Source organism: Anoplopoma fimbria, chromosome 14 (genome assembly GCF_027596085.1).
Source record: "Anoplopoma fimbria isolate UVic2021 breed Golden Eagle Sablefish chromosome 14, Afim_UVic_2022, whole genome shotgun sequence".
In the NCBI taxonomy this organism is placed as follows: Eukaryota; Metazoa; Chordata; class Actinopteri; order Perciformes; family Anoplopomatidae; genus Anoplopoma; species Anoplopoma fimbria.
Genome location: NC_072462.1, coordinates 21,167,610 through 21,311,788, shown reverse-complemented (window position 1 = coordinate 21,311,788; position 144,179 = coordinate 21,167,610). Strand labels below are relative to the sequence as shown.

The 144,179-nt window shown below is 41.1% G+C and overlaps 1 protein-coding gene across 1 annotated transcript; it reads left to right on the top strand.

Moving 5' to 3' along the window:
* The first annotated feature begins 62,419 nt into the window (after positions 1-62,419).
* LOC129102167 (ephrin-A5b-like) lies at positions 62,420-131,324 on the top strand. Its single transcript, XM_054612178.1, has 5 exons — positions 62,420-62,792; positions 120,132-120,424; positions 127,254-127,319; positions 127,428-127,508; positions 127,812-131,324. The coding sequence occupies exons 1-5, from the start codon at positions 62,668-62,670 to the stop codon at positions 127,934-127,936; spliced, it is 690 nt and encodes a 229-aa protein (XP_054468153.1). The 5' UTR covers positions 62,420-62,667; the 3' UTR covers positions 127,937-131,324.
* The last annotated feature ends 12,855 nt before the right edge of the window (positions 131,325-144,179 follow it).

Genomic DNA, 144,179 nt, shown 5'->3' with positions numbered 1-144,179 from the left:
AGATTGATCCCTAAAGAAAGTATCAATACTGAGTCTTCTTTGGAGTATAGATACTAGTGTCAATAGGACATACACCTAAAAAATGTGTCCATATCTTGTTAGATCAACGTCTAGCTCAAAGCAGCAGTATTTGCTTTAGCTTTTTAGGTCATAGAATGAATTCATTTGGTATTTACCATTAAACACTTTTTGTCAGTGAAAAGAAGTACAATTATTTGGTGCTCATTAAGATATATTTCAGAAGTCAGTGTTTGAAGAGCTACTGAGGTTAAATAAAGGTAGTCATTCCCCACTTTATACTCTCACTGTTAAAAGTTCTGCATTTAAAATGTTACTTAAAGGCACTATGAGGAACTTAACTTTATGTTGATTTTATCAGTCCCTTTAGACAAAAGCGATTGTGTTTACGAGAACTACATTTCCTTAAGAAAACTTCTCATTTAACTGTAGCGGGGTCTCATGTTCTGCCCTGCTCCATCCTGGTACCGGTTCTCCCTAGCCTCCCTTCCCTCCAGCGGGCCCAGCAATACGGCCTGAGTCACCAGCAGCTTGATGTCAGTGTTGGCTCCCAGTGGAGGACTCACTGCTGGAGTCTGCGCTAAAGGAGTTTTTGGTGAACCTGCATGTTTTTATCTGATTTTGCCAGAATCTGACTCGGTGGCACAGAGGAGAAGAATTAAGAATAAGTATGTAGAAATAGACAAACTTCTCACCCATGGTCTTGTTTACATATGCTGGTCATATCGAGGCACCAGTATGAAATTGAGACTGTTTATTAACCAGTTTCAAGTTCCTCACAGTACCTTAGGTATTAGCATAAAAACATACCTAAAGTAAAACTGCCCAATTCAGTATAATGTATTAGTTAGTTAGTTAGTGTTTTTATTCAGTCATCACACACATAGTATACAATATAACTGAAAAGGTATAGGCAGAAGCATTAAGCTTATATATGTCTATCCTACTTTCCCATCAATCAAGCCACCCTCAATAAAACAAAATATATAAAATATATAAAAAATAAAAAAATATATATATTTCATATATATCTTATATTAATGTATGATTTTAATGATGCATTCATGTGTTTATTGCTTAAATGTTTCAGCTGGTAAATGTGGTGCTAATTTGAATGTATTTATATATGTATTTGAGGTTTTGCTTTACATGCTGCTGGCTAGCTTGTGAATTCCCCCCTCGGGACAAATAAATCCTAATTGACATAACAATATCATAATTTATATTATTGATTTATTTTATACTGTTAGTCCAAATCTGCCAAGTAACCAGATCCGAGGCAGTCAAATAAATAATGTGAATAAAGTAAAAAACATTTGCCTCTCATGATCTGCCCCTGCATACTGGTGGTTTTAGAGGCTAGGGAAGAACCTTCCAGAAAAAAAGCTTAAAGCTCCTTTATGGGAAAAAAAAGTCTCCCATATGTACCTCGGGGGAGTATTTCAGCTTAATCATGAAATACCAGCTAGGTGGAAAAGTCATGTTACACCCGTTTCCAAAACCAGGACCCCTTGTAACCACAAACCCATCGCCAAGATTTCCCACCCCGACCGCTGAGGACATTGCGGCGATGAAGGAAAGGAGGGGGAGCCGAGCTGCGGGTGACCTCATGAGCAAGAAGCCTGTTGTCCCTGTCCAGCAACACCTCATGAACCGGGTTCCACATCCTGCTGGTGTTGGCTTGGCCGGTCTCGCTGTCCGCTGGGTCCTCTCTGAACTCGCGGAGTCTGCTCCATTTCCGTCAGCCATCTCGGGGAAGATTACACGACTAATGACGGGGAGCTGCTGTATCCCTCACAACCGTGTGTTAAGAGTCAGGGCACGAGAGAGGGTCGGAAATTACTTAAGTCTTTTATTACTCACATGAAAGTGAGAACTAGAGATGCAATTATACCTATATGCACCTCAGGATATGTGGTGGTGGAAGAGCCAGCCGTGGTGCCGTGATTTCTCTCTGCTCTGGGTGAATAAATTAATTTGAGCGGGTTGATGACATGTGGCGCTCGTGGAAGAAATAAGAGCAACTGCTATTTTCTTCTAAACACCACTTTCCCTTTTCTCATTTCAGTGCAACAATTCATATGGACTCTGGTGTTAGCGCATGAGTGGACACTGTGAATTTCCCATCCAGGGTTTACCTCATCCGACGGCCACTGGTGAACCGGAAACGGCAATGCGGCTATTTCGTATGCAATTCATCATCATGTCAAATACAGTGCACGCTCAGTTTTCTTTATGGAAATGAATGTTTGCCCATTGTTGGTATTCTGCGTGTGGTTGTGAACACATGTCCGGAGTCTCTCTCAGGCTTTGACAGACTAATGAAAATAAAACAGCGTTGTCGCACAAACATGCCGTGGCCCCCGGCGGCCCCCGAGATAGTCCCCCAACGTGATCGTAAATCACCGGCAGAGAGGAAGAAGAAACGTGTTATTATCTCTCCGTCGTCGCCATGCACTTGGCCACAGATGTTACTTTATAATTCCACCCAGCACAGCCACGGTGAATTTATTCCATTATGTTGCCATGAGCGTGCATGTCTCCGCTGTGTGCACGTGCATGCTTTTAAGGTCTAGGGTTTATCAGCTCGGCTGCCTGAGTTGCTCTCAGACCGGAGATAAAGCTCGGGGGCCTCGGGGCTCAAAGCCTGCGTGTTACTACAGCACGCAAGCTGGTTGTCATTCCGGCACAGCGGCCGGAGAGCGAGATGAGGCATGCTGGGAAAGATTAATGGCAACAAACACAGCTAACTGACAAGAAATGTGTCCATGCATTTTCATGTCTATGTGCGTTTTGTTTCTGGTATGTATTTGTGTGGTTTAGTCGTCCCTGACTGATTGTTGTTTAAGGAGAAGCACCAGAGATTAGAGAGGAGAGATAAAGGAGGGTTTTCAGGTATCTTTTAGGGATTTGCACCCGACGCTTTCACCCAACGATTCTCTCATTCTTCATTCACGGTTGCTCTCCAGGCCTATGAATGTCATTCCATTCTTAAAGCCTGCTCCACACTCATATAATCAAGGATAATTTCACCTTTCAAAAGTCCTTGTGCAGCTCTTATTACTTCGACCGCTGCTTTTTCATTTATAATTTTTTTAGCTGATGTCCTTATCGAGGACACTTCTGTCCACGCGGTCCACAGGAAAAGGTTGATACAGTACTTGGGTTTCAATCAGAAGCTACATTGAAATTCAGACCCTTAATCCAGTCACAGAGGTATGAACAGTAGCTTTTTGTCAAAACAAGTGCTCAAGTAAAGCGCTGTTACTAAAATAACTACTTGAGTCAGAGCACAAAAGTATGTACTGAGAACCTGCTTGAGTAGCTCGTAACTACATTACTACGTGAAATATATACTGGTTAATATTTATATGAAATGTCAAGTCATCAATCCCTGAATTACAGTAGATAATCTGTTACAAATACATCAGGTCAAGATGTCTGTTCACAAATAAGTAAAGACCCCTTTTTTTTTCTTTAAATTAATTCTTTGCAAATAAATCAGCAAATCAGATATGCATGGACCATGTCTATTATGAAAGAAAAAAAAATATATAAAAGTGAGTCAGCATGTTACAGCGTCCTTAAACTTGTCCTAAGTCCCAGGTAGACACCCAGAGATCAGAAACCTACTGAACCCACCACATCCTTTCTGTACTAATTTGGCTAATTAGGAGATGTGACGTTTCATCATAAATTGCCTGTTGAATACAGGTGTTTTTTCACTTGGACCGTGGATCTGCAGTTGATATGTCATAGCAACATAAAATAAAAGTGTCTGTCTTTCTTCTTTTTCTCTTGCTTGCTCTCTACTGACCTGTCTCTCTTCATCAGGCTGCATGAATGACGTCAGTAAGCAGGAGCAGGAGAAGTTGTGAAGCATGGTGTACTGTGTATGTATTAAACCTATTAGCATTGACACGACACACTTACTGCTCTTTGTCAGCTAAGTGTTCTCTGATGTACTGACCTCAGGCCAGTGATAACAACTGGAGCCTTTTATGGTCTGTTAATATTAGCTGCTCGCGCTATCTGGATGCCATACCCCGACAACGAGGCCAGGGAGGTTTGGCGTCATCTGAATCTCCTGCTCTAACTTAAAGGGACAGTGTGGAGGATTTGGTGGCATCTGGTGTGGTTGAAGGCTGTAAATAAACAAAAGTAGCGAGATTGATGTACTGAAAAGTAAAAGTAATGATTTTTCTTGAAAATTTGACTGAAGTAAGAGCAAGAGCTCTGCATTAAAACTAACAAAGTATAATTTATTCAAAAACACCCAGTTTAAATTGTACTAATTTGGTTATGAGATGAAACCAGCCTGGTCTCCTAAAAATGACACTCCCATGCAGTGAAACTGCATTGTCAATTACGTTTTTAAGGAATGTATTTCCTCCCTGATTATGTTTGTATTTGACATATCACAAATAGGTTTCAACAAAGTCCATGTTAGCTTGTGTGGGGAGGGGGATGAATGGGTAAAACATGGTTCTTTTACCCTGGAGGCTGCTGTTTGTGTCCACTGGTAAACCCCAAATTATTTTTTTAACACAAACCATAATCTTTTATTGCCCAATCCTTTCTAGATGACAAAAGAGCTATGAGCGGTTAAAACACTATAATGTTGATATACAAGTTTGTAGAAATATTGAAACATTTAATTCTGGCGACTGGGTTGATGAAATAGGATTTAAATCAACATATCAGAAAAACCCCTTCCTAATATCCATTATGTTGCGTTTGAAATTATTATTATCATATGATTCAAGCAACAATGTGATATTTCTTATTTCAGTAAGTGAATAGTCCTACTTTAAGCTAAAAGAGGCTTACAAGATGAATATAGATAATTCTTTGGGTTTAACACAATAAAAGCAAAAGCGCTGCTCTGAAAACACACACTTTATTAACATATTGCTCAATTTAACAGATAACGTAGACATCATGAGACAAATCATAACATTTGACTATTACAGGAAGACTTGTCATATTGGCTGATATTTAACCTTAACCGCTCTTCTGTGAACTAAGTTTCAATAAACAGAGGTGGGCTTTCGTTTTTCGTGATATTGGGTTGTGGGGCTTTGGGTTCAATTGGACATTTTTGGAGCTATTGAGGTTTTGGAACAATGTGCCGTCTGACTAATTATATGGGACCTTAACTTTACACACATCATTTATTATTTTTAAAGAAAAGATTAATACAGCTTCAACAGGGACTTTTGGGGCCTGTGGCGCTTCACATTCTTACAAACATTAGCATCAGTCTGAATCCTTCCTCTAACTGTCAGTGCCTCTGAGCAGCTTCAAGTTCAGTGCCTTGCTTAAGGGCAGCTCAACTATTCACTTTACCCAGCCAGATTTTCCTCTCGCGATCAGAGATTCATGTATGTCTGTAGCGTCTGTGTGTGTGTGTGTGTGTGTGTGTGTGTGTGTGTGTGTGTGTGTGTGTGTGTGTGTGTGTGTGTGTGTGTGTGACCATAAGTGACCAGCTCCTGGGCTCTTGCTGGTCTGGTGCCCTAGGGTCAGGTTATAATAAGGTGACACTTTCTTCTCTCTGCCTCTTCCCCTTCAGTCATTCTTTCTGATGTCAGCCGGTTCTTATCCTCACTGCCACTATTCTCCATCTTGCCTCAAGAACCGGAGGGACTGAGCGTCCACGGGAATGTCAACAACAGACCCATGTGTCGCCCTCGGCTCCGAGGACTGGGGAGGGGGGTTCTCCGATGAGGGGGGAGAGTGCAGCAGAGTGCTTTCTAAAGACAATGCGACTCACATTCGGTCGCAGATTCAAAGACGGAGGCTGCTCCTCTGTCCTCCGCTGCCAGAAATACAGAAGGCCGGTCTTATTTGAATAACTCCCCATTCTTTTAAACTTTAAAAGATACATGCAGAAAGCCAGCTGTTTGCCAAAGGCTGTTCCTCTAACCTAAAAATCTCTGAATACTGCATGTGAAATAGCTCACCTTGATTTCATAGTCTATTTTCTTATTCAAAGATTACCTTAAGGCAGTGAAACAAAACATTGTGACATGCGAGAGAACACAAATCTGTGAAGCGTGTATTTTGTTTCTGGCTTTAGCACTTTTCATGGTCTTTCATGGTCATTAAAAAAACAAAAAAAACACCTCCATCCTTTACTTCGGGACTTTTCTTTTGGGTATGCTCACACTATACTTTTAATTACCTATGCTCTACAGTTAAAGCATGGCTTATTTGGGGACCGTGGGGGGATGGGAGGGATAGCAGCGGTGGACAAATTGATTTTTGAACAGAACAACAACCCTCCTACCTCTACCAGAACACAAAGAGGCAAAGAGGAAACGGTCGTGTGGCTTTGAAAGCTGGACAGGCACCTGCCTCAGGAAAAAGCAAGTGGAGCAAAGGCCACAAGAGGAGGAAGAAATTGGCTCCATATGGTGACAGTTCCTGGCCACACCTGCTCCCACTTTTCTCACCCACAAAAAAAAAAAAAAAGGCAACTGTTACATGATGAACAGACAGCGTGAGGGCAGTGCAGCTGCAAAGAGGGTTCTGGTTTCCATTGTGAAGAGCGTGCCCCGGGTCACATTCAGGACGTGTTCTGTCCACTGTACCATTGGTTATGTGTGGGTCTTTTGTCTGAATAAGCACCGCAGTCACTTTCCAACATGACACAAGTCTGAATTGAATGCCGTCAATTACCATAAAGGCTGCAGCAGCACAAGGTGAAACACAGAGAGGGAGAGTGAAATGCTAAGATCACTGTGATAAATGTATTATCACAGCCTTCATTTGTTATGCACACATTCAGTTACATAGACTAGGAAACACTTTGACCGAGCCGAGATGTTAAAGTTGTTGAGGGGATCGATCTTCTCCCATCAATTGGGTCTATAAAAACAATGCTCGTGGTGTGGCTGGCGTAAACGACCCCTCTCACAATAATAATCTAACTGTCTGTCCCTTTGTTCTCCGTCATACTACTACAAATACTGTTTTCCACACATTCTTCGTAGAAGAAGTTATGGTGGCATGATGTATTTGGTCGTTTCTGATGCTATATAGTCTCTGACTGTACTTGTATCTGATTGTACTATTTTAGTTATTCTGACTACACTGTTTGTTTTACGTCATGTATTGTATGTATTATGTTTTGTCTTTTCTGTGGACCTCAGGAAGATAAAGGTAGGCGTCAGCTAATGGGGATCCAGTTAATAATAAACTAAACATGCGCAGTAGATGCTAGGCTAACACTTGTAGTGTAGTGGACGGGCGGACATGTCTGTGCACTAAGAACAAATCGGCAGTGTACACCCTTTGATCACATAGTTTACATCAAATGGACCCTAGCAAACAAGTAAGTATAATTTGTGGCTTTAAGTCACTGCCTCTTTTGCTAGTTTCACACTAAACCTGCCACTTGGTCAAGTTAGCATAAGCGTACAAGTTACACTTCTGATTTTATTAAAACATTTTATAGTTACTATGTGCAGAATTTTCAACTCTAGTGCCCCCAAATGGTAGTATCAAAAGACTACTATGCAGATAGCACTGCTTTCCTCTTTAATAGTTTGAAAGGACTCATAATACAATAAAAATCGTACACATAGTGGCTTTAAAAGCAAATGCACTCTTAGGGTGAAGGCCCACTTGAAGCAAACAAATTGTTTTGCATCACCTCAACCACTTCCTGCTTGTTTCTGTGGGCAAGTTGCTCGATTGTTTAAACGTTCAGTAAATAAGTAACTTACAACTTTCTCTGACAATTTACATGACCTTGTGCCAAACACCACTTCAGCCTGTTTTGTAAATGTTCTTCAAAGGCGAGGGCATCTAAAAGGGAGATCCCAGAAACCACAATATTGTTTTCCACAAACAATATTGTAATCCTTTTGGCACTTCCCTTTTCTCCGTCATCCGCTAGGATTGAACTTGAAAGTCATAATGTGTGCTGCTGTCCTGCAGCTGTGATGTGTTTTGGACTTGAACTTTTGTGTATACTTACACTAATCACGTTACCAGTGGTGAATGGAGTAATGTAAATTGCTAAATGTGAACTATGTGGGCAGACTCACATTGTAAACATACAAAGACTGTCAGCACTGACTCAAATCACAGCGTATTATTTCCAGCTCAAGGCATGAATTTTAACTCGATAAAGCTTTTCTTTGTACACTCACTCATACCACGTCTCCCTTTTCTCTCATGTAGAAGCAGCAACAGACATTTGGAGGGGTTATCTCAGACCAACAGATGACTTTTATTAGCAACCCAGATCTCTGCCAAATTACCACACACTATGATCACCACCAGATTTTCAAACAAACACAGATTTTATTCCCTGTCAGATACAACGTGCCATCGTGGATGGGAGAGCAGACACAGACTGCAACGTGTCACAGGGAAATAATGCCAAAAGCCTTTATCTCAATATGACTCATTACTTCAAAATGATCAATGATGTCCTAGCTAACCACAGACTAGAGAATGAAAGAGAGAGAGAGAGAGAGAGAGAGTCCAAAAAAAAGAAGATGTATGCATGTTTTCCCATAAATCCTGCTTTGTCTTTTCAGGGGGAAAAGATCCTTAAATCCGAAGCACTTTCTAGTTGAAGTTCTCTGCGTATCCTCTTTTTGCACAAACCAGCCTGTGATATGACAAACAAGAGCCACAGAATGAGCTGCAGTCTACATTAGCATTCAAGCTAACATCTCCTTCTTATTTCAAGGCCTGGGAACATGACTGGTCTTGCCCCTTGGGCTGCAGGACAAGAAGCAAACAAGCATTCACTTGATTGCTAGTTAGCTTGTTAGCTGTAGCACATTGAGTCTACAAACGTGCCTGCAATTTTCAACACCATTTCAGATAAGATGGTCAGGATGTCTTCAATTTGAACCTTTTTTAGCCTCAGCTTTACTTCCCGTTAAGTGCTGATGAATATATGTTAACATTGCTAACAAGCTAAACTTTGGTTCACATGTGAACGTGGTTAATCTGCTAAACATTAGCACTCTACTGTGGGGATGCTAGCATAAACTAGCATTTTTACATTTATTTATTTATCAAACTTTGGACTTTTTAAAAAAATGTCAGTATAGCCTAGCACAGCAGCTAGCAAACTGTACTCTGCGTTCACACTACGAAGCGTGACCAGCTACATTGTTAGAGTCACCTTGGAAGTGTTGCCCAAGTGGTTCATAGTTGTGTCGTTAAACAGCACTTGGAACTGGCTAACAGGAAGAACAAGTTTTTGGTCCATTTTTACTTGGAAGCGGGCTGGAAACAGTGACACAAAAAACATACAATTGGTTGATGTGCGTGTAGCGTATCACTGCTGTCTCAGAATAACAAGTGTCAAGCGTTAATCTTTAAAGTGACCCCTATTATGCTTTGCTTGACCGGATTATGAGCATTAACGCATGTGAACTTGTTGTAACTGTAACTTGAGATAAAAATATGCACCCGGAAAATAGCATAAGGTGAACACAGCATTCATCTAGTTTTTTCAGTGCAACTGTGTCCTTAAATCTGTACCTACATACAAGTTTATTTATCTGATCAACTAGTGATTTTGTGTCTAACAATGAAATAACCGAATCGTTACCTTTTTTTCCCCGAGTTGGAAGGAGTTAATAAATACTGGAAAATATGTTTTCTAATTCATACATTTAAATTGTATAAAAAATGACATTACCAATAAGTCTAAACAACATTTTGTCTTGATTTTAGACTGCAAAAAATTATATTTTTGTTATTTCAGTTGAACTAAGTCTTTCCTGTGGTTCATCATTTCCCACCCCGATTCTCCTCAATGGTCCCTCAAACTCTTTGATAGAGATACACCACCACACACCTGGTACATCAACAGTCTGCATTTGAGGACAGTCTGCCTCTGAAGAGAAACACAGTCTTAAAAAAATCTATATTGCATTGACCCCCACCCCCCTCTTTCTTCTCTGTTTTGCTGAGGCCTGTCGACACAGTGGATGGCAAGAATGGTGTAGAAGAAGAAGTGTTTTTCTCTTGTCTTTCTATTGGTGCTGAAGTTCAAAGTGAGATAGACTTAAAGTTTTTTTGATCTCGGTTGTCTGAAAAATATTCATTTACTATTTGCATTTGGCATTTTAGCTGACAGCAACTTCAATTGAATAGAAAGTTGTATTAGTGGCCTAACAATGGCAAGACTTTTTTTTCCTCACTGAACATTGTGTATGCAAATACATAATGTTGTACTAGGCATCAAATAACAGAGCACATACTGGCTATTGAACTGCCCCCTTATTTGTAGGAGTTAAAATGTTTTAACTTTTGAGCCCTCTAAGTTTTTGCATCATTGGTCAGTCGAAGTGACACAGAAATAGGGCATGTTCTGTATTGACCTGTTGATACATAATTAGAGTTTAGAGTTTGTTACATGATGAAAGTCCTATTATGCTATCAATATTTATATTTAAATAACTTTATCCACTAAGTTTCAACTACAAGGTGTCACCTTTCATCGCAAATATACAAAGATGTTAACGTCCATCTTCAACTTCATATTCAACCCAGCTCCTCTTGTTAAAGCTTTTCCCCTGATCTTTGAAACACAACCCCAGTTGTCATGAAAATAGTTCAGTTGCCAAAGCTCCATACTTAAAATTAAACAAATTTCCATCCACTAAGGGAGACCATGAGATGTGGTACAAACTCAGAAAAAGCTAGTGACTTGACTTTGACAGAGTTTTATGTCATGTGGCCAATAATGCTATAAGAAGATGTTTGTTGAGCCTAAAACAGTCAAAAGAATATTAACAAAGAAAATCTTTCCATGTTAACTATGATATCAGAGCCATTATTAAGTTTAAGAAATCACCAAAGGTTGGTTGATATTTGTAAAACATAAGTACCAGTCATTACAGCACCGTGAGTACAATCAGGTTTAGCATGGGTGGACCAAAAAGGAAATGGAGCTTTAATCCTCACATTGTTGTGTTGTGCTATGATCTCAGAGTGTAACGACTCAGTGATTTGAATCGATGCGCCAGGCTTAACGTCTGAGATGAAACTGTATTGATTCAAAACGCTTGAATGCGGCCAATGCTGTGCGGAGTCACAGGTGAAGTATCGATGCAGGTTTCTCTGAATCAGAAACACTTTATTTCAGCAGTATATACGATTATTTACCACATGCATCTTTCTCACCCTGACAGCACAGACCTGTGTAGGTCATTTGTCCCTTCATCACTTCATAAAGGCAAATTAACTTCTGTGTGGTCCGTTACCCAATCCTTCTTTGGTTTTTGTCATGAGTAATATCAACGGATGGAGAGAGATCATATACAAATGTACTGCTTCGACCTGTTTGGGATGTTTTATGAAAGCAATACGTGGAAACAAAACTGATGAAATATCAAACATGCCAGTGTAAATTGTCAGTTATCCTCTACTTCACCAGAAAGCAATAAAATGATTGAATAAAGCAGTTGCATGTATAAACATAGCTCCAAGGCATTATTAATAATCAGTAGCCTGTTTGAAAGAACGATTTTATGTTGACTGATTTTCATTTACATTGTAAACAAACGTGAATGAGCTAATTAGACTGAAAAAAACATTATAATGTTTATAAAACCAGGACATAAGAGTTTATTCTGCAAAGATTTCATCTGGGGATGTGCGTGGTTTAATTGCACACGGCTTCGTTTTGACACAGATGTGAATTCGCTAGTATTGAATGGTTGGTTCAGATGCATCTTAAGTGCATCGAATTGAATGGCTGGTCAGGATCAAATCAATGTCAGGAGGGGGAGAGATACACCTCCCACTAGCAGCAACGTTTAGTCTCCTGCGGTCCGTGGTAAACATTCAACTGTACATCAAGACCTCCCCCTCCACTCCCACAGATCTACGTGTAATTGCTCCGGCTTAAAGGGGATGACAGCTGTCTCACAGAACATGAATGTCAGCAGGTATGGCACGGTTACCTTTCCGAGCTACAGAGGGAAGATTATTTGCGTTTACATCATGGAATGGCGATGGGTGAGTTACCCTAACGAAAAGGTCCTCTGAGCATGTCTGAGAATTCCCAGCTAAAAAGCACCAAAGGTTATAGGATTCAGAGCAATGCAAATGTAGCAAGAACATTCGACTCTGAGCTATTTAACTCAGCTCTAATTATTACATTTAGTTCGAAAAAGAAAACTAAATTGTGGAGATGGGTAGGGGTAGTTGGGAGGGTCAGGAGGAAACATGGTGGGTCGGCACCATTACAATGTGCTAACAATATTTAGCCTCCTTTCTGGGATGAGCTGACAGTTTGCAGCATGATTCTCTGTGTATACATTCAAACATTGGTCTAAAGTCTGCAGTCACCAAGTAGGAGTGGGCCCCCATCCCAAAGTGGTACAGTCCCACCTTGACCTGACATGACCTGTTGAGTGGAAGTGGGCATCGAGCGCAGTTTCAACAGCATTTTACACAAGGTGGAGAGAGAAAATTAAAATAAAGTGGTGGCACTGATGCTACAAACTTTTTTCTGTTTATTCAGTTTCTCTGCCATGAGCAGTGGTGGACATAATAGGTTATATTCTATTGTATGATTTTAAAAGAAAAAGGTTCGATCAAATAATAGCAAAGCACGTCTCACTGTCTCTCCCTCCCAACAAGCTTCCTCCTCTCTCCTCATTTTGCTTTTTAAAAGTATCAGCTATCGACTGCATTAAATTGCACACGCCATTTAACTATAAACCAAAAAAAATTCAACCTCAGACAAAGACCAGAAAACAAATGGGTTCTATGAAGATATGATAAGATATACTTATAAAACAGGGAGATTAAAAATTGTAAAAACAATGTGGGAACCAAAAACTGAAGCAGATTAGTGTGTGTAGTTTTTCGTTTTGGTCTCAAAATGTGGAAACCTTCTTTTCCATCTGCAAATCCAAGACTCCATCTGCCTATGTGTAATGAGGCTCTGCAGGATAATAAAATCAAAAGTACAATGAGCAGGCACAACCTTTCACTCGAAATTAATTTTCCTGTCCGTAAGCCTTCAAGAAAGAAAAAAAAAGAGAGTACAATTATATTGTGCAACTTCATATTGTCAAGAACCACCAGAGGGTTTAAATTTATTCTCATAAACAGCCTCTCCAGATGCAACAAGCATTGCACTCAACAAAGAACCCTCTTGAAACCTTATTTTGTCGCGCATTGAGGCGCCTGCTGCATCTCTCAGAGGGGAAGGCTCACTCATGGATTATCCGGCAGATAATGGGCTGTACCCAACCGTAATTAGATTGACATTTCCGTGTTAATAGCGCAAACCTCTGTAATCACTTGTTGTAGTGAATTGTAATATTCCGGGTGAGATCATTTATGAGTGTGCTGCCGGCCTACATATGGTGTTGTATTTATCTGCCCCGACAAGGCTGTGTACGGATGTCTTTCCAATGTGTCGTTGAGAACATTTATTGCTAATTTTCATGTTCTGCTAAAGTGAAATAGGGTCGCTGGTCGAAGAGGCAGAGAAAGAAAGGAAGCAGCAATCTGAGGAGCATGTATGAGGCCAGTAGGAAACCATCAAAATTTAATTTCCTCTAATGAGTTCGGAGGCTGTTTTTAACCACCTCGGCCTTTGCTTGATGCTGCCTCTCTGTCGCCAAATTTTTGTCCCCCTCACACCTTCACATCACAAGGAGAAAGAAAGAAAAACAAGTGTCAACAACTTCCCAAGTGTTTATAATGTCAGTGCTTGAGAAACAAAAATGGTGCCTGTACTCTCAACCAGCAGCTGTGCCTTGAATCGAAGACATCCTCGTGTGACTATGGACTGTATATCCGATGTGGAATCTATTTCAGTATCAAAATACATGTATTTCATAAGGGGCATAGTTTCAAGTAATTGTTTTCGGAGTAGTGAAATACATTTCCTTCACGGTTGTACTGAATATTCCTTACATATAAAAGGATATAATATTTGTGTATATTTAGTCCAAAGGACACAATTCCCTTTGCATGAAGGCTTCAACAAAAGCAATTCAAAGAATGTCGTGAATAGGTGTCAATGATACACCTAGAAAGTATCTATCTGGACCAAATCATGACAATCCATCAAACAGTTATTGAGATATTACAATAGATATACAAAACCAAAAATAACAACCTCATAGTGGCTCTTAAGAAAAAGTCAAGGAATCACCAAAATCAAGCGGATTCATCTTCTGGGGAATACCATGGGGAACCATCCAAAAGGTTTAGAGTTTTTTCAGTCTGGATCAAGTGTTGGACCGACTGATAGACCGATGTTACTGACAGTGAAACTCAATACTTCCTGCAAATGTAAACTAAAACGCTACCAGGGACCTGGGGGGGGGATCATGCCCTTTCAGTTGTTGGAGGGCTTTTAATTTGAAACATCTGTGCAGGAAGCTTTGACTTTCATTGACAATAACTTAGCAGCAATCGAAAGACTAGAGAAAACAGTGGCTACGGTCTAAAAAGTATCAATATTTCATTGTGCATTAATGTAGATTCATCGGTTTGTTTATATTTTGCTTTTTAACATAATTTATCATAGACCTAGCTTGTTTTTGATTTCTTCTGATGCTTCTTGTTATTGGGAATGATATTTGTTCATTGACAGTTGAATGTATTTACTGTTAATTTTATTTCAAATTCTTTTTTCTGTTTTTTTTTTTTACTTATTGGTTACTTTTTCAAAGTAAATAAATCTTAATAGTTTCACTGTCTATTCATATTCATCAACATTAATCCCATTAGTTTATGACTTTAAGAAAATAATTGTTAAATCTGTGCAAGATAGGCATATCGTATGTTTTAATGGATGGCCGAATGGTGCGTCACTTTAAATGTTGCCGCCGCAAGGAATTCTGGGGCAGCGCTATCTTCTTTCCTTTGGTAAAGGAAGGACCAGTGTATCCTATGCTAAAGGAGCTAAGAAAGGAAGCATTACAGCAACTTTATTTAGCATTTAGAGAATTCGAACAGCTCTTATCATGACGGCGAATTAGATACTTTTGGGTAATTTAGGAACCTTCCTAAGTAAAAAATACTAATTGACCTCAGGCAGTACTTCTGTAAGAGAAGAGAAACTGAGAGTAGCAGAACAGAGAGCATGTTTCTTACTTTGTTCTTTATTATCCTGAATTCTTCAAGAGGATGAAGTTGGCATCAATGTGACTAGGTCAGAAAACAAGCAGGCTTTTTTATTACAATATAATAAAACAGGGGAAATTAGTTAAGATTGGTTGTAAAGTCCTGTCTCTCTTCATGAGTTTTCTGGAAATCTATTACTACGGTATGTTGCCGAACGAGTTGCATGTTGCTTTTCCCCCCTGGTTGGATGTGTGCACCAAAGATCCTTAGGTTTGGACCGGATGATCACATCTTTACTGCCTGCTGTAAAACGTACATCTGGATTTTAATTGCTATTCAGCTGCAGTCACAGCAACCAGGAAAGTTTTTTACCGTTGTAAGTGAAATAATGTGCCTCATTTCAAGTTGCTCTCACTAGGAGCACAGTGAATAGACTGATTTAATTTGCCAGGTGATATTGTGTTAATGTAAAGACTCATGACCATGATTGACAGCTAGATTGTTGCTCTGGGAGAGTGGTGGAGTGCTGGGAACTGGAATATAAGAGGGAAAAAGAGAAGAGGAGGTGTGAACATCTGGTGTCAGCAGGGGAACTCTTTTATTCAAACGCTCTCGCGCTGCTTGCCCAAGTGTGGAATATGGGGTCATTCCCACAGTACAGGACTTCATAGGTGGGCTCACACATCATCTCTTCCACATGGCTGGATACAAAGAATGAGACGGGGACAGGGTGTGGTATAGGTGTGGGGACATCTGAAGGAGGGTGGTGGGAGGAGAAAAGACAAGAAAGTAAAATGCTTTTTTCATTTACATGTACAGGGGGCAGTTTTTTTTTTTTATTAGATTATAAATATAGATAATTAATATAAAATATAAAATCATTAACAGATGTATAATTGAATGTATAATATTAAAATAGTGCTTATTTTGAATATTGCAAAATGGTTGAAATTCTCATTAAATCAATGAAAATCAACATTTCCATCCCAGAGATAAAAAAAACCCTGTGGCCTACATATACACAATCCAATATTTTTTTTTAACACTGTTTAATTTATGCTATTTTTAATAGCTGTGCACCTATATGATGTTCTTTTCAGCACACTTTTTAAAAAATTGCAATAAAACATTGCGGGAAAACAGGATTTTAAATTAATTAACATTTGTGAAGGTGTGGACCGGAGATTTTTTGGTAGATTTGCTTAAATATAAATGATTACCAAGCCTGATGTCAATGCATTTTCTGTTGATTAACTTGACCACTTCTAGGGGTGGGAGTAAAGAAAAACATATTTTTTTTGTGACAATCAGTGAAAAGCCTAAGAAACACAAGTGGCTGTGCAAGGCCACACTTATGGGGGCACCGTCTGGGAGTCATAAATGTCTGTATGAAATTTCGTGCCAATCCACGATGTTGAGATTTTTTACTGGATAAGTACAAACTCGGACCTGCTGGTGGTGCAATAAAAAAAAGTCAGGGGATCATCACCAAAGTCACTGGGCTCCCTCCTCTGGGCGTCTCTTAATATCTGTACCAAATTTCATCCAGTAATTGTCGATATTTATCAGTCTGGACCAACAGTGCCGTCCCTAGAGCCATGTGGCTAGACTGTCTAAAAATACAATAACAATGGGCCTTGTACTCGTGGAGCACTTTCCAAAATAGATTGGATGGATGGATCAAAAAGTGAGTAATAAAATAAAGAGTGATGAAAGCTGAAATAAAGGAGTGGTGATTAAAAGGCAAACCAAAAAAAGTACATATCCTTATAGGGCCTGCTATCTGTTTACCTGATGGAAACACAAACAGTGTATTACCAAATTCATTTTACGATAACTGGAGGTTCGTGAAATGCAGGAAAATTCTACAATAAAACTGTGAGATTTACCGAAGCACAGACATAATCTTTCCTCCTAAAGGCCTGAGCTCTGTTGTGCAGAGGGACCAGGAGGACGAGAGCAGGAGAGAGAATTGTTCACGCTGAGAGTGACCAGGCAATTTCTCTCTATCCCTGGTTACGCATCAATAGTGTATTTCACAACCATAATGCACTGCAGGCCTGGAAACACACACACACACACACACACACACACACACCTCTCCGGGCGATGATGCTACACTTCTTCACTGAGTCATGCACAAGACATCCTGAATGTGCCCCACACACACACACATACACACACACCAAGTGGCCTCTCACGTTCCAAACTTGCCATCAGACACCCTGCCACCCTCCATGCCCCGTGTCCTGCTGAGTCCTCTGTCAGCCGTGACTGACAGGATGACAGGGGGACGCTGTTATGAGTCATGCCTGGGCTGGTGGCCTCACAGCTGGGTACCTCCAGCACCACACCTGCGTACCCTGGCTGCCAGACACATCCGCCAAATCCTGACGAGAGACGAGCGTCACTCACACAGAGAGGGCTGAGATTCGAAAAGAGATTATTCAAGATGGAGGGAGGATGCTGAATATGAATATGTGACAGACAGTCAGACTTAAGAAGCTCGTGAGGGGAAAGCTGCGCAGAGAGGGAGCGATCTGCAGGCGATGCTCGTGCGGCGACAAACCAAAGACGGGAAAAGGACACAAGTGAAAAGTTTGTTTGAGGAGGGAATTTAGCCAGAAGCCGCAGAGCTTTTTGTAGATTGTAGGATTAAAGGAATGTTCTGTAAAGCTAGCCCGTAAGCCTTAGTGATTGGGAGACGCAGATGGCTCTGCAGCTCTCGACTGTTGAAAAGTGACCAGTAATGGGTGTTTACATTATGTTTAGAGTTGACTTATTTGAAGGAGAGATATCGCAGGTCCTTCCTTCCAGCTGCTGTCAAGCAGACCACATGACACGTGCAATACAATACAATACACTGTGCAATTATAGCCATAATGTTTTTTTTCTGTCTGTAAATATAATATTTCAGTTATTGTTGATTTTCTACTGTTTTTTATTGCTTATTTATAATTCTTGTTTTTTATTTTATTTTTTATCTTGTCTTTCTTTACTATGTCTCTTGTGTGCACTTTACTCTATGCTGCTGTAAGCCTGCAAATTTCCCCGCTGCGGGACTAATAAAGGATTATCTTATCTTATCTTATCTTATTTCACCTGTCACATAGTCGCACAAATGCACCACATTTTCAAAGCAAAGAGTCTCAGGTCCGGGAGACACTCTTTCTTAAGGCACCTTTTCATTGCAAGAACTTTCAAGGAACCTTTCTGGGACTTCAGGGACTTTACCTCAAATTTGCCAGCAGGGGCCTACTATTAAAAAAGTTGGACACTTTGTCTTGTTTCACCAATAAAGACCTGGATCTTAAAACATACCACCTGCTCAGGTAACCATGGGGTGATAACCTGGGCAGATACAAATAATTCAAATAACACACAATAACAAAAAAGATTAATTAAATTAGTACTTACATCACGTTTGGGCGCTATGGGAACAAACGCACACACGAGTGCAAAAATTTATTTTTTATGTGATTTATTGCAGAACAGTTTCAACCACCTCCCCACAACTTGTCAGTGCCCTGCTCCTCACTACCAAGAGGACCTAATGATCCACACCTGTTTTCACTTTTCCTGATTGTGCAGCTGCATCCAGCAGCACCACAAACAGTGCCACACAAAATAAAAAATCTCACACATCACCCCAGTAGAGTAACCCTTTTTTAACAGATCATCTTGTGGAACACAAGACTTGAGACTACACAATTTAGCTTCTGTTCTGCTATTTTTATAACATGGCCAAGAAATGTCTCCTTTCCTACACCTATTCAAACATCACACCTGAAAAAATGTATAAAATAATAAAGTTAGTATTACTAACTGCCTAATTTCCAAGGTGTAAGATGCAGTGAAAAGACAAAAATGTATGGACAAGTTTTTGGTGTTGGTCCTGATATTAGTGTGTAATTGTTCCAAATAATGCTCATACTCAGTACAAAATAAAGCCGCCATGAGAGAAGGGGGGACAAATCGCCAGCAAACCATCCAGTCCTTTATGTTTGTACACATAACCGGTATATCACCGTCAGCCAAGAAACTCACAACTGTGAGCTCATTAATTTTCAATCGGGCAGAGACGGGTTGGCAAATGCGGAACACGGTCACCTTGTTTACTTGTTTAGAGAGAAGAAAAAGTTGGCTCTTCTGTAAGTTTTGGGTGACTTCGCCCATCAGCAGCTAATCACAGAGCAGCTGAATGTTCGGTGAGAGACGCGCCCTGACCCTCCAACAGACACCCGGCCAAGCGCCCAGGACTCAGATGCTGCTAATCTAATCACCTCGTCCACATGGCAGCTCACCTCCTTTCACCTCATACACACACACACACACACACACACACACACACACACACACACACGCACACACACACTCCAGAACTCGTTGTGCCCCAGCTGGGAGTGGAGCCACCCAGACACCCAGACACAGCTCACTGGAGCAGGGACCAGACCAGCACCAACAGCCTGGCCAGGAAAACCACAAACACACACACACTTACACACAAACCTTTTTAACTGCTCTGTCTCCCAGGCTTTGTTTTAAAGTGAATTTCCATCCCTCCTTTAAGAAATGCCCTTCACTCGATAATTTGTTCTATTTGTTTCTCCTTACCCTTCATCCCTCCTGTCTTGTATTTCGTATAGTTCTTCCCCTTTCTCTGTGACCTGTCCCTCATGTCATGTCACTCATCCTCACGCCACTCTATTACATTTTTTATTAAAACAAGCTTACTTATTGCTTGTATTCGTTCATTTCAGGAAGTCTCTATTATACAGTGATATTCAATATGGATGGTCACATGCCCCTACTGCTAAAGCGACATGTTACCATATTTAATCTGCCTTGGACGGGTGGGAATTTTTGGAATTTCAACAGCTATTTCTTTTTTAGACTCAGGATATACTTATCATCAGAAGACCCAGTTCTACTCGCTGATGAATACCGTGAGATATGGTTTAGAGTTCAGACAAAGCTATTGAGTGGACTTGACTTTGTAATATTTTTTCATACAGTACATATTTGTCCCAAGGTCAAAAATGAACTTCCATGCTCAAGTATAGTCCAATGATTTTAAAGGGGACATATACATTTGTTTGTTTGTTTTTAGTCATATGTCCCCTTTAATTGAAAATATTTTTGAGACTGTGACTTGTTTTAAAGTTATAATCCTTATTTTCCAAGCTCTAATCCCATGTACCTGTGTAAATGTAGGTATAAAATTGTGTATTCTGTTAAAAAATTGACAGTTTCATGTCAAATTCACTCTTTCCTTCCTTCATCTAAATATTACAATATTGCTGATGCCTCATTAGGAACTCTTACATCAATTGGAATACATCAAATTTGGGCCATCGGACATGTGTGTTTTGATGTCCATTGGCAATAACTTTTTTTCATTTTCCAGAGAGCATGTTCTGAGAGTTCTGATTTATGTATTACTCCTTTATCACAATCTCCTGATCCAACAACATGGATGAGGGTGGTGTGGATGGAGTATCTGGAATCTCCATAGGGCTCTGTATTTTCTAAGCCTCGCCCACTATTGAGTGATTTAATCAAAACTGGATTGATTAAATCCCTTATGTACCCTGCCCCGATTCTGTCCTGTTCAATCCGTCTTAATCGTGGCAAAAAAGGTTGTTGACGAAGATTTTTCTTCATAGTTTTAGTAAATTAAATTAACACTGTTGATGAACTAGGAGTGAGAACAGGTTGTAAATGCATAAAGAAAATACATTACATTACTACTGCTGAAAAAACGCCGGCTGTACATAGTATCAAGAATGGGGTTTCATTTTCTTGTGCCCATTTCAGAAAAAATGCCATCCATCCATGCAATTAGGATGACATACACAGACATGATGAGATGCGTTCTGCACTCATGCCTTCTTGGGTTGATGCATTGTATTTCAGTCATTGTGCAGCTGTGACACCTGAGCCCCCAAATCCATTTCATTATACTCCAGCTGAAGAGAGGGCTACTCTCAATAGAAGAAAATAAAAAGATAAATAATAAGACAAGAATGGTTCAAGTATTATTGTGAATGCCAATACTACATTAATAAATAAGTTATATAGAAGTTATTTGTTCCTATTTTATTCTTAATTACTTTTTCAAGGTCTCTTGGTTTTCCTCTGACAATGCTGGTCCGTTGTGGTTCTAAATTACCTGCTTAGTAGCCAAACATGCCATGGCTGTGACTGAGGGATTTGAATGGGAGAATGAGCTGGAACCGCGGACCATGGTGACACCACATCTGCTGCCCCTTCACTGTTCGTTTTAGTTTATTGCAGGCCTGAAGATTATCCAGCCACTGTGATTGTCACAGTCAGTGGTCCAAGGAAATGGCTGAAGAGGTTGGGCTCATGGCACACATCTCCTCTGAGAGTTATACACTGACACACACACTACTGCAGTAAAAATCTCCTAAACACAAGATAAAAATTCAGCACAGCCCAGTAATGTCCGTACAGAGTGTAACACGAATGTGATTTTATAAAGTGAAAATAAATAGATTTGGTAATGTTAGATGAGAAAACTGATGACTTAAAAACACCACACTGCACAACAGGAGATTCTACTGGAGATCTTCACAGTGTTCAAGAATAGGTAGAAGTCGATAGAGTGCTGCAGGAATCCTAAAACCCACAAATGAGTTAGTATCTTTGCACTTCCTGTCAAAGTCCATGTTTTTTTTTATTATTGTTTTTTATTAGAAGCCTGAAATATGGTCTGTGGTTTACACAAGCTTAAGAGATTTTAATGTTTTGTTTACGACATAAAATATGTCAGTAAATATTCCACTTGTAAAATTTGAAGCTTTTATGTGTCTTAAAGAAGGCGGTTGCTAACAAGTGGCTTAATGAGAATGAAACGTCATCACACTGAACACTTTCCTAGTGGTGGTGACTTGAAGTCATGCAACCGTGGTATAGTTTGTTTATAGCCTATCGCTATTGATTCAAGCTTAAAATATCAAAAAAGTGTACTTAATTTGTGCAGATTATCTTGTTGAACATAACGTGGAAGTATCATAAACCTTTGTTTGTCACAGAGCTTATTTTTCTGCAATATCCAAAATCCACTGGAAAAATCCTATTGCCTTTTTTAATGAGGGAACCAGTGTGATGCTTACTTCTGGGTTGACCTACAAAAATAATTCATCCCTGCAGCCCTTTTTTAAACATCCCTTAATAAGAAAGGTTGACGCTTCAACCACAGTCAGCTCACCACATAACGGAGCAGAGATCGATCACCGATCCACTCAACAGAGGCAAGCCTGGCAGTTTAATTAGACACCTCATGTAAAATCACAGCAGCTACTACGTGAGGATCTCACTGTAACCAGAGACTGTCCTGCTGGTCCTATTCTAATAATAGAAGTAATAAAACTATTCCAGTTGATTCATGACCACTATTCAGATCCAACAGACCTATCACTTGGAACATTTCTGCCTTCTTCACTAAAGCATGAACAAAATTGAAAATGAAAGTTTAAAGTTGTTAACTTTAAGCGCTGCTGGTCATGACGTGTATATGTCTTATGGGAGATGCCATGATTAGTTTCTGACTTGTAAATACTGATCAAGTCATAAAATCCAAGTCATAATTACGACTGGGAGTTTTTTCTTAAAGCTCTGATACATCCAACTTGGCTCTCAGTAATGTTGAAGTCCCAAAACATACAAGCAGATGCCTCACATCATCAAGTCATTTTTTAACCCTCACAGATCAACTCTTCAATCACACAATCGTCTTGAGTTGTCCAATGAGTGTTGCAATCCTCAAACATTGGAATCATTCCTTGTTTCCTCTTCTTCCCACTTCCCACTATCTTTTGCACAAAGTTGGTTACACTATGTATTAGCTGTTAACCTCCACTTTCAAGGAATGGATTGTCGACTGACTGATGAACAGCAGCCATTTCAATGGATGGAGCCACTAAATTTACAGTATCCTGTTGGCGATAACTCAATAGCTTATTGTTTCCAGGTTTCATTTTTTGAAACAAAACACTGTTCAGCAGCTGCCATTCCAGTTTTAGATTTATAGATTACAGATATGTGCTATGGAGCAGTATGTGTATTGTGCAAACGCATGAGGAGCATAAAGGGCTCTGTGATGCATAAGCCTGCCTCTGGTTTCACACAAAATAAAATAAATGTAACAAAGCACATGCAAAGGCAGTGAAAAAGAATATCAGCAATGTAAATGATGCATGCTTTAAAATACTAGATATAATAACTAGAATTACCACCTCGCAGTTATATGTCTGTGACTCATATGTCAAGATTCAGTTTACATCCATGTTTGTCCAAAATGTCATCCTGTTATACTATTAGGAAATCGTTTGAAATTGTCATAATAAGCACTTAAATTCTTGGGTTATGGTCAAAAACATGTTTTGTAAGGTCTGTAAAATGTTGTAGATTTTTGTGCCAAATCTAAATAAATTCCCACCAGTTGGTCCTGAGATGTTGTTTTCTCGATAATCGACCAAACTGACCTTTGGATGGTCAAACGGTAAACATAATGCCCACAGCTGTCGCCAGTGCAGAGGCATAAAAATCAGCTTTAATGCATTCAACATGCTTGTTAGACCTCAAGGACACATGCAATGCATTTTGGGTAAACACATTGAATGCAGACGTAATTTTGCATGTTTACAAAAAACTCCATAGGGCACCTTTAACACTGACGCAAAGCAATAAGATTTGAATTTATTTTAAATTTTATTGCCCCAGAGTTTCTGAAGTGGAACCTCAGAGGTGAGTACGATGTATGATGTCAGCTTGGACAAATGTGTTCGACACATTGCAGTTCTCTCTGGGTTAAATGTTGTATCTAATGTGTGCATATCCACCAGATGAAAACATCTAACATTTCTTATTTTCTCAACAGACTTTTGGTACATACTTGTAAATGTGAGCTCCTTTATCTTGCCAATATTGTTGTATATCTGCTGCTCCAAAACACTTTGAGGTGAAACTTAAATAAACTAAACTAAACTGAATTTTTTATAAAGTAAAAATCTGGAAAGTTCCTCTCATTTATTCATTGACATGCATATCATGTTTTGTCTTTTCTTTGTTGAAAAACAACAAGCTTTCTTTAAGGCTCGAAGGTTCTTACTTTAAGGTGTGAGGAAGAATCCTGCATCCTAATGCAAGTCAGCAAAATCAAACATCAAACATCAAAACACAATCAAAGCTCATTTTTAGTAATCCAAAACTAAATACACACAGAGAACTGTTCAAAAGTCCATTTCACACTTCTTTAGTTGTCTTAAATCTTCTGTTATTCTTTCTGTGAAGCAGGCTTGTAGATAGACCCGTTAAATGAATGTCAGTTCAGTGTGATCAAACAATGTTGTCAATTAAAAAGGAAATGAAAACCCAGACATGAACACAGAGTAAACAGAAAGCACAGAAGAGGAGATGAACATGTAGTTGTATAAAGGTGTTTTATGAGAGAGCAGCAGTGATAGCTTTATGTTACATTATATTTTTAATTAATAATTTGAATGTGTGTGTTTTTTAATGATGATTATCATGCCATCCATTGTCCCCAGAAGAAAAACTACCTCAGACACGTAAAGTGCAACAGAACGGTCAGTCAAGTGCCGATTCATAGTCGGAAACAAGCCCAACATCGCCAACATAAAAGCACAGTGAAGCATAAGCAGAATCATTTTCTATTATCTAGCGTTTGTGTTCTGATACGTACAGGAACAACAATGTAGCTGCCATTTCCATTTCCACCACAACTGACTTGGCTGGACTGGGGCCCGAAGCGAGGTAGGAATAATTTCTTAGCAACAAAACGCATGATATATATATATATATATATATATATATATATATATATATATAGAGAGAGAGAGAGAGAGAGAGAGAGAGAGAGTGAGAGAGAGAGAGATATTATCCAGTCTGTACATCCGGAAGGTAACAGCATGTCTCTTAGCAATGATGGCTCTCAGTTGTCAGTCACCCAGTGTCTTCATGCTTAGACACTGTTCCACAATAGCTTCGGCATCATTATAGTTCAGATGTCTTTACACAAATTGGAGGAGAATACAATTTTTTTGTTCTACTTTAAATTTATCAGGTGGCCAGAAAAATGAATTTAAGGAATATAATAAGTGTGACTCTTTTCTTCCAGAGCAATATGATGTTTTATCGTCAAAAGTAAATAAATAAATTGCACTGCTGACTGGAGGTGTAAATTATCATTCATTTAAGCTAACCCTTTAGCTTAAATGAATGCATTAACCTGTTAGCTTAACGCATTTTTATTGTGATAAAATGTCAGGGCTAAGTGTATGTCAGCTGTTTTTTCTTTCCGCCACTTTAAACAACCCATGTTTATTCAATGAAGTTGAAATGCAATCGACTGTAAGAAGCCGTGGTGCCATATGTCATTCCTCTGTGTTGGACAAAGCTTCACATAGGTTGAATGGAGGTAATGGGGACTATAGCTTTTGATTAGGCATTACTGCCAGTTAGATGCATTGCAAAAGAACCAGTCATTATTGAACAATAGAGCTAATGGAACCTTAAGGGGCTTCTATTGATCAGTAAGCTGCCACTCTTTTAGACTAATATGATCAATAATTCAGCCATAGCCTGAAAAAAACTATAATAGTGCCAGTGGTGTGGCACTTACTCCTCTGAGTACTTTTGTGAGAAATGTGAGATGTACACCTTCCTACAAAACATTTCCATTTGGGAGGACTGCAGGGAAAGCTCCATGCTAGGTAGATGCTATTAATACTACATATTCATGGCAGAGAGAGCACTGTTCTATGAAAGGCCGGCTCCTTGTCTCAGAGAGGAAGCAGCAAGATAATGGGAGAAGGTAAAAGGGGAATATGATTGGAGACTGTAGAGCAGGGCAAAGAGCCGGGGTGGGAATCAGTAGGACAAAAAATAAAGCTGGTAAAAGCGGATTCAGTTGGTGAAAAAGGGTGAGAATGTACAAGGGCTGGAGAACCGTTGAAGGGTCAAGTTTCCATGACAGCGACATAGAGCAGCACACATGGCCACTTGACATTGAAATATCCAGAGCTTGTAAGTGAGGGGAGATTACAGGAAACCTTCCCTTACTAAAAGGGTTGTGTTTTACCCTTGATACTTGATTCGTAAGCCTCCACAATGGAATATTTTTCTTCAGAAAGTCAATCAAATGACTCACTGTGTGTGAAAAGGTTGCTAACTCTACTTTATTGTCACTGCTATTTAGCTTTCAGTTGCTTTCAATTCATTGTTTTAGTTTGGGGGGGAGGTCCATCTAGGTAAGTTGCTCCAGCTCTCGCTAACCAAACAGCTACTTCCTGCTTGCATTTAGGTAACCAATCAGGTCGCCTGATTGGGACTTTGTTCTGGCACTACATGACCAAATATGAGCCAGCTCTAGCCCATATGTGGCGGCCAGATTTGGCTAGGTTTCAGGAGTGCAGACACCAGCCAATTTGGGCTAAATTGTTTGCTGGATGTAGCTCATTTGATCAAATCAAGTAAACTAGGCCCATTCTGGTGGTTCATTCGTCTTTTGACACATTAACAACACCATCCTTCCTTAGTGTCATTCTGTCACACTCTCCGAAGTGTCCTCCAAGGCCCTGTGCTTAGTCTGCTTCTGTTTATATTCTAAATGCTTATCTTTTGGCCATTATATGCTTTGGCCTTGGTTCAATTTTTTTTGTTTAACGTAGTTATTATCATTTTCCTGCACATTTAAATCAAATGGATTGCTCAGGTTACATAACTCATTTAGCAGTATTTTTGTTGTTTTAACAATCTGGGGTGAGATTACATTCTAAAATACAAAAAATGTACACAAAGAGTGGTGGGTATTTACAGAAAAACACAAGTGAACAGGTAACTGAATAATCGATGGAGTAGGTGGATTCAAAGGTTGATAAAACACAATACTGTACCATATGTGATGCCCTACATGCTAGACAACTTCAGTGCTCTTGTGCTGCAACACATGCAGCTGGTGCCCTTTATATTTTTTTGACCCCTGCCCCTCAGACAGCCTGAGTCCACCAGTGTGTCTCCAGGAGGTACACAGAACCTCAATATTTCTGAAATCCTGGCAAATGGCCTTTCCTTTACTATAAAATCCTGACAGGTAACACTTCACATTTTATTATGACCTGTGACCTTTTCAGTATCAGCAAAGGCAAAAGGAACAATAGGGAGAATACATGACGAAACAAGTTCATTACTTTTGTCATAAACCCACTCTCCATTTTGAAATGCATATATAACAATCATGAAACTGTTATGGTGCCGTGCATACAGTTTAATATCAAATGACAAAGAGTCTGACAGTGCTTTAAGAACACTCTTGTTGTGCACCTTCACATTTACTGAAGGGTTGGGCAAGAAATCTATCATGTCACATGTCTCAACTTGTTCTTTTACCCCTGGCTATGAGGAGATTAGATTAGGATCATATCCTATCACGGATAAGAATAATAGTCACATTCATCCTGCCCTGTTTTTTCCTTTCACTGTGATATGACTGAGGGATAATACAGAGTAAGTCATCAACAATCAGGCGGCCTGTCTATCTCTTGGTGTGTTTGTCTGCATTTGTCTTGTTTTTCGGTCACATTCTTCTTTTCTTACTTCACCATCACAAGAGATCAAACAACCTAAGTCTGGCTCTGCGTTTCCCTCTGCTAGTTTCATTTGATTGGATTTATATCAGTTGTGGTTCTTGTGAAGCAATGAGGTAAAGACATGGAGGGGGAAACACATCCAACATTAGCAGTAAAGGAATAAAGTGGCTGTCTGTTAGTCCTTGAGACTCTCCAGCTGGTCCATGAGAGTCAACTACTGCTGCTGCCAGCCACGCCAACCGGTGACACAGATTCTCCTCACCTAGTCATTATCTGGGCAGATATGCCCGGGGCGAGGATGACTCTTCTGTCTTCCTCCTGTTGCTTTTTTTTCTCTCTTTCTCTTTCTCCTCTCCTTTATCTTATCTCTTTTCTCCTCTTCTCCATTACAGACTGTGAAGACTGGACACTTTATTTGATAATAGATAGCTATATACCTCGATGTATCGATGTGTGGATGGATATATAGATAGATGGATGGATGGATAGATGGACAAATGGCTAGCTGGCTAGATAGATAGTTGGATAGATAGATGTTAATTCACATATTAAAACCATAGCTTCAGATTTGAATTTGTTATTGAATTTGAATTGAATTAAAACATTTTTGGCCACTAGGGGGCAGTGGAACAACCTGTTAATGGAACACTGACATATAATCACCATATGAGGTTGAAATGGTCAACCTGTGAGCCAACAGTTACCTTTTTACACATCCAACGGAAACAGAGAAAAATAAGCATTCAGAAAAAGTCCAAAATTATAATAATCTCAAATTATTTCCCCAGCAGTGGGTAGAAACCAAAAAAGCAGCTAAAAGAGAGGGAATATTGGATTTATGTTCACCAAAGCCCAGAATCCTGAGTCCAAATGAGTCATTACGTTGTTCCGCAATTTTTATGTGTAAATAAGCAACTGTTGCCAACGACTTCACCATATTAACTTAAAAGGTAATTATATGTCAATGTTGTGTTCTCATCTTATTTCTGCTGCCCCCAAGCTGCCAAATAAAATTAGTTACTGCAGGTTTAAGGATTTAACACGAGATTAGAAGAGAAACTCATTCAAGTCCTAAATTTATTTATATATACATATAAACATAAATGTTTGGATTTTATATTGGTATTTGTATAATATAAGTTCCTTGTGCTGCTCTCATGCTTGGATTCCCCCTCAGACATATGCAGTTGCCTTCCTGTTTTTCTCATTTTATACAATCCATAAAGTGCAGTTTATATGGAAGGTGTCATAGTTTAGATTAGAATATTTTGTGTTTAACTGGTTTGATTCTATCTTTTCAGCTCTCTCTTCTTGTATCTTTCAGTTCATCTCCGTCTTTCTCCCCTCGTCTCTTTATCTCTATCTCTCGCTCTCTTCCCTGCTTTCGCAGGCGAAATTACACAGATAAAAGTACTCAAGAGGGTGCTTGTTCACACACGGATGAACAGGCAGGCAAACTAGCAGCATATGCAATACCTCATGTGCCTACTTCAGAGCAAACAACAACAAAAAAGCCTCTCGGTGTCTCAGTGCAGGGTTTGATCAAGGCTGCTTTTGACATCATCAGCCCCACAGGTGCTGTTACTTTTCTCAGCTCCATATACCTCCTCTTCAAACTGCACGCTCCTGAAAGAATTAGCAACCTGCAATAACAGAGTGCCAGGCTAAAAGCTGCACGGTCTGCTTCACAGCGTTAGCTCCAGACCGCAGCTCTTATAAATCTTATACTAAACATCTGGGGTTTCTATAAAAAGGAAGGAGGGCTGAGCATGTGTAGCCTACCTGACACCAGATACTCCCTGTGACACCGGGCCTTGAGAACACCTAGAAAACAGCTTTGTGCTTTTTCGTTGGCTGGGATGGTCATGGAAACCCAGCTGAGGGTTTATTAGTCGTGCAGAGAGTTTCCGCATACCTTTGCCCTCGCTCCTGAGCAAAATGAAGATGTATGTTCACACAAAACTAAAAACATATAAAGCCTGCACCCTTTATAAATTACACCGCGTAACACAATATTTGTATGCTTCTGGGGATTTTCTGATATGCTGGCCTCAAACTGAACTGGACGTCTGGCTGTTTCTGAAAAAAAACAAAACTTTCTTGAGGGTCCGTCAGAAATTACTGAATGGCTTGAGTGTTTTTCCTCCTGTTAAGTGCAGGATTAAAAAAACCCACGACTGACATATTAGCTGGTGACAGGATCCATGTTGGGCGCCGGTTTACAATTCCAAGGCCGCTGATCCCTCCGCCCCGCTGAAACTGGGTTTATAGGACCCAGGGACCTGCAAAAGTTCCAACATGACACGCTAATGGCTTTATGTATTTAAACAGTGTGCGCTGTACTGTTTCATTGGACAAGCTCTATCTGCATGATCTGACAAGTTGATTCCTCTGAGGAGAGATAAGAGCCAATTTGTTAGCCCAGTAGGATTAACAACGCCCCTGCTCTGGATTTTGGCCTTTTGCTTTGGAAGTGACGGACAGAATCCAGCTGTCAGGTTCAGCCTGGGAGTCTGATGATGCGGTGGAGTCTGGTGAGGATGCATCACGGATAACGATTGATAAATCACGCATCAAGCTTTATTCCATTGCAACTTTGCTCTGCTATTGCTCTGCATAGCTGTGATGACCCAAAATTCACAGGTTCGATTCCAATGAAGGCCACAGTTTCTTTGAACTAAAAAGATGAATCCCGAGCCTCCTTTGGGAATGTCGCTCCTGGCTGCCTTTTCAGTCTGGCCCCGTCTGTTGAAATGTGATTATGTACACTATGTAAGGCTCACAAGAGGGATTTACACAGAAACACATTAGTTATGCTGTGTGTCATATGACAACTCAAAAGCTGCAAAATCCCCCAAATAAATGGATAGATTTAATTATTTCCAAGCAAAACCAGTTTTCTTCTCGAGTCTGACAGCTCAGGAAATACTTGTACACTGACAGATGTTATGTTGAAGAGTGACGTGCAGTAAATGCATAGTCAGATGTCTGTATGTATAAAATGTCATGAAGGAAAACTGTTGTCATTTATTGTCCTTAGAGTAAATGTGACTCGGATTAGTCTAAATCAAGAACAGAACATCTTTCTTTTCATTTCCCCAGCAGAGGAAAGATCTACATTTTTCCCTCCTCATTAAGCGAAGCAGTAGCTCAATTCCCACGTTGGCACCGCTGATCCCTAACCCTCTGCCAATCTGCTCAACTATTTACCTTTTCTTCCTGTCGAAGGACGTTTGTGGTTTTTGAAACACTGGATAAGGTCTTGCATTGCCCCTTCTGCACCCCTGATTTATGTGGTACGAGGGGTTTGGTGGATACATATTAAAACACGGCCGTTCCATTGGCTGCCAGCAATAACAGGCTGGCTGGTTTCCTGTGGCGGGTTAGATTGCCTTCCTCAAATGTTGCTTCTGGGATGCGAGGCCGGTGGAGTCACAATTCAGGGGAGGGGCAACAGTGAGAGAATAAAGATGTAAAAAAAAATAAGAACTTAAGGCTGTATGGGATGGAGGGCCAAAGAGAATAACCATCTGAAGGTCATTTCACATATAAATTCAGCGGTATTCAGTCTAAAAGAAAGACAAAATATCACTGCAAACACACCTCACACTGAACATCGACAAGGACGTGACCATGGGGTCAAGAACACAGTGGCAGCGGTGCAGAATTGAGATTTGGCTGCCAAAAATGTGCAGGAGGGTGTCCTGGTAGTATGAGGGAGCGTCCCAGAGCTCTAAAATCACACTGTTGACTCTGTCTTTGTCAGTGTCCTTGAGCAAGACTCTGGACCTGACCTGATCCTGCGGCTCTGCAGAACAATCCAACCATGTCAGCTGACCCCGCTGGAGTATAACAAGGTAGAGTGTGTATTGTATGAGGTCTGAAAGGGATAGACTGTTGTATTCCTGGCAGCAGAACAGACCTTGTAGTAATTGTTTTCAGTAGGTCCGAAGGCTTTTTGTGCAGCTTTTGCTAGCTACATAGCTTGTTACATTGTTGACAGTAGAGGGAAGGTGTGGTTAGGGTTAGGAAAAGATCCTGGTTTAGGTTAAAATAAGTATGTATGTTATGTTGAATAAGTATGCTTGTCACCTTACAAAAGTAAGGTTGTATAGGTCAATGTCAACTCGGTTTAGCACTTGACACGGACAGAGGCCCTCTGGGTGAAAGTTGGTGTTTGATTGATCAAACCATCCACCCAACCTCCTTAATAAGGGGACTTTCACGCTCTTTATATTACTTTAGTTGGTCTGAGCAGTCAATAATAATGCGGATGGGTTTACATTGAAGTTATGAGAAAGCTTAGGGCATCTTATACAGACAACAAAGGGTTCTACTGTGAGTTGGTATCAGACTGAAAAGGCCACTGACCAAGCTGTGAATTTGACAAGTTGGAATTGATTGATCAGCACTTCCCTTTATTAACACTAGGCTGAATGCACATCAAGGATGAAGCCCCACAAACAGCAGTGTGACGCAAGCTTCTGTATTGGAGAAATTGGGAGAGAGAACGGGTTGAACAAAATGCAAAATTGTGAAATCTCCACTTATGTGTGATGTGAGTGAGTTGCCTCCCTTGGATAGCAGGCCTGACCAAGGAGGACGGGGGTTTTGATAGTTAAAAATAATTAAAATGTATGCCTTTTACGGTCCAAGATTTGCCTGTACGTTTTGTTATAAGTTGCCAAAGCAATATAAATGCCAACAAAATAAAGAAAAGGTCATGCATAAAGTTGTAGGATCCTTATTAATAGCGTTTGCTACAGGGCTTACCACATTTTCTATGGTGACAATCGAGAAGCTGCGGAGAGGTGTCCTGCTGTTTGTCTTCTTCCAGTGGGTCATCCATCACCTTATAAAGGGCCTCTTTTGGGACATGTCCTAGAGTTTGATTGTCAGGGAATATTTCTATTGCTTTTATTAAGTTAAATATATCTTTGTATGTGTCTGCATGCAGTTTGAAGGCATGTTGAGCAATGCGAGTAGTGGCAGCAACAAATAGTTCACACACAATACATTGTAGCGATTATCATATCATCATACCTCTAGCTGATTGCTAATTTAATACCTTTAAACTAAATGCAGACACAAGAAAAGGCATTTGGGGTGTTTGTTTGACTCTGTGTCTGTTGGACAAAAGTAATATTCCCCAACCAACGTATCTCTTTCAGTACACAGTGTGTGTTTTTACAGTCAGCGCCTCTAAAAATGAATCGAGCCCCTGACAATAAAACAAAGAGACCATAAATGAAAGATCAAGTTCTCCCTTGTTTTCCCAAAGGGAACATGATATTATGATGATCAGAACGGCTTCAGCCACCAATAACTGCTCAAGAGTTTGTATTGGCAGAGACCCGAAACCTAATAGGGCTTCACAGAATGTTATATTGACACAGAAAGTACAGGGACAACAGGATATCTTGGTGCAAAAGGCCAGTGCAGGATATATTTATCTTTATAATCCTGGGACTGTGGATATTAGTCTAAATATGCACATTTGTACAGTATCTATGTGTTTGAGCAGAGCATTTGCAGCTGTGGGGGAAATTGTGGTGAGGGCCTGATAGGCAGAGGATGCTGGATTTAAAGCTGCATTTATTTAACATTTTCTTGGGCCACAAGGGATCAGAAGACCTTCATAACAGGCTGACAGACCCACCTTTAAAATAATGTTATGGTTAACATTATTGGAAACAATTGCTTTAGAATAATAATAGCATTCATTCATTGATGTCAAATCCCCATGATTATTTATGAGGATGTAGTTTGTGGTGCTACTGAATTGTATTGATTATACAGAGAGATGTTTTTGTTAATTAGCCTACACTACATTTATATAAAGTAATATGTAAAATGATTAATACATGCAGGGCCAACAGAAATACTGAGTTCAGAGCTCAGATCCCTAATTGCAAAGCCTGCCCCTAAATATTGTCAAACGTTTTAAAATCCTTTGCACAATAGTGAAATACAAACACTAAATAGTTTACAAATTGATACAATTACCTAAATTTCATTATTGTTTCATTTTATTTAATTTTTTTACCTTAAACCAGTAAAATAAAAAACAACAACAACACAACATTTGTATTTATAGAAAGCAACCCTCTCAAAATGTTCAAACCCCCAGGTTTCAAGAAGTAAGATGGAGGAGGACATTGACCTGTGTCCTCAATGGGAGCTATGGCCAGCATGCTGAATTAGCTGCTGAACCATCAATACGTATTCGTACCTAAACGCCAGAATAGGTTGTATGTCAATGCTTTCCAGAAAAACATATATGAATTTTGGAGATTACCAGGGTTTTCAAACACATGGTTAACATTGTGAATTGAAAAATAATTACTTGATGAGGTTTAGGAAAGGATCATGGTTTGGGTTAAAATAAGTGAGTTAAGTTTGTGGCGCAAGTTACGTTAGTCAACTAAAATAAGTCAACACTGACTTTTGGTTTCACAACAGGACACGTACAGCAGTCTCCAAGGGGAAAGTCCTGTGTTTGTTTGACTCATTCACCTACCTGAGCCTCCTCTGCACAAGTACTTTGTTGCTCTATCACGTCAACCGACTTCCTCCTTTGCTTCGGTCATAATTACTACAGCACTAGAGGTCGCCGCCAAACAACTGTTGGCTAGGATGATCCAATGTACATAAAAAAAAATATTGTTTAGTGGAACTTTAAATAAATGATAAGCAGTTGAAAAACTACATTTCTGAAGCTGTAATGTGTGGATGTAGCTGCTGTGTGCACAAGGTTGGTTGCACTGTAGGGATTATGGGGTGTAAACACATACCCACCCTGGTTTACATGCAAGCTAGCCTGAGGATACTCCCAGGCACGAGGCATGTGAGCAACATCGGACTTAACAAAGCCCGCTCCGAATCCTCGCACACCTGCACACAGGGGCCTGTGGAGAGAGAGCAGGATTATCAATAAGAAAAATATGCTGACAGCCTATGAGAGCGAGGTCATTCATTACACACGGCAGATACACGGACGTGCACCGAAGTACGCAAAGGTACATGTATGCAAACAGCATCTTTTCTGGAGCCAGAGGGGAGTGTGATGAACCCGTAGCTCCCTGTTCATTAGTCTTGCATGCATTATGTACATACATGTATGGAAATAGCTCATTAAGGTACATTTTGAAGATGTGACAGGCAGTGGAGCAAACACACAACAGCTCAATGTTTGCACAAGCAGAATATTACACTTGCACACATTGAAAATGTTTTCATTACCGTCATGCATTGTTATAGTTAGTACTACCTGTTACCTGTTCACCAGAACCGGTACAATTGTACTGTTTTCTACAGAATGTTGCTGTTACGTGAGTCAACTTAGTTACGCAAGTTAAAATAAGTCAACGCTAACACACAGGATACAAACTATGGTCTCTTGGGTGAAAGTCCAAATTTTGTTCCATTCATCCCGACCTCCCCTGTACTCGGGCGTTGTTGCTGTATGTACTACGCCACCTAACTTCCAACCTCACTCCAGTCATACCTGCCACTAGAGGCAGCAGTGCATGTGCAAAGCTGAAGCAAGAGTTGGTCATGGTCTGCCATATCTGACGAGATTGGGTTGAGATGAGAACAGGCTGAAATATCACAGTATATAAAGTTATTTTCTCTATAGTGCAAACAGTGATAGTGCCATAAGAACAAGGGATGGTTATAGATGCAAAAAAATGACAAAAAATCATCAAAATGTTTATTTTACTTGACACATAAACCTTTAATGTGTGTTAAATCAGATTTACAATCATACAAATTTTGATTTTAATAAGTCAACACTGACTTTTGGTTTAACAACGGGACATGAACAGCAGCCTCCAAGGTGAAAGTTCTGTGTTTGTTTGACTCATTTATCCACCCGAGCCTCCTCTGCACTTTGTTGCTCTATCACGTCACCTGACTTCCTCTGCCGAACTGTTGGCGATGACGGTCGGGAACCAGTTAGCACCAGCTTTTTGACTTTTTTGTATTGTATCATGTGTGATTTGTTTTAAAACCTAGATTTTGCCTTGTAGTTTAGGTTTAATATAATGACCTTAAAACTGTACACAAACTGATCGTGTGTGTGTGTTTTCAATGTGCATGTGTGGCCTCTTTCTAAAGCCTGTACTGTGTTTGCTCCACATGGTTAAATATCAGCTGATTTATAGTAGAAGCAAATGAAATGATCTAATGTCATTACCATTGTTCCACTTCACTTATAAAATGGTTTGAACCAAAGCTATGTTGAATGCCCCATAAAGAAGCGTGTATTTGCAGTGGGTGTTCTGTGCCCACAGTAAGCCCCAGAACCTTTGTTCTACTCTGACAAGAATTCCTCAGCTCATATGCTTTTCTGCTTTCCTTTCCCACAAAGTCATATGATGTTATTACTTCCTTTAAAGACCACACTGACATTATTTCTGCATAATGGTTGGAAATTCTTACAAAGAGGAGAGAAGATATTTTTTTGTGTTACGAGTAGATGCAAAGCTATCTTAACCATTATGATACTGGTGGGTAAATTCTCTCATTGGTCTCAGATGGAAATATCTATCATTTCTGTTTTGTTTCATTGTTTTCCTTTTGATAAAATAATCATCTAGGCCAGTTAAGTTCGATTTTAGAGCTGAAAAAATATATAATTTCTCTCAGCACATACTAATCGACGAAACGGCAAGATAAAACAAGAAAGATAAAACAAGAATATTTAAAGTTTGTATAAAAATCTGTGGAATAAATAAAATAAAAACGCGTTGAGATAGAAGATTTGAGTGAATGAAATCCTACATTTATGTACCACATACAATTAGAAGGGAGATGGTCGGTAACAGATGCACTTTGGTAAATATTGTGGCTTTTTTTGAATATTATTAGACACCATGTGTTTTGTGCATCCAGTCACTGCTGTGTCTTAGTTAGGGTCAGGATACACTGTTTCCTTAATTAACCAAGTGTAAATGTAATTTCTAGCAGACATGGTGTCAGTCTGGCCAGTGGTGCTGATATCTCACTGTTGACAGAGTTGTTGGAGGATTGGACGGATGGATTCTTAGGCCTTTATGTTAGCAAGGGAATAAACTGTTCTTTTGAATTAAACACAAAATATTTTTTGTTTACATTATTGGAATAAGTAAGTAGATGGTTTTAGAAATATTAATCACTATCTGAATCAAAGACAAGCTCTCTTAACCCTCCCCCATGTATTTATTACAAATGAATCACTGCCATCATCCTGATACCACCAATCCCATATATTTAACTGCTATTGCCATTCCATTAATTACAAATCAACTGATCCTATTATCTTTCTCATCCTGAAAACAGTTTGAGGTGGAAAATAAAATAAAAACAACAATAAGATAATATCTGATGCATACACATTAAATAGAACAAACATTGTTTGTCACAATATTTAATGATTTTGCCACTCGCATTTGCAAAAATCATTAGTGGTGTTATTTGCCTGCTGTGCTGAGGTGTTAGCAGGAGCCGGCTTATATCGGCGAGTGAGTATGCAAAACCATGCTCTCTATCAGTCTTTGAACAGTGTGTTGTCTCTTTTCACACCACCAGCTGAGATGCACAACCACTGTCGGCATCAATCCCCAGTCTGATGAAGTCTCACTGTGTGTGTGTGTGTGTGTGTGTGTGTGTGTGTGTGTGTGTGTGTGTGTGTGTGTGTGTGTGTGTGTGTGTGTAATCCTTTGTCTATCATTAGGGCTTGGTAGACAACTCAATATGTTTGCACCGGTTGACATCTTTGATGGGCCCTGAGGTGATCATAATGTTGTTTTAGCATTTGTGTGCATTAATCCACACAGCCCGCTCTCTCTTCTTTAAATTACTTTTTTTATATAATCAAAAGAGAGTCAGGTTTAATATGGAACTTCTGGGTTCTGTTCCATGCAGATGTAAGAAAACCCTTATTTTCATTGACATGTGAACGTTGAAAACTTTGGGGGAAGTTATTTTTATAAAATGAAATATAAGATATAACCCCCACCCCAATAATTTTTGTAGTGTTCCTAATTGGAAATATCGATGAGAAACAGGTTCTCGCTCCCAATTACGGCAGCTTAGTCAGTGGCACTTTGCTTCAAACTATGACACCCCAGGTAACTTGCTAATTCAATCTAATAACTTAAATAAAGTCAAAGATGACTTTTGATTTCAAGCAGGACATGAACACCAGTCTCCTGGGTGAAAGTCCTGTATTTATGGACCCAACCATCCACCTTTATATTACATGACCTCCTTCTTTACTAATGCTATAACTGCATTCACGTAGAGCGTTATGGTTTAACGTGTATGGCCAATGACCGAGCTGCTGTTTTTGATGAGTTGGGAGTGAAAACAGGCTGCAGTGAGCGATAGCACACACTCACATTTCTCCGAGAAAAGTTTGTCAAAAAGAAAGCACAACTGCCACTGATAGCTACCACCCTTTAGATGAATACTTTGAGCTGCTTCCTTCAGGGTGTAGTTATGGACTCCCCAGGGTCAGGTGCAATAGATAGTAACATCCCCTTTTAGTATGTGCAATAAAAAAAGATAGTCATCATCTTGTTTTCTTTTTTTAATATGTTTTAATTTGTTTTTACTGCCATTATTTGTTATAAGTGATATTTTTTTATTCACTTTTAATAATGGATGAGTCTGTTTTAATGTGCTGCAAGTCCAATTTCCAGAGTGGGACAATAAAAACTGAAATGAACCAAGCTTTTACAAGCTGGTCATATGCTTTCTATATAAAACATCTTAATTGAAAAGTAACTACCAACTTTAGTTATAAAATAAAAGCACTGGAGCAAAAAGTTCAGTACTTCCTTTTGAGATGTAGAGTAGAAGCATAAAGCAGCATAGATCTTTTTCCCCCCTTGTCCTGTCTTGCTCCAGAAAGACAAACTCACTTTGTTAAATAAGCATTGTAATCAAGTTTGACTCAACTTGACTTTCATCAGTCTCCTCTTCTCCTTCCCCACATAACTTAATATAGCATTTATTTGATCAAATCACAGCAGAAACATTAATAAATTCCCAGCAAAGGTTTGTTTTACAAACCCCAGTGCCCTGCTGCTTGCTTGTTTTTAGTAACTCAATCTTTGCTTTTACATTCTCTTGTACTGTTTGGATGTGAAAAGCTCTCTTTGGCCTGATCTCCACCGTTGCAGGTTCTGCTGGTACACCCATGAGCCTTGCTATGACATCATGTAGAAAAATCCCAACTAGCTGCCCAAATAAGCGTAGAAGTCCTCGACACACAAGCAGAACCTCAGATGTCACAATGAGCCTCATCGAACCTGTAGGGTTTTTAGTCCTGGTGAGAAAACGTTCACCTCATTGTTACAGATGTTTATCTTTTCCTGACTGTAGTCATTTAAGGAGGGTTACGATGAGCCAAGCTGGTGTATTTTTGTTCACTATGCCAAGAATAGTAATGTCCGTTCACTGTATAGCGTCTTTAAGCTCAGTTTCTGCCCCTAAACTGTACTGTTATGGTTTACCCTCACTTCATAGTTTTGTTTTCAGGTGCAGCTGTTTCCAGAGAAAAAAGCTCTCATAACCCAGTGTACGCTATCTGCCCAGCAAGAAAACAACAGAATCAACAAAGTTAGCACCTAGCTCATAAACAAAGTGGAGCATTTAACAGCTAAGTAGCCAGATATTTCCCTGAGGAGTTGGAGGAGACCAAAAAAGAATTAAAAGTAAATATTGGACAACTCGCCAGGTGGCCAGAAGACTGTGACTGCTGCACTGTATCCAAATAAGGTGAAGGGTTAATTCAGAGTTTATTCAGTGTTACTTACTCTATATTTTACCACCCGCTGTTCCACTTTTGAGACGGTAGTAGTTATGCAGAACTTTCACAAACTTTAAAACAAAGCATTGATCAAATTGAAAAGTAGGCTTGTTGGCAGCGCTAGATAAAAAGTCAGGTGATTACCAAAGATCTAACACATTATCCTGATGGGTACATGAATATCCGGGCCAAGGTCATGGCAATCTATCCATCAGTTGACAAGACGTTACACTTTGAGTCAAAAATGTCAAACTCCCCATGGGCCTCAATCCAACATTCATCAAGGTATTTCAGTGCTGACCAAACCCTGCCATCCCTACAGCCTGAACAGCTAGCATGGCTAAACTACGGTTACTCCAATAGGTTTGGGTGTTAAAGGGTTAATAGATGGACTAAACGAATTATAAAGAGAAAAAAAACAGCACTGCGTCATCCTCTCTAAAGCGCCCGGTTCAGGCTTGGGGTCGTGCCCCTCTCTCTGAAAGCTCTTTGGCTCTAAACAGAGCTGAGTGCTAGGGTCACGTAAACTCTCAGGAAGAAAAGACTCTTTTGAAATGGGGACGAGCCACAGCTTCGGGTTCAATCACCAGGATATAAAATGTAGCCAGTGTCCTCTCACGGAGCTAACGAGAGCCAAGCCACCACCTCTGACCCTAATGTGCGAAAAGTTCACCACACTCATGTGAAATTAAGAGCTATTAACAGGGGGGTCATTGCTAATGAGGACCCCTGTCTGGATGTCCAAGGCAAGCTCGGCCTGTGGAATGTGGACCCCTTATGTGCTCTGGGAGAAGTGAGCACCACGCGCTCTCGTGATGCTGGATAAGGTGACATTACATTACACAAAACGCTGCTTTTTAGGAATTTAGCAGGAACTGTGGGAGTATCAACGCAGTAGCTCATTACAGACATCAGTGAGGAGTGTGAGGAGTAATAGCACCATGTTCAGACATAAAACACTTCGATCCAGAGCAGGAAATCTTGACAGCTTCTGGCTAGATCTCCATGACAGTTGGTGTGGATGTTCATGTTCCCCAGCAGATGATTCCTCGTGCTTATGTTGACCCTCTGACCTTTCCTGTAGTGATATCATCAGATCGTATATTTCTCTTCGACCAACATTCTTGGCTTATGACAAGGTATCTCAAAAGCGGTTGACCAGATTTCTGTAAAACTTGGTGTTGACATTCATGGTCCCCTGAGGCTGACAAATTATTTAAGTTACCCACAGACCCTTCCTGTAGCACCACAATTGAGCCAAAACATCAATGTGTTATAACAGTTTTGAGAGGTCCACTCAGGTCCTACTAACTGAGTCCTTGTCCATATTATCTTTGGGTCGGGTTTGTGCATCTATATGTCTAATAACTGAGTGGATCCAGGTGGGCTCTCTTATAGCTCCATTCACAAGGTGCATCATAATCATCGCAGGAGGCAAACTGTGCAGGAAAAGCTACTTTTTGGTGCCCTGTTCATTGATAGCTGGAGCATTATGATGCCGGCAATGTTGGTATTTTCTGTCTTTTAGGGTCTTTTTGGTTTAACCAAATCGTTTTTTTGGGGCGGGGGAGATCATTTTATGCTTGTCGGATTTGAACTAGTCATGGTCTTTGGTGTGTACAAGACGTAACAAAATCTAAGGTGACCCAGTGCCCAAGAGGTTTGAACTGGTGCTCCTTCATTATTTGTCACTCTACTGTCATCTCTAATAATAAATTCATTAAATTCCCCTTAGGAAGCTAAATGGCATGCTCCCCAGAGGATAAAGCTTTGAGTGCATTTACCTTTAGAAAATCTTACTTTATATTTATCTTCAAGCCAAATGTCTAATTTGTGCTAATGATATTAAATAATCTAACAGCAATTTTGCAATGAAATTTGGTACTTGCATCCGACCTTCTAGTTTGAAAAACATTTCGATTTTAATAACCCCACTGTTCCACCCTGTACAAGTGGTACACCTTTGTATTTTGAGGTTAAATTAGCATTTCAGTTTGTATTAACTAGAAGCTGACTTTTTTGGTTTTACGTTTTCTTCACAAGGGGAGCTTGATCAGGGTTGTGACAATAACTATAACAACAACAATACCAATAACTATGTGTCCAAAGTCCTCCCTATTCATATATGTGTGTGTGTTGCATGTGTGTGCATTTTTGGTTTTACGAGTTAATTTGTGTGAGGGAGTGCATACGTGACTAAACACATCCACATGTGCCGCTCCAGGCCTCACATGGTTATGATTTAATTTGCTCCATCTGAATGTGGCTTCTGTCTGAGCTGATATGAACTAACTGGATTCCGAGTATCTCATCATGATTATTAGATTACAGTTCATTATCCTGTGAACTCACACCATCCTGTGCTGCTGACATTCAGGCACCAGGAGGCGATGCAGGTCACACGGGGACCTTTTCTTCCTATGAGGTCTACAGCACTGACAGTGATGATGTCATCTCTCCTTTAGCCGTCAGACCCCTGTTGATTATGGATACAACAGTGAGAACAATACTTTACAAATCTCATCAATCTAAACTGTCTTCTGAAACTGTTAATTACTATTAGCACATAACAATTACTATTTGCTTCTACTAGTAACTGAAACTAGAAATACTGGTGACACAAACTCAGAGAACGACAACAACAGCACAGTGGCTTCCGAGAGAGAACACATGAATATGAAAAGTTAAGATACTGAACTCTCTACAATAAGCTCGGCTTAGTGGTGATATGTCAACAACTGCAATGAGCCGTACAGATGACAACATTACCCCGCCTTTAGGCAAAACAAACAGTGACGAGACAATTACTGCACCCAGTCGAGCAGGAGGCTCTTGTGCCAGAAGTTTGACCACGTCGGCCGACACAGAAAGAAAATAAAGATAGTAATATATATATATATGACGCATCCTCATACGAATCTCCCTACAATGTTGCGTATGATATCTTAAGTTTTTCATGTGTTTCCCTACGAAAGTTCAGCAGCACGTGTCAAGTTTTGCTTGTTAAATGCATACAGTCTTCCTTCTTCTCATGAAACAATTATGTTAGGTCTAGGAAAAGATGGGAATTAATTGGTTAGGCTAAGGCAACAAAGCTACTTAATTAGGTTTAGGAAAATATAGGATTAAATTGTAAAGGTTAAAATAACTACGTAAGTTGCGAAGTACGGCAGTTACGTAACAAATAAATTAACGTTGACTTCCTGTTTTACATGGGGCACATAAAACACTCTCCCGGGTCAAATACTTTTTGCCCACCTTGTGTGGGTTTTAGCTGTCTTTACAATTCCTGATTCATGATTACATGAATATACATTTATTTTGTGCAATATCTACGGACTTGAGCGCAGCAATTTTCGCAGGTTAGCTTCTAGCTTAAAAAGGCTGAAATGATCTGTACCCAATCTAAAAAGGTGAGTTTTCATTTCACCATGCACAGTTTGCACGCTCACCACGCACTCCAACCACCACTCAAATGTTGTTCTGTTCCACAACTTAGCAGTGTCGACAGTTAAAACATAAATGTTGCTGAAATCCAGACATCACATTTCATCCAAACAAAACCAAATTTTTAGGAAACATGTTCGCATCCTCACAACCTCTGCCCTGTCATTACACCTTCCAGACTCAGGTCTATTCAACAGGAAACCACAACAGGTGACCTCTGTTCAACTAATAATGCAACTTTCAAAAGCAATTGGCTGAATTAGAGATCTTTTGGCCGTCTATCTCCACTCCCAGGGCGTCTCTGACCAGTGTATCACCAGGGTCTTCATCGCTGTTGAGTCTGACGGTTGCCACATAATGGATAGCCGGGGGCGGCAGAGTAAACAGGGGGCGTGAGCTGTGTGCAGGGGAGGTCAGACATGCTGATTTATGGCCTCTGTGATAAATCACCCCCTCTTTCAGGAAGGAGGTCACAGTCAGATCCTCCTGACTGGGGAGCATCTGTGGATTCAGCTGTGGCCTCCATGACCCGCTGGCTGTGCTGCCGACGCAGCCTGGAGCCTCAGTGCCAACCCAACACTTCTCCTACTCCTTCTCACTCGTCTCCTCCTCATCCTTCTTTTCTTCCCTCCTTCGCCTCCTCCTCATTCTACCTGAGAACTTTTTGTCATTTATCTCCCGCTCTTCATTCTCGTGTTCCTCGTTCTCCTCTCTCTCTGACATCTTTGTCCTCCTACTATTATTTTTCCCCGAGTTTCACAAAAACCTTGTTCTCCTCTCACACATTTTATCTTCTCCTCCACCTTTTCATCCTTTTAAAAAAATTACCTGATTCCCTCCCCCTCCCTCCCCTGCATCTTCTTCTTACTCCCTCACCTCTTGCTGCTCCTTCACCTTTCATTCCTCATCCTCTCTCACCAGTCACAATTGCTCTACTCTATCACCCGCCTCCTCCCCCCTCTCTCTCCCACTTAATGAGATAACATGCATTAAGGCTCACTCCGTCACCGTTTAAGTGTCTGTTGCAAACACCTACTTAAAAACAGACGGGGTGAGAACATGCAACAAAGGGGGAAGTTTACTAAGTCTCAAACTGATTGCCATTAGGGATGCAAAATTTTTCGCCTGTGCAATATTCTTTATTTAATTTAACATTTACTAAGACTGTAAATAAATAAATATAAAAATAATGGCAGGCTGTGTTAACACTTATTGCATGAGCCTGGAAAAACCTGGTTTAGGACTGCAGGTGTGCAATTATCCCTAAAGAAGAAGGCTTTGTGCACAGCAAGAAATAATAAATACCGTAGTCTGATAATGACACCTCAACAAAAAGATCAGTGATAGAAAGACTTTTGGTGAAACATTTAAACTTCTTAGATACGATCGTTTCCTGCAATAAATTACAGTTGACTTCATTTGTTCAATCATTTCGCATTGGAACTGCTGTTAGACGTTAAGTCAGGAGGGATAAACAGGAGGACACTGCAGAATAACACCGCTGCAATTTTATTTTGTTTTGTGTTGCTGAGTGGTGAGCTTCAGTAAAGTAACTTAACAATGCGTCTTTCAATTTGTGTTTCCTTCTGTCGCTGTCAGTCTCTCTCAAGCTGGGTGTGTCCATTAAAAACAGCCTACTGCAGATTTTAAACCTGCTTTTCCCAGATGTAAAATTTCAGATACAGTTTTTGTCTGCCACCGGGGAGTGTCTGCAGTGATGAATCAGGTGCTGAGGGCATTTGTATAAACTTCCTATTTTGCATCTATGAACAGGAACGCCTTAAAGGTACATATTGAATGAGACCAAAACATTATGGCTGTGTTCCAAATTGCATTCTAACGTAGTGCGAACTACTTACTTAATCAGTATGAAAACGATTAAGTATGCGATTACCAGCACACTGTTCACACAGACTCATCACATGATTATGATGGTATTATTTTAGGGTAAATTAAAATTAATACGAATTATTGTGTTAAATGTGTTTTCTACAGCACATTAAATAAGTGAGCTGATGCGCTTTTCCTCTTAACTCAACCTTAACGTCATCATTCATAATTATCTTATCCAACGACATTTATTTAAAACGTCTGCCTCATCGATAATAAAAAAGACTGAATAGCCGAAATGTGTTTCCTCTTTTTGCCCTGTAACCAGTTGGCTAAGTGCTAAGCAGTGTCGTATCGAGGGGCATCCATTTCTGATTTCAGCTGGACCTTTTGTTGCTTTTAATATGCATTTCTATTATATATTACACAGATTTCCATACAGGGGTCTGCGCTAAGGTAAAGGTCTTCCACAGCGTCTGGCCTCTTGTATCCGCGCTAATGTTTCATATCCATGTAGAATAAAAGAGGGCGCAGGATTTCCTCCTTAAACACTAAGTTGAGTCAGCAGTGGCATCAGTGCTGCCTGAGGTGGCTGGTGGCTACTTTGCAGTTTAAAAAAAGTCCCGCCTCCCTGAAAAGAAAGGACCGTATAGGTCGTCTGTGCACGCAGCTTATTACCACCCATGTTTGTGTTTATTGTTAGGCGGCAAACTCTTGTGGGCATAGTGTTTCTGAATATATATTATTGATAATTTTTTCCAAAGTAGTTTTGTTTCAGTTTCAATTCAAAAAGTTAACCCCATGTTTAAAACTGTGAGGAGTATCACAACGTGTGCCCGTCACTGGTACCCTCCAAGGGTCATATAAATGTCAATTTGGGAATCATTGGCAAACAACCTATTCCGTCGTTTAGGTATGAGAACGTGTTGGATTAAAACGGTTGTCTCATTATGTTATCTTTTCGTTGTGTGTTAAAGTAGTAAAATGGTTCTGTATCGGAACCAGCTCCATTTCTATTGCTTGATTTAAACGTTGCATTTAAAGATAATATTCACTTTATTTACATTTGGGGAGGCTAGTTAACTAAAAGGCCTTCTAACCCATTCTCCACTTCGCTCATTATCTCACACTCCAACACATGTGAACAACTGTGATGGGAAGCATTCACTCGGGAGGTACATGTTTGCGTTGTTGTGCTGGATGCCACATATCTGACACTGTTGGTATGCGCATGTGATGTTGTGATACGGAGCAGAAATCATCCGAGTTTTTTTCTGTGCGTGTCACCGGACCCTGTCATTCCATTACAGGTCACACTGATCTAATCATCCAGCTGTGAGCTCAGTGTGCAGCCGGTTATGAAAGGGACTGTAGTGCTGCAGAGCACAGACCTCAGCCTGTCACCACGTTACCTTTTTTCGCTCAATGACAAACTGTGTCTGGGCCGACTCTGATAGCCCGCAGCTGTTTCCCAGACTGATTACTGTCGTGGTGAGCGGCCTTTGCTTTCATGTACACCTCACCAGCTCCGGTTTTGTGTGCATGTATAAACAAGAGGTCATGTCGGGATCTATCTGAAACCTGGGGTATGTCCAGGTGTGATGGAGGACAGAGGCGTCTCAGAGATAAAGCTGTTATCAGTGTGACTTACAGGACTGGACAGGCGACTCGGCTCTCCTCCCTGAAATCATATTGACAGGAAATGTGGCTCCCCTAAGATGAACACTGAGGCGTTTCGTCCCGGTTTATCATTCCCGGGGCCGGTTGGCAGCTGATACAGATTTTCTCAGGCTCAATCGGCTGAGCGGCTTGAGGTAAAAGAGATCAATACTTTTCATTTTTAACACAGAGGCAATATCGACCGTCTGAAGCGGCCTCTTCAGTGGGCACGGAGAGGCTTTCTGCGCCGCGATAAGAGGCATATTATTTTAATCATCATCATCTTTCATCCGCTCCGCTCTTATCTGTCGCCCTTACACACAGGAAGATGGGTGGGGAGAGAGTGGCAAGCTGGAGTGCCACGGAGTCACAGAGGCACATTGGTTGACTCATCTCTGATCTGTTTTTATGCTCTTTGTTGAATTAAAGCAACAGCTAATAGGATGACCTGCTCTGCCAGGTTTTGAAAACATACTGCGTTCATTCATGAACACAAAGCTGCACACAATACCTTAATTTTAAGTCACTGATTTGTAAGCAACAATACACAGCAACGTGTCAAGCCTCTGTATTTACAGGGCGGGTCATTTTCTGGATTTTTTTTTCAAATGGAAACATCCACTCTGCAATTAGCAACAAGCAGTGACGGTTTGGGTCACCAAAGGAAGCTAAGGCTATGATTAATGTGAACGCTATCACTAGCTGAGTCAAGGGTTAGTTCAGATTTTGTGGGGTTGTATGTGTACTCCCATGTTCTGCGTGGTAAAATTACAGTCTTGTGGCTTTGAGGAGAGCAATATAGTGTCTTGAGTTCCCCATTGAAGACGCCTGAAGGCGATGCAAAGCACCTGTGGATATGAGCAGCAGAATAACCAAGTTTTGCATCCTAAAAATTTTTCAATTGCACACTATATCTAGATTATTATCACTGCTTTACCTTGACAGACCTTTCCGACAGGAATTCCAAGCCCTTATATCGCTGTTTTTAAAGACTCCATTCACAAAAAAAGTAGTTTCACCTTGGAGAACACGGAAGTTGCTGGGCTACCGCTGCATCGGTCGGTTAGTTTGTTTGTGTTTTTTGAGGACTTTTGTGGGAGTAAAATGGTGTTGACAGCCGTACATTTAGTGTAGGTGTTCCTGTCTGCTTCTCCAAACTTGGAGCATGCCACCGGCCATCTAAGTCACTGTAGGTATTGATGCATTGCAGTGGAGCTGCTGCTGCTGTCATGGCGATGTGACCTGCTAAGAATATTTTCGGTGTCACCATCAGCTGTAATGACGGGTGATGTGTAAACACAGAGGAGCCCCGGGACAATGTAACAGCCTTATTATCATGAGAAAAACATCAATGTAAGTATTCATGACCACATCCACGTCCATACACACACGGTGATGAAGCCGTAATGTCAGAGAATAAATCATTTGATCTTGTACCCTGATGGAGATGACAACAACCTTGTTCCATCACAGAGAAAGAAACAAACTGGATATTGTAATTTTATTCATTGACCAAATTGGCAGATGAAATACAAACCATATTCATAAAGTGGCAATAAGAGGCAGAGGCAATACAAAGCTAATGGTTCTGCTAGCGCAGCAGGGTTTATTGTTTCACTGCAGTAATAGACTCTCAAGGACAAACTATTGTTCAGAACTGGCCTTAATGTTTGCAGAAAATCACATAATTATTCTGGGAGATGAAATGATGTGAACTCCAGCCTGGATATTTTTGCATTTAAAGTTTTACAGTCTTACAAGTTCTCGGTAAACACCACAAGCCCATCAAACCCATTCCAAACCATCACTTGTCTCAAAATATTTTTTATTTTTTTCCTCTTGTAATGACAATCTCAAGAGTGGCAACTCTAAAACATGACATTTTCATTCTGAAACAATAATATTGATCGAATGGTTGATGGACAGAAGATTAATCTTCTACATCACACATTCGCTGGTTCCCGCTTCTGAAATGTGAGGAATTGCTGCTTTTTCCTCTGTTTTCTATGATTGTAAATTTAATATTTTGTGGATTTGGGTTGTTGATGGGACAAAACCAGCAATTTGAAGATGTAATTTCCGGGTCCATGTGTTTGTAATTGGTTTTTTTATAACTATCTTTTGTTATTTTATGTATGAAACATTTGAAAGTAAATATATGATTTTGAAATGACAAGGTTTCGCCAAAATTGCTAGATGGCTGAAGGCGTTTCATTTGAAATGAGATAAAAGTGTCACTGGGAAAAATGGCAATATGAAATACATAAAAACAGACTTTTGAAAGAGGGCATTTGAAAAGAAAATGTCTATGGCAGTGTGTGTTATTAGAAAAATGAATGATGAAATAACATTTGATGATAACGAGTAGAGTTTTTTCAGTTATTTTACAATAATAAAAGTTTTTTGTTTATAATTTACACAATTTATTCCGATGAAACTTCTCTGGGGCTAGTTAGGATAATAATGACAACTTCTGATAAGTCATGCCTGATATTACTTTGATAATGGACAGACTACTCTGGGATCCGGTTGACAATGCTGCACTTCAACTATTCTCTCTTTGAAATTTAAAGACGAATAGTCAGTCAGCCGCACTGCAACCTCTTTTTTGTGAGAATGGGTATAATAGAGAAAGAGGTGAGTCCTCTCGCACTATCGAAAGACAAAGAAGGTACTACACCTTCATGTCGATGTGGCTCAAGGGAACTGCAACAGTAGAAAACAGATGAAAAAGATGACTCATTAGGTCCTTTGTTTCAACTAAGGTGACAATAGAGATTAATTCCATGGCTGTAATTGTCATCATCACCAGTTGATCTTGCCTTGACCTCGTCCTCATCGCTCCATAAGACGGAGCTTTCACCCTGGAAGTAAAAAGATTTGAAAACCGAGCTTCCTTTGTAGATGGGATAGATTGAATTCTGTTCCCTGTGACCCAGCGAACTTCAGTCCATTATGGAAGTCTTTTGTTTTCTCACGACATGGTTACAATAACCAGGCACCTCCACGCTGTGGAACGCTGATTACCTAAAGCTATCACTACCAGCTCCCATTCAACTTTTCTATGAGTCATGACAGCCGCATCCATTGTGTGACACAAACCAGGGCCTGAGAGGAATTCTATCACTGTGTATATTCCTGCTGACAGGTAAATGTCAACGTCAATGTGTCACTTTCTGCGGGAGAAGGAAAATGTGTTTTCTTTCAGATCGATGACCTGCTTTCTTGAGCCCAAACGTAGTGAAGGTTCTTTAAGTCTTAACTGTAATCTTCCAGTTGAAACATGAAAGATAAAACAGCACAGATTATAGAGAAGAGACCTCTCCTGGCCCCTACTTCCACTCCAGGCAGGCCCTGGCAGACTTACCCAATAAACCTTGCTGACAATTCACCAGCGAGGGCTTTCAGGATTCTAAAGGAGATTAACTAAACAAATACATCACCTCTAGAGGCTAAATCTGTCTTCAAGGAGACTGGTGAGGGATGAGCCTCTGTGCCGGGGAAATAAAGGCAATGAATGAGAGCAAGGTGTCCGTTTGTGACAGCAGGGTGATCTGATAGCTACTAAGGGCATCATGTGACTTGGAAATCACACATTTCATCTTTACAGCAATCAATGTGCCACTCACTGTTGAAGTGTCCTTGAGCAATATAGCTGCAAAAAACTGATTTGCTGCCAGGAGACGCCACTCCTTTGGTATGTATGACCTTTACAGAGTAATACATAAAAACTAAGGTCTTTATTTTGCTTTGCAAAGTGCTATGGAACTCTAAAACCTCAAATTGTCATCTTTATACATTGGTTTACAGTGTTTAGCTTTAGAGGCGAGGGTAGCAGATTTATTGCTTTTGGGCAGAGCGGGTGCCAGCTTTTCCCCCGTTTTTCATGCTAAGTTAAGCTAACTGGCTCCTAGCTGAAGCTTCGTATTCAACAGACAGATATAAGAGCCTTATCGATATAACTCTTGAAAATAAAGAGAATATGCGTGTTTCCCAAAACATTTCACTATTATTTCATGTTTTAAGTTGTAGTTTTCAACACGAACCAATGCCGACTCAAGTGACCTCACTTGAGGCAATTTATAACACTATATTTTATGTGTGAAATCGGTAGAGGTCCCCTTTAATGAGGAATATGTCTAAAAGGGACTTCATAAATGTGAAGAGCCAGAGCTAAATAAAAAGAAAAGTTCATAATTTGGAAACAGAAGGCAAACAAAACAGTTCCCTGGGCTTCCTTACCTTCTATTGTTACGTCTTATTTCTTTTCACAATCAAACCTACTTGTATCACATCTTGTCCCAGGCGGTTGCTTATTCATGTTGGGTTTTTTCTGACCGAGTTCACTGTAGAGAGAAGATGTCTCCTTTGGGTGTTTAAGGAATTTGTTTTGTGATTTGCTTATCTTTATTTATTTTCTATGCCTCAATCAGATGGATGCGTTTCATTTTTGTTGTGGAAACTGCTTTGCCATCAGCAGTCACATTTATCTTCCTTGAATGACACCTCACATGTGTACAGTAAGCTGGAATCCTCAGAAACAGAGCAATATACTACAGTATTATTTTCTTATTTAAATTTTTCTTTCTGTAAGCCCTTGGCTGGTGGGGCCCCCGGGTGATTGTGCCCTGGCAGTAAAGTATATGTCAGCTACTGCTTTTGCCATTTTTGCTTTAGAAAACTATATTCAGCTCGGCAGCTGAATTGGTGAGTGGGTTATTAAAGGCAAAGACTCCAGAATAAAATTCTCATGAATCCTGGATTTTGTTTCAGCCACTGTTGAAGGCTCAAAAGTCAAAAGTACAAGAACAACACTGAAATTGTATAATTGATAGCCTTGATCAAAACTCCATCATACTGGAGTGACACATAAATGGACTTCCAACTTGACTCCCAACTCACCCCTTATTGACTTCGGACTTCAGAGAGCCTTTCAAAGACTGGTAGAGACTGAACATTTCTGACTATAGAAGGCCCAAAGAGCACACAACAAGTTATGTTGGTCGAGCGGAAAATGTCTCACTCACGGTTATCTACCAAACTCAAAACCGCATGAGAGCCACACGATGGGGATAGCATTACCATTTTTTTTGTATCATATGCATGGTTGCAAAAAGCTAAAAACAAATTTAACAGTTCTGTTTCCCAGTTTTCCCTTTCAAAATACAGCAACTGTGCTGTTAAGTCTCCAAATGTATTTGTGAAGAAATGTAAATGGTCTGTGGCAAAACAAAAAAATGTGGAAGACATACAGTTCTGTTTAGTTCCAGCTCTCTTTTTTGTATTGTTTCTTTCATTTAACGATTTTTTAAAGTCTAAGATAATAACAGAGATTCCTTTACTCACTGCAAGATGGAATCAGTGGCCAACATGCGGATATTTTGCTGCTCCCTCTCCACTGAGTCCTGGCTGTGCCGCTCTGCTGGGCTGGCACAGCCTCTTGTGATCCATCATTACCAGCCAAAGGCAAGGCAGAGTCACCTCAGCCCCATGCTTCTCTGCAGGCCGTCTGCTAATTAGGAGAAGCAGAAAATTGTGAAGTAGCTGCGGTGTAATAGCATCTACAAGTTATGCATGCATGCAGAACATGTAGCAGGGAGATTTCAGATTTAGCACAGTGATGGGATGTTTAAATATGCTGTTGTATCAAAAGGTTTGTCCTAAAATGAGACCACGGGAAGAAGCACAAAATTAAATGTTTAATCCAGGGTATAGCATGAGATGGAAACTAAGACATAATGACACAAAATGTTTTTTGAGGGGTCCAATCACCATTGGGTATAAGACAAGAACAAAAATATTCATACAGCTCTTCATATTTGTGTCCTCTGAGCAGGAAAATGACAGTGAATGTTTATGACTGCTTTCAGGTGATCTTCGGATCGTAGTTGGTTCCTGTTGGCTGTTTGAGAGTTTCTTGAAGATTTGGTCACTGGTAAGATGCTGTACAAAAGCCACAGATATACAGCTGAGTAAATGTATGGCTGACAACCCATATTTGGTGCTCCTTGGATATGATAAAACCACACTTGTCAGGTCTAAATGTTGTGATTTAATCAATTATTGGGAGAAAAATATGCAAGCCCCTCTTCATTTACTATCAACAGCAGTCTGAGATAGTGCAGTGATGTATTTAGCAGCTGAGCAATTGTGCAACATTCCCATGACAGAAACAATTCTAAACATGCATTATTTATTTATGAATGATCTTCAGCACTATATTATATATGAACTACAGGAGCTTTTCTCTTTTTTGAATATATGTACCTTCTCCTGAGGCAAGATGCTGAGCGTGTGTGTGTGCACATGATACTGCCAGCTGATGTTCAGGATAAACTGGCTCCTAATTGGTCGGTTTCTGTTTGATATGAGCTCTACTGATGTTTGAGACTGGGTTCCTGACATCATCAAATATATTGTCTGGCCTTTCTGAAGCTCCATCAGATTGTATCCTTTCTGTTGAAACAACAGCGATCACTGCTTGAGGGCTACATTTTATACAACATGGCCAAATGTATGTGGACATATGAACTTTACCAACTTGTTCTCAGTCCCAACTCGTCAAATATCGAAGCTTGTCAGTGGCCCTAGGCTTTAAAATGGAATGCTTGAGGTACCCCACCAGCGTTTTGGACATGTCAGCAATGGTGTGTCACTTTCTACTTGTTACATTTCAAATACACTTTGACATAGGTTTTCTTAGTTTTTTGGTATACTTAAGCAACTAACTTGGTTGTTTCAGGAAAAGATAGTGGTTGGGAAATAATAAATATACTTGTTACATAACTGGGAAATAATAAATATACTTGTTACATAACTGTGCTTGGTAAAGTATGGAAGTTACTTAACGAACTACAGTAAAATAAGTCGAAGTTGACTTGGTTTCACACAGGACACTAACAGCGGCCTCCTGGATAAAGTTTATTTGGCATCCAACAGGGATGTGCCCTCATTGCGCCCAGGTTGGAGTTCAAAGTCTTGCTCATATGTTGCATTTCAGTACATGACTAAGGTGTTGAATTGGCTTCAGGCCAGTTAAGTTCTCGAACACCAAACTGGAAAAACGATTTCTTCATGGACCTGGCTTTGTGTTCCAGTGCAAGTCGAAACAGGAAAGAAGAGGAAATGTCTTCCCCAAATACAAATTTTACTTCATTGAAATTAAGTGGCCAAACTCATGGAAAACAGTTCATATAGTTTGTTTTCATAGTGTGAATTGCCAAAAAGAAAAGTAAACATTTTAATCTTAGTTTAGTGAGTTCTTCACAAAAAGCATTTGAAGCAATTGATCTGCACACCAGTAAAGTCTAAATTATATATTGATAAAAAGTAATATCATTTCATTTAGGCTGTTTTTTATTTTCTAGTAAAGATTTACACCTGGATTCTGTAACAAAAAGGCTCAGTCTTAGTTGTTGTATGTAAGATTATTTTTCTAAAGACAGAAATTAAGAAATTAAAAAACGCCCTAAATAATAATACCTAACATTATTTCTTATTTGTCTTGGTATGAGTTGGAGCTGAAACATCAGTTGATTAATTAATTTGTCACTGTAAACACTTAATTAATCAAATTAGTTGTTTGAGTAATTTTTAAGCAGGTTCCAGTGTCTATCCAGAGGCACTCAGTCATGACTTGCTTTAGATTCTTGAAGTCGAATTTGACTTTTTTTGGATTGTTGGTTGAACAAAAATATCTGTTATATTATTTCAGCTTGAGCATGAGGAAATTGTTATGGCCACTTTATCACATTTTTTCTGATATATTATAGACTAAATTATTACTCATTAGCCGAAAGGATGATGAAAACCAGTTGGGAAAACCAGTGTTTTTCCAAATTGTTGCTTTGGTTATGTTTGAATCTAAAGTCACTTAGATGAAAAGTATCACATACCTACATCAACACTCCGTATCTCAATAGTTTATTTGTGTTACTGAGTGTCTACGTAATGCTCTACTCTGATATTGCTCTTCAAAGTATTAGCCCTAGTATTAGCCCTTCCTCAGTCTGACCGCAGCATTTATTTTCAAAAGGCCACCAGCTTTATTGAAAAGTGTCTGTTTCATTTTCACACAGATCTTCCCAGAGGGGGATCAGATATCTGTCGGAAGCAGAGCCAGACAATGTACTCCCTCCTGTCCCACCACAGCCCCCGTCACCTCCTCCCCCCTCGCTTCCATGACCCTGTTAGGTCAAGATCATAACCCACCAACGCACAATCCCCCCGCCTCATTTATCCGGCAGAGACACATGAGCTGATGAGTCCTTTCGATCACTGGCGTCGGATCAATTTTACCCTTGCGCTGTGTCATTTTGTTTTGCAAGACTGATCCACAGCCACCCCATTTTTTGTTATTATCAAGTGCCCACTTCAGCTTGAAATGTCTCAGATCAAAGGCTAATGAATGAAAGGCTGAGCTAATTTACTATCCTTTTCATGCGAATAACTAAAATGTGTAAGTGCTGTGAGTATAATTAATCACTTTGATAGAGATTTACTAAGAGAGCTACTTCAAAGGGTAATTTCTTGCCAAGCTGATTCCTGCTTTTGTTTACAGGTCCCTCATACCGTACAGGATGTTTTCCAAGTGGGGTTATGACCTGCATGGGCATGGGCACTGGCTGCAAAATACTCAATATATGTAAATATCTTAAGCAATTTCCCATTCTGTCTTTATTACTCTCCCCAAATCTAATCTCGACTCCCGCGGTTTTAGAAATAAGCGAATTTCAGGCTGACAAAATTGTGTTATGAGAATGGGAGCGAGTGGATTGATTGAAAGGGCAATAAGGGGCCAATCAATGAGCAGACGAGCGCTGGACGTTCAGCTCCACAGCGTGTGACTCCCCGAGGCAGGTCTGTATTCGATTCGGATAACACCCTTTCATTTAGTCACCCATAGCAGTGATTTTCCTTATGGTTCTCGATAGAGGTTGCAGGAGGTCTGATCCGGGCCCAGGGCAGAATAAAAACGGGACACTTCTTCCTCTTTACACAAGTTAAGGTTTTTCAGTCATCCCAATGTCCCACAAATAAGGCATTTGCCATAACTACTGGACCCTTTAGGGGTTTTTTCAAAGTCCACTTGGCCATACCACAGGGACACTGACTAGGAGCACTGATAGACTGGGGCCTACCAGAGGGGCATTCGGTAAAAAATGTTGGTCAACCAGATGAGTGTTGGGCTGACTAAAAGAGACCATACTAGGGGACAGTTTGGTTGACCACAGGGGCGCTTGGGTTGTTCAGTAGGCTTTTGGATGGTCCAGAAGGACACTTTGATCGACCAAAAGGTATTCAGACGCACACTAAATTCAACCAACTTTGGGGCATGTTGGTTGACCAAAAGGGAATTTGTGTTGACCACAAGGGCACTTGGTGGCACTATTGTCAACCATGTGAGGATTTTGGTCGACCAGAGGGGCATGTTGGTAGATCAGCATGGCAGTTGGGTCAACCGGAAAGGACGCTGTTCTGTGAAAGGGCATCTTGGGCACTTTGGTCAACCAGATGTCCACTTGGGTTGACTAAAGGGGCAACGTGGTTTACGACAAAAGCACTTGGGTTGATCAGAGGTTCACTTTGGCATACTAGACGGGCGCACTGTCTAACCGAACAACACTTAATGAAAATCAAACCAAAAGTATCAATACGTGATAGGTCCATGGACCATTATTGATGCTTTATGCTCCTAAGGGGGCGCAGGGCATAAGTAAGTATGTATAAAGCTACTTCGGGGTAGTTTTGTTGATCACATATGTGCACCCAAGTACACTTTTTGTGTGTCATTACAACAAAGACATACACATGTATATAAATGCTCCAAAAAAGGGGCAGTTCACCCCACCACCACCCTCTGCACACGACATTGGTATAAATGTTCAAATCTGGTGGGCACCTCCCCCCGACCAACATAGCTAACATTCCAGTGTCAGCGGCCTTCTGTTTGAATGACTTTAAGCAGGGCAGGCTCCACGGGTCACAGACATTACTTAACTACATGCAGGGAAACATCACTGTGAAAACACTGACGGAGAGAAGTTTTTCCTCCATAAAATCACATGAGGTGTGTGTCTCTATGTGTGTGTGTGTGTGTGTGTGTGTGTCTTTGCGGGAGCTTACACACAGTCTCTGGCTTTTGTGTGCAAGTGTGTGTTTGTGTATTTGTGCTTGCAGAGGTCATGTATACAAAAAAAGAGTTCAACCAGGTGCCACACACAGGCCTACAAGTGCAGATCGGACAGGAATAACTCAGACCTCCCACATCTTTCTGGTTCTAAGTCAGCCTGTCATCGTGCATCTTCCTCATATCACTCCACTCTCAACCCCTGTTTCACCTTTAATTTGTATATTTTTCACTGGGGCCAAATCTTTTACAGGACGCTGTTCTTCTTCTAACCTCAACGTCTATGCTCTGTACGGGGCTGCATGCAAAGGCCAGCTGGGAAGGTTCACACTTGTGTTTTAGACAGAGCGATGAAGAAGGAGAGATAAACATTTACTTTTCCATGAGGAGATGTCGATAGCATTATAAGCAGGTGGGAAAGAGAAAAGAGGTGAAAGTAAAAGGAAGTCAAATGGACAGAAAGAGTAGAAGGCGTAGATAGAAAAAGGGACAATGTATTCCAATAACAATGGCTGACCTGTGTTCTTATTTTTCTAAAGACAAGCAGAGAAGGGCTTGTAGAATTTTAAGTGACCATAACCACTACCAGACATTCATCTGCAGGAGGAAGAATCACAGCAAGATTTAATTTGTTTTAAATGGAAAAACTGAAAGAGCAGCCCAGTCTGATCTCCCAGAAATGACATTTGTAGGGAAAAATGATGTTTGCAATGTTTGCAACTGATATGCACTGACAATTCTGGCCTGTAGAGACTTTAACAGGGTGGTTGTGACCTTACTTTAACGAGATGTTTTAAATGCGTTAATGTAATACATGTGAATACAGTTCAGGATTTTTAGAATGGCTTTGCTCACTTGGTGTTGTCAATTTTAGGAAGTTGTGAACTTAATCCAGACATTTGTGTTTCCTGGATGTTAAAACTTAGTCTTTGTCTTTTGTTTAAAACAAATTGTGTTTAGTACAATTTTTGTCAGTTGGTTTGTTAGTTTTGTTAGTTTAAAAACTAAAGACAGTTGTATCTAGTTTTCTTTCATTTTATTTTCTGTCTCATGTTTAGGTCTAACATTTTGAAACTGAAGCTTTAGCAATCTTTGTTGATTGCAGTAGACATGTTTACCACGGTTTTGTTCTCATCTATCGCAGGGTTACTTCCCCTTTATTATGTCTTCTTTCAGTCAGTATCCCTATTTAGTATTCTATGGGCCCAATTTAATCAAATAGAAGTCAGTTCATCCCACAGTTAAAAGAAAATGTCATAGAATCAACAGAAAATCTGACATTAAAATAAAATTTTAAATTCCGAAAAAAAATTGTCAAGTCAAAGTAATAAACCTTATTCAACACGATTATTTTAAATGTAATAAGTACCTATGCTTTGGGCCAGTTATCTCACATAAAAAGGGACATCAAGTCCTCATAAAGTGTTTATATACGTCCAAAAAGACAACAAGCGATGAAAGCCCAACCAACATATACATTTATAAAAATATAATTTATATATATATATATATATATATATATATATAAATAATAAATTAAATATATGAAAAATAATGTGTGTAATAAATGCTTGTACCAGTGCCGTGATTCTGATCCGCTTCAAGATGTTATGGGCTCTTCCTTGGCTCATGCTACAGCGTAGTGGGCTGGTATTTTATACCAAAAATATTGTTACACTCCTTGGCGGGTGTAACAAACACCAGAGACGATGCTGTGGAAATATTTTAAGCAAACAAGGCAACAATCCAGAGTTGAATTTTTTTTGGGAGGAAAGCCATGTACTCTGAGTACAATGTGTTAAGAAATATCCATCGATTTATTGCATTTTTCTTTCTTTTTTGCCAAATGACTCTAATCATCCTCTGTAGGTCTTTATACACAGTGATAAAAGAGCTTTGCTAAAACTCAACTGAATCAACAAAAAATATAAACAACCCAAGTGAAAACAGAAAATATTAACTGGTGTTAAGATAAAGAAAACAATAGACAGGAATATTGAAACAGATATTTCTTTGCAGAGCCGGGCGAGATTACAGTGTTTGCCAGCTGCTAATGGAAGAGCACTGATGGGCTGTAATGCCTGTGTCACAACATAAACACTCAGTGGCACATTGATGGCGCTGGTTTATTACAGATTGCATTCATAAACAAAAGCATAAAAAAACAACACAGCTCTCGTCGCCTTCGATGCCCCCACTCTGCTCGCCTCGGAGCACATCTGTGATTCAGTGTCCTGTGGCAAAAGCGTGTGCCTGTGACATACACTCACCATGGAGATCTCATTCCTCCATGCATGTGACAGTCCACTCATAAGGCCATGAGAAACATTAGGATGCACCGCTGTGCTCGCAGCCCCACTGACCCTAATTCATAATGACTCCATTGTCTTGGCGAACACAGACGTATATCAGGCGTAAATGAAGTAGGACAGGCACTTTAGCTGGGGAGATGAGGTGATTATAGCTCATGGATTAGTCTGCCTGGGTGAGGTGGATGATCAGCCTGATGCGCATGCACGCGCAATCACGTGCACAAAAGTGTGTGTGTGTGTGTGTGCACTCGAGCTCATATGCACATACGCGTGAAAAACTCTCAGATCTGCAGGTTTGTATATACACATTCATGCATTTACAGGACACACGCATGCATGCACACATACACACGACTTTAACTGTGGCACCCAAACAAACACAGTGTGAGGTGGATTTACTGTAAACAAAGCCCACAGGGAGATGATCATGCTGCCGGCCAGTTTGGGTTCAGTTCGCTCACCAGTGATTTGATGGTTCACTGGGATGTACAGTTTTTTTTTTTAGGTGGGTTCTGTTATGGATAGGTACAAATTTCTGTTTTATGAAGCCAGAGCACTAGCGAAGCCAGGCTTATTTCAGTAATTCAGGTTTATTTTGGGGAATTCATAAAGTAGGTTCAAATAATTCTGGCCTAAAATACATCGGAAAAATCATCCCTCCAGAATAGCCTGGTCCAGGTCAGGTTAGTTTTCAGGCTGAGCTTCACTGATTTAACCAGTGTGGTTTCTTTTTACTGCTGACCATGAGTCAGTTTGCATTACATGTCAAGTTTATCACATGATGACATGAACTGGACAAATAATCTCTATATGATGTTTAGAGCATTGATATACTTACACTTACAGCTGATAAAGCCCTCCGTGCATCAGGCGACGTAGTGGAATCGTAGCGTCTGGTTCCCCTTCAGGTAACCACTGTTAGCTGTGTCAGCACTGTTGCCGTGGTTGGCACTGTTAGCGCTGTTTGGTCTGTTAGCGTCATTAGCTATTAGCCCCCGGCTTATCCGTCTCCATGTTGAGGGTAATGTAGAGGCAACAAATATGCTCTGAATTTCATGTCCACAACCTTTAAAATCTGAGGTTGGTTCCTTATCCGCCTTAAGTGTCTGCACAATACATCAGTCAAGTCAGGGTTTTAAATAGTGAAATGAAAAACTATTAGGGGTTATTATAACACCGACCCATGGCTCTAGGGTCATGGTAAGAAACATTTGTATGATGTGTTCTCTGAACAGAAACCCTCAAATCCTTTTATTGCAAATACAAAGGGGGCACAGCCAACCTGAAATGATGAAGGCTGTTATGCCACCCAATGGGCTGCACAATCCAACAGATGCAGAATTGATCTTTTCTTAAAAGAAAAAAATACAAAACATCACCTGACTGGGGTCCTATATGTAAAAGCTGTTTTGTGACATCTGGGATCTAAAAGTTGACTTTTATGTTGTTAAATGCAGTGGTCTTGTTAGTCTTTGCATTAATATACATCTCTTTATATCGTCGGACATGGAGAAAAATCAAAGTATATGAAAATAACATCTACATTTAATGATAATTGTTGGATACAAACTCACTGAAGTTATCTTGCACTGAGGCAGCAGTGTGAAGCCCTTAGCTGCTGTTCCACTCAGTCACAGACAATAAAACATTTAATATGATGTATATAAAGCATTGGATGTGACATGCCCTTTCTATTGCATTTCCTTTTGCAGGTGATTGCCCCAAATTTATGTACTGGTCAAATAAAAAATGTAAAAACTCATGATTTGAAAGAAGAATTTCTACCAATCCATTTTAAGTCCTGTTTCTGTAGAAGCAATATAATTCAGTTCTTTTTTAGGGGGCTAAACAATTGGAGTGGAACTCTAAACCAGGCGAGATGGACTTCAACGGGCCTGTTCTGGTGGAATAAATCAGGCTGTTCGTGAACAGAAGCCACAGACTGAGGAGCGACTGTTCAGTGTCTCTGTAAAGTTTACAACCCTGTTCTCCGGCCCAGCCGCCCTCAGACCAGCTCCCTCAGTGGTACTGTTGTTATGAGGAGGATTAGACTGAAGCCTGTCTGGATCTGCACAGACTCACTAATGGACTTTCTCCAAACTACACCTAAATACTTGCTTTAAATATGTTCTTCTTCAGTGAGCAATGTGTTTAATTCTCGCTGAAGAGGCCCTGAGGATCCTCAGACAGCTCCTGATGGTTTTCCCATGACCACCACTATGTGGCGCACGGAGTCAGGAACCCAAACCACTGCACAGCTCTATGGATCTACAGCCTGGGATTCTGAGGGAAGCAAAGTCTTATATGTCTGTGAGACAAAAAATGTCTTAAATATTAATTTAGATGCAAACTAGAGGAAATTCAAGCATTTTGCTTCCCTACTGTTCATGTAATGTGTGGCTTATGAGGTAATTTAGTGCAGAATGGAAATTTTGTTTTCCCCACACACAATTGAAAACTCATGCCAGCTGAGATACTTAACTGGTTTCAGTGCAATGTTTCCAGTTAAAACACTGTCGGGAAACCAGTTGGAAACCATTTATTGGGGCAGGGAGCACTGAATTTACTGACAATTCATAAAAAAAAAAGGAGTTAATTGCACTGAAAATAGCTGAACTTTGGTTGTGGCACATTTGAATAAAAGAAACTTTATGGACAAACGTTACAAAGATTGAGGTCATGTAAAATGAAAAAGACATGATGGTGGAATGATCTGGGATCTGTGAAGCACAGATACCCCCCCAGGAGGAGGGATGTTGTTTCTAAACCCAAGCCAATAAGACTGAGCAACCGTGGAACTGTACAAACGTACCAGCAGAATGGTAGGATGTAGGATTGCATTGCCTCCTTCCGAGTAGATCTGTCTCTGATTTGTGAGGATGTTCTGCAACATGTTTTTCTCAAAGTGGGGAGAAAAAAAATAAAAATAAAAGCACAGATTTGTTTGGTTATTTTGCATTATACATAGAGATGAAAACGCCTCAACTGCAAAATCGAGCTTTTTTTTACAGTGTGTGAGAGAGAGAGAGAGAGAGAGAGAGAGAGAGGGGTGGAGGATGATGATGATGATGATGATGGAGGGGGTTGGTCCAGGAGAGCATGGCTGCAGCAGTCTGGAGCTGCAGACCTGGTTCTCCTCCTCCACGTTAACACCGCTCCTAGTGCTCGTCAGGGGACGTTTAACCCGGAGAACCGTGCACGATTAGAGAGTTTTTATACATATATATATATACATATATATATGTATATATGACTGTGTGCATTTGTTGTTTGGAAGCAGAAGCTGCTGGTTTCCAGTCCTCCTCTTCTTCACCGGCTTCTTCTGCTCGGTTGAGCCGCAACAAGGACTGCTTTATTTTTCATTTTTTATTTTTTTGCTCTGTTCATCTGTTGTGTTGTGGAACATTCACTCTCTGGTTTTTTTTATATATATATATATATATATATATATATATATATATATATACCTCCTCTTCGGGAAATTGGAGAGTTGGAGAAACTGTTTTCTGTTTTCTGGAGGTTGTTCGGGCAGAAACACAGAGAGGATTTCTCACTGCTTTGAGAAGTAGAACTGGTTTTTCTGGGGAAGCGTTTTTGCTGCAAAGTCATTGATCTGACTGTCAAAACGCAGAGGAAATTGCTGTTTTGAAAAAAGGAGAGAGAGACATTTCATTGAGATCCAAACATCTGTAAAGACACAGAACCCTGAAAACCTGACCCACAGGACTTTAATAATCAACTTGGCTTCATCGGAGCTCCAGCATGCCGCAGGTGGAGATGATCCTCTTCCTCGCCAGCATCGTGGTGATGTGTGTGTACGGACAGGACCCGGCTTCCAAGGTGGTGTCCGACCGATACGCCGTCTTCTGGAACCGGACCAACCCCAAGTAAGTGTAAAACCCCTACCGCTCTTCCACAGGGACACAGGCACACAGGCACGATGCCCGGCTGAAGCTGCTCTAACAAGAACCCCCTTTTGAGACAATTGAACAAAACGCTTTTTATCTTTACAATTAAAAAAAACCCAACAACCTGTTATTACATCAATGTGTAACAATGCATATTACATTACATTACATTACATTACAGTCATTTAGTTAAAATGTTAAAATGTTCAAAGAACTACAATCATTTATCTCCTTTATAAAAAGCAAAACATAAGTTGCAAAATATAGTTTTAAAAGTTAAAATGCATTAACCTTTAATGGATATAAAAACTAAGTTGACATATATTTCAAAAGAAATGTTTTAATGGAGTAAGTCAATAGTTGTATTCAAAGGTTTTATTCAAGTAAAAAGGTTTACATTACATTACATTACATTACATTACAGTCATGTAGCAGACGCTTTTATCCAAAGCGACTCACAGGAAGTGTGTTCAACATAGGTATTCAAGAGAACTACTAGTCACCAGAAGTCATAAGTGCATCTCCTTTCTTAAACAAGCATCTTAAAGCATAAACCAGAGCAAAAGTATAGTGCAGAGGCAGATTACTACGAAAACAATAATTGCAACAGACTAATACGAATATAGTAAGTGCTACAAACTACTATGAATAGGAGCATATCATGGTATACAATCTGCTTTGCATTACCAAGGTCGATCACATGTGTGTGTACATTTACATATCGTCTTCACTGGTCGTTATTGTGATGATTACAGTTTAATAATCCCCCATATCGGAGTCAGTTTTGTAATCACAGAGCAGCATGGATTATACCTAACAGAGGTATGGTGCTATTACGCACCATTACGCACTGTTACGCATTTATGTTCAGTGTTTGCTTCATGTTCAGGTCGGAAATGAAACATATGAGGAGTCTAATAATGATGAGTCTCTTCCAGTCTGCTGACAGGGATTAGAATTGACAGAGTTGTTCTTGTGCCGAATGGAGATTTGTCCTGTGAGACTTTGGAGATTTTTTTTTCTCTGTCAAGTTAAGAGTTGATGTGTTTTATTGTAGTATTACAGTGAAGCGCTGCTTTGCTCAGAAATAGCTCCTAAAGTGTATTTCGTTGTTTTGGGTGACTTAAAAACTTTGCTTTTCCCCAACGTTTCCCCCTCCCAAAAAGTTTGTTCATATGAGTCCAGATCCTTCAGGTGAAATACTAAAGTGACATTTCTCTGTGTGCCAGGGCACCTCCCTGGGTGACTCAGTGCCTCACTGTTGGCACCTGAGCACATAGTGATATAATGAGTGTGTGTCACTTTGTTTCAGTTGGAAGACTTTCGCTCTTGGCTGCGGTATCGGCATGAGTCAAAAAAAAAAAAAAAGAAAATACAAATTAGACAATTTGCTTGGGGACAAGAAACTGGTCTGTTGGGCTGCAGAGGAGTTGAACTGACTGGATGTTTATGATGCATATGCAAATGCTGGATGGAGTTCCTGCTCCGCTAACAGACAGATATCAGAGTCTGATAACAGCTCTCTGTCCCACTCACAGAGGCTGCAGGTTCTTCTTTTTCTCTCTCTATCTCTCTCTCTTGGCCTTCAAACAGTTCCCAGTTCCCAAGTCTGGTTTCTTGGTTGCCATGCTCCCCCATCCAAGTGTCCCCCCCGTCCCCCCCCCGTCCCCAATCCTCAATCTCTTCCTCCCCCTCCCGGCCCACGCTGGGGCAAACAATAAGGGGGTACACAGGGGCATTTCAGCAGCGGCCAGGGCCCAGCGTGGCACTCGGTCTTGTGAGAGATCCACACATGCTGAGGTCACACACTTGGTAGTAAGCAGGCGAGTTGCGGGTTAAGCAGCACAGAGGGGACCGTTGTCAGGGTCAAAACCGGGGCAGTACCGCCGGCCATGGGGCCCGGTGACGGGCCCCGGCACGGCACCCCGCCTGGGCTTTGTCTCTGCAGAATGGGGGCTAAATAAATGAGTAACTCTAAATGACTGTCTCCTTTTCTCATTCATGACTTTAATCTAAACCTGACCCGGGCTGTATAATGTAAGAGAGGGCCCCCCACCCCCTCCTGACCTGCAGCAGAACCTTACAGTATTCCGTACGAGCTTGAGGGCCCCGGATCCCCGCTGTTTAATGTAACCATACTCAGTATTGGAGCCCTGGGAACCTGCTGCGGTACAGTCACAACTTCCAGATGAGCTTTCTTACCCCCTCTCCTGCCTTCTCTGCTGCATATTTGACCAAAGTGGGGAGAAATGGCATCCGGAGCAGCAGTCCATACTCAGCCATTCATGAAATCCCCTACAGGAGCTCTGGAATTGAAATGGGAAGTGAGTCGTGAAAAATGGAAATGCGATGACATTTTCATGTTTTTCTATTGTTTGAAAGGGGCTGAAAGGAACCTTTTTTGGGGGGTAATTTAGATAAACATGCGTTTATGTTTGCTGTGCTTTCATCTCAGGGGAAACATCTTCTTGCGTTGATTCTTGCTGCTGATTAGGCTCAGACGAGCAGGACTCTGAGAGGAGGAGGAGGAGGAGGAGGAGGAGGAGGAGGAGGAGGAGGAGGAGGGAGATTTACAGCCCCGAGGATGGTTCAGCTTTGCCTGGAGTTTGAAAAGCTTGCACACTGACAGCGAGTAGCTGTGCTAGTATTAGCTACTTAATGAAATTAAATAAAACTCCAGCCTCGTTAGAAAGAAACTGCTGTGACACGATTGATTGATTGATTGATTGATTGATTGATTGATTGATTGATTGATTGATTGATTGATTGATTGATTGATTGATTGATTTATTGACTGAAAGAGCTTTGGATAATTGTGTTTAAAAAGTATTTATCCGTCAGATGTAATTCCCTCAGTGTAGAGGGTGCAGTGAAAGCTTTTGCATTGTTCGCTCTACTCAGAGTCAGTCCATTAGTAGAAGTGTGCACATAGTTGCTATGCAGGTTTGGAAAGTCTGGGCATGCACCTAATCCCGATATATTCCTAAAGAAGACTGTTGTGCACACTGAAGAGAAATGCGTAGCGGCCGTAGCAGTATCTACAAACTTTATACGCCAAAAGCTCAGTACGTGGTTCCACTTACAAGTTGTTACGAATAGCAAAACATTTATACATTTTTATAGATCTGTAAGAAGCCATTTGTCGGAACAACTTTTTTTTCCACCTCCTTCCTTCTGAGAAAGGACTGCATTGTGCAACATGTAGAACAATCCAATTTCTTAACAACTTATTGTGATTTCCAACTGCAGATTTTATGAAGGAAATAAAATCCTTCATTTTATGAAGGAAATGAAGGAAATTAGCAGGATAATTGTGTACGTAGCCAAACACAAATTCAGCTGTATAGATAATGTTTGGTTTTATTGTGATAATGAAGAATAATGTGTGGCTGCTGTTATGTCGTAGCCCTGTAATATTGACAGGGATAGAGTTACATCATACATACATCTTCCGTAACCGCTTTATCCAGTTAAGGGTCGCGGGGGGGCTGGAGCCTATCCCAGCTGTCAATGGGCGAAGGCAGGGTTCACCCTGGACAGGTCGCCAGTCTGTCGCAGGGCTGACATATAGAGACAGACAACCATTCACGCTCACATCCACACCTACGGGCAATTTAGAGTCTTCAATGAACCTAAGCTGCATGTCTTTGGACTGTGGGAGGAAGCCGGAGAACCCGGAGAGAACCCACGCTGACACGGGGAGAACATGCAAACTCCACACTGAAGGCCTGTCTCGTCCGGGAATTGAACCTAGACCCCTCTTGCTGTGAGGCGACAGTGCTAACCACTACACCACCGTGCAGCCAGTAGGATAGAGTTAAGTTCTAACAAATGGTTAATATATAATTTAGTGATAGATCAGAGGCTGTGGTGTCGGTAGCTAGTTGCTAATGTCTGATCTATGTAGCATGAAAAACATATTAATTAAATATTAGTTATTAACCCTTTGTAAAATATGCCTATTAGAAGTTGTAAATGTTATATCCAATACAATCCAATACATGGATTTAATATGGACATAATCCTTATTAATGGCTTACAAGGACCTTTGACATATTAACATATGGTATATTAACATTAATAAAGCCATCATTTACAATGAATAAACCTTTTTATATATGTATTCAGATAAGATTAAAGCAAGCTAATCATTTGTCCTTTTTGTGTGATCAATAAAGGGCTATTTACCATTAAAAAAGTCAGTTACAGCTTACAAAGCCAGTATAAAGTAAGCTGTATAAGAAAGTGGCAACAAGACAGAAACCCCCCAATAAGGACAAGAAATCAAAACCCGTAAAATAATAATAAAAAAAAAACTGTTGCGTTTCGTGGTGGAAAAGCTCATGTCAGAAAAATGAGTCACAGATGTTCCTTGTCAGCTTCGCCGTCTGTGGCGGCAACCAAATGATGGCATAAAGTGTATGAGCGGGGTATTTACTGCTGCTCTGACAAGGAGCTATTAGTGAATTCCCTGCTCACCAGCTATTTAGCTGCTTCATTAAAACCCACCCGGGTCCATATGGTCCACACGCAGGCGTTGCCGAGGCCCAAGGTGTTTATTTGCTGCTGATAGGTGGGATCAACAGAGAATCAGGACCGAGTTCCGTCCCTAATCTCCCAAGCTGTTTGTGTCTCCGACGCCATGGAAACTGATACCCCTCGTCATCAAAGAACCTCATTGGGTGGGACTAAGGACCTGACAGCTGGGGAGAGAGGGATTCCAGCATTCAGCAAGAGCACTGTCACCCCAGGGGTTTCCTTTAATCCTTGATAATGCCCATCCAAAGCTTCCCCTAGCAGATGCAACATATTTCTCCATAAGACAATCAAATGTTTGTTTCAGAGGGCCCTTTGCATGTGTGATATAAGTGTGGCTATTGACTTTAGAGGCCTCTGTGATGTTCTTAAGTGTCTTTTCTACTCAGTTTCTAGACATACTTGATTGCTTTGGGTTAAAGGTTCTACCTCAGAAAATGGGAGCAAGCTCCTTGACTTGACACTTGCCCACATTTCTTCTCACAGCACACATTTGCTTTCCCTTACTCCGCTCTCTTTTTAATCTCCACTTAAAGAAACAATACTTCATTTTTCCCTCGGTGGCGAGCCGATGTTGTGATAGCTTCCCAGTGGCATTGTGAGTTGCCCCGTTCGCATTGTTCCCAGTGTTTACCCTCGCTTTCCCCTCTCAGCCTTTTCCCGGGCTCCCTGCCGCTCGGTTCCGCTTGGATTAAAAACGGACACAAAAAAAGGCGAACCACGTCCAAATATTGACTGGGGTCTCAGGACCGCAGCCCTCTCCCAGCGTTGGCACCGATCGCCTTGAAAGGCCGCCATTGTTCCGTTTCGTACTCAGCGGCCCGTAGCTGGCTTTTAGCTGTGCAAGGGAGACACACTGGGAGAAGGAGGGGACGGGAGAGGTGGTTGTGGAGAGTGTGCATATGTTATCTGAGGCGGGCCAGGGGGATTAGATCAGGGGGGACAATAAAGTCGCGGGGGTGAGAGAAACTTCCTCATAAGAGGCCAGAGGCTACGACAGAGGGACAGTGTCCAGGGCCGCGGAGTCCCGGGGTGGGGTCAGAATGTTTCCTACCCTGAGGAAGTGTCAATCTCGAAAAAAGGCATCAAAGAGAGCTGACTGAATATAATTTCTTGCAGAAAAAACTATCAATAAACTGAGGATGAGAGGCGTCTTTTCTGAGGTTTATCTTCCATTTTATTACAAAGTGCCGGAGCATTAAGCCTCCTCGCAGCACTTCAGTTTTTCAGCGCCCGAAATGAAAAGAGCGCCACATCTCAGTCTCAAGGAAATCTCCCTCATATCATGTAAGTTTGCTAGACACTCGTGGACTTTAATCAGTCGTACCTTACAGAATGTTCCTAATAAGACCGAGCTCCAAACACTCAGCTCTCTGCAGAGGGGGAGCAGAGGTCCTGTGGAGACGCCCGTCATTCTCCGTGCTCTCTACGACCCTGCCTGCAGAGAGGAGCTGCCACAGCCCTCCCTTTTACGCTCCCACTAACAAGGCGAGGGCCCTCAGGCTGCCGGGGCGTGATTGACAGGAAGTAGTGACGGGAGGTAACTAATAAGTGCGGCCGCTTTATTGGTTTACGGCAATGGTTCGCTCAGGTTCCGGCACAGTAAATGCACTGTGGTTACCATCACTGTGTCACTGTGTTGCAAGATGGTGCATTTTTCTTTTGGCTTTCATGACAAGAATTTTAAAAATCTTTATCTTAAAAAATATTTTATTGTCACTGTATGAGTTTCCAAAGTCTTGTTTTCCATTATGAGCAATAAATCCACCAGTGCAGCATGATTTCTTCACCCAAATTCCAATGGAAGTCAACCTGACACTAAGTCAATTTAGTGTCAGTATGTTGAAGACAGAATAAAGTAAATCACTGAACTTTTACCATGCAGTATTTTTTCCCGAAGGTTCTGATAAAAATAATTTTGCTTCAAAAATGTGCTAGAACTGGGGCTCTCTCTATCTTGAAAGAAGACTGAATAAAAAATAGAACTGCAATCTAAAAAAAGGCAGCATGATAACTTAAACATGTTTCCAATACAAATCAGTTTGCTTTTAAGATTTTTTTTATAACTGTCCGTTTCTTGAAAGAAGAACTACGGCATATAACAGCACTAGAATCAAGAAAATCACATTCCAATTTAAGGTTTTTCTTAAAATATTTGAAACAAATCTAGCAAGATTCCGTCTTTCCAAAAGAAGTCCATTTTTTACATTGACTTTTCTAGAATTAATTTTAAGTGTCTTGAAAGGAGAGAGAATGAGGTAAATTGCTGCACCAGAATCAGGGGAAATCCCTTGAATCACTTCAAATTCTACGCATAACTGAATAAATCTGTCGATGCAGCATAAAATCTCTTGTTTCAATTATTTTCTGGAACAGAGAATCCTCTTGGTCTAGAAAATGAAAATAAGCATAAAGTATTGAGAAGAAATCTTCCAGTATGATCACTTGAACCAGTTTTCAACACAAATCAACTTTTTCTAGAAATGATTGCCAGCATCTTAATATTATTTGATCTTAAAAGAAAAACTGTCAGCAATTTGATTATCTAAACCGGTTTTCCATACAATTACAAACCTGTTTCAAGATTTTCGAGGCATTATCTTGAAAAAAGGGAAAATGTCTCTAAAGCTAGAAAATTCACTGAAAATGGAAAGCAGGTGGAAACAGGTTGAAATAATATTTAGATTCTCCTTAAGTATTTAAAACATTTTTGTAACTTTTACGACAAAAGCTCCGCGATGAGACTCATTGTGTCCACATCAGATACTTTGTGAGTTTGGCATCCTGTGTTTGATATGCGCGACAGTCAATGGATGAGAGGGGGGAACTCTTAAGGCCTAATCCCACAGTCTCACTCCGCTGCACAGAGCTTCACTTTTCTGCCGTTTTAATCTTGGTGGGGCTTTCTTTTCTGTGTACGCTGTTTAAATGTGAGTGGTGAAATGGCATCCCCTGTGTCTTTGTAGGCACCGGTGAGGTATTAGCAAAGAGGCTCTAAGGGGCTTAAGAGGTCAGCCCTCCCTTTGTGTGGAGACACAAAACACTTCCTGTGGGACCCTTCACCCCTCTCTGTTCTCCCCTCAGAAAGCCAGGCCCTGCCTGACCATTCACATTAATCAGCCTTAGCTCCTAATGACTGCAGTAAAGCTTCTAAAAAGTGCCTCGGAAAAAAAGGTCCTAAAGAGCCACTAAGCTGCTACCAGACAGGGCAAGGCTGCTGCTGTTTGTAGGGCATCACACAGTATCAAAGGCTGCAGGGTGGGTGCTTGGCCATGCTAGAGTTCCATTAAAGTCTCCTCAACAGCAAAAAATAAGTCCAAGGAAGGCTGTCCTACTCGCTTGAATGTTTGCACAGTAAAAGATATTATTTCACCACGAAATCTTTGTGTACTGCTTACTCTGATTGTAATTCAACCTTTGGCCATATTTAGTTTTTTTCTTACTAGTAAATCCAATTTGTATTGGAAACTGGTTGAACTAATACACTCATTGGTTCCAGCTCTAAAACTGTGACAAAAGCGGTCATACTTAACAAATAAAGTAATTTAATAAAAAGACAGTAAGTCAAAATAAGTCAGTAGTGAAGGTCGTGGATGTGTGAAAATGTGCTGCATGGACGTTGTGTTGCTATAAACAAGTAAAAGAAACCAAAAGCGCCGACACAGACATTTGTGTGCGAGCGGAGGTGTGCCAGCTGTGGACTGCTGCTGCTCAGGCTTCATGCACGGGGCACGCCGGGCCCAGGTGTGTCCAACGCTGCTGATTACACTCAATCAGGTCTGCAGCCCCGCAGAAAGAAACAGCAGAGGACACAAAACAGAGACAGCATGACTTAAAATGAAGCAGATTTAGATACGATTATAGCAGCGTAGAAGTTAAAGGTGCATTTCGACTCCATGCTTGAAAGTAAAGTTAATATGAAGAGTGAATGGATTCAGCAGGACTGAGGGAAATCAGCAGTGTTTTCTCTAGAATGTTTGGATTATTTAGAAGTGAATGACTCTCTTGTAGCGATTGTCAAGCTTCATTTTAAACGTAAGGCTCTCGTACGTCTGTGGTTCTGACTTGTTAGCTGCGATGTCTCCTCTGCTTTAAGACAAATGGAGTTAATGAAGAATTGGCACGTCGGTCGACTGAAATCCAATATAATTACAGCTGAAATGTCAATCAGCTCAAGTGTGATCATTTCGACAGCGAGGGCCAAACCTCCAAGTTAATGTTTCGGGAAGTATATGTGGGTCAATGCGGCTTTGGAGGGAGGCCTGAAAACTAAAAGTATGTGAACCTCCTCGTCAGGGCGATGTTTCCTTGATTTTAAACGGCTGCTGACTCTTTGCTTTTTGTGTATCTTGGAAGAAATTTAGACAAAGCCGATGTGTGAGAGCATTGCTTTTCCAGTCAAGGTTTTGTGAATCATGCGCGATTCATGGAGTCAGCACGTACGACAGTTATTCTTTCAGCCACACAGACGAACTTAAACATCTCCTTATGAAGCAAAATATGCTTTGGTGGGAGCTGTCTAATTGCTTTTTGTCCCTCCAGTTTAAATGTCTCATGTAATCATTCATTTGGGGTATGAGGGTTTATCTGATCATGGTCTGGAGCTGAACCACAACAGAGGAGTAGCCTGTTCCGCTGTTTTCAACCTCCTGCAGTGTAAGATATTGAGAGGACAATTGTTATGCGTCTGCGTGTGAAGGACAGTTGTTGTTGCATGAACTTGGTGTGACTTTGCGAGACCTTTCGTGTGGCTCCATGGTCCGCCGAGACTCAAAGTGTTTCCTCCTGTTGGATTTTGAGCACGCTTGGTGCTTTGCGACACATGAAATATTAAAAAAGCTGTTTGTGATCTCACGATAGATCCCTGACAAACCTTCACACGCAACCAGGATAAATCCAGGTCAGGACTTTAATGGAGGGGTCGACATGTCGGCTTTTGCTTTTTTTTTCTCCTTTTTTCACAAGTCTTTTCCTGGCCTGCGTTCCTTTGGTGATGAATGGCTGCGATTAAATAGTTTTGGGGTATTTTATCAACGCACAACTTGAGTTGCAGGATCATTAATTGAAATCTCAGACTGCCAGGATGTGAACACTTTCCACAGACGTGGCTGACTTCTCCTCCTCTTCGCCTTTTCAATGTGGTGTGTGGCGGAGCGGGGAGCACACGGGCAGCCATTTTCCAAATTCGACTCCATTTTGTTTCAGGGAATAAAAGTAGGTTACGAATCCTGGGACGTCACTTGAGCGTTTTCTGATCTTTTCTGATCCCACACTCCTACTCCTGCAAATGAATCTCCTTCTTTTACAGACACAAAGGAATTCCTTAGGAAGTGTTTTACGTCTGCTAACAAGTTCTTAAAGTCAGATTTTCCTAAAATGGGAAAAAATTCGAATGACGAGCTAAAATGTGTTTTCTGATATCTTTGTCTTTCTTGATATTTTTTTTTTTTTTTTTTTTTATTTTTTTTGATTTTAGTGCATCGACCCGCTGAGTTATTTTCTGATTTGCCTCAAGAGATTTTCAAAATACAGACATTAATTTGAGAAAATGTTTAAAAAAAATTGTATTGGTTTCTTTTGGAAACAAGTTCAAGCCTTTGCTCATGAGCTGATAGCTTTAACCTGTGAGAAGAAAAAATGTGGGTTTTTTGCAGGAAATAATATAATTTTGCATTGCTGAAGATCGCAAGGATCACCCAAATTTTGTGGCCCTATTTTAATCATTTTGAATTATTTGTGCAGGTAGACTGATAAAGGCTGAATTTAGGGAAAAAGCCATGAACACAACTGCAAAAACAAAAGGGGAAAAAATTGCACTTCTACAAACCAACTAAATATTCTGTTTTCTACAAAAACTGACCAAAAGACGGGATGTCAAACAAAATTCAAGATGGGTTATTAAAACTAGATGTTTTAATTCAGCTCAGTAGTTAATAAAACAAACTGCTGTGTTGTTTTCGTCTTGTCTTTGGAAAAACTAAGTCCATCTAGTTTTCTCTCAACAAATATTTGAGATATGAGTGACACACTTCTCAGACTTGTTTCTTTTTAGCAAATCAATCCAAAAACAATTGCCTTGAAACAAGTTAAATAATGCAATGCACATTTTGCGTGACATGATTATTTGTCTTCAGCAAGAATCTGATTATCCTGAAATGAGGTTTCATGACTTTGCTAAGTCGGCCATTTTGCAGTGACGTCTGCTACTGATTGACCTACTAACACAATGATGAAGCTGTGATTAGTTTGTTTGTGCACAAACCCGTTGATGTGTGCCGTCCCTGCTGCCCTGTACGAGCTGGCACCTTGGCCCGCTCATATCAGCGGTCGCCGCGGCAGCAGCGTGCTGGGCAGACGCTGTGAGCGCTAGCACTGATGATCCCCTTTTATGTCTTGGCTCCATCAGGGCCCAGAGTTATTCTAGTGCATAATTGATGGAGGAGTTAGAATAGCAGAAGTAATGCGATGAGAGGGTGCAGCCAAGCGGAGCGAGGGATCGCGTGCGTGGGGCTGCAAACATTGCAGGGGACGAGAGGAGGGCATCTGGCGTAACAGGTCCCAGCACTGACACAGAATGTGCCTCCGCCTCAGCCAATCGCAGCTCTCCTCTTCCCACCAATCAGATGTCTCCACTTGAGTGGAGTACTACGTTCTCATGAATCGGGCAAGAGGCTCGTCGGTTCTTAGCGCTTCTCTGATGGCTTTTCCTTCCTATGTGTAGGATTAAAGTTGATTCTGCCATATAATTGAGATAATGACATTTTACTATGACTGGAAAGGAATGTTGTAAATCACCTATGGGGTGTTTTTTGCCCTCAGAAGGCTTTTCTTTGTCCCTGTAGTGGATTCTGAGGACGGCTTTGCGCTATCAGCAATGACAGGGTGGATATCACACCTAGACGAGCACCTACAAAGAGAACTAATGGCCCGACAAGCCCGTATTGTGTGTTTAACAAAAGGAACAAGGTCACCTGTCCCGTCCTGGTTCAAAGAGACTGACGAACTCTGAGGGATCAAATAAAAAACAGGAGTAGAGACGGGTTTCACCCCTCGATCCTCGCACAAAGTTTCACTCTGATTTAATATCAGAAAGTTAGTCTTCTTAAGAGCACAGAATTTGTCTGCATTTATAAATATCATTTTTTTCTAAAGATGATATTTATTCACTGCAACAAATATACATATGTGAATGATTTTGCCCAAGACTGAGAAGATAAGTTAAGAGTTAAATGAAAATGATAATTAAAAAAAACTAGTTAGTTCTTAATGTAAATATTTAAGATTTAGCGCACTTTTCAGAAATAAGTTGTTAAAAAAAAAAATAATAATCAAAAAACACTTCAGACCAGCCTTTAAACCTAAAAATTCCAAAAACAAGTATACAAATCTGGTGATAATATGAAAGCACTTATCTTCAGTTTAAGCTAGTACATTTCTTGAAATAAAAAAAAAAATAAAATCAAGAAAACTACTTTTCAACCTAGAAAAATAGCTACAAACACAGGAAATTGTGCTGGAAGGTGAAATAATTGCGCCTCATTAGCAGTTTTGCCCCCGTATTTTTTGTGAAATTGTGCATTTGGAATTACTTGCATTGGAAAATTAGGAGTTATTTGCACAGTAATCACCAGACCTCCAAACATAAGTGCTTAAAAATCTGGTTTCCTATTACCCAGACCATATGACTCCTACATACAGTGTTTGTTGTGTATCCATTAGTTTTATATTCGCTGTCTTAATATGCAGAATGTACATTAGACCAAGCTAATGGGAATTTATTGTAATTTCACGGGCAGTGAAAGTGTTCTTTTAATTATCCGGCAGCCACCGTAATGAAAACAGTGAGTTGTGCAGAGTTTTTTGTGTGGCGGTGCAGACAGTAGCCGATGGTGTCTGAAGTCGGCTCTGAAACACAGACCTGTCCAGCAGAGCACTTAGAGGCCACTGGACCGGGACTGTGCCTATTAAGATCATAAAATCCTGCTCATAAAGATGTTTTATTTGTTTCCTGAGTGTGCCGGCTGCTTAGGTTTCCATCAGAAGTCTTTATGGCTCACTGCTCATATTTCTGTCTCTGAATGGAGGTGACTATTAAGTTTTAGTGGACTTTTGCAAGTAGCAAAAGCGTGGTCACCAAAAGTTCACTAATTGTTTTTTCTTTTCATTAATGGACTTTTTTTCCCCCTTTTTTACGCCAACTTTGGAATTTGTGTTACGTAGTGTAATTTTATGGCAGCTGTCATAATATGTACACTACAGGGAGAACGTAATTAAATGCAAGAAGAATTTGTTTAAATTTATAGATAAATATCATTAATGTTAAGAAAACCTCCAAAAGTATGCTGTTTTTTAAAGCAGTTTTAACAGATTATCTTTGTCTGCATCTACATAGATATTCTATATTACTCATATTGGTATTAGCTTATACACAATTTCTAAAAATTCTATTTGATTTCTGAGTGACTTAAAAATGTTAATATGCAAATTAAAAAAATATATGTTTCTCCTTTCTTATTTTAGCATAAACAATATCATTTTGATACTACTTTTCTTTGGAATCAAAATTAAACAAAATCACAGGCTCTATTTTTACATTGTGATAAGCTTAAAATATGCTTATGCATTTGCTTGAATTTGTAATATTGTAACTTTTCCAATCGGTAATATGAAATTACAGTTACACTGACTTCAACCTATATTTTTATTAATATTGTGTTAAAATGTACAGATTTCATAAATTCAACAGCATTTTAACACTAAGAAAATTAAAGATTTCAAAGTATAAAAATCACGGTAAATCTATACATTTTAAATTTGTCGTTATCTATTTATTTATTATTTTTTAAAATTTCTAATCGTATTAAAATGTTGCATAGTTGTAGCCGTAGTTAAGAAAATGAAGTCTTAGTCAGGATTGATTCTCGCTCAGATGCCGCCATGTGTTGTTGGCTCTGGGTTCCACGTCAGCTTCACTTATTTGGGCCTGTTTGATTATAAGAACGAATGAAGGGGGGGAATTGATCGAAAAAGAACATGAAGGAAAAAATGGGCCTTAAGTGTGGACGTTGGAGTCTGACTGTTCATCTGGGTCACATGGTTCTTTCAGAAGTAGTGCTGGTGAGGTCTAGACACGCGATACACAGGGGGGTTAGAGAAACACGCCGGCTAAGACGTCACACACATTTACCATCCACCAAGCCACTCCTGTATGGAGGCAGGCCCGTTGTAAATTTTGCCCAGCAACCCAGCAGTGTAGTGGGGTATGTGGCGCTATGGTGCAGCACCACCGCTTGACACACGTCTTGACTTCTCCAATAAGCTATCCCATAATTTTCTGATTGTTTCAAAGTTCGGCAAAGACTCTGCCTGACTATAAAGTTTGTATTGATATGATTAAAACAGTTGGAATAATTAGTCCCGTCTTAAATTAAGAGTTTTTAGGAGCAAATGTGGCGGCTGAATCACCAGCTGAAAGGTCTTTTTATTTACATTTTGTGATATTTGTCATTTGGAGACAAAAATGTTCAAAAATTAGGTTAGAAATTCTCCACACAACAGCAAAAAATGGATAAATATGCAAATTTGTTCCAAACCCCCAAAACCCCATACCCTCCAAAAAAAGAAGGAAAACCAGGGGGTGTGTCCCCTCAGAAAGTCACCAATCAGGATTAACCCTGCCCGCGGCAGCCAATGAGTCGTGGAGCAGCTTTGCTTTCATTGGCCCGTTGAGCACAGATAACCAAAACTGTGCCACATACACCAGGGTAGAAATAACCCAGAATTCCTGTTGCCTGAAGGGAGCAAAGCTCTTAATGCAGCATGTTGAAATCGTGCTGCAGCAGCATGCTGCTTTCTGGGGGATGTAAACTGAAATGCCAACAAATATGTGAATTAATCGCTATTTGTATGATGCCTATTCATCTTGGCAAGGACACACACACACACACACACATGCATACTGTTGCAGAGTCGGCCACAGTGTAAATGTGAGAAGGTTACAAGGAGCTGAGTTAGCTTTCTCTTGTTCGTGCTCCCCTGCTTGCTCATTATCTCTTCAAGTGCTTCTCATGTCTGTCTCTGGCTTTCTCCTCCCTTTCCTCTCAAGGAAGCTCACACAATTTTTGTCCCACAACAATTATCTAAAAGCATGACAATTAAAATCAACCTCTTTAAATTTATATATTTATTCAAAAATTTGTATAAAACCCAAATTCGTTATGGGAACACAGACTCCCACTTATTGTGTTAAACAAAAATATAGTTTTAATAATTCCAATTTTTTTATGGCTCCAGAAAATTCCAAATTTTAGGAAAACGCTATAGCACAATCAAGACACATAGCTTTCATATTATCTAAAGATATTTTATCAATGACAAACAATTAACCAGGAAACCAGATATGATCCGTGTTTTCTGCTCATTCAGTGCCCTCTTGGTGCCTTGAGCTGCCTCTTGATTTAGCTCTGCTAACCCCGGTGTCCAGATGTTTTTCATCCAGCTGCTGAATCCTGCTGTTTCGCTATCAGATATTAGAAAGGGCGATTAAAGTTTCTCAGACTTCACAGCTTTGTTCTTCTCCCTCAAAAAAATCCAAGTCAGTTGACTCCTTCACTCTCTGCAAGGTTTGAGTTGAAGTCACCTCCTCCATGTGTGCAACACACAAGCACTGGCAATGCGGCCTTTCTCTTAATGTGGACCTGTTTTGAGAGTAGGGACCGTTTCTTATTCTACTTCTTTTGAGAAAATGGTTTTGGTTGTGATCCCATACACGAAAAAGTTTCACACTGCATGGATGTATGTCAGGGCATTGGTGATTTTAATTTGGCGGTGTGCTCTGTGGGTGCAGACACATATTTAATCTGCTGTGGAAAATTAGTCTGCAGACTTCGGGGAGACAGTGTGATCGCACACACACACACATACTTTTACTCACAGTGTGTACACACACACACACACACACACACACACACACACACACACACACACACACACACACACACACACACACACACACACTCACAGGCCATGCATGCCTGCACAAACACTGGCGCACACAGATGCAGTCGCACACTTGTGAGCAAGGGTGTCATATGTTCATCCTGTAAATCAGCTGTTTGATCATAATTTGTGATTAATCAGCCAGGAGAGCTTTTGAATTAAGAGCAGCTTTTCATGTCAGAGTAACTGCAGCCTAATCCGTCTGGCCGTTCCCAAATGCTTTAAAGTTTAGCAGAGCAGATGACACAGAGCGGGGTGGCTCGGTGTTGGTGCTGGTTATAGTGTGTTAGATCTAGAAAGTCACCGGATTTAGTCCCAGCCGTGTCTGGAACGCGATAAATTCCGTCGATTTAAAGGTGCAATCGAGGAGGATATTTCATTACTTAGAAGCATCTGCTACACACATCCGAGTAGGTAAAGAATCTGCACTCTCCTTTGTCTGTAATGAATGTCTCAGGTTTGCAGTTTGAAAGATTTGCAGCAGCACAAAAAAACAAAAGGAACCAAACCACTAAAGGAAGTGATTCCATAAAGAGGGTAAAGTGTGAACGAGAGTGGAGGATGTATGGGAGTAGAGTTACTCCATAAACCGACTGAGGCATATTTCCTGTTAACTCTAAAACCATCATCAAGGGCAGGTGGCAACCACTAATATCTGATTGGTCAGTGCCATCAATTAAGCTGCTGATGTCACAGGACTATACCATTTGTAACACCGAACATCTATATTACTATCTTGCAGCTATAAACGTGATGGTTCTGCTTTGCTCCATATATACAGCAGCAGTCAATAGGCTAACCCGTCGCTAACGTGGCTAACAGTTTGTCCCGTGGTTTACATTTTTTGGGGATCTTTTCCAGTCCCCAAAAATGCCACAACGGCTTTAAATCGACGCATTCCAGGTGGCCAAAATGTTTGTTCAGCTGCTTTCCAGTTAACCATCCCTGCAGTTTTTGTTCTTTATGTTTAGCTCTCAGGTAAAACACATTATTTTTTGCCTTCATTTTTAAAGAATACAGGAATTTATTGCTGATTTTTACTACATGAAGCCTTTTTCGAAATCACGCTTGCAACAAATGCTGTTGTTCATTGTGAACGGGGCCTTATTGAAGCAAAAGACATAACATTTGGGTGCGTTTAAGATCGGAGGTGATAATCTGTTCAATTTGTTATAGGAGAACAGACTCCCACTTATTGTGTTAAACAAAAATGTAGTTGTAATAATTAAAACATTTTTTGTTCCATAACATTTTCATATAACCAGAAGATCCCAAAATGTATGAGAGCGCCATCAAGAGCACAATCAAGACTCATATCTTTCATATATTCTTAAGATATTTTATCAATGACAAACAATTATCTGGTAAACCCAGAAATGGTTAGCGCTTTCTGCACATTCAGTTCCCTCTCGGTGCTCTGAGCTGCCTCTTGATTTAGCTCTGCTAACCCTGGTGTCCAGATGTTTTTCATCCAGCTGCTGAATCCTGCTGCTTTGCCATCTGATATTAGAAGGGCAATTAAAGCTTCTCAGACTTCACAGCTTTGTTCTTCTCATTCCAAAAATAAATGTTGGTCTTTATGTTTATCTCTCAGGTAAAACACATTTTTTAAAGGTAACATTTGGGTGCATTTAAGATCCGAGACGGAAATCTGTTTGATTAAAAATCAGTGTATTATTTTTTTTTTTAAATCTGAAAAAACTGCAGAGATTAATTAGTTCGAGGGTAGAATTGCTTACAATATACGGCCTTCTGACAGGGTGTCAAGATCCAGTTTGGATCCAGATATTTGATTCTAGCGACACGTCGGATAAATGCTTCTAGCTTGTGCAACTTTGATCTTGTTTTTGCTGTATTGCTGCCATAAGTTGCAGGTTCAACAACACCTTCCAGATATCCTTATGTCTGCCCGGTAGCCTTAAGTGTGCATGTTTCTCTCTGTGTGTCTGAAAGAAACAATTCCCTACTATTCCCATGAGTATCACTGCCATTAAAATGCTTCAAACTCACCCAGCATGGCATGCCCTGGGCACGCTGTTCCCTCCCCGCGAATGTTTCTCCTACTGCCCTTTTGTTCCGCTCGAGAATGGAGTTGACGCGTGTGAAACCGAACGTGATACCAGGGGCCCGAGAGTTCATTATTTGCCGCCGTTCTCACGGGGCGAGTGAAAAATCACTCCTTTGTGCCTGGGAAGAAAGAGCCTTCCTCTGACCTCATGGTTGCGCAGTGTAATGTCAAAAGGCCCCGAGGTTTGTGCGGTGTAGCCACACCCACTCTGTTGTGGAGCCGTCGTGGAATCCGACCAGGGTCTCCCATCCCGGAGAGAGAGGGCTGAGGGGGGAAAAAAACAGCCTCTTGTAAACAAATGTTTGGATGCCACATCGTATACCGCACTAATTGGACTTTGGCTGCTCAGAGGATCTATTTTTTTCCCTCTTCCAAATCCAAATAGTGCATTTTCTGCATTCTCGGTCTACTGTCCACTTCAGACCACACTCACTCTCCAATTAGGCTCTCTCTTTTAACAGATATGTTGATTTCTTTCATTCTATCAGACTGGGTCGGCTCTCCTCTGCTTGTTGTATCGCTCAAAGAGTTGACCGACTTCAAACACATTTCAAAGCGTCTGAAAGTCGTTCCTTACATTAAGTGCAGATCATGCACTGGTGGTGGATCTGAGGAGGCGTTCTCAAAGCTGACATAATATCCCGAAGGAGCCTGCTTACTTTCAGGTGTTAAGTGAAGCTGTGTGTGGTATGCTTTTTGCATATCGGATTTTATGATAAATTCAACCCTACACAAACGGAGATCCCAAATTTGTTGTTAAGACCTGGAAATCTATAATGTGCTAAAACAAGAAATAGTCTGGTTTCATGTACAAATCAGCTGAATTTATTTTTTATTCAAGTATAATTTTCCTTTATTCTAGTGCAGCGATCTACGTACGTCTGTCTTTTTTTTTTAGATATTGATGTTTTCGATTTTTATTTTTCATTTCACTTTTTTCACCAAAACAAGGGTTTAAGGTTTAAATTTACTTTACATTTTTTTGCAATTGCTGCACAATCCTCTGGTACATTCTGTCCTGCAGCCATTTCTAGAAAATCTACGCACTTGTTTGAACAACAAAACTTTACGGGTTTAATAATAAACCAAAATGGATTACAAAGAGTGAGATTTTTGTTTTGCAGCAGCTGCTAAACTTTTGCTTTATCCCCCCGACTGCTGACAAATCCAGACCACAGGCGCTATTGGAGTGTTCATAGCAAATTCTGGTAACTGCGTGATATATGATAGCCCGCTTTAATCACTCATAATTATGACATGACTCGACCGAGCCGGCGCTCTCGTGAGGTTGATTTTGGACGCAGCTCTGATGTTCCATCCAGCTCCTCCGTCTTTCCGTCGTCTCCCACATCCCCAGATAGCGCCGCCTTGTTAGCCAGGAATGTGGAAACGGCACATTTCTGCTAAACTAAAACCTTCATGGGAAAAACGTTGCTTCTTCTGTGGACCAAGAACTGTTAATGGATTAAGTGGCCGCTGTTCCCCACCCGGGGGCCAAGCCTCCATGGTACCCCGGTTTATTCAAGCTAGGTGTCCCCGCTCCATCTGCGTGCAGGCTAATAGGCATGGCTAGCGTAGTTCAGCTTTAGACCCTGGTCCTCCGCCACAAACTTGGCTTTCCTGCCCCTCTTCACCCCATTCATGTCAGCAGGTCCTGGCAGTCTTGTTGGGCTTTTTGAGTGTGTTCACTTTGGACGGCGATGAAAGGAGTCGGGGGGAACACGGGATCTTAAATCATTTAATGAGGGGAGACAGGCAACGCTTTTGTCCAGCTTGTTCTGGAGCTGTGTCCAGCCAAAGGCCTCTAACGGGCTCTGACACCTCGCTCTGCTGCAGACCCGAGTGTGTGTGTGTGTGTGTGTGTGTGTGTGTGTGTGTGTGTGTGAGTGTGAGTTTGTGTGAGTGTGTGTTGGTGCTTTGCCAGCGTTGCTCCAGCCTGCCTGGCTTCGGCGTTTGGACAATTTTTGTCCTACGTCTCAGTATTTCATTCGCATTTCCTCACCAGCTCGGCATGTTTATTTGGTTTCGGCATATTTAGTGTCTTTGGGCAGTTGGAAGCATATTTGTGTGTGTGTGTGTGTGTGTGTGTGTGTGTGTGTGTGTGTGTGTGTGTGTGTGTGTGCTGAGGGTTAAGTGGGAGGCAGAAAGAAGCCGCATGATGTGTTAGACAGCGGTGTGGAGGACAGGGTCGCTCCCTGCGGGTGTTTGGCCTTGGCCTACAGTTAGCGTGTGCTGACTGAGCCGGCGCATGAAGGGAAAACCCAGAGAAGGAAATAAATAAACAAGTGGTGGCTGAGTTTGACATGTTTGTGTTTGGCCATTGACTCTGCCTTAAAGTTTCTATCACACACTCCTGCTGATGCAATGTAACAAACAGACAAATATGTTAATGCCGGGTGTATACAATCATTAAACTTTCTTAATGAGCCCCAAAAGTACCTGAGCCTGTTCTTAGGTTTATTCTCTTAAGAGTTTGGTTGGTTTCCACTTTTCCTTTTTCATGCTGGCAGAATGCTTCTAATAACAAGCTTTCACACATTATTCTAAGAGGGTGTGCTGCTTTTATTGTGTTATAGTATTGGATTTTTATCATTTTTTGGGGGGTCACAAGTTTGTTGACGTGGAACGTACCACCATTTTTTATCTTTTTCTTTATCTCTGCTGCTCATATTTATACTCTGTATGAAATAACTTGCGCAATAATAGGATTATATTTTTTTTAAGCCTAGTTTTGATTCATGAGGGTTATCTCTAAACAGGTTTGGTTAAAAAAACATATTCCCCATAATAAAGCCTCTGTCAATACCAGCTTAGCTCCAACTGTATGAGAAGACAGAGTGTAGTAGCACCACCGGCATGATAAGGATCAAGAAGGCCCGGGCAGTCAGGGGTCAGCTTTGTAGTCGAGGCCTCCACCCTGTGACGTCACAGTTCAGGAAATCCCCTTTTCTTCCCTCCCCCCTGGCTTCCTCTATCCTCACATCAGCCGACTTGCGTTCCCCCTCTCACCTCCCCGACACCCAATGCTCCACACTCCTCCAGCCTGGGGATGAGCTGCTCTCACTCTCTGCGATCTCCTCCACTGCTGGTTAAATCTGTTCACCCCACTCAGTCCATTTTCACCTGTGCACTGCTCTTAACACTCTTCACCCGTGCGCCTTCCTCCCCCCCATTTTCCCTGACATTTCAAGGTGCACATCAGCGCCGGGCTGGCTGTTTGTACTTTACAGTTGCTTTCTCTCTGGTGCTCATTGTCTCTCGCCGTCTACCACCACCAGCACCACCTCCCTCTTTCTCTCTCTTTCACACATGCCGTGCACACACATTTCACACATGCTCACACACACAGCGACTATCTGGCAGGCTAGTGTTCAATTACAGGACACCATTCAGTGTTTCTCCTCTGTCCCCGATGTGTAAATGAGTTTTGTGAACTCGTCTTCATTAGAACCGATTCTTTTTCGGAGGCCAGTGCGGGCACCCTGGCACCAAAATGCACTTGGTTGAAACATTAACATATCAGCTGTAAACAGTTGTTGCTGCAGAGCTGCTGTGCAAGCATGTAGTTGTGTGTGTGTGTGTGTGTGTGTGTGTGTGTGTGTGTGTGTGTGTGCGTGTGTGCGTGTGTGATTGCGTGTTGCTCGCTGAAAAGCCAAGATTTATAAGGCGTTCTCAATTTAGCTTCACTGCAGCCGCTCCTTGGCTGTTAGACCTCACTGTTCCCTTCAGCTGGCTCAAGTCCGATTCTTTTCACTGGCCTCCAAAACAAGAAGAATGCTATGAAGTTCCCATGGTAAATCACATCCACATTTACATTTTAGGCCTCATCCAGAGTGCAACGAGTACTATGGGAGAGGCTGTGTTCAGACCCACTAATGGCACTGCATTAAAAAACCATAAAGGCTCACACTGGTGTAAAAACACTCCAGAAAGTACAGTTAGAAGGTGTATCAAACACTAACACATTTCACAGCAACTCTTTTAAGGCACAATTTTATGACTCTGGAAAGAAACAGTAATTTTTTCTCAACTCTCACAGTTTTCATGAGACAAAGAGTAGGGCTAGCTTATGATTTAAGAGAGCTTCATTGTCATTGTCTCCAAAGATATTAAAACACTTACAAATCCAGTCAGCTGAAAGATAACACAACAGCAATAAGAAAAAATAAATTGAAATAAGAAAAAAAGAAAATCCAATTAAAGAGAAAATAGTTACCAGTAAATTAGTAGTAAGAAAAGAATGACAATGCTGTACAGACTATACCGTACAAGGTATTCTACCAGAAATGTGCACCTGCATTATTACATTTGATTGTTCAACACTCAGAGCAGATAACCTTGGACAGCACTGAAGCTTATGTTAAGCCAGGTTCAACTTTTTGGCGGATGACTCTGTGTTCTTTCCTGTGGCAGTGCCTTGCTGCGCTAACAATTAATTAATAATTGAAGTGGTGAAATAAGTTTTAACCTACAAATAATAGGTGTTAAAATGTAAGGTACTGTTGTGGGGCAAAAAACTCCTTTCCCCATAAAGGAGTTTTAATAAAATGTATTCGTGCTAAAACGTTGATGTTTTTTACTATCTATCTTTCAAAACCTTCCATTCCCACAATAAAAACATCAAAATACCTTGGACATTAGCTGACCCATTGGTCTATGTACCTAATAATTTACATGGCATTTTGTTCTTTGAACCTATCAGTAAACCAACCCTTCGAATTATTTATTTTTCGTAATTTTCTTTCAGAACAGAATACTTTTATTTGGAGATTACAAACACACACTTTATTTGACATTTTATTTAATTTTCAAAATGTTTATTATTTTAGAATTTGTCTTCTATGGCTCTATTTTAGATCTCACTTTAACAGCTGGACCATTATGAATCATGATGGCAAAGGATATCCTTAATAGGGGCACAGGCTTAGAGATACAACCATTATTGTTAAACCTGCAGCTAGTGCCAGTACTTATATAGTACTCATACCCACAAAGTACTTATATAGCACTCTAACCCAATTAATCAAGGTTTTGCCAATATGAAAAAGTATAATTGTTTACAAATTGTTAAAAAAAAACACCCAAAAAAGCAAACAGCTTTTGTACTTTTAAAAAGCATTATCCACCGACCTCAATACGGATTTTGCAGGGTGTTTGATTACAAATTAATCTCTTAAATTTGTAAGTTATTTATTTAGTTAGCATGTGTTCAATAACAAATTAAAGTAAAAAGATTATGAAAAACTCTTGAAACAAGACCTGTGATTTTGAGCTGTGGTGCAAGTGGAGGCATTGAGGAAGCTGAGCCCAGTTTTTTGAGCCACTGGTCTTTTCAGCATGTTCAATGCATTAAATGACAAGTTTATGTAAAAAAGAAAGTACATACCGGACCAAACCACAGTCCAAGTGGTGGCTGAGGAACAAATCCCATTGCCAAGCAGCACACTGCCAGTCCTGCCACATCTGTGGCTCCTCAACATTTTTTTCTTCTACATTCCTCTCCCCTAAATGTATATGTATGTTTTCAATGAGAGGGTCTTGAGCTCAAAGACAATAAGACCATGATTTTATCAGTTTTCTCTCCAATCAATTCAAGCTGAGATTTTTTCAGGCTCTTTAATTCAGCTTTCTCAAGTTTTGTGACTACTGTATGTGAGAAACACCTTTTTGCAGTTTTGACTCAGATACTACAGTTTAATTTGTGAAAAAAAAAGAAAAGAAGATAGCAGTTTAGTACTGCCAGTCGACATCAGAATGTGCAGGAGTGCCTGTCGATGCGCTCAGATAAATATGGATTCACGCTTGTGTGACCAGACGACAAACAGACATTGTGTACTTTGCTTAGCAGCCGCTTTGCATTGTGTTTGAATGGGCGGCTCGATAGGCCGTTAGCCCATGAGAAACCCCCGACATGAAAGCCGTCGTCTGCACACCAAGGAAATTCTGCTGACACCTAATCACAAAAAGAGAGGGGTGAAAAAAAATCAGCCGGAGCCCTTGGCCATCCCCGCGGGTTATCTTGAGGGAGCGTGACCTTTGTGACATTGATAGGATTGTACACAAAAGAAAGGCGCTTTGCTTGTGCTCACACCAACACACACAACTTCACCAACCTTCTTTCATCGGCTTTCTTTGGGGCGTGCGTTGCCGGGCTCTGAAGCAGCCGAGGTGATGGATGTCAGGTTGCCCTCTGTCGCTGTTCTACTCGACTCGCCTTAATGGACCTTTTACAGACTTGAGTGAAATTGATGGGAAAACTAATCCCAAAAATAAAACCGAGGCTCTTTTCTTTGCTGCTCTTTACTCAGGCTCTCAACCGCACCGCGCCTTATCAACACCCAATATTTTACACTCAGTAAAAACCTCTCATAAAGATCTAGTTCTCTTTACCTCGCCTAGCTGGTCACAGGCTTAAGGAGCTGGGAGTTGAAGTCGTGCTGGAGGGCAACCAGTGCAACCAGTCACTCCTCTTTTCCCTCACTTATTTCTCAATGTCTACCTTTCCCCTCATCTGACAGAGCTTTCTCATGTCAGGCCAAACATGTGATTCCCTTTAACCGCTGCCCTGGAGCAGCTGATAGCCCAGAAATCTTCTCTCTGTCAAGGCGGCCGTTGAAGCAGACAGAGACACAAATGTTTATTTTAGTTACTATATATGGAAAGCGTCTATTTCTGGGGGAGGTGTAAGGCTGGCTTGATGAGGTGTTTAAATAAGGGGGGATAAAGGCCGAGCTTAGGACTCCGTGATGGCTTCAAAGTATCCTTGATGGACTAGGTTTAATGTTTCCCCCTTAGGGAGTCACATTTCTACTGGAAAAGAGTTGCTTTTTTACATGGGCACATGTGTGGGACAAAAGGCTGAACCACACTAGTGTGTCGGTATGAAAGGACAATGTAAAAAAACAAACTGTAGTACGCCTACTACTAACGATTATTGTCATTATCTGTTAGTTTGGCGATTACTTAGCTGGTTAGGTGACCAAACTGTAGCCTAATATTGCCATTTCTTTAGACCTTTAGCCTGATTTATTCCAGCAGCCATTTCTTTTGTGTGCATCGAAAACGTCTGTGCAATGGAGAAGGGCATGGAGAAGGCAAAGGAGAGGAAGAGTAAGGAGAGACACGCATAGAGCAGCACCTTGAGAGCCTAGTGCATCCACTCAGATCTTCATCTCTGTGTCAACATTTCCGCTGAGACACTGAGTCACTCTCAGGGGAGAGTCCAAGGTCACGCCATGTGCACCGAATCAAGACCCAATCTCATGTCTGCCACCACTTCACCCACACTGCTCAGCCCTTGTCTGTGTGTGTGTGCTGGATGATTTGACTTTAAAGTGCGTTTGTTGATATCAGCGGCAGTCCTACCTGAGTCATCACCTGTGGTGAATAACTGTGACACAACAAAACTGGCCTGATTGGAGTTACTTGAATATTTGCACGTGTGTGTGTGTGTGTGTAATGACCCTGTGTGTGTTTATCACAGTGATCAGCCTATGGTTGAGAGATAAGAGGACAAACAGGCGGTTTGAAGTCACTCAACACACAAAGCCAGACACAGACTTCTGAGCACAAGGGTTTGACTCTGAATGGAAGATGTGATGTGATGCGTGTTCGTGTCTTTGCCTTTTTTTTTTTTTTTGCATGATCATAAGTGAGAAGATTGATAATATTTCAGAGTGTCTTTGGTAAATATGAGGCTAATAGCTAGCAGCCGTTAGCTTAACTCCAGTCAAGGACTACAAACATCTAGCCTGGTTTTCTCAAAGGTAAAGAAACATTTGTTTATATGTAGGGTTATTTGTAGTACTCAAAGTGACTCTTAGCTTTGTGTTTACTGTGGAGACAAAAGAGTATTTTCAATCTTCTCATTTAACTCTCTACAAGAAAGCAAAAAAGCTTTTTTTTTTAAATATAGAACTGTTCCCTTAAACTAGATCATTGAAAAATTAAAAGGCAACAACAACTCAACATTTTGTGATGACATGGTGCAACGTATCCTCATACAGTGGTTTGTATGACATCTACAGAGAGTTATTCGTCATTTCTTTCTACAAATGTCCAGCAATATATATCAATTTCTTCTTGTTACATGCATACCACCTTGGTTAGGTTTAGGAAAACCAAAAATGTTCAGGTCATTATTCTGTATAATGTTTCCAACAAAATTACACTGATTCACATTTGAGACATGCTCCTATACAGACTAACAGTGACTTACAGTAGAGGAAAAGTAAACTTTCCTACAGTAAAAAAACAGTAGTGAAGTCAGAGCAGCCGTGAGAAGGAAATGTGGCCTGTTGATGGCAATGTCAATCACAAAGCTTTAGGTGGAAAACCATCATCAAGGCTTTATCCGTTCCTCTCTTTAAATGCCATTTTGTGCCACTGATGTCAGCAGAGGTCACCCGGTCTTGACCCTCTGACCCTAAGTTCTTTAGCCAGGCACAAAAGCTTTGGACGTCGCTCATACGGTCGCCGCTGACAACACTCACCACACCCCCTCTCCTCCCTCCCGTCCTGCAGCCATTGTCTAAATGTCATCTGGCAAACAAAACGCCTGTTCATACGGAGCCGGAACAAATCACAGCATCCTCCATTCACACCGCGACTGTCAACCGCTGCCACCTTCTCCAAAACCCGGCTGTCTCGTTTCAGAGAACTCCTCACCCGAGATCAAAGAGGGTATCATAGCAAACATGGCAGAGATCCCAACCCTGATACCCATCCTGTGTGTATGTGTGTGTGTGTGTGTGTGTGTGAGAGAGTGTGTGATTCGTGCATGCAGGGTATGAAAAAGCCCATTGTGACCGTGCCAGTGTGCCTAATTAGTGTGTACACAACTATGTCAGTCGTCCTGTGATCTCCTCTTGTTCGACTGTTTGTGGGGCTCCATTGTGAGCCGAGTGGGAACGCTTGGGGAAATGAGGAGATCGGTGTGTATGTATGTATGTATGTATGTGTGTGTGTGTGTGTGTCCTCTGTACGAGTGCGTTATCAGAGACACACATCAGCATTCCTGTCTGTCTGGTTGCGGTCTCGTCTTCGTGTCACCCGCGAGCTCAGCGTCTCGGACGCCTCTTGATTTACGGCGGCTCCGGGATCGGGTGGCGCTACTGCCCAGTGTGCCAGCCAGGGAGCCAGAGGAGTCGAGTTCAGCCTGGTTGTGTACTTTATGCCCTTTAATAACTTTAAACTTTACGTCCTTATCAGCTGGTCCTGGGCCAGTGTTTTTATCATGCAGTTCAGGGTCGGGGTTTCCCAAAGGTACCTGAAGGTCTCTCTAGACCTTTATTCAAGAAAGCACTTGAGCTACTCAGATGACGCTCGTATCACCCACAACATGCCACATTTTTTTCAAATGCATTTCTCACTGATTCTGATTTCGTCTTTCTCCATCAAAGTGGGTTGAAGATAATCGTTTCTCACTTACGGGTGACAGGAATGTTTGTGGAAAGGTATTTTTACAGGTATAAATCTGATAATAATTTATTTTCCTGTACAGGGATGTGTTGACAGTTTTACCAAGACTGAAGGGCCTCAAATATGCGGTAGATAGTGCAGTGAGAGGCTCCAGACATACTGTACATTTGTGACTACCACAAAAATAAACACAAGGACTTCTTGCACTTCTTTGTGTCTTCTCATAAATGATGAATTAGGAATTTAAAATTCATAGAAAGACTTGCAAGTGTATGGTGGTTTTACCCCTTGAATGGAATTTGGAAAAGCTCCCAAGTGCCTGATGTGTCTGTAGATAAGGAAAGAAAATGATGAGACTTTGATGTAAAAACTGCACAAAAATACATTTAACACCATCCAGGGACACCAGGTGATAACAAGGAGAAGACATTTGTCTTTTGGTGGGATTCGGTGAGGGTCCCATTGTAACAAAGCTTGCTGAGTTCAAACTGTTGGAAGATTAACTTTGACTTGATCAAATGTTTTCTGTTCCACCCCCTGCCCTGTTTGCGCAGATGAAAGAGCTGACTGAATGGGCTTTGTACAGGATGAGGGATAAGACCATTGTCTGGATTGAGCTCTTGTAGGAATGCCCAACGATTTTCAGTTTACCTTGTCGCTGGTTCAGTTGCTGGGTTTCCACCACGCAGGCTAACAGTCTGAGTCCTTTAAACCGGATGCGTTTAACTGCGTCCGAACTGGAACAGTGTTACTTTGCCACATGGGGCATTGCAGCCATGTATCTCGTAGTGTTTCTTATAGTGTCTGAATAATTAATGTATTACATGCTCAGAAAAACCTCACGTTTTGGTGTTACATACTACAGCAGCAAAATGAGTTAAATAGGAGGTTGAGTACAATTCAACAGGCATCTTTATTTCCTGCTATTGATATCAGTGATCCGTATAATTCTGCTTTATTCCGTTGATAAAAATCTGCTTTTTGAGCAAAACCTTTCATCAGAGTAAAGCTTGATCTCCTGTAAACACTTTGAGATGGTTGTGCCCTGTCGAAGTCCCACGCTGCCCTACCCTGGTATTAAAAACCAACAACCAAAACAAGTATGTGTGATGTATCCGGAGACAAAGCCACAAAAAGATAACGCAGAGGTGTGTTATCAGCCTTTGATGCTTTGGTATGGCCGTCTGAGTGTGTGTGTGTGTGAGTGTGTGTGAGTGTGTACTGCGCTTTATCAGCACACAGAGATGTAAGGGGGCCCGACCTTATCACAGTGTCCTCCCCTTCGGCTCTTGAGATCGTCAATAAAAACACACACACACACACACCTAAACAAAGCAGATCAGAGGAAATGCTCCAAAACAGTTCAATACATCCGTCAGTGACACTCTTTGAAAGGACAGTGTGTGGTGACCCATCCAGACAGCCGATGTCGAAGAAACCTTGGACGTCAATATGGTGGAGGGAGTGGGATCATCCCACCATTGACCTGTGGTCAGTCAAGAGACGAGAGCCAACATGTGATTGTTCTGTGGTTGTGTACAGGTCAGCACTGTACTGCAAATATTCCATGTACTGAACATGTTTTACATCAGGTCAACAACCATTACAGCAAGCATTAGGTAGAACATAAGGCTTGGTAGTACATACACTTCTCCTAGAATTGGGCAATATGATACTTTATACTGTGAGGTGATGTACTTTATTCCGCCGTCAGAGATTTTGTCAAATTTTACATACAGAGGTAACACCCCCTGTAATATCTCTGGTTGTATTAGGACATTGTGGACAATAATCAGCAGGTTTAATTTAAAGCAATATTGGATTTCAATTATTTCAGATATTTGATTGAATCAAAATAGATAATAAGATAATGTGAGATGTTAGATAATAAAATGTTAGATCTTGGAAGTGACTCACAATGTACTCAGCATTTGTAGCATTGCTGTGGATGATAGTGGGCCGTGTATAGGAAGTATTTTATTACTTTTATAACTTCCATCCCTGACATGTAGAACCACAAACTAAGCTGTGACATCATTACTCATTTTTATGTTCTTCCGTGAACCATTTCAACATTTGTAGACTTGTTACAGATTGTATACTAATATCAAACTCATGTGATAACAAATATTTTATCATATTAAACTGAATGACGTTGTTTAGTTGGATATTTGCTGAGAGACTTAACGTTAAATCACTGTGTGCTTCAATGGTTAGAGAGAATAATTACAACTGTCTGCTCACTGAGCAAACAAAGGGTCTGTGCTCTAACGCACAGCAAACATCTGAAGATTTCTGCCTAATTATATTAAACGCATCAGATGTACAGAAGTCAGAGCACATGTCAGCGCTGCCTTTTCTCCTCTGAAGCCCTTGTAAAGGGATCGGGCTCTCATCATCACCCAGCTGGGATGTGTTGCTTCCCAGAGCTGAATGAAGCCTGTTGGAGATTTTGATTTAAGACCGTTATTTTCTCCCAACACTTCTCCACCAGAGGAGAAGGCTGTAATTTACGTCCTGTTTTTTGGCGACTGCAGTCATAGCCCTCATCTGTTTTTGAAAGTGCAGAATAAAAGTAATTCTGTAACCCCGATGCACATGTGACTCGTTAGCTGCCATGGCTATTAGCCACAGTTAATTCCTCTCTCTCTTTTTACTGAAGGCCTACTCGAGAGACACATAAAATACCCTGAGTGGAAAACTAAAAGCCAGGACACGTGACTCCGGTCGCTTCCTGACCACCAGCTGCCCAGCTAAGCACTTTTTGGTCATGACAAAGTCCTTGACATGCCTCATGGCCGCTGACACAGAGTTGCCTTGGAGAAAAGGGGACGTTCCCCGGCTGTCACTTGGTCTTGATCAGCCTGAGATTTACCGTGACCTGACCCAGCGAAGGCCATCACGGGGTGTCTGGAATTATCCCAGGTTGACTCCTCCAGGGAGGACTGCTAGAGGTCAGGGTGAGGGATGCAGATTTATATAGCCGGAGCTACATGCTGCACATGCTCTTTCTCCATTTAGCTAATGGGCCTGCTGTCATAATAACCGCACTTTCAGGGAGGAAGAGTTATTGCCTCATTGTCTTCCTGCTGAAGTGGTTTGTGTTTTTCTTCTTCGAAAGTCGAGGGGGCTGTGAGTCTGGTGTTTATGTAAGGAGTGTTGGTATGGCCTGATGGCCTGTGGCTTCAGTGTCACAGCATGTTGTTTGATTCATGCACTGAAGACACCAGGCCCACTGACTGAAATGTGTCTGTTTTGGAGGGGTATGCAACCAAAAACGTCCATTACTTCTATATACAAAGTCCATTACTTCTATATACAGAGTCCCATCTCTCCCAGCAAGCCTTTGTTTAAGTGTAAATCTGTTTTTTCTCATATCGCTTTTCCTTCGTCAGTCTTTCAGCTAAAACATGTTCCAGGGGGTTTGTGTTCAAAATTCGTCAACTGCTGTTCAGGAAAGAAAAAAAAAGCGCATGTCATATAACCATAAAAATAAAATAAAAATTGTTACTAGTCAACAACTACAGCTCATACGGTTTTTACGACATGCCAGTAGCTGAAGGGCAACACACACCAGCCGTGTCTTTGACGTTCGTAGCACCAAATGTGCCATGAAGACAGAAGATGTAGTCAATGTTCAGCTGCATATGTCCAATGTGATAGAATTGTTGTTTTTCTAGATATCTGTCATCATGTAACATGTTAACCCAAGATGACAGCCGATGGTGAGTGGGCTTACATAGAAAACAACAGCCCCTGGTGTTTCTGATTCATGTCCTACACTGCCAGTGTGTGTTGCCCTTCAAGGTTCTCTGTGCAACATTCAGAGCATTAATATAGCAGCAGACAACTATTAGCTAGGTGAAGATATAGTGGAGCGATGTCTACCTGAGCAGAGAATGAAGTCACTCTCCCTCTGTGTGTGTTGTAATCTGAGCTTCTCTGTGCTTTGTTTACATAGCCGGGTTTGGCCATGTGTGCCTTTTTAGTACATGTTAATGCATGTGAGTAGGCCCCACTATATAGCTAACCGCTGACCAACAGCGTGGTAGTGTAGCACTCAAACTCCAGTTCCACCTTAGGCGAACACTGTTAGCTCGGTCTGCACTGTTAGCGCTGTTTGCTGCAAGCCACCAGCTCGCCGTGTGGAAGCACTCGATATGCTCTGAAATTCATATTAAGTATCTTTAAGTCAGGGGATGCCATGCGGATAATACTCACCAAAAAAATCAAGGATTTATCTTAGTTGTGATGAGTGTTTATGTTTTCCTGTTTTCACTGCTGTTTTAACTGAAAATCCTGACATGAAACTATCAAGGAAATGATGTCTTTGTAGACAGCAGAAATCTGCAGTGTAACAACAATGCCAAGTAAAAAAAAAAAATCATTACTGTTTAATATGGTCACACAGGTTAGTACACTGACAGTCCATGTCTGAGCCAAATGCACATGCAGTCAAACAGCCAGGTCCACACAGTGAACATCTGTGCCACATTCCTCTCCCATTCACACAAGTGTAAAGACAGCAGCGTGGTAGCCTCCAGCTAACCCCCGAACACGCCGGATTAGCAACGCCACGCTGCCTAACGGCACAATACAAAGTGTTGAGAGGAGCTAACAGGCGGTGCGCTGGTTGCATGTGGAGCAGGTGTGCCGGGAAAACATTAAACACACACACATTCATTCATACACTCCTTGTGTGCACCTTCAGATTCATAGGCTCAACGCAAGCGGCACGTATGCCAGATGGGTGGTTACGGATGGACATGGGCCATGTGCCAGCAAGCGGCACGGTCATTAGAGGGAAGAGGGTGAGGGGAAGAGATGAGGAGGGAGAAAGAAGGAAGTAAAACTGCGAGGGAAACCTAAAGCTCCTGGGAGCCATTCGTCTCTCCGGCTCTGTGTATCACATTAGGAGGAAGATAAAACTTTATATTGTCTTAGATGAGATTTTAACTTTGTTTCAGACCGGGTCTCGCCCCCAGAATTAATGTTGGCCTCTGGACAAGCATCGAGCTGATGCGCCACTAAAAATCTCCACTGAGACCGATGCTAATTAAATTCTTTCAGGCAGTGTGACATCTCAGGTGCAGACTGCTGAGCGCTCAGGGATGCTGGAGTGAATACAGGTTTTCTGCCAACAGCTATTTCATCTGTTAGAATAGTGGATAGCATTAAACCTCTGTCGTTTTTGTTATGATAAATGCATCACAGATTATCCAAAAGTGACAAGTGTCTAGTCAGATCTGTAATCTGATTCACGTATTCTTTGAAGGATTGGATATTATTGGTGTCTGCATTCATCAAATCCAATATAAATTTCTACTTATTGAATCCAAATCCTTTTCACGAATCAAATTAGGATAAACTGTAAGCATTTGAAAGGAAAGTGTAAATCACATGACAATCTGTTATCAGCTTTTGTTGGTACAGAATGCAGAAAAACTGCAGTTTTGAGTGGTAGCATAATTAATGTACAACCTGAAAGTGAAAATCTACAGTAGAAGAAGAAGAGGCTACTTCTTCCAAATATTGGACGTCTAATTACGTTAATTAGTTAAGAATTAATTAGGATGACCTGCTCAAAATATTGATATGATATACAAAATGTTTAAAATTATCTTAAAATTCGACATCGCTGCAGTGATGAGTTGGCACTCTGTCGGCCTGTGAAAACACACCTTCTGTGACATTTGTTAGCATCAGTTTTCGGCAATTTAGCCAATCAAGGTGTCCAGACAACATTCATCATTTAGGAACTCTACTCCTTGAAGTAAGGAAATTACAAAAAGTATTTCTATCGGTTCCAATTCTCGGGTGTCACATTAGCGGCATAATCTTTTTTCGGAATCAAGTTTCCAACGACACACGCAGCCCTAGCAACAGATGACAGTGTGAATTTATTGCTTCAATTTATTTTTTATGGCCGTGTGTTTCTGTGTGTGTGTGTGTGTTGATAGTTTATTTAGGTAGTAAATCCCCAGCGGCAGGGCCGACCCTTGCAATGCAGCTTTGTGTCAGGACTTACTCATCGGTGTTTGGGGAAGAGATTATGAGGGATGAGAGACCCACATCCACACAAAGCAGCATGAAGGGAAGCACAAGGAGAGTGAGGGAGTCCATTTACTTACTGCAGGCGTGTTCTCCTCCTGTCTCTTCCTCTCTTTTGTTCTCCTGCGACATTTAGTGAGTGCTTTTATCTAAAGTCCCTCACTGTACCAGGCGTGCATACATTTTTAGCACCGCTGGGAATGCAGCACCAGCCCCCTCTCAACACTGCCACCCTGGCGGAGGCGGTGCCATGCTCTACCAGTCGAGCTATGCGGGACCACACACTTCTTTCCTCCTCGTTAGTCTTTCTAACTTCACAGAAACTTCTGTAAATTATTAGAGTAACGACCTGCTTTTTGTGGCAGCTGCCTCGGTCACGGTTGTACCACATGCCTCTTTGTGTGTGTGTGTGTGTGTGGACTGTACGCACCGCAGAGGGCTGGTGTGTGGTGAAAAACTTTCATCTGTAGATTCAGTCTTTCCTGAGTTTTAGACTTTCATCTGTCTGGTATAACAATGGATCAAATGACTCTGTGTAATTACCAGACGAGACGCTGGTATAGTTATCACCTCGTTAGTCTGTGGGTGTCATCAAGGCAAAATGTGGTCCTGGAGACGCCTACTGTAGCGTGAACTACCACAGAAGCAGTTTTGAGTACTTTGACAGGTGTTTGTATGTCAGAGTGGACAGAGTTTGTCAACGCCGTAGCGTCACAAATGTCCAAGATGCAGTCAAAGGCTTTACTGGTGTGTAGTTGAGATCAAAATGAAGGCAGAGCTCAAAGATGCACGGACACCATAAGTAGGGGGGCAGGAAGTGGCACCATTGGCCCCGCTTTAAGCCCCTCTTCAGTTCCCTTTTAGCTCTACAGAGCAGCTTTCAACTCATTATTTTGTTTTTAGAGATCTAAACTTGACTGTTTTAGGTCACCCTCACCGTATTTGAAGCGTTTAGCTGCACAAATAGCCAACATCAAGGGATATTTCCTTCATTTGCTTGGTGGCCAAAGACTTGCCTCCAAATGAATGCTAACATTGCTGCTAATGAGTAAATAGGCTAGCGTTTGCTAACAATCTTAAAGGTGATTGATGGTATGTCACTGATGTGTTCACAGCTGGTTTCTGCTGCCCCAACGTGGTCAAAACTAACAAATTTTAATAGAAAATAAGCGTAAATTGGGTGTTACAAAGCAATCCCAACTCAACCACCACTTTCCTGCTTTTTTTACCTTTCACACTGAAGTCCCATGATGAAATGAGCTAGTTCTTATAATTGATTAAAAGCAAGGTCCAGTTAAAAACTTCCAACACAAAGCTGATAAGTGAATCTGATGTTGGACCAAAAGAGCACATTCTTTTTTGTGACTCAAAATCCACTCCATAAGATGCACTTTTACTTCCATAGCAGTCCTGTCAGTAGTGTCTGATGACGCGTGTGATGGAAGCAGTAGAGGACCCCGCCAGTGCCAACACGCCATGCAACAAGTTATGGCAAATTAAAGGCATGTTCTCCTCCTCCATCACTCTATCGCTGGTCCTCCACAGCTCACCCGGAGCTGTCAGGCCCAAATCAAGGGAACGGATGAGAAACAAATGGGTTTTGTCTGGCACACATGAGGGAGGGAGATACGCTTATCAGGGCTTCAGTGGTGGGCTTCACCCGACGCACCTCCGCAGCCCTAAGCCACAGCTGCCCCCTCAACTCTCCCGTTTCTCTCTACCTGCCAGTTTATCTGAGGAATGTGGGAATGCAGCGAGGCAGGGGACGGAGAGAAAAAGAGGAAGAGGGATGAAGGGATAAAGGGGAGAGGATGGAGTCCCTGAGTGCTGACAGGCCCACTCTCCACGCCGACACCTTCTCCTGAGCCCAGGCGGATTAGAGCCTCAGTGAAGGGCCAGAAAGCCCCTCCTCCATGACTCTCGCCCTACCAGCCTCACACCATCCTTCACCAGTCCTGTCGTAAACCAGCCATCGTTTTTTTCTCTCTAGGGGTACAGTAGGACATGTCTCAGCTGTCACACTATAGTAAAAAAAAAATCTTGTGCCTGGCATTCTTGCGATTTCCTGCTGAAGGTAAACTGAAGTTGGCACATCAGGGCTAAAATTAAACATGGTTCAGCAAGGAACCTGCATCTTTGGCAGGCCAAAAGTGACGAAAAGAGATCATGGAAAAGACCATCATTTTACTTTTGCCACATATCCTGAGCTTTGTCTTTTGGGCAAAACCAGACATTATAGACATTATACTGGAGGCCATTTCAGCCAAACAGCTCAAATTATGCAATGTTGCCACATCAAAGAGTTGATGAAAACATTTTCAATCTTAAGTAGCATTTTTTAAAAGAATCTCTAATATCAAAACGGTTCATGTTCCTAATTACCTCCTCTTGTAGTTTTGGGATACTTCTCAGAACAACTAAATATCTTTAAATCAATACTCGTATCAGAATTCCTTTGGTGCTGAGTCATTGTTTTTTTGCTGCTTCGGTTTGTTCCTACCCCTCAGGCACATGTGCATTCTTCTACCACCACTGATGGTGTCGGAGCAACCGTTTGGACAAACACTGACGCTCTGTGCTGAAAAAATCCACTCGGGGCCATTTAAAAACTCATCGACTGTAACACCATCCTATTGTGCAGCGTTCACTGTCAACACCATCCACTTAGCGCGGCCACAGATGCGCATATCGGCCCGTTGCTGGCACCAAATCTGTGACATGTCTTTTTGCGGGACCGTCCCGCTGACCGCCGGGCCACCCCCGATGCTCTCACCAAATTTACGACGAGGCAGTGAGTGTTTCAGTCATGAGAAGAGGCCCAGAGCTGGCAGAGCCCAGGAGTGTTTGTGAGAGTAGGTTAGTGAGTGATTGAACGCAGCCCTCTGTGATGTGCGTGTCAGAAGCAGAGAATTGTGTCAAATATCAGCGATGTGCACGCTGACTGAGTCTGATGAAAGACGCCTCGTTTGCGAGCTTTAAGCGTGTGTGCATGCAAATGTCTGGATATGTGTGTGTGTGTGTGTGTGTGTGTGTGTGTGTGTGTGTGTGTGTGTGTGTGTGGGTACGTGCCTTTGTATGCATACATCTGTGAACTCCTCTGCAGTGTTAATAAGAAGCAGAACAGCCTGGAGGTGTGTGTGTGTGTGTGTGTGTGTGTGTGTGTATATGTGTGTGTGCGTACGAGCATGAGCTCTCATCTCCGGTGTCAGATCATCGCCACAAAGAGAGGAAGCAGAGAGGTGAATATTTATTCCAAAGAGGGGAAATTCCTCTTTATGAAGACAAATACAGGATGAGACAACGCCGGAGAGAATTTCACAATTAAAGACCCTCTCAAAGATTCATTAGCAGTTATTAAGATGTACTAGTTTCCCACTTTTTAATCATCTGCGTCGTGATCTTCCATCTTGTTTGCTCGGCGTTACAGACATGTGAGAACAATGAATGCACACTGACAAGCGGGCGTTTTATGATTAAAGCGTCAATTCATCATCAGGAAACATTAAATAGGCAAGAATTTGTCTTAATGACGCCGCCACAGGGACTTTCTGACAACAGTTTATACAGAAACATATGGTAAAATATAAACAGAACCCCCGCATACAATATACAGAGACATGGCAAGACATACTGTACCATGCAGGGTAGACTATACATACACTCCTGCATATAAATATCCAATATTCTGTAACAGCCTGCTTGTTATAAGTTGTATAAACATTATAGTTAACAGGGGCTGCGTGCTTAAACCACCCGAAAAGTAAATTATCTCTGCTCCTTCGTCTACGTGTCTCCTCCCTCTGTTCTCTTCCTAAGTGATGAAGCCAAGTGAACATTACATTACATTACATTACATTACAGTCATTTAGCAGACGCTTTTATCCAAAGCGACTCACAGGAAGTGTATTCAACATAGGTATTCAAGAGAACTACTAGTCACCAGAAGTCATAAGTGCATCTCCTTTCTTAAACAAGCATCTTAAAGCATAAACCAGAGCAAAAGTATAGTGCAGAGGCAAATTACTACGAAAACAATAATTGCAACAGACTAATACGAATATAATAAGTGCTACAAACTACTACGAATAGGATAAGTGCAGTAAACAAATACGAATACAATAAATGCAGCGAACTGATACGAATACAATAAGTGCAACAACTAATACGAATGCAATAAGTGCTACCAGAACACAGCTGGTTTGTGACCCTCCGGTGGGGTCTCCCTCCCAGAAGCCCCCTCTCTCTGTCCCTCTTCTGTTTCCTCTGAGGGTGCTGTCTCAGAGCGAGTACTTGATTTTTTTAGGCGGACACTCGTGTGCAGGTGCCAGAATTTTGACTTTGGTTTCAAGAGGATGTTTTATCCCGTAAATACAGTATGTGATGGGACTTTGATGACATGGACAACCATATCAGTGACAGTAGAAAACCAGAAATTCAGTGCTGATACAAAGACAATGACTATATTATTTTTTTACAAAATGATTATCCACCATAAAAAAGAGAGGAGATACAGATCTGACAGGTGAGAAAGGTCAGAAAGGTCATTTGCATTCCCCTCATGGGCTGTCTGTCTGAAACCTGCTCCACATCTGCTGCCAAGCTGAAAAGAGCAATGTTGTTCCCTCCAATTAAGACCCTCCAACACACGCATCACCGCTGACCGCTGTGTGTCCGTCTGCCTGGCTCTGGCTTTGTCAGCCCAGTCTGTGCTGTTATTAAACAGTGTGTATAGATTTATATTACTGCCACATTTCACAAAAACATCTGAACAATGCTGAATTTAGGAATTATTCATCCTATTACAGATTGTATTATCATTATTTTACATATTTAAATTTTGCTTCTTTATATCCAAAATAAAATTAATATAAATGTATACACAAAACCATTTGCTCTCATTTTTAAATTGAAAGCAAAAATGTAATATGTAAAAAAAATAAAAAAATACTAATTTCTTTTAATGTTGAATTTACCCTGCATTTCAACTGTAAACTGTCACACACAGGACATCTTTTGGTAGCTAATATTTAGTAAACAAATCTAAGGAATCCAAGTCAAAACTCTTTCTTTATTTTAAAAACATTTTCAATCAATATCAGTTTTGGCCTCAAAAAATCCAGGATATAGTATAGAACGGTTACTTAATGAATAGTTTTGATTTGCAGACGAGTGTTTTGTTTCGATTATTCGTCACGCCCCATTGTGTCGAGAACTTAAAGCCTTTGTTGTCTAATTTAAAACAATCCAGACCTGGATTCTGGATGTAGCGGGTTGAGCTGAAGTGACTTTGTTTTCCCCTCAAGACGTAGAATTTTGGAAATAAACTCTTGAGTGTTCAGACTGCAACAGCCACCAGCCTCTATCCAGCCCCGGCTCTTGTCACCTGACACCATCTGCATGCTAACAGGCCTGTGAGAGCCTCTTCAGGCCCGGCCGGCGCACACTGCAGAGCCCTGCTGCGCTGTCCGGTGACAAGCGTGGGGGGACGAGAGCCAGAAGGCACACAGGAATGCAACAGACACTCTCTGTATACGTGTTAGTGTGTGTGTGTGTGTGTGTGTGTGTGTGTGTGTGTGTGTGTGTGTTTCTCCCATTCCATGTACGAGTTAAGAATGGAAGAATTGCACTCACTAGCTTGTTGAGAGCTATTTTTGTTGTTTTCTTAGTATGTTCGCCTCTAGCTAAACAGCAGCTCTTCGAAAATGTCAACCAGCCTGCTGAAAAAGCCTTTCTCATCCTTTTTATCTCACAACAGTTGCCCTGTTGCCTATTCCTCCTTAAGCATCTTAATCATTTTTATTACGGCAGGATTTTATTACTGACTAGAAATCTAGTGTCACCCAAGTTCATGTCATAAACACTAGATGTTTAGATAAAAGCTTTTTTGCAACCCAAAATAATGAAAACAGAATTAAAGGACAGTTTTTGACTACTAGTTTCGTATTAAGTTACATAAATGAGATTAAAGTAGAGCCCGAGTTACACTTTTCACGTCCGCTAGCATGCAAGAGTTTGCGTGACTTAAATTCAGTCTTCAGAGGGTGTCCGGACTTTTCTAAATACTACAGTACCCAGCTGTTTTAAGAAATTACTGAGTCCTTTTTAAAAATAAAAGTTTGTATTCATGAGCTGTTATTAAAGATTTAAGTCTTTAGTAGGAACCAATGAGTTTTGGGCTAAATGTCACAGATGGTCGGGAGGTCGGAACGTGTTGCAAGACGGGCAAACACATGGCATTAACATTAACATTAACCCATGGTTAAATTAGTTTCACTACTTACCCGTAGTTACTTTTAACAGTATGAAGCATCATCATCTTTGCCATATTTATCTAAAGTTTAATATCCCACATTTTTTTGATTGTTTCATTGACAAATTTCGTATATATTTAAAAGATACAACATATCATACTTGCTTGGGTCTTGGATTTATTTCGATTGTGTTCTTGTTGTAACGGACAATGATAGAACCAGAAAATCAATTATTTTTCTAAAAGCAGGTACGATAGACGATACCGTGGACGTGCCAACTTCATTCCACCCTGATTTAGAAAAATAATCACACTATTGATTAAACAGGTCTGTACAATTTACTGGACACCCATCGATTTAACAGAAACAGTGACACTAATCTAAAAGCTAATTTAAATGAAATGTCTGTCTCTATTACTAATTACACAAATGAGCTGTCAAGCTTCATTAAAAAGCAGTTGGGCTTTTTATTTTACCTGTGTGTGTGTGTGTGTGTGTGTGTGTGTGTGTGTGTGTGTGTGTGTGTGTGTGTGTGTGTGTGTGTGTACTGACACTCCTGATCTGAGTTTAATCATTTGAGGGATTATGAGGATTTGAGTCTTTACCTGCCGTGAGAAAAAGGCGACCCAATCAGTCTGCCCTTGACGGCTGCAGCCTCGGACCGTCTCATGTCATTAAAAAAACCTAACAGGTCCGGGCATGTCACACGCTCTGAATGAATCAAACACACAAACGCTGTCGGGCAGGGACACACTGTTTATCGAATGTGTTTCCTGCGACCTCATACCACCCCAACACACACACACAAATATACACACCTACTCAAACACAGAGTGGTCAGTAAAGCCACCTGTGTGTATAGTGGTCAGGCCGAAGCAGTTTGCTTTACCTGACTGATGATCGCTCAGGCTGTCAGAGCAGCAACGAGGCTTTGTTGAGGTGGATTAGCCGCCTGTGGGGCAGGGCTCGGGTTACTCCATGGGTTAGGCTCAGCTAGCGCCTAATGACAGAGGAAAGGTGCACACTGTGACCTGTAGGTGTTAAACTGAGACCTCCTCTCAACTGTGATGACCTGGCTCTGCCACCGGACAGGTTGAATGTGAGAGATGACATCTTAACTCTCAGCACATAACAGCTTTCCCATGTGAGTGACCTCAAGCATCGGCAGTAATGCTACAGTCGATGTGAATGCAGTGACGGAAAAAAATGCTCCTCTGTAGTACTTGGCTAAAGAGTAAGTAAAAACAGTAGTTTACATCTATATAGGCAAATTATATAAAGAAGTAAATTCAAACTGAACTCAAGGGCTGCTGCCTCTTGGTCGATTACTTAGCTAATTGGTCATTAAGGTCTTCACTCGACCAAGAAACCTTTAGTTTTTTTTTTATGGTCTTTTTAGAGACAATGAGCTGTTAGTCAATAGTCATTACAGGAAAACTAGATTTTAAGCGATTGATCTGTGAAAGGGGCCATGATGTAACACGTTATGTTAGGTTCCCCTAGTTTCATACCATTTCCTACAAAGGGAAAAGGTATGTAGCTGTTAATTCTTAGGATGGCTTCTAGTAAAGAGGATGTAATTCGGTACAGTTAAGATTGAGACGATGCTCAGGTGGTACATGCCAAAATAATTAAATACAATTACTTTCTATCGTAACCCAGAGAGTCATAAGTCAGTGAACAGCGGGTCAGCAGAACAAGCAATGATGTGGAATGAGTCTAGAGGGAAGCGTGCAATTCATTGGTATGAGGTTTAAAAGAATAAATGAATAATGAATGTTTATCTAGATGTGAATGGAGCTTCAGAAGCGTTCAGAGGTAACTAACTAAACTGTCTCAACTTGGTCTCTATTTTATCTATTATTAGCACCTAATTACACAGTTATTGAAAGCTTCCGGTTTAGTTACTGGTTTGTGCAAATTTTGTTGAGGAATATGCATGCACCCAAAGCCCAGTATCAACTGACATGACATTGAAAATCTGCACACACAGCCTTGCACAGAAAGTGGGAGGAAAGGGAGGGGGTTAGTGAGGTCCCAGCAGCTCGTTTTCGGCCCACACCTCCCCACCATTCTCTCAATGTTGTTTGTATGACAGTTTTCACCAGAGTTCCTTACAAAGTGTTGTAAAATGAGAGAAAATAGTAGATTTGATAAATGACAATACTGACAGAGTTCAGACATAGTGTATGTTTAAATACGGTGTAAATACATATGTGTACAGTGAGTTATGTTCACGATATTATTTAGTTGAACCCAGACAGCACTGTGTAGAATAACATCCAAATATTTGTGTCTCTGTGACTATAATGGCTCTGGTTTAACCGCCCAAAGCCTCCATGTCTGTGTAATTGTCCGTTGTGCGGAGGGGTAAACACTATCCGAGAAGTGTTGAGCCTGTGAAGTGTTCGGTGTGTGTGTGTGTGTGTTATGGTGGTGAGTGCAGTGTGTTTTCTCTGTTCAGAAGTGTATGTGCGTGTTTCCGTGCTGACTGTTGGTGGTTCGGAGGGAATTTAAACTCTGGCCCTCTTACCTAAACTGTCTCTTTTAACGCACACAGACGGTTTCTTTCAGTTGCCTTAGTTAACTTGGCCGTTTTTGGTAACTTAATGTCAACCAACCAGCAGAAACATTGAGAGATTAGCACGGAGGAGCAACAGATATCCTGAGATTAACAGGATTGTGGCTAACTTCCAGTGAATACCATATGTTTGAGTTTACTGGGTATTTCCTGTTCAGAGATGTCTCTTAATTTCCACATTTAATTATTCACTCATGTTGGGTTTATTTTTAAGACAATTTTCGAGTTGTTGTTTTATTAAATAGCCTTATTTTGAAAGGCAAGTACAGCCTCAGTCTTAATTCAAACTGAAAACTAAAAGCTTCACAAACGCCTCAGGCATCAGAGCTATGTTTGGGCACCATGGACACAAATTAATTTAGATTTTTAGCATACATCAAAATTTGCCAATATGTGCCAAATGTCACGATAGTGAATCAAATTCATGTTATTTGCACTGGGCAGCGTGGAGATATGAAGTACACTCAAAGTCAAGTTTTTATAGTCTTTAGAGGTTTTATGTTGTTCCCATGGGAGTAATAAGTTAGTGTTCATGGCATGAGGATTCAAATCATGACTGACATCATGACAGGTCGACACCAGCACTACATCATGATTGGATTCTACTGAAACATGAACACCAGTTTATTGGATTGCTGCCACGCCCCGGTCATATAACGTCCGCATTGATTCAGCTCAAAAACAAAGCTTGGCTAATTGGTGCAGCGATCGAACCTGCGGCTGTTTTGATAAGCGAATGGTCTCTCCCATCGCTAATCCGCCCGCCCTTCGGGTCCCAACACTGAAGGACAGGAAGGATGTGCATTAAGGGCCAAAGTACTCACAGTCGTAAAAAATAATGACAGCGTCTGCTGATGCTGGTGAGCAGCTCCAGTCCAACTGTGTGCCCTACACTCCATTATTCCAAGACGGCCGTGTGAGTGGTCGTATCTTTTTACAACGCTCCTAATGGTTATGGATGAAAATGATGGCACAGATGATGACGCCGCTCTTTCCACGAGGCGATAATGGCAGCCACATGCCATTTATGGACGGATGAGAGAAAGAGTTTAGTAATAAGCAGTGAAAGGGCAGAGAGGGGGAGAAGGAGACGGAGGGTAAGGGGTTGTATTAAAACGATTAGAGATGCGGGGTTAAGATGGCAGCCCTGAACGTGGGTGGAAGAGGAGCAGGCGGAGAGATGAAGAGAAGGGATAGTGGTGTAAAATGAGCAGAGAGGAAGGGTTAAGATGGCAGGTCCGGCCCCGATCTGCTCTCTCTCTCCCCAGGGGGTAGATGAGAGATGGGAATGCCTGTCATTCAGTGAAGGGGAGTATATTTATCCAATCCTCCACCCCAGCGTCTCCACTGACTCCCACTGAATATGCTACTATCCCTCTTTGTGCTCTGTCCCTTCCTATTTTTCCTCTTTTAAATCTTTCATTTTCAATTTCCTCCCTCCAATATTCTTTCACATTCATGCCTCCCTCTTTCTCTTTGTCTTTGAAAGCACTGATTTGGTGACTTGCAAGTGTAATGAAACCAATTCATGATATAAGGGGGATATAATGGGAAAAATTGTGAAAAACTTTTCCAGTAAAAATACATTTGGGTTTCTGGGGTGCTTCCAAACCAAACACTGTGAAACAAGACAACCAGTCAGGTTTATTTGTGAGCTGCCTGAATCACAAAACGTGATTCAACAAGCCATTCAGATGTGACTCCTGTTCGTATGTCACATGCAGGTTCATTAGAATATACCGCCCCCCTCATCTCCACTCATGGCTTGAGAACTGCCTTTGCAAAGATGCACCACATTTTTCTCGCAAGCCAATCAGAGCAGACTGTGCTTTTTAGGGAGGGGGGGGGCTTAAAGAGACAGGTGCTGGAGCAGAGCGTTTCAGACGGAGTGTGACTACGGGTGTATTCAAACAGACAGTATGAGAAAAATTTGGTTTGATTTTGGTGTTTAAAGGTCAGAGGTCACTGTGACCACACATCCCGTCCCATTCCCATGATAACCTTAGAACTCCTTAAAGCGAATTCCTTCAAATTTGGTACAAACATCCACTGGGACTCAACCTTAAACTGAATAGAATTTGGTCAAAGGTCACAGTGACCTTAAAATATCATCCTGTTTAGGCCATAACTGAAAAATTCCTTAGCTAATTATGACAATTTCACACAAACGTCCAACAGAATAAAATTATGATGAAATTAATTTTTGACCAGACATGGATGTAAACTGCAACTTGACTGGTTGGCGGAGGCATATAAATCATGAAGTTCTAGTTTGAACATTAAAGCATGCATAGATTTTCCAGTAGAAACCCAAAGAACAAGTATGAACCTGAAAATGAGGAGGAAATGTCCCATTACACAATATGTAAGGGGACACAATATGGTACATGTGTGCATCTAATATTAAAACAGTTAAATGTATGTTTAAACCGTGAACTGCGTTTTCAATAGTATTTTTGGCCTCCATTCATACATTTCATACGCTGTTTTAGCTCTGTTGCCAGATCTTTCTCTTTTTTCTCTTCTTCTAATCTTCTGACTCACAAACAAGGGCAGGTGGTGACGGTGTCGCCAGCAACTGTCAAGAGTGAGAAAGAGAGGAGAGAAGTGTTGGAGTTTGAACAGCAGGCTAGTATCTCCACTCCAATAACAATTACATCAAGTGGTGTGTTAAATGAGGTGGCCCACGGTTCAGCGGCTGGGGCTAATCGCTGCAGTCTGCTCCCTAAAACACAGCGATAATGGCGGGCAGAGGGGAAGATTCAGTTGCCTCGAAACGCTTAATTTAACACAGGCGCGTACTGTACATGTAAAAACAAACACAAGCACACAGTGGCGGAAAGTGAATGGAAAGAAAAAAGGATGTTTCCGACATTGAGATTGTCAGAAAAGAGATACACATCTGTCTTAAGTGTCCTTCCCTACGGTGAGGTGTGGAAGCGAAGAAGCCGTTTGCTTGCGTTCTCAGAGATGGAAACCGGACGGCGGTGAGGTGATATATCAACAGCGGCTCTATCTCTCCTTTATGGCCCCCTCCATCATCACATCGGAGCAGTAAATCCTTCCTCAAACTGACATGCATCTGCTGACATGTGGTTCCCATCTAGTGATTTCACAACTGGCCTGGATTCAGCCGAGGTGACGCTCATAGCGGGCGAGGAACGCCACGATAGGCGATCTGGGGTCAGTTGGGGAAGTTCATAGAGCGGCGGATAGAGGGACTGGATATGTGTCAGGTGTGGCAGAAACACATGCGGAGAATGTGATGCGGATGTGAGTTTATGCAAACAATTGAAAGGCGTGTTTCTGTATGCAACGGGCTCGGTTGGTTTTAATGCTGATCAGCTGTTGGAGAGCAGCTGGTCATATTTTGTTCGGGCCTGTCCACCCTGTCGGACCGGTCTTTTTCGTCCCGGGCCAGATTTCTGCGGCTCTCTGTGGCCTTTTGCTGTGTCTGCAAAGTGTGTGTACACGTGGGCTGTATGTGTGCCTTTTTTCTTAAGTTTTATTTATTTAGGGAGGTTTTTTAAGTTGACAACGCCCTGCTTTAAGATCACGAAGTGATCATTACCATCGTCTACACAACAGTTTAACCTTTGGGTTCTGAGGTGGATTTGTTTTGGATCTAGTTCCAAGTTGGTAAAATACTCTGATTAATTAATGGGCCATTTCACCCAATTCAAAAATATATTGATATATTTTGTCTCTTATCTCCTTAGTGTAATAAATCTATAAAGTTAGTTTTGCTTTTGTTTCTCCTGTCTATGATATGTCCACCCTAATACACTAATTTCTTCAGTGGTGCTTAAAACAATTTATTTGAAAATCTCAAAAGCAATGTATGCATCCACGAACGATATTACAGTTACTTTGAATAATCAGCAGATAATACCAATTGATTTGACTGGAACTATTTTCCTCCAAACAAATAGTTCCGATGGAAACTAGAAAGTAGTACCAGGAAAATTGCAAATTTAAGGTTCTAAAAACCTTCTTTGTCAGCAAGAAAGAAAGCATGTTAAATGTCTTTACATTTTAGTTATCACAAACTTAATTAATATTAACTTTGGCTACCTTGAATATTTGACATATTAAATCCCTTTAGATTGGGGAAGGGATTCAAGAGGATTAGGGTTTGATGACTAGATTTAATACTGGATTCACATGCAATATAATTATTTAAATGTCAGATTTAAGGCCCCAGTTAGTTGACGAACTGTGTTTGTTACTCTTCCTCCATATCACGTATTGGATTCAAACTAGCAAACTCTCAGTAGTAAGTCGTAAACTTTCCACTCCTGCTCCCTCTGTCTGTCTGTGTGTGTGTTTTATCTGCAGGTGCTGTATATATTCACATGTGTTTGGAATTTTGGAGCACCTCTCAGATCCATTTATGCTCTGTAGCAGTGGGGAACCGTTTTATATGCATTGAAATTTGCCCACTGGAGGTCCCAAAAGATGGGCCATTACCTCACTGACTGTACACCTTGCACCACGTTGAATATGTGAATGAGCAACACGGCCTCCGCCGGGCGCTGACACTGGAATGGTGCAGCCGGTGTGAATATGAAATACGGCATCTTAAGGTGGAGCGCGTGAATCTGAGCCCCCGGGCTTCTAAAGGCGGCGTGTGTGAATCTGAGCCTGGGCCTCTCTTAAGGCGGTATGTGGAGATCTGAGAGCTCCGGTTTGCAGGCTGATGGACGAGACTTTGACAGACATTCTGTGTCAAGGGGAAGGGGTTGGGGGGAGTGGGTTGGAGGGTGTTGGGGCCTTGCGGGGGCAGATTGAGCAGACCAGGTGGTACGGGCTCGGCGTTGGCATGCGGGGTACTTGGAGGGCTCTTCTATGTTTAGCCGTTACATGATGTTACATGTGCTGTTTTTTCTGGGCCTGCTGTGGGATGTAGAGGGGACAGAGCCATGCTCCTAAGTGGTTCACCCACCGGAGCTCTTTACAATGGACACTCTAGACCTCTTTTATTAGATGTATAACATCGGTATTAGTCTGTACTAAATTGGTATTAGTCTGTACTAAAGTAAAGTCTAAACAGACTTTCCAAGCGTGCATTGTGTGAGAGTTAAAACTCTCATACATTTTGCAAGCATGCTGTGTGTCTCTAATGCATTGCCAATTTTAAAACTTGCCCGCTCAGAACGGGCCTATTGTTCGGCCTCCGGTGTTGCTACTTGCAGCTTTCTTGAGAAATGCTCATCCAAACAATTTCACACTAGACAACTCTCTTCATTTGGTCCTGTGGAACACACCTGCCAAGTCTGAAGTCCTTTGATTGTTGAGAAAATGACTTACAAATATGTCCCTTAGATCTCCAGTCTCTCTTTATCTGTTCTTGAATATACCGTTTGCCATGTAAGAGTTAACCGGGGTCCCCTCTCTATAAACTACACAGTGTTTGCATATTGCATTACTAATAAATATCTCCCATAGATCTCAAGAGCTCCCACATGTCACTGGGTCCTCAGCAAAACAACCAACCAGGTGTGAGGTAGAATTAATCACTGGTTGTGGAAAAAGACGGACAGACAGTGTTCTAGTGAGAATAAGTGGGATAAGTTGTGGCTGTTTCCTCTGATGGTAATAAAAAACAATGTAGGAATACAGTTTGGTTTTCTCTGATCTCTTGTCAGGCAGCTGGCGATTTGACAAGAGGACCAAACTAGGTCTTCTAAAAAGTTAACATGTTTTCACCAGGAGAATCTCGAGCGAGCACCATGATGTGCCAGTCATAGAAATCATTATAATCAAAGAAAAAGCATTTAGGGGGAAAAAAAGAAGAGAAATGTGACAGGTTGTTGATTAAACCTGTCTCCTTTTTTCCCTTTCCTGTGAAATGTAGTTAGTTTTTTAGTAAATGTTGGTTTTCAAGAACAGTTTGGATGTCCTGTTCTCCTCTAATTGTCTTTATATACAGAATTACAAGTGCTGGTGGTAACATGACCCTTGTCTGGCATGCCTTAGTAACTCCATGTTGTAAAACCAACGCTGTGCTGCCATGTCGGAGTGCTGCCCCCATGTTATGAGTGACATTTTTCCATTGAAACACATAGAAACGAACTTTGGACACCAAGGTTTTATTACTTTTTGTCCCTTTTTTTGTAAACGTTTGTCTTATTTAAGAGCTCTTGCTGTGCTGGGAGTCGGATGTTTTGACCCAATAGAAGCCATTGAGACTTAGTATGCAATATTTTATTAGGCCATATAAATTAGCTAAAACACCTCGCAAACACACACAGACCTCCTAGCTCTTAAACAAGACCTTTGAGAGTTTTAAATCAAGGATGGGCTCTTTCCCACTCCCCTGTTTCACATCCCTCAAATTTTCTCACATCATTTTGGCTTCTTCTTTCACGTCTCTCTCACTAGTCAATCCTTCACTCTTCTATCCCAAGCCCCCTTCCCCCTCTCTCTCTCTCTTTCAAACCTTGAATATAATCCTCTCTCACCCTTCTCCTCTCAGGGCCTTGAACACAACAAATTTTTCAGAGCCTGAGTTTTTAGCATTTCACCATCTCCCCACAGAACGCCTATTACTCAACCAAGTCGGCTCCACCGCACTTTGATGTGTGTGAGACCTCACTGGTGGATAAGTGCTGGTGTTGGTGTGTGTGCATATATGTGTGTGTGTATGCATGTGTGCATGCAGTGGTGGTGTGTGTGAGAGCTTTGCAGGCTTGTCATGGGCGGGTGATTGAGTCCAGACGTTGTGGGTTCCTCTCTTCACCGCCGTCTCCCCCCCCATTCCCCCGCCTGGTTGTGGGTTCAGAGTGTGTTGGGACCAGGGCAGGGCGGGGCCACAGCTCCCTGGGGTGCTGTAAAGTGATAGGGCATTGCAGGGGGCTTGGATCGCCCCTGGGGAGGGAGGTCAGGGGTCGGTGTCTCGGCTCTACTGAGACGAGGATCAGGGCCATGTTAGTCAAGCACGCTTCAGGTGGGGCCTTCCTGTAGGATTCTCTGCTGCTTGGGCTAGAACGCATCTGGGTTTCTGTGTGATTGTGTTTCCTCTGTGAGTTAAAGCATTCCTCCTTGTATCCTTTTTCTGCAACAATTTAGAAAATAATTTACTAATTTAACATTGTATATGATAAGTTATCAAGAAAAATTTGTTGGAAGAAAATATCAGGTCATCTAATTTTCTTTTTCAGCCTGTTACTTAAATTAAATGAATAGAAATTGGAACGGAAAAAATCCACTCTATCACAATATTTATTGATATGGTGAAATGTTATTACCAATGTTAAAATGTTCTATCTATATAACCAATGGGAAAGAAAACGGTCTAACCAATCCACTTAATGAGAGGAAATCTAGTAGTTAAAAGCAAAAACAGTGATAGACTTGCTTTTCTTACTTTTTAAACTTCACCTTCCATCCCTCAGCAGCTTCTAAGATGGACGACAGCGAGGTCATGCCGTCACCTGGGCTCAGACACTGGCCAAACACTGGCTCTCGGGCTGAATAATGGGCTGTCACTACCCCCTGACCTCAGCTCAGAGTCTAAAGTGTCAGATCGATATCAGCCGAGCATGGCGAGCAGCTCGTGTGACGGGAGGCATCCTGGGATGCTCAGCCTCTCGCCGAGGTTACACCGGCTGTGTGCTCTGCAGGAGCGTCCACATTAAGTGATATTTAAAAAATCATTATCATCATCACTATGCGTGAATACAGAGATCTGCAGCATACTGCAGAATGTTACTCGGTATACTGGTCCGGCAGGTGCTGATGGGACATATTTTAGTAGGGTTATTTTAACAGGAGCCGTTTGGGGCCTCCTGGAGTTATGTGGCACTAGGGTTGGTAGAGGAGGTACTCCACGTGTGTGTTCCACGTTAAGTGTGCCTGCATGGATGAACGCTATGTGTTTGTCAGAAGCACAGCTTCTATGGTTGGAACATTGTGTTGCTGTAAACAGCTGTCATGGCAACGCTAAAAAGCAGCCATCTTTGGCACAAAGGGGGTTTATGACTCGCATTGTCAGCCCCTTGGGGTTTTACACTGACTGAATGACGGAGCCCTGCTGTGTTAGTGTGTGTGTGTGTGTGTGTGTGTGTGTGTGGGGGGGTTGACTGACACTAACCCCATGCTGCTGGTGCTGCTTTGACCTTTTTGACACCAGAATAGCGTTGTCAGTAATTAACCTGCCTCATCCATGTTGGACAGAAGGACCATCTCTTGTCGCAGTCAGTCTGCAACAAGTCAGGAATAATCATTTTAAAGGGCCATGTCACTCAAATCAAGTAACTCATGCTTACTTGATTGTCGGAATGCTTGCCCTGATTTTGTGGAAGTGGACAATATCATAGTCAACATAGTCAATAATATTAGTCCAGTGGGAATCAACGGCTCATATATTTTTATAGTCGTAAATAAAGTATCTAAGCTTTTTTCCTCCCACTTAAGGTCCAGACTAGTTAGTTTGAGTTGTGATGTCAGTGAACGTGAAAGACTCTTTTTAACTACTCTTTAACTGCAACCTGTTTCATTCAGTGAACAGCAGGTCAGCTTAACATGCAAACACGTGACATATGTCCACATGTCAGCATACAATTTAATAAATATGCTGAATAATAAAGTTCTCTATAATAAATTAATAATGAATTAATATTTACTTAGATTCAAAGGGGCACTTCACCAACTTTAAAAATGGCGATTGACTTGTAATGGTTAGTAACACTCAGTGAAAACCCTTTCCAAAGTATGGGAAAATAACCCTGATGATGTCATAGCTCTGTCATCAGGGTAATCTTAAACTGGCCATTATAAAACTGGGAGGATTGCGTTTGAATGAAGTCGGCACATACCAGGCAGATAGGGTAAAAAAAGAAAGAAAGTATTTGGTTGCGTTATGGGAAATGTAGGACCCAGTGTTCATGGAACTTTACCCAAGCTAGGGAATAAAGAGTCAGGATATCGCGGCCCCTGCTGTTTCAATTTTGACCTTTACTTTTTTAACCTCTCGTTTAAGTCTCCCAACTTAATGCAATGAGCTCCTGAATCTCTAGAGTACTTCTTTACTTGCAGCTTTTCTTTCAAGGATATTATTTTATAACAATGCAACAATTAGAATACAGTTCTTTCCAGGAAACTTCCCCTCAGAAACTTTGGCCCCAAAAACAAAGGCCTTACCTTAGGCTTCTTTTTTCTAAGTGGAAAAAAATGATTTTGTAGAAAAACTACAAAAAAAGAAAACAGCGAAGGCCTCGAAGACAACAGGGCCTAATTTACAAGACATTAGAATATACATGAAGCTTTACATAACACGTTCTCTGTCTGCATGGACTAGCCTGGCACACGGTGCTGCTGCAGCTGCATTGAAGGACGAGTTAGCGATTGGCACAGTCAGGACCACCAGGATCCATAAACAAGACCATCCGCTCTCATTCTTCCTGTCTCTGCTTCCACTCTCTCTCTCTCTCTCTTTCTCTATCTCCCTCTCCAGCCTCTGTTTTATTTTTTAACTACCCAAGGTGCCTTCCCACAAGCAGCAATGTGTTTTCAATCTGAGGCCAATTATTCACCTCCCCTGGTTGTGTTCCCAGCTGGAAAAAAACACAGAAACAGAGAACTGTCTATACTTTACAGCCTCCATTTTCCCCTCATCTCTCTGCTGTCAACGCCCAGTCGGACTGAGCCCCCTGGCAGACACATTATGTGTTTGAATACATTCTGCATGTATGTGTGTGTGTGTTTCTGAGCCCACGGACAGATGTGTGTATATAATTAGTCTAACTAAGTAATAATGGCCTTTAACTTCCCGGCGGCGAACCGGCTCTGAATGATGGGACAGGTGGAGGGAGAGGGGGATCGAGACCTCCTAACCCCGAGGGCAACGGGATGGACCCCATCTGGTGACATCACGTCACATGACCGGGGGCAGGATTACCCCTTTCTTGGCCCCATAAAGAGTTCCCCCTAGAGGCTGTAATCAGGAACTACAGAACAGACCGTTACGGGTTTGTGGGGGAGTAAATTGAAGGACTTGATATAGAAGCAGCGTGACGTCTGTGGTTTGTGTTCTCTCTTGTCTTTCAGTGTAGACATTATGAATGTGTGTGTTTGTGTGTGTGTTAGGACAGGAGCTTCATGTGTTTCTGTGGGCTGAAGCATCTCCTCTTTTCTCTCTTTGTGGAATAACCCTGGGAAGCTGCCCCTTGTCTGACCCAAGTGTGTTCATAAGAAAAACAACAGGAGGGCTTTATCCTCTTCTCCTCCTCCATTTTACTTTCTCACAACACAATTTTTTCTTCCATCTTATTTTTTGCTCCCCTCCTCCCTGCTTTCTTCATCCCCCTCTTTTGTTTCCTCTTCTCCTCTCATTGTTGCTCCTTGTTTTGGCCATCCTTCTCTTCCTTTGCTTCTCTTTTCTCCAACTTTCCCATCTCCTACTACTTTCTTCCACCATTTTGTTACTATGTACATTCTTGCATTTTTCTCCCTTCTCTTTTATCTCCTCTTCTCTCCTCCTTGGTCCCGTCTCCTTCACAGTTTCTCCTCTCTTGTCTTCTGCGTTCCACTACCTTGTATTTTCTCTTTGCTCCTCTCCGGTCTTCTCTTCCCCTTCTCTCCTGTACCATACAGGGACGTATGGCTTCAAGTCTGCTGTATTTCTTGGGAAATTTGAGGGTTTTCAGAAAACCTGTGGGGATTTACATTCTACAGTTTTACAAAAAGAAATTGGGCTGAATCCAGTATTTTTAGACTCATTCTGATATTTAAATGAACAACAAAATAGTAAAAAAAAAAATCTGCATACCTAAATGACCACTTCAAAAAGTGCCTGAAAAATATGTAAGTAGATAAATATATCAGTTGGAATGGAGACTTTGTGGGAGTTTATTTTGTATTATTTTATTCAAGCCAACAAAATAAAGAAAATAAATACGAACAAGAATTCCGTATTCTTTTTTACACCAGAATTAACATTTTCTGGGCATTGTGGTGAGGAATTTTAAACCTATGTAATTAAGTACTAAATACAGAGCAAATAAAGTTGGGAGGAGGTTTGAGTTGAGGCCTTGAATTTAGTTTCCCTGAACACTACAGCCATGCGTCCTTTCTTCTTCCTCCTTTTCTCTACTTCCCTCCTTCTACTTTCCCTCTTGTCCCCTACATCCTTCTCTTCCACTCTCCTCCCTCCCCTCCCCTTTCTCTCCTTACTGGCTCGGCCCATACCTTACCTGTGCCAGGCCAGCCAGTGACAATAACACAACAGAAGGGGATGAAGAAAGCAAACAAGCTGGGAAGCTCACTGAAAAGAGGGATTATCCATAGACGTGTGCTTTGTTAAGAGCTCCAGTTACTGATTCATTGATAAGCCCCTCCAACTGTCCGTGAGTAACTCAGCCAATCAGGGATCATTAATCCCCAAGACAAATGGATTGGGGTGCTTTTATTTTGCTAATGGCTCATTATGACACATTTCGAGCTGACACAGAACCGCTGAACTGTGCTCATATTTGTTGGCCTGATCGTTCTTTCAGAACCCTCGATCAGCCTTCAACGCGCCCCGCTGCTCAGAGCGAAGCCAAAAGGAAAACACAACTGTTGAAATTGCCTCGATCAGCCCCGTGAAGGCTTAATGACTCACTAAATAGCCTGTAACAACAAAGCCATTTGGAAAAAACAGATGAATAAATCTCGCTGGTAATGAAAGTGAAGAAACCCTGTTGCCGAGGACTGCGAACACTGCCGACGGTTTACAGCTCGGTAAATGAATGAAGGTTTCTCACGCTTCGATCCAAGCCCGCGGCAGGGGAGGGATCGGGGGTTAACAGATGCTCTCAGAGTCTCAGGGTACAGATAGTAGAGATCACAGTAGAGATCAGCAGGAGAAAGTCTCCGGTTAGGCTCCTCAAAAGAAGAAACCCGAAGACATTGAGAGATGAAATGTCATCTTATCCGACCACATCTTGAGCCAGGCTGTGTGTTTATGGCTCCGTGTCTTATCAATATTTCATTGCTGCTACTCAAAAACATCCATACAGCAAACATCTGGCCAACATCTGGCTCATCTGCTGGCGCTCTTGCTACTCTCACAGTGCCTTTTTTATCGTCTTCTGTAACAAACACCTTCGGTCCATATTTCTAGATTTAGGTTGAACGTATGTTTGGCCACATTTGAGCCTCTTAAGCCATCCAAATCCCTCTCTGGTGAAGCGATCATAACTGGATAGGGAATATAAATATGTCTCAAAGGCAGGAATGAGAAACTGATCGCCCCAACTACATTTGCAGGCAGAGAGGGATGTACTGATTCTACACAGAGACACGACACCATCATCCATAGCTTCAACCCCCGCCCCCAGGTGGCTGATGAATACTTGTATTTTGCTTTTGTATTGTTATTCTTTATCTTAAACCCATCTTACACATCCTTGTCCCTTGCCATCCATAAAGCCTTCTCTTATCGCTCCAGATTGAAATGTGTATTTTCTTATTTGAACTAAATCTCTCCTCTGAAGCTTAGAATGAAATCCAATCAGAAGTGCTCACTGGAGACTGATGATGAGATGCGTGTTGATGATGGGGGTAAACATTGTCCCAACTCCAGATATGTATCCAGGTCTAAACAGGGTTCAACTTCACTTTCACTTCACTTTTTCCCAGCTCACTCTCACAAAGGCTTTAGTTACAAACTGTTCTTAATCCTGACTAATCTTAACTGCTACTCCTGGGTCAGATTTGATTGACAGCCACTGACACTTGCGAGGTTGAAAGTAAAGACATAGGGGAGGGGGGGGGACAAAGCAGGGTAGGTACCCCACAGTGCTTCTGGCTGAGGACATGATACTGCGGAGCCGGTTGACCCCTGGTAGTCATAATATCAGCGAGCAGCTCTGAAACTAGAGGCTGAGGGAGGCCATGCTGTGCCTGCCTGGAGCCAAAGCGCTCAGCTGGTGCTACAGGGGAAAAAGAAGAAAAAAAACTGGAGAGAGAAAACAAGAGCTTTGGTTTCACGTTTGACCAGACTATAATTAAAATGAGAAAAAGATTAGAATATGGCTGCTGATGCCCACACACGCCACTATCACGCATGCACACACGCCATCCGCTCATTTGTGGCGAACCCAGTAGGACGGCCACTAATCCCACAGCACATTTACAATCTGTGTAATGACAACATGATACCCCCAGCAGGCCGCGGTGAGCACACGCCTCCCTTCTTGCCACTCATGCTCCCCCTAAAACCCCAACATTTCCGTTTCACCAGAAACAGCTGAATTTCCCTCCCTCCCTGTCTCACCTGGCCTCAGATCAGCTGACCGGTGCTGCCATTCCCTTTGGCTAGGTGCAGGAGTATGCAATAAACTGATCCGGTGGCAGGCAAAGCTAGGTGTAACGTTAAGGTAAAAAAAAGTTCCAACCGTATCTGATCATCAGCCACGCTGCTTGCTCCAACACAGTATCTGGCCTGTCTCCCCTGACGGCCCTAACTGTGTCAATGAACAGAGGTGGAGTATTGAAAACATCCGCAGTATGTCAGTGAAACTGAACCGCGAGCCATTACCAGTCTGTCCAAACGTAATCCTTCTCCGCTAAAAGCCTCAGAAATGCAACCTTATACGCGCCTATGGAATTATGTGTTTCCAATCACTCTCCTCAGGAATGAATACCTGGCAGATCTCGCCTCTTCACTTTAACTTTTTCCCCCCACTTCTGTGTCCACTCGGTTAACTGTAAACACCAGGCGAAAAAATCTCGGCGCTGTTTCAAGGCGCGGCTTGAGAACAGGCCTCATTTTCCCAGACTCGGAGATTCCACAAGGGGCTCCTACATCAAGCTGTCATATCAGGCTAATGAAAATCTCTTCTACAGGGGGATCCTCTTAACGCTGCTAAAGGCACATGCTAACCAGGGGATTAGCCCTGTAACGCTAGGGGACTTTAATTTCAGCACCGGCATAAGTCATCGCTGCCGAGCACCAACATTGATATATGGCTTAGAGCTGACTCGCGTGTGTCGTAAGAGGTTTCTGCCGGGGCGGGTGTGTTGCAGGGGGGAGTCGGTCGAGTCTCACAAGAGTATCGCGGAGATTGAGACTGACATGAGGAGATCTTGTAAACAGAACCAGAGACAGAGAATGTCTCTTTCACAGTCGGGCCTGAGTTTTCGAGCACCTATGGGAACTTTTTCTTCAGCTGCGGCCTCACTTAAATACCCAAAGTATCATCCCTTGTCGACAGGTGTTGAAGCACTCATAACTCTTTGGAGGAGGCGTCGTCAAGGAGCATGATGGGGAGAGACTCCCTAAACAAATCAATAAGTAACCATCGTCCCACTCAAGCAGCTGCTGCCAATGTACCCTTGAGCAAAGCAACGCTTCGGGGGGATCTGAATGCTAGACTAGGCAAAGCAGGCTGCAGCAGAGAAAGTGAACATGCACTCTCAGCATATTTTCATTGGGTTAATAAATCATTAAAAAGGTCAAGTTCAGAGATCACGTGGGAATTATTGTTGCATACATAAACATGTAGAACGATCACCTCACCAATAACAGATTAATCATGGTATTATTATTGCTGATATACAGAAAAGTGCCCTCAGTGTGGATTATAAACACAATGAAATCCAGTCTTGTAGGTTCACATGCTTCTTTGAAAGGCACATTAATAAAATCATGTTTGCATTTACATCAGAACTGTGGACTTAAACAGCTTAAAGGTGTGCTGTGAACTTTCAGTATTACTCACTGAAACAAAGGGCCTCAAGCAAGAATCCCAAGCATACAAACATTCATTCTAAAGTGGCACACTCGTACGAGCCCTTCAAACAATAAAAAAGTAAGAGTTAAGAAAAGAATACGGAAATGTTCTTTAATTGAGGTCCACCATGTTTATCCTGAAGGTGTTACAAACGTGAAAGCATTTATTTCGTCTTTTGCAAAGACGTCTACATTGACTTTGCTAGCAGTCTTTTTTTCTGCCCATTGCTAGCGCTAAGCTGCGTTTCTTGGGCCATCTGTCAATCAATGGAACAGTGTGATACCATTGGCAGAGGTGTATATCGTGTTCCCCACATGCTTGTGTTGGTGCAGAACAAATCTGTGATGCAAACACTAAAATGTTGCTCCACAGCACTACTAGAGGTCAAATATTCCATAGGGTACCTTTAAGTGACCAAAATAAGGATTTAAGAATCGATTTACCTGAGATTTGACTTGAGTCTAGAAGACAAAAGAGATTTAAGTTGGACATTTTTATTTGGTTAAAGTGTGGGAGTCCCAACTTGGTTTCATTTATGTAAAAAAGAAAACTTTGATTGCTAAATGTTAAAATGACATGTGAATATTTTTCCTTCACAGTCCCCAAGGACTATTATTTCTCTATGATGAAATACAAATACAATACAAAACCACATATTCACATTTGTCTCCTTTCTCTCTCCGTGTCCTCCAGGTTTTACCGGGGTGATTACCACATCGACGTCTGCATCAATGATTACCTCGATGTCTACTGTCCACACTACATTGGTCCGGTCTCCGACGACCGGGCAGAGCGCTACATCCTCTACATGGTGAACTACGACGGCTACAGCTCTTGTGACCACACCGCCAAGGGCTTCAAGCGCTGGGAGTGCAACAGGCCTCTGTCGCCGAACGGACCGCTGAAGTTCTCAGAGAAGTTCCAGCTCTTTACTCCCTTCTCCTTAGGCTTCGAGTTTCGCCCTGGCAGAGAGTATTATTATATCTGTGAGTATGATGATCTAGTATTTACAGAATTTATTCTAATTTTGATATTGACCAAAATGTTACCAAAATAGTACAGAGTAAGAGTTCACCTATAGTTTGATCGAATCAAAATGTTGCCAATTTTACACCTTTTTCTTGTAGAGCTACTTGTGTTTAAACAACTTCATAATCTTTGGATTCTCCTGTTAATGAAAATTGTTCATATAACTCCAAGGGAAATACCCAAAAAGTATTGTTTGGTAGCACTACTGAAACTCAGGTATCAGCAGTAGCAAAGGAATATTTACTATACCCAACTTTAACTGGGAGTTAAATCAGAAGGTCGATATCGATTTAATTCTGGAATCTTGCAAAAAGACAGCAGCTATGTTCAGGTTTTGTTGTTGCAAGTCCTTGGAATGAGCACCGAGCCAAAATACAAGCCATAGGGAGCAAAACATATCTACTGTTGAGGTCTTGTCTGAAGTGTCTTTTGTTGCTGACTGGCTGAGCTCAGTTTTCTCCTCCTCGTGAGAAGACTCGGGAAAACAAACAGCTGGGAAGTCATGTTTTCATAAGTGAAGTCAGAGCCCTACAGGGGCAGAAGAGAGGGACTAAAGGAGATACAATGCTCTCCATGGTATATTTTAGGTATTTAGCGGACACTGGTCGAAGGAACATTATAGTAAGAAGTGCAAAAGTCAGTGAAAAGACAGAATAACCTTTGTATTACAAAAAAGATATCAAATTCAAAAGGGACTAGGTAGAGGAAGTTTGGAGAAAGTTTTTCTACATACATTCATTACACTTTTAATGTAACTTTTGAGCCTTGCTTCCTGATCCAGAACAGGTGTTGTGAAAGTTGCCTGAAACATTTTTATTTTTTATAGGAATCCAGAGGATGATTATTTTATGTTGAAATGCAATTCAAAATTTGCTATCTGCTAAGTCACTGATTCAACCCTTTGGACCATGATCAGGGGGATCATGGTGGGGGACCCCCGTAATTTCTGGAAACTTTGTAACCTCCACTAGAAGCTAAAATGAAGTTCTCCGGGTTGTTAATGGAGCTCAGTGGAGTTTAAGATCACAAGATTTTTTTGTAGCAGAGAAATTAATCACTGGAGAATTTGTACCCGTCTTTCAACACTTTCTGATCTTGGACGGTGTTGCAAGTATGCTTCTGGGCTCACACGATCATCATAGTCCTCATGCGAGTTAAACCTAATCTTCAGCTATATTGTTGTTGCAGTATTTTGTACTGTGATGTATTGCCCTTCACTAGATGTTTCTGTTGGATTTTCTGTGTCCATTGGCTAGTCCACTCGACTCCGTTGCATAAATATGGCTGGGTTGTTGAGGGAAATTGTGGTCTGCTGCGACCGGTGCCAAAGAATTGTTGATGTTGCTGCAATTCCTTGGATGTCGATAAGAAAAATCCTAGATTGCCTAATTTTTCCTAATTTGTTCAGTTGGCTCTGGTTGATGTGAAACCGAGTGAAGACGATGTTCTTGTCATATGTGATGATGAGTGATCATCCAGAGAGAGAAAGAATGAGCGAGGCAGAAAGACCGTCCTTATGGCTTTGAGCAGTTTCAGGCCATATGGACCATCTCTCGCTGACTCGGATTCCTGACTCATCCATCAGATCCTTGTTATCTAAAGACACTTGTCTGCCCTCTGGGAACACATGATTGTGACACCTTATAGTCCTACAAGGCCTTATACCAAGGTCTTATAGACAGAACATTTTGCATAATACCTAGATTTGTCTTCATATTGTATAGAGTTGTGTAGTCGGAAAAAAGTTTTTGTCTCCTGAGGGGAATATCTGACTCTCATATCTGACTTTAGCTGCTAAATGCTACTACACTATATTCACGCTAGCTAGCTACTAACTTTGATAAACCCACTATACACTCTTCCCAGCAGAAAACAGCAGACAGAAGTTGTTTTAACTGGAAACAGCTGCCTCCTGCGTCAAACTAGGCTGATATAGGAGTGAAGCAAAACAGTGAAGGTTTTTGTTAAGCTATCAGCTAAAAGCAGCTAAAATGCTGAGTGAAAATGCTCTGTAAGTGATAATTCTTTGTAGGATCCTCATTCCGAGTGACCCCTTTCACATCACACATGGTAATTAGATCCATTGTTAGTATAGAAATATTCATGAGTGCAGCTTTAAGTTGCCGAATGTTTGCAATCGTTAGCTTTAGCTTGGAGTTAGCGGTGGACCGACTGAATTTCAGGCTTGATGAAGATCTTTTCTTATACGGTTGCCAGAGACTTTCTGAATTGGCCTTTGGAGCATTGAAGGTTATATTGGGGTTTGTGAGAAATATTTTTCCAGATGGATCCTTGTTTTCTCTCCAGCGGCATCAGCCACATCCAGAAATGGCAGTTGCGTTACAGTAAACTGTGTTTTATCAGCTGCCGGTGTTGGTGTCAAATCGCATGTTGACTGTGTCTTGCTCTTACAAAGCCTAACAATACCTGATAGTTAATACCAGTGATACATATAATATGGTTTTGGAATCTGTTAAGTGTGCATGTAAATGACACATTGAAGGGGGGGATTCATGTCTGTGGAGACAGACACTCCTTTGTCCTCTTCCGTGGTGATCATCATACGCCCCAGGCAGAGGTAGGGAGAGACGTCAAATAAATGACACCTGCAGTTGACTCAGGGCCTGCCCGTCTGGCAGACAGACAAACACCCAGAGGAAAAGCCACCCTGGTGTGGGATCAGCATTGCGGCAGGTCCGAGAAGGTCAAAGGTCACGGAGATGACGACGAGGTCTGCGCTGCGAGCCTCTTGTGGCCTCGGAGGGCGGCATGTTTTTCTAATAGAGCCTCAGCGGAGCGGGGAAAGCCTGATCCTAATCTCAGGGGATAGAAATCCAATTTTCAGAGGAGACAGTTGAGAGTCTGGCTCTCCCTGTGTGAGAGAGATGACTGTCTCCCTGCAAAGCCCTTGTGCTTCAAACGCCCGGGTCCCGCTCTGTACAGCCAGTGCAGATCTACATCGATAATGACATGAACCCCCCCCCAGCACAGGGCCCCAACAGTTTCCTTCTAGCTTCTCGGGGCTGAAGCAAAGACAAAGAGCTTTGTTCCCCAAGATAAACCGATCATCACAAGAAAAACATCTGATCCCACAGTATTTAAATCAGGATCTGTCTAATTCACCTCACAGTCACACCAAATCCTGGCCTTACACAGGAATCCCAGCCTGTTTAGTGATCTACGATATGTGTTGCCAGTTCCAAATGTGCGATCGCGACGATCACGCGTCCCGCAGCACATGACGGTACGTGCAAACATGTGCCTGAGCCTGTGAACGAGAGGCTTACTGTTGTCATGGTGAGGCTGCGGCCGGATGACCTGACTAACGCTGGGTCTAGAGTTGCAGTCAGAGCTGGAGTTACAATCACGGGGAAGCGCGGCTGTGTTGCTCGAGGACAGAAAACACAGACTCTGAGTGGCAGACATGAGAGAAAGGAAGAGAGACAGTTGGGTAATTGTGTGTGAGTTGGAATCCGTTAGGGGATGGATGGTGTTATGGGGGGAGAGAGAGGGTGAGAAAGGGAGATGGGAGAAAGACGGTGTGACTCAATGTCAGGGAAAGATTAAGAGGAAATGAGTAACAGAGAAAACAAAGAAAGAAAAGACGTTTTATTAACAGACAATATAACATTTTGGTGGATGAATGATCTTCCTCAGATCTTTCAAAACAACTCATAAAAATCACCTGACATTAATCCATAAACCTGAAATGTTAACCCATTGTCACACCCAACTCGTCAATTGGCGCCGCTTAGTCAGTCCCCATTGGCATCTGATGCACCAAGCTTTCAACTGACTCCAATGTAAGAGCAAAAAAGTCTGCTTATGGAGGAGGTCGAGGTGGAAGGTTCGGTCAAACTCAGGAGATGGCTGTTCGTGTTTTGTGACACTCATGTAACCTACTTATAGCCAGTTACGTACCAAACATACTTATTTTAATCCAAACAACATATTTTTCCCTTAAAGCTAACCAAGTAGTTTTGTTGCGCAAGAACACCTACGTTTGAGGTTTATTTAAAAAAAGAGACAAAGCACGTAAGGAGCAGATACTGAGTTCAAAATAGGTTGAAGCGTAGGGCCACTGACCAAGTGTCGGTATTGTGAGCATGTTGTAAATGTATAATGATCACGTACCTAAACAAATGATTGGCCAAGAGTATTGAAACACAGCAAAATGTGCTACTGTCTCCACATTAAAAACCATCACAGCACTAACAAGCTGATGCATGACCAGGTCTCCCGATACATGACACCCCAGGGTGCATTATCCTGCTTATACCATTGTTAATTACCAAAATAAAAAAATAATTTTATTGAAAATTTGTGTTTTTTTATACTTTTAAATTTGGCCTTTTTACCGTCTGAAAAACAACTGCAAACTACTGTTACTGCTAATGCGTTACGTCTTTTTGCAGCAAAGACTGTGTCCTTCTAACATATGTAGTCAGTCTGTTTCAGCTGTGAGTTCATTGGAATGTAGCGGGAGACATATGTATGATTGCTATGGTTACTTGCAGTTTAACTGATGCAGTGACTGTGTTTGGACAAATTGATGTGTGTTAGTGCTCAAATGATCAACTGATTCAGAAAATGTATTAACTATTCAGTCTTTCTTCAAGCCCAAATTCCTTCTGAGATGTGAGAATTTTCTGCTTTTCCCTGCGGTTTATCATTTTAAATTAATACTTTTGGTTTATGGGCCAATGGTCGAACAAAATAAGCAATTTGAGGATGTTTACACATTTACACATTTTAAACGATTAATATTTTGAATCGAGAAATAATCAAGAGATTAATTGACAACCAAAATGATTGTTAGTTCAAGCTGTAATCTGAAAATATTTTAGTAAAATTGAAAAAACAGCTAGTTCACAGCTTTTGTACTATAATGTGTCCCTGATCATGGTCCAATGTTGATATATCTGTCCCTCAAGACATCCGTGCGAGACTGCAGAAGTATACTTTTTATAGCAGTCAAAGAAAGTTAGAGAGAGATAACGACAGCCAAGGAAACAGCATGAGAGGCATAAAGACAGACAGAGGTTTTTGGCCAGTTGAGTTCAGAGACAGAATCTGAGACGGTGAATTCTCCCGTCTGTTCCAGCCACCGTTGGAGTGTGAGGTAAGTTACTGGATACCCGCTGACACAGACAGAAGCGTCCGTGATTGACACCGACTCTCTCTCGTTTATTTCCTCCCTCTGCTGCTTCACTTCCAATATTCCTCTCATGGTGGAGTTATAAAGATGATTTTTATCTCCTCTCCCAGCCGCGCGGCATCTGATAAAGTGCCTTTTGAAACGAGAGCCGGAGTCATCTGCGACAGTGGAAACACTGACATGGTTTGCTTTTATCAGGGATTTAATGCACAGATAGAATCCATCACACGAAATGTCTCGTTGGAAGGATAGAGGAGTGTGTGTGGACAAACTATGGACATGTTTGTGCACAGATGCAACCACAACTACACGGTCACCCTCTAGGTTGTGTGTGTGTGTGTTTGTGTGTGTGTGTGTGTTTGTGGTCGGATTATAAGCAGTTTGAGATACTTGGCATGGCAGCAGGAGATCACAGAGGTCAGACAGTCGAGGCCCATGAGGGGAAGTCGGAAAAAGAAAAGGGGAAAATCTGAAGTGGGATGAACATAAGGTCAGACAAAACATAAAAATGTTCTTGACAAAAACGCTCACAGAAGTTGAAGTCATTCGTCACAGCTTGAGACACCCTCAGCGCTCTTTCAGCGACCTGGTCCCCAGCGCTGCTTGAAACTAATTCTGTTAGCTCTGCAAAACAATCACAGCAACCCGGAAGAAGAGGAAATTAGATTTTGCAGGTGAGCATAACAGCATGTCACTCATCTGCAGAAATGACTGCCCCTGGACAAATTAGACTTGGAAATTCGAGGGTGACATTGAGTTGTTTCGTATCATAAAATATGGAGCAGAAAGGCTCTCACATCACGATGAGAGGGGAGTACAGGAGGAGCGATAAAGCTCTTCAGACTGTATTTAAAGGGGATAAGTGTGGAATACCTCTGAAGGAGAAAAAAAAAAAAGATCGACCTTGTCAGATTGTTCAAATCTACGGTTTAGCCGATGTTTATGAATGAAGGTTGATTTTAGAGAGCGAAGAGGTCTCAGGTGAAGTTGTGGAGTGGATGTGAACGGAGAATATTGAGTGAATTTAAATAAATATAGATCCTCAAAACTTAGAATGGAATCGGACTTCGCAATATTTTTGCCTTTTGAGATGCAAATCAGGCGATCGTAGGGTCTTGTCTTGGCCAAGAGACATGGCAATCAAAGATCGGTCGACTCTTTCAAGACTTTCATTATACACACTCTGTAGTTAATGCAAAGGAGACCAGAAAGGTAATTTTACAACTATTAGGACTTCTGGGAAAAGTTGTCTGTTTCCACTTTAAAAGGTTGCAAAAGTTCTCAAATGTTAAATGTCTAAACACAAGCAGTGATGCTAAAGGTGATACGGTGCAAATCTGATATTTTGGAGTGTTTAATAGTGTGTACATTAAAGCGTTTTCCTTTATAATATATGTTTACTATAATATGAAAATGAAGGTGTTGATGTCAAATTAAAACATTCCATTTTCTTTTGTTCTAACAAAACTGTTTTGTTTCCGGAGGATGAATGTCATTGAGCGAAATACGACAACTGCCATTATAAACCATAATCACACGACCCTAGATTAGATCAAGGCGTAATGGAAAAGTGTGGGTAACGCGTTTAAAGTGTTTTGTTCTAAACCCCTTGCGCAATGTCTCCACAGCCTCGATCACTGACGACAAGGGGAGGAGGAGCTGCCTTCGACTCAAAGTCTTCGTTAGGCCTCAAAGTGAGTCGCATATTGTTGTGTCTCGGCCCATTCTATTGTGATCAGGCTGTGTACGAGTGACGTTGGAGTTCTAATCTTCATATCCTCTCTCCTCTTTGTTTTTCAAAGACAATTGTGTGAAAAGCCCTGGCACCGTGCAGGAAGGGGTCGATTTTGACGACAACAGTCAAAACTCCCTAGAACCCAGAGGTTGGTGGGAATATACTGTACATTATATGTGTGTGTGTGTGTGTGTGTGTGTGTGTTTGTAATCAATGCTGATAATATTATTTTCTTTTCATGAATTTTATCCATCATGATTCATGAATTGACATGAACATACTGTCTACTATTAGCATACGATCATATCATGCATTTAAAAATCACAGAAATGTATAATCTGCAGATGTATGGCAGACTGTTAATCAAAAGGAGCTTCTCTGCTGGTTGCCTGGCAACCCACTGTGATGACAAGACTCTAACCATTACTGATTTTCATTTCTTTCCACTCAGATGGCATCGGTCACGAGTCGCCAGAGCCAGCTCGAAGGGACGTGAACTCAGTCGGACGGCACCGCACTTCGGTCCTCCTGCTCAGCTCTGCCCTCATACTCCTGGCCGCCATCTTGTCTTTATAGCGCCCAGTCTGAGGAATCCCCCAGGAATGGACTGTCCTGATCGGACCACAGGCCGTCCTACCCTGCAACCCTTCCCCTCAAGGAGCACTTTTTGAAATCAGTTTTTGAAAAAAATTAAATAAACACTGACAATCTCTCTAGCTGAAAAGAGAGAGGAAGGGACTTCGACAGTGAAGCCTTCGTTGTTTTTTGACCTGCCAACAAGAGTGATTCTTGACTCTCTGATGGGTGCCGATGGTCAAGGCGCCCCGAGGTAAAAGAGGCGCAGTCTCTTACCTGTTGGCCTCGCTACCGTTCACAGTATGCAGATAATAAAGACAAGCACACGTACATGCTTTCAAACATATTCCCACGCAGAACACAAACTACACAGCCAGTGAGTCGACCCTTCAGCTTGGATGGCAAAGAAGCACAGCAGGATCACTCAAAAGTTTACAGACTTTTAACATTTAGTTTTTTTTAGTTCAGGCAGACATCATCTAACCCCAAACACAGCCACATGATTAAAATCTCAAATCAAAGTAGAAGAGGTTTGGAAAAAGATCCAGGAGCGACACATCATGTACAGGCCAACGGAAAGTAAAACAAGACGGATGTTGTCGCTAAGAGACAGTTGCCGAGGGTGTGGGCCTTTTATGACTTAACCTTCCTCTCAGGTTATAAAGGAGTTGGATGTTTAGAGAAAATAAATTTAGAAAAGCATTCATCTTTTAGTGTTTGGATAGGGCCGAATTAAAGATCGATTAATGTGTTTGTTTTAGTTTTTTTAATAAACCACCTAATTCAATTGTAGCAGCCAACACGGGTGTACAGTTAAATATTTGAAGTGGATATGGTATTTTGCCAGGCAAAATGTATTTTCCTATTTATTGTGAAGTCCTTGTGCTTTTTTTCTGTTCTGGTTTAGTCTGTAAGTACATTAGAAAGGCAATAAAAAAACAAACAACTACACTTACCCATTAAGTTAGTTCATATTACACCGTTGTTTTGATACAATCATACAAAAACACTGAGAACGGTTTATGTATCTGTTTGGATTGATTGCTGATATGTTCTTTTAAATGCTTTTAACAAAGTCCAGGAAGAAAACAAAAAAAAAGTCTGATGTGCTATCAGGGTGTAGTAATCGTAGAATATTTCTGTTTCGATTTTGTCATTAAAAATGTCACAAATGTAGTTTTACTCTTTACACTATTGCTTTTGTGAATCACTGTCATAACACAACTATTGTATATAGAGACAAATTTCCTACAAAGTTCAGGGATGTGTCCATGCTAAACATGAGGTAATGTTTTGTTAATTTTTAATCAGGAGGGTTACCATTCCTCGACTCAAGCAGCACAAGTTTTCTGTGGCTAAAGATGTTTCAGTGAGACAGTGACTGGGTTACAGAGCAGGTGGTAGTAGTGTGTGTCGGGCAGGGGGTTGGTGCGTGATTCAGTTGCCCTCTTTGATGTTGTGTAAAGCGGCGGGGGCACCGTCGTACCGGTTATTTCTGGAATGAAAAAAAATCGACCACCATCAGAGACGGCATGAGCAGAGTGAGGTGTCCTGTTCTCTCAGGGCAAAGTGAAACTGCACAGGTGGACCTTAGAGAGCAAAGAAAAGGAGAGCAAGACAAGAAGCTTTGTAGTGATCCTGTTGAGATCAACAGTCACATGTTCCAAGCAGGAATATATTCTATATCAAGATGTTTCTGGTGGAATGGCATGTCATGGGCTGTGGTGATAATCACTTTTAAATTAGTACATATTGCTCTTCTCCTTAATTTAAAGCAACATGGTTGTGATTTTTTTTTCCAATCGACCAATCCTGACAATGCAAAGCTTTGCTCTGCGCACTGACGTCCAAGGTCGGTCAGCCACACTTGACCATGGCTCTTTTCCTCGCTCCGCTATCATTAGGCGCTGGGTTTGTTTGTTCTGGATCTGCTCGCGCCTCTGAAGCTTCAAAATCACTATTGAATGTATATAAATGCCTGTAATTATGGACAAGCAAAGTTAGCAAGAGCAAAGCTACTTTTTCTGGTTTGCAATTTGAGAGAGAGACGGAGTGAAGTGATCATATTGTGATCACGTATACGGTGTTTTAATGCAGCCTAATGTAGTCACAATATTGTTGTTCTAACTTACATATTTTACGTTTCTGTTGATACACAGAGCTAGTGTGAAATTCGATCACGGCTCATAAATGCTAGGGCCACTCTTAGGGTAAATAAAACAAAGACTAAGTTGTCACTTCGAGGTAAAAGTCATAATGAGAACAGTCACAACTATGAGAATATATTCAAATTTCAAAAACAATGACATAGTAGTAGAGTACAATTCAATTGTATAAGGAAAAGTAATGACGTACGGTGCATTCACATGGAATCATGCAGATGGCAAACCAGATATCATGGCAGGACGGTAAAATTAGATGCAACGGTAACGTTAGATGGCTCTGCTGTCCAACGTTAGAACATTTAAACTTTTTTACAAGCGGATATTACGTAGGTCTCTCACACAAAGCAACTTTTGTTTAAGTTTGCATTAGAATGAATACAAGTAGAAAGCTGCTTTTTACAGCTACATGCATTACTACAATTGCATAAAGCAATAGACATGAACTTATTTTAAGAAATGTATGTTATTCCATCACCATAGCAACATAGATAGTCATGCGTGTTTGTGTTTTGCCATCCTGGCATTTCTTTGGATTGCTTGCGCCGTCTACATGTTGATTGTCCGATTCCATATGAATGCAGCACAAAGTAAAATAACAGAATCAATAATGATAATATACAATCTCAAGTTTTTTTTTAATCAGAGGTCTCCCCAGAGCCACAGAACACATACAACGTTTCCACAGGCTGGGCAGTCTCTCTGTGATGAGTTAATAGGAGTTGATTTGTAAAATAAGTGCTCTAGCCCTTTAAAAAAGGTAATTAATGCTCTCAAATGTATATATAATTCCATCATTATTGATATTTATCCTCCAATCCAAAGAACATTCATGTTCACTCAGTATGAAATCTAATTTAAAAGGCCATAGTGTAGCATTTCGAGGGATTTATGAGAAGAAATGGAATATAGTATTCCTGTCTATGAAACTAAGAATCGTTGGTTTTGTTTTGTTAGATGACAATGAACCCTTCAAATCTACATAGGTAGCGACTTCTCTTCACTATGTCCACCATGTTCTACACACTGTCCCTTTAAGTTTTTGGAGCAAATCATTTTTAATTGTAGAGCACAGATTACCACTTAATTAAACATCTTGTCCTCCTCACACCTACCAGCCTCCATGCATTTTAGTTCACATTAAGAGTCCACTGTCACTGTAATTAATGCTTCTAACAACGACGACAAAAAACAATCAGTTAGTTTCGTGGATACTGTGTATCCAACAATGAGTCTGTAGTAACATACAGCTTGAGATACTTTCTCTTTTTTTCACACCTCTTTTGAAAGGCACATTAATGTTCTTAGCAGGAAAAAGTTCAATGTTTGATATAAAAAAAAATGCTTCGTTTCATTTTATATGTCTTTTATACAAAAAAAAAACAGGATCAACATTGCACCCCCTGTCAGTGAATGTGTTTGTGCATATACGGCACATATCATGCAGTGTGTTCAGGTCATAATCATGGATCAAAGGGCCTGAAGAAAGTACAGATACAGGGGCAAGAATATCGGTTTTCGCTCCTCCACCACTCTTGTTCATTGTGCTGTTACATCAAAAGTGTCTTTAAGGTGCAGGATGTTCTTTGTGTCTGCTAGTGGTCTTTGGCTAATATTCACCTCCAACTGTTTCCGAGGCCACGCTGCGGCAGGACAACGATGTTAAAGGACTCAGGAGATGCGATTGGATTTTATTGCTGTTGAAAGCTCAATGTGTTTGTTTGTGGCTGCGGCAGGAAGTCTGTTTCCCCACCTTCAATTTTGGTGTTTTTATGTTCTCTTGAGCTAACTGTGCTACAAGGAGGGCGGCTTATATGTTCTAAGGACTTCTTCTTCTTCACCTGATTTTGGTACCATGTAGCCTGAAGCTAACACCACTGTGTCTCTGGTTTGCAGCATCTGTTTTCCATCCTCTGTATCTTTAAAAAAAAAAAAAAAAAAAAGGATGTGTGCTTTTGTCAGTGCATCTAGCATCGGGAAGGGTTTTTTGCTACTTTAGCCACAATTGTTTTGCTTTTCCCAAACTAGAATTGGATGTGCCACAAAACTGCACATTTCTTTTGACATTGTAGTAAGTGTAACTTGTGCCTATATGACCCCCATCCTCTTCTGTACTCATCTAAACTATTCTAATGTCTGTTTCCTGCTCAACCCCTCACTAGTATTTTCTACAAAAAGGCAATTTCTTTGTAAATACACGTGTTGGAGCAGCTATGACTAACTAAAACAAACAAAAAAAGATTTAATAAATATTTCTTTGTCGTTGTAATCATCGTGTCTGACTTGTTTTATTCATCGTCATGCAAACGAGTGACAAGTTGGCTAAATGGAGAGAACATCAAAAAGTCAAGCGAGCGCTGGATGTTTGTCGTGGTTGTCACTCGATGCATAATCACACAGGCGGAGTCCGGGGGAAGTGGGTGAACAGCTGTTTCTCTGTAATCGGGAGGCAATTCACAGACTGAAAAAAACAAAAAAACAAAAACAGCTTCAATTAATCTTGCGGGAATGTGCAACGCTTCGGGGAGCTCCGCCAAGGAAACCGTCTCGCACACTCTTTTGCCTTTCTCTGCCTCTCTCTCTCTCTGCCTCTCTCTCTCGTCCTCCATCTGTCTCTACGATGACTTCTCCACCTCTCACCGATCTGCTGGGAAAAGTTCAAAACACCCTATCATGACATTCGGACTGCGTGGTCACAAACACAATGAGAAATTTCCAGGAAAAGGTCAAGAACCGACTGCTCTTTGGTCCGGTGTGACAACTTGTTTCATCAGGTGTCTGAACTAATGTTTGGTGAAGGGAAGGGTTTGGGGTCATGACCTCTCAGTGGTGGAAGTAATAATTCCCACTCTCAGGTACTCGTCACAAGAGACAAAATGATTAATTAGCTGCCAAAATTGGTGAAACAGAGGCCCCAAGTTATTCTTCCCTCAAAAAGGTTCAAAATCCAAAACACTTGGTCCTACATTTCCAAGAATTCAACTTGAAGTTGTCTTTCCCTAGAGCCTTCCTGACTGGGAGAAATTCTTTGTCACGCATTACAGTATTCCTGTATAATTTTGTAGTCACAAAGCCCAAGCAAAGATTACTCTGATAACATCACTATGACATCATGAGGGTTATTTTGTGGCTACAGGAGACACTATACAACACTTCTCACAACTCTTCATGTCTAAAACATAGACAATAGTACAAGCAACACAACACTGTAAGAGTTCCAAGTTTCAAATAGAAGTTTTGCATTAGAAATCTTACTCAAGTAAATCAAAATAAGTAAAAGCACAAAACTGCTCTCAAGTATCAAAAGTGAAAGTACAGATAGTGATGACAAGTTTCCCATTTGGGTATAAACCTAAACAAATAAAATAAATTAAATGTATTAAATTAAAAACAAAAAAAAGTTTATAAAAGAAAGTAAAAAAACAGCCCCAAAAAAAGAAGAGAAAAATGCCCAAGTATCAACTGTATTCCAATCTCAGTAAAACTATTTATTGTTACTTTCCAACTATGCAGCTCTGAGGTTGGAAATGTTGATGATCCTCCTGTCGTGTCTCTGCCCCTTCAGGAACATGGAGTAAAGGGTATTTTTTTACACTTTGGGAACAATGAAACATCTAGCTGCTGTAAAGAGATGCCTCTGGTGAGCCGATTCTCTCCTCTTCCATAACCGCTGGTGACACCCAAGTCCACCGCCACCCTCCATCTTGGTCCTGAGGAGGCCGTGTCTATTCTCAGGCGGCTCTGTGGTCAGGTGCCAACTGAAGGACACACTGCAGTTCACTTTCAGTCAGCCGAGTTCCAACAGTGGTTAAAGACAGAAGAGAGGCCTTAGTGGTTAGAGAGACTTCACTGCAAGCACAAGGGCCCACTTCAGTCTTGAACCAAAAGTGTCCACCATGCAGAAGTGTCCTTGAGCAATATAATTGAGTCATAAAATCCTGTCTTGTTTCAAGAAAAGTGACACTCATAACATTTCTTGAAACAACTCAATTTGCTTCGGAAACAGACTGAAATCATCTTACTGCTCTGGCAGATTTCATTAAATTATTTTAAGAAAAGTATTTAAGGACCATTACCACGGCAACCACTGGGGACACAGAGATCAGTTTACATTATGTAAACACAAAATACACATGGTGACTTTCATATGCAGACACTAATGTGGTTTATCAACCCTGTCTCATGTACTACCGACTTGCAACAGCGAGTACATTTTGCAAGGAACGTTATACTGTCCAGATCACATATTCATCAGTAAAATATGGAAGCGTCTTAATCACTTTACATTTTTCACTAGTTTTCCTCTCACAGCAACTTCAGCCATGTTTGAACTTTTTATGGTGCAGCACTTGATTAACTTTAGGGAATGATCATGATCTTGGTTTGATACATACAAATCTGCAGTGACATCAAGCATTAGACTGGTGGGGGGTCAGAAATAATGTTAAAACTTCATTCAAAAGGTCTTTAATCAGTGGCGGTAACAGTGGAGGCATTTAGTTTCATGCCCATTAGCAGTTAACCACCCCATGCAGCTTTAAAGCTACTCCAAAAACAGATTAGTTATCCCTGAAACAATTAGTCAGAGGTTTGAAAATGTGCCTTTGCAATGTAGAAATGTGCCAAAAAAAAATATGAGTATATGAAGTATAGAATACCAGAGAGTATGATCACAAACTGAAACTTTACCTTCATTTTATATAAATTGAAAACAGTATTTCAGAATTTATTTGACTGGTTTACCTGCAATTTATAGACATGGATGGTTTGTGCTTGTTGTACTATTGTCTCCTGTTGTTATGGAAACGCAAAAATCACTGATTCTGTCATTATACAGAATTATGCTGCTAGTTTTTATTCAACACCATTACCCACTTTTTATGGACTGGTTTGTAATTGGTCCTTACACTCAGCGCTGGTTCCATTATTGTGGCTACCTCCATGTTGACAGACGTTGGTTTGTGGGAATGTCTGAAACTGGACTTCCCACTGATAACCCGTCTTCTGTTATCTGTGTTTTGGGTCTGAGGGAAACATATCTGTCAGACATTTCTATTTCCTGCTCTCTCTGCTTTATACTCTCTCATTAGTGACCTCATCTGTGTTTGTGTGAGCTGCCAGTAAACCTTTAGTTTGCAGGACGCAGTCGGTGTTTAAGACTGTGGGATTCCTCTTATGTTTAAACTCTTAGTGTAAGATTATGGATGATAAATCCTGTTCACATTGGCAGGATTAGATACAGGCAGACTCACTGTATCCGCTCTGCTGTTTGATAGATCCACTTTAGACTGTGAAAGCTGCTGATTATCAAGAGGGATGTATTCCTTACAACTCATTCCTGTACCTCCATGGCATCGTTTTTTTTAAGAATTTAGAAAAACAGCCTTGTTCTAAGCATGTCTTTGAAGGGTTTGATTGAACTATGAGAGTATTTCCACACCCATAAACAACATGTATTTCACTGGACAGCAATATGACCTCATGGGAATGCTTGTGCATGACCTCACGGCTGATCATCTGCGTTTAATCCAGCACTACAAGATGTGAGAGAGCGAGGGGGTGGGGAGGCTGCTCCATCACTTTCTTAAAAACAGTGAAGGCCTAGAAGCTGTTTTCTGTCACTTTCTCCGTCTGCAGCTTGCCTCACACAGTAGACGTCTTAGCAGGAGGCATGTTGCAGAGGCGGGAGGCGTGTCACTTTCATCATCTCAGCTGTAAAGAAACCTGCCACCTTGAGAAAATGGTGACTGCAGGAAGTGGAGTCTGCTTGGCAACTGCAACCAGTTTGTTTTAACCAAAATATACACTCCATGTCCAAAAGTATGAGGACAGTGCCCCCTGTTTTTGTTAGGACTGTTTTTCATGGCTCAAGCTTCTTGGCACTAATTAGCAGAACATTTTCAGAGTTATTGTTTGCTAGTGCAAGGTCAATGTTATTTTTAATTTTTTTGGGGGGGGGGCTGCTGCGTTAGCTAGCCAAGCGCCTTAAATCCACCCTTTTGCAATAAGAGCAATGATAACCTTTGTTGGCAAAGCGTGAATTTGAAATGCTAACTAGGCATGATGCTTAAAGCTTGGCTTTACTTCACTTCCCATCCTTGTGTGTTTCCCACCTGTGTGAATTGTAAAGTGTTTAAATCGTAATTGTGATGTATCTGATTGCTGCATGCATAATGATGTTAAGTCGACATAGCTTTGTTTCAAGGGGTCACATGCCCAGAAGGTTGGAAACAGCTGACATAAAGTATTGTTGATATTTTTGGATGTCCACATACATTTGATCATGTAGTTTCATGTAAACAACAGGAATTAAAACAATATAATGACAAAGAATGTCTTGAAATCGACATATTAAGACAAATATGACAACAATTTTACTGTAAATGCGTAATATCCACAAGACCAACCATTAAATAAGACAAAAATAAATGAAAAACTATTCATATAAATTGGAATATTAATACTAACAATTCTGCTAATAAATCAAACAATAATTTCTTTTAAATTTAAAGATAATTAAATTATAAAAAAGGAAAACAAATCATAAAAGGGAGCTTTTTTTTTACAGCCAAGCGATGATGAATGGTTCCAGCTTCACTTTTATTTATAAAACCTTGATCACATATGGTTAATGGCTGCATTTATATAGCGCAAGGACATGAGAGACCAATGGCCTGAGGCCCGGCTGTAGTCTAAGCTGAAGGAGTTTCTGGTGAACCTGCATGATTTTGTTTGATTTAGCAAGAATCATTGAAGAAGGCACAGCTGGAGGCATTAAGAATAACCATATAGAAATAGCCAATATTCTCGCTGATGGTCTCGTTTCCTGATGTTGGTCATAGAAGCATCAGTATTACATTAAGACTGTTTCATGACCCCTTAACAACTTTGTGTTGTAACTTGGATACAGATTAAGAGAATGCTAAAGGAAAAAGCTATGTTTTAAGATTTCCTTTGATGGTAATTACCGATTGTGTTGTCCTCAGCTCTTCCGGCAGGACCCATTGCCATAGACACAAAAGGCTGCCTCCCCGTAGACTGTTGCCCTCACCCAGGAAACAACTAAACAGTTAGTCTCAGCAGAGTCAGCTTAAGGGCGGGCTTACTGTGATTGACAGGTTTGTGCTGCTACTAGAGCAGTATACAGAGTCACTACGTCATCACTCCACATTCAAAACACAGTTACTTCCTTTCATTGGGTGCAGAAAGCCAAGATGGCGATGGCAAGATTTCTAAACTCAAGGCTTCAAAACAGCAGTTGACAAACCAATGGGTGTCGTCACTATTACTATGTCCACTTCTTATATACACAAGCACTAGTCCACACCAATAAAAGGCTCTTAAAATCTACAGGGTAGATAGGCAACCAATTAAGGGACTAGAGGACTAGAGAGATGTCTGCTCTACCACCTGATCCACAGACCTCCAATGCCATCAGGTGGAACAGCGAGGTTGGTCCCTGACAACTTCACTATCACCGTCTTTCATCACTCAAGTTGTGACACTTGCAGTCTGCTATGTCTGTCAGCCACACTATAGAAAGAAATTCTCCTGTGACAGCCTGATCATCATGGATGCAAAATGAACCATGTGGTCTGTTTGAGGAAAATAAGTGGAGAGAAAAAATTAGCTGATAGATGTGGATTTTCAGGAAGTACTTATGTGCTCAAATTTTTTATAAATCAGAGCTTTAGTGATTCACTGACTGCCACCGTGGTCAAAATGAGATGGGGGACTGAGCTGAAATCTCTGAATATCCAGCAGACTTAACAGACTAGTATGTTACCAGTTTGACACCTTCCAATTTATAACCCTTCATTTTCTGATTAATTTCCTGTCGTCTTGGTCTTAAGAACGTCTCCCGTGGCTCCTGTTAATTTGATCTCACGGGGAGAGCCCCCCTCCGTAATATCTTCACTTTAATTCTCAACGCTTCCTCTTCAAACTTATACTCCTGTCCTCTTCAATTTAGCTGAAGGCTCAGGCAGATGGAGTTGGTCCGACGGGCAGCGGTAAATGAATCGTTTTGGGAGCGAGATGAAATATCAGCAGCCAAACAATAGTGCCACCCCTCTTCAGAAGCGGCGACCTTCGACCGCGTGGCAGCTCAGCCGCAAACCCTGAGGACAAACCCATTTCAGAAATCATCATGGAAAATCATGTTGGCCGCGTGTACGGACAGCGAGGGACAGGCTGTATTACCAAACTCCCCCATATTCCCATAATAGAGACCACACAATGGCGCGCCGGCCAATTTTCTGCCCCGCTGTTAAAATGAAGCCCTATTCAGTTTTATGTAGGCCATCTGTAAGTCCACTCATTCCTAAAAATAAAGACTGAGTGGAATAGAACATATTCATCGCTCTCTGCTCTCGCTGTATGCTCGGAGCTGAATAGGATCTCTGAAAAGAGCGAGGTGAGCCAGAGAAAACACACAGAGCACGGCAATGTGATTGACTCAAGGCCTGTGAAGTGGGCTAAATCTATTATTCAGACAGGACTGCAGGGTAAAGCCCATACCTTAAGGGGGAAATAATATCAATATTTGCAAAATGGCCTCTTGTACTGGTGCAGTAGTGTATGATCATTAGTTATTCATCTCTTCAATCGAGTAACATAATAATATTATTTTATCTGTCATTGATATCATTATTATGTATTATGTCATGTTTGAATAATAGCTGTTACACTGAATCATTTAGCCAGTTATGTGTGGGTCTGCATAAATTAAGCTAGCAGGACTTATTGCTGCAGAAGCTGAGGTAAGTTGAGTCCAAGATGTTTTGCACCATACCATACTGCTAGTGGAAGTTTAGTCTCAAGCTTTACGGCATACAACGCTGTACAACAAAAATGTTAAAAAGGGAAGAAGAAGTCAGCCAAACTCCACAACAAATGTATTCATCTTCACTAAAACTTAACTACTGTGCAAGCATAAGACTGTTTATACAGAAGTGTAAATAAAGGTTTTAGCAAATATGTGTTGGGAAGTAGTGAACATAAGATTGGAAAAATGAGACTTGGATTTTGGTCTCTGCCCGAGTTGTGTGAGAGATTGTAAACTGATGTTTTGGTTTAGTTTTGCTGTTGCTAAATGCGGCCCACATTACTAAATCATGTTAAAAAATTCAAGGTAACACAGAGTGAGTAATTGATTAACAAATTATGATTTTGTGAGTGAAGTTTTCCTTCAATGGAATGGCCAGGAAAATATACTACCTTGAAACAAAATGTGTTCTTGACCATTTGAACTAACGATTTAGTAATTTTTCTATACATTTGATATTGATTTAAAAAGTAGTTCCAAGACACCAAACTATGTGAGTTTACTAGTATAGAGGAGCTGAGATGGGAAGTACTAGGTCTCAGCTAAGCAAGGCTTATTTCCTTTAAGCAAGATTAGTTTAGCCTTCTTTATGTGATTTATTTATGTTTAAAGATCTTTGAACAGTAATTTATTAGAACTGGCTATAGTGAGGTCAAGATAATCAAAACAAACTTTTTTGAGTTCAACTGATGTGAACTTGAATTTAGTCTGGCACGCAGTTGAAATGTATTCACCCCAAAACGGGGCTGAAAGAAACTTCAGTCAACTCAAAGTTTTGGCATAGAAAACAAAACGGTATGCATGGATAGGTATGTGGTAAAATATCAAACGGCCCTTTCATACCGGCTTTAGCGTAGATATAGTTGGCAACTATCAGTTAGTGGTAGGCAGCACTAGCAGAGTAGATAAAGTGTATACAGTATTGTGTTGATGCTGATGCTTCCATGCAGCCTTCAGCAGCGTGGTACAGTAACTGTTACACAACAACAACATCAAGCTGAAACACATGGGACAATACGGAGCTGCAGGCGGTGCAGAGGCAGGTGTTCTCCCAGCCCGAGGCCTCGGAGGGCCACCTGGCACTGAGGTACGCACACAGTTACTGTATGAAGACACACACTTCAACACTGTAACCGCTTAAGATCCCAGGAGCCCGCTCACAGACAGGGCATCTCTACAACACACACTTTAACGTACACAAACACATGTACACACAACGAGTTGCCGCAGAAATGACCTCATCTCAGGTAGGATTAGGAGCAACAAGGTGGTAGAAAGTAACTGGAACAGGCTGATCTAGGAATCAAATCTCTGGCAGCTGGTTGCAAATGTTGATGCACTGAGAACTTTTACAGTATGAAATATTTCTAAGTTTAAGGTAGTAATCTGCTGCCTTCAAATGAAGCCTCATGGGATCATATTTGGAAAATAAACAGTCAGGACCTTAGTTTTGTTGGCGTTAAATTGGTTTTAAGTTGAACTGAGCAAGAGCTAAAGGGTAAACAACTAAAAACTGGGTATAAGAAACATATGGTAGTGATTCACAAATCATAAACTGGGAGCTTTCAGAAGTTTACCCTGTACAAAGTCATGAGACCACATTGGTTGTTGAATGGTCTGAAACACAACCCCACTTGGAGGCACCAATAAAATGTATGACAAGATTTATGGGAATAACAAATGGACGCAGAGGAAACATTTCACAGCATGGAGCCCAGTCTGTCTATTTTCTACAGCAGAACACCTTGTGCATTATGGGCCTTATTCCATGGACGCTAACCAACTTATTGTTTCTGTTTGTAGTCATTTTAACGGCCTATACACTTTAGAGAGGAATTCAGGGAAAAGAGGGAAAAAAGATCTCAGAGCTAAACACTTTCAAACTTTTTACCAATTATCAGTCAGTAGTTAAGTGTGCGTTAACTTGTGGTCAGTGTGCAAGCTTGTCAGCTCGTTGGTTAACATTACAATAACTTCATACAGTGTATTCAACGGATGTATTTCTACTAGAGAGCTCTGGCTCATAACTGTCTGCAAACCAGTGCCTGTGAGCGGAGTGGATGGGTCAGCTTCATCGCTCACAGCCGCTCTACTCAATATCGCTCTGTGCTCAACTCAGATTTCACCCTGCTCTCCTCAATCGCTCACCACTAGCTCCCCCCCAAAAAAATAAAAAGCTGAGTTATGATTCAAATAGGGCAGTAGGATAACAAATACTATTTGTTTTACATTTGAAGCTTCTAACAAGTATTTCGAAACTAAATTTTGAATGAAAAAAACATAAATAAAACTATCTTTTTGGTATATATTTCGACTTTGGGACTTTACAACACTCTGGAGTTTTTGGAAACATTCTTATAGCCAATGGAAGAATCCAACACTACAAATAGTATAATACCAATTCTATTAGTGTAACCTAATCTTTATCTGCAACGAATTAGAAATTATTACATTAAGTGGTAGTTAAATGGACGCATTTGAAAATGTATGTTATATATTAACAGACGTAAAAACTGTTGCTCTGCGAAAGATAGACAATACCTTATATTGATTATTATGAAAAATGTTGGCTAAATGGGCACAAACATAAAGAAACACTGGCAGGGATTTTGTACTAATAGTGTGCGGTCAATGTGGACATTTTCATTGAACCATTCGTCATTTCTTACATGATAATCTTAAATGTAGTACTCTGTCTATATTATTAATGGCTACAAGCAGCTTTACATAGAAAGTCATAATAGAACTGTTGACTTATTATATATCACATGTTCCTTCTTCTCTGGTTACGCACAATCATTCTTGTGCTAAGCCTTCCAGGCTCAAACTCTGCAGCAATGTATTCTGAAATACATCCAATGTTATTGTTGAACAGTGAAAGTGTGGTATGCCAAAGGCCTGAAGTACCAACCTCTCAAAAATTCAGACTGAATATAAACTGTTGCGTTTGTGTTTAAATATTTGGAAGCCTGGTAGCCGGTGAGAGGTCTGCAAATGGCAGGGACACCAAAGAAAAGGACCAAAGTACTCAATAGCTACTGAACTGCTGTGGCTGTGTCTCCTTTAGGGGAATGTATTCTGCTAATGACTGTCTGAACAGTTGGCAAACACAAATTAAAGTCATGAAATATGTAAAAAATAATTTTAAGCGTGCACTTCTTATTGTCCAAATGCACAAAAACTCTGGTGGCTTATGGAGCAGAAATGATGCTGTTGCGCTACATGAAGGACTTTTATATAGTAATACAAATCCAATCTTAAAACAGGTTTAAAACAATCTGCATCATTGTGAGAATTCTCGAAATTAATGTCATTTTCCTTATTTAGAGTGCAAGTATCAATTTTTTAGGACTTTTAGGAGAATATACAAACATTAGTTGGTCAGAAAGATTGTTTTGCAGTGTGTAGCTGGTGTAGATTCAACATAATAAGAGGACACCACAGCTGTCTGGTGCCTTCTGTGTGTGAATAAATGGGCTGATAATTAGGTAAGGCACTTAAGAAGGCATCTTTATATTTACAAAAAGAGCATAAACCTTGATCAGCCGACAGGCGCATGCTGCTGCTGCTTTTGAACCGGCAATTACATCACTGCAACCCCAGCTCCGTTTTCAACAGTTTTGTTTGTTCTGTCTCTAACTGTTAACTGCCTCATTAGGAGCAATGTTTGTTTGTATTTTAAGTTCATTTATTTTCACTATAAGAAAAAGACAAAACACCAATAGCACTTCAGGATTTTTAACAACTCCACAGGTCCCCCTGGAATGGAGAGTAGTGGATAAAGTCAACATGAAAAGGGGGGGAGGTTTTCAGTGAAAGGCTTTGCTCCATTTTTTCTAGTTGAACGACGTGTTTCTCTCCAACAGTACATCATGAAACATGTTCAAACTTCGCTTTCAATGTTTCAAAAGTTTAAAGAAAATGATTTCCAACATTTTGCTCAACATAGCTCTGGATTTTTAGAGTATATAAATCTAATTCCAGGCACATGTGCGAGTTTATTAGAGTGCTCAACAGCAAAACCACCAACACACTGGCTGGTTTACAGAGCAGGAAGCAGACAGGTCCTTAAAAAGGCCACACCTGCAGGCAAACCACCGCAATCCTGACAGCTGATCACAGGTGTGTCTGGTGAGTTTAACGGTTCACAGCTCATCATGAGCAAAGTGTTTCTCCTTGTCAGGTTAAATAATCAGGTTAAACACCATCTCCAATATAATTAAGTAAGTGTATGGAATGAGATGAAGACAAGACAAACAATGTCTGAAGAGGGAGGAAATGTTAGTTTTGGCATCAAGACCAGAAAAAGTAGTTAAAGAATATTCAAGGATTTTAGGAAGAATATCCATAAAAGAGTCCTAAAACTTACTATCCGTTTACTTGTCTCGAAGTCAGTGTGTTTTATGAATGGGTCTTTGGTTAGATGCATGAAATAGGGAGTGTGGTTACCACAAGCTAAGAGATTTTAACGTGTAATACCCTTCTTGGGAATTTTGAAGCCTTTACGTGTTTCCGAAAAAGGCGGTTGCTAACAAGTGACTTAATGAGATTCCATTGGCTTTTTGTCGAGGGACCTAGTGTGATGCTAACTTCCAGGTTAACCTCCAAAAAATATTTCATCCCTGCAGCACTCTGTAAGCTGCCAAACTAGCTTTCTTGATGTTAGTTGTCAAGCAAGATCTGCTAGCTTGGGACTGTAACAGATCTTTGTTTTCTCGGTTCAGTGCATATCAAGAGTTAAAAAAAGTTTAACTGAATGTGAAAAATTTCCCTGGATTTATCTCACCCCATAACTCCAGAAATTCCATTGAGATGGATAGGATTCATTTTGTTAAATGTTGGCGTGACAAGCCTTTAAGGAATATTTTTTTATTTTCAAATTTGTCAGTTTGTTTGTCTTGTTAGTGGATTCATCTGATACTGTGTATCATTTGTTTCTAATTCTGGAGTTTGTAGCAACTAATTATTCACCAAATAAACCTTAGGGGGTTGCAATTACCTTGACAGAAAATAGGTTTTAAAAAGAAGATCTATGTTTTTTTCTGACTTTTCTCTAAACTTTTCTCTTTTTTGTAGAATAGAATAGATATTTTTAACTACACTGCAAATGTGTGATCTCAGATAAGTCAATACATACCGGTAGTCCGTTTTTTATTAAAATAAATTGTATTGATTTCTTAGGTATCTCGTGTTTCTATTTGCTGTTGCTCAGATCAGACACACCTGTAATCAGTTTTCCCTTAAATGGGTGTGG

Excerpts from the sequence above, each read along its gene's own strand:
- LOC129102167 (XM_054612178.1), top strand. The coding sequence starts at position 62,668 with ATGCCGCAGGTGGAGATGATCCTCTTCCTCGCCAGCATCGTGGTGATG. Across the intron at positions 120,425-127,253 it reads CAGAGAGTATTATTATATCT|CCTCGATCACTGACGACAAG; the intron begins GTGAGTATGATG and ends ATGTCTCCACAG. Across the intron at positions 127,320-127,427 it reads AGTCTTCGTTAGGCCTCAAA|ACAATTGTGTGAAAAGCCCT; the intron begins GTGAGTCGCATA and ends TGTTTTTCAAAG.